Source organism: Daphnia magna, unplaced genomic scaffold (genome assembly GCF_020631705.1).
Source record: "Daphnia magna isolate NIES unplaced genomic scaffold, ASM2063170v1.1 Dm_contigs221, whole genome shotgun sequence".
NCBI lineage: Eukaryota > Metazoa > Arthropoda > Branchiopoda > Diplostraca > Daphniidae > Daphnia > Daphnia magna.
The window spans coordinates 1-112,476 of NW_025533186.1; the positions used below are offsets into that span (position 1 = coordinate 1).

A 112,476-nucleotide genomic window follows, 5' to 3' on the forward strand; every position below is an offset into this window, starting at 1 on the left:
TCTGCCGCGTTTACAATTATCCTTATTGCAACACAACCGAGCCCCTCCTCCTAAAAATCACATTTATCGGTTTTATCTTTTTTCTCCAAAATTTCACACAAACAAGTTTAAAAATGATGTTATTTCGACTAATTTTGATATTCTGCGTCGATCTAGACCATTCCTGTTGCTCTACGATTTGTGGTTCAAAAGTTAGCTATTTTGCATAAGGTTTCCTAAGTTCTCACTGTAGTAAAATGATGATTTCTCACGAATCTTTGATATTTAAATATTGAAATGCATAGATTCCGACTAATTTTGAGATTTTGCGTCGATCTAGACCATTCCCATTGCTCTAGAATGTACGGTTCAAAAGTTGGCAAATGCGGCTCAAATTGAAAATTCGCTTTAACTCCTCAACAGTTAGCCGCACGATTAAAATATTTATGTGCCGAACTTCTCTTTTGCTTTCCCGACCGTGGGTGCAGTCAGATTTCCGATTTACCTGAATGAAAATTTTGACTCCGGAATTTTCAGAAAAAAAATCGATTTTGTGGCTCAATTACAAGTCGCCCCGAGGAAATATTTATGTGGCAAGCTCTTCTCTATGAGCTCCACACTACCCTGGTGTTGGAATTGTGAACTACCTGAACGAAAAATTTCACTGCGAATTTCCGAGAGAAAACTCGTTACTACGCCAAAACTGCGGTTAATATCTTTACGAAATACATCGGAACGTATTATCTAACAAATTCTGCATCTTTCTAGACCGCTCTCGTTGTCCTAGGATGAACGGTTCAAAAGTTGAAGAACACATTGCAGCATTCACAAGTTCTCATCATAGAAACATGGCTATTGCCGACGAATATTCAGAGTTCATCGAATGAAATCCATAGAATCTCACTAATTTTGACATTCTGCGCCGATCTAGACCATTCCCGTGTGCTCTAGCATGGACGGTTCCAAAGTTAGCAAATACGGCTAAATATGCAAATTAGCTATAACTCCGCAACCGATAGCCGCCCGGTGAAAATATTTGCACGCCGAGCTCCTCTCTCCTCCTTCCCGATCAAGCCCTCGAGTCAGATTCACAATTTACCTGAACGAAAAAAAATCAACGGTGACGTCTTGCGGCAGACGGGCGCTTCGCGCCCGCTGCCGCGTTTACAATTATCCTTATTGCAACACAACCGAGCTCCTTCCTCCTAAAAATCACATTTATCGGTTTTATCTCTTTTTCTCCAAAATTTCACACAAACAAGTTTAAAAATGATGTTATTTCGACTAATTTTGATATTCTGCGTCGATCTAGACCATTCCTGTTGCTCTACGATTTGTGGTTCAAAAGTTAGCTATTTTGCATAAGGGTTCCTAAGTTCTCACTGTAGTAAAATGATGATTTCTCACGAATCTTTGATATTTAAATATTGAAATGCATAGATTCCGACTAATTTTGAGATTTTGCGTGACCTTTAGACCATTCCCATTGCTCTAGAATGTACGGTTCAAAAGTTGGCAAATGCGGCTCAAATTGAAAATTCGCTTTAACTCCTCAACAGTTAGCCGCACGATTAAAATATTTATGTGCCGAACTTCTTCTTTTTGCTTTCCCGACCGTGCGGTGCTGTCAGATTTCCGATTTACCTGAATGAAAATTTTGACTCAGGAATTTTCAGAAAAGTCGATTTTGTGGCTCAATTACAAGTCGCCCCGAGGAAATATTTATGTGGCAAGCTCCTCCCTATGTGCCCCACATTCTCCTAACGTCAAATTTGCGATTTACCCCTGTATTGAAAATTTTGACTCCGGAATTTTCAGAAAAATCGATTTTGTGGCTCAATTACAAGTCGCCCCGAGGAAATATTTATGTGGCAAGCTCCTCCCTATGTGCCCCACATTCTCCTAACGTCAAATTTGCGATTTACCTGAATGAAAATTTTGACTCCGGAATTTTCAGAAAAATCGATTTTGTGGCTCAATTACAAGTCGCCCCGAGGAAATATTTATGTGGCAAGCTCCTCCCTATGTGCCCCACATTCTCCTAACGTCAAATTTGCGATTTACCTGAATGAAAATTTTGACTCCGGAATTTTCAGAAAAATCGATTTTGTGGCTCAATTACAAGTCGCCCCGAGGAAATATTTATGTGGCAAGCTCCTCCCTATGTGCCCCACATTCTCCTAACGTCAAATTTGCGATTTACCTGAATGAAAATTTTGACTCCGGAATTTTCAGAAAAATCGATTTTGTGGCTCAATTACAAGTCGCCCCGAGGAAATATTTATGTGGCAAGCTCTTCTCTATGAGCTCCACACTACCCTGGTGTTGGAATTGTGAACTACCTGAACGAAAAATTTCACTGCGAATTTCCGAGAGAAAACTCGTTACTACGCCAAAACTGCGGTTAATATCTTTACGAAATACATCGGAACGTATTATCTAACAAATTCTGCATCTTTCTAGACCGCTCTCGTTGTCCTAGGATGAACGGTTCAAAAGTTGAAGAACACATTGCAGCATTCACAAGTTCTCATCATAGAAACATGGCTATTGCCGACGAATATTCAGAGTTCATCGAATGAAATCCATAGAATCTCACTAATTTTGACATTCTGCGCCGATCTAGACCATTCCCGTTGCTCTAGCATGGACGGTTCCAAAGTTAGCAAATACGGCTAAATATGCAAATTAGCTATAACTCCGCAACCGATAGCCGCCCGGTGAAAATATTTGCACGCCGAGCTCCTCTCCTCCTTCCCGATCAAGCCCTCGAGTCAGATTCACAATTTACCTGAACGAAAAAAAATCAACGGTGACGTCTTGCGGCAGACGGGCGCTTCGCGCCCGCTGCCGCGTTTACAATTATCCTTATTGCAACACAACCGAGCCCCTCCTCCTAAAAATCACATTTATCGGTTTTATCTCTTTTTCTCCAAAATTTCACACAAACAAGTTTAAAAATGATGTTATTTCGACTAATTTTGATATTCTGCGTCGATCTAGACCATTCCTGTTGCTCTACGATTTGTGGTTCAAAAGTTAGCTATTTTGCATAAGGTTTCCTAAGTTCTCACTGTAGTAAAATGATGATTTCTCCCGAATCTTTGATATTTAAATATTGAAATGCATAGATTCCGCCTAATTTTGAGATTTTGCGTCGATCTAGACCATTCCCATTGCTCTAGAATGTACGGTTCAAAAGTTGGCAAATGCGGCTCAAATTGAAAATTCGCTTTAACTCCTCAACAGTTAGCCGCACGATTAAAATATTTATGTGCCGAACTTCTTTTTGCTTTCCCGACCGTGCGGTGCTGTCAGATTTCCGATTTACCTGAATGAAAATTTTGACTCAGGAATTTTCAGAAAAGTCGATTTTGTGGCTCAATTACAAGTCGCCCCGAGGAAATATTTATGTGGCAAGCTCCTCCCTATGTGCCCCACATTCTCCTAACGTCAAATTTGCGATTTACCTGAATGAAAATTTTGACTCCGGAATTTTCAGAAAAATCGATTTTGTGGCTCAATTACAAGTCGCCCCGAGGAAATATTTATGTGGCAAGCTCCTCCCTATGTGCCCCACATTCTCCTAACGTCAAATTTGCGATTTACCTGAATGAAAATTTTGACTCCGGAATTTTCAGAAAAATCGATTTTGTGGCTCAATTACAAGTCGCCCCGAGGAAATATTTATGTGGCAAGCTCCCCCCTATGTGCCCCACATTCTCCTAACGTCAAATTTGCGATTTACCTGAATGAAAATTTTGACTCCGGAATTTTCAGAAAAATCGATTTTGTGGCTCAATTACAAGTCGCCCCGAGGAAATATTTATGTGGCAAGCTCCTCCCTATGTGCCCCACATTCTCCTAACGTCAAATTTGCGATTTACCTGAATGAAAATTTTGACTCCGGAATTTTCAGAAAAATCGATTTTGTGGCTCAATTACAAGTCGCCCCGGGGAAATATTTATGTGGCAAGCTCTTCTCTATGAGCTCCACACTACCCTGGTGTTGGAATTGTGAACTACCTGAACGAAAAATTTCACTGCGAATTTCCGAGAGAAAACTCGTTACTACGCCAAAACTGCGGTTAATATCTTTACGAAATACATCGGAACGTATTATCTAACAAATTCTGCATCTTTCTAGACCGCTCTCGTTGTCCTAGGATGAACGGTTCAAAAGTTGAAGAACACATTGCAGCATTCACAAGTTCTCATCATAGAAACATGGCTATTGCCGACGAATATTCAGAGTTCATCGAATGAAATCCATAGAATCTCACTAATTTTGACATTCTGCGCCGATCTAGACCATTCCCGTTGCTCTAGCATGGACGGTTCCAAAGTTAGCAAATACGGCTAAATATGCAAATTAGCTATAACTCCGCAACCGATAGCCGCCCGGTGAAAATATTTGCACGCCGAGCTCCTCTCCTCCTTCCCGATCAAGCCCTCGAGTCAGATTCACAATTTACCTGAACGAAAAAAATCAACGGTGACGTCTTGCGGCAGACGGGCGCTTCGCGCCCGCTGCCGCGTTTACAATTATCCTTATTGCAACACAACCGAGCCCCTCCTCCTAAAAAATCACATTTATCGGTTTTATCTCTTTTTCTCCAAAATTTCACACAAACAAGTTTAAAAATGATGTTATTTCGACTAATTTTGATATTCTGCGTCGATCTAGACCATTCCTGTTGCTCTACGATTTGTGGTTCAAAAGTTAGCTATTTTGCATAAGGTTTCCTAAGTTCTCACTGTAGTAAAATGATGATTTCTCCCGAATCTTTGATATTTAAATATTGAAATGCATAGATTCCGACTAATTTTGAGATTTTGCGTCGATCTAGACCATTCCCATTGCTCTAGAATGTACGGTTCAAAAGTTGGCAAATGCGGCTCAAATTGAAAATTCGCTTTAACTCCTCAACAGTTAGCCGCACGATTAAAATATTTATGTGCCGAACTTCTTTTTGCTTTTCCCGACCGTGCGGTGCTGTCAGATTTCCGATTTACCTGAATGAAAATTTTGACTCAGGAATTTTCAGAAAGTCGATTTTGTGGCTCAATTACAAGTCGCCCCGAGGAAATATTTATGTGGCAAGCTCCTCTCATGTGCCAATTTCTAAGTCAAATTGATTTACCTGATGAAATTTTGACTCGAATTTTCGAAAATCGATTTTGTGGCATTACAGTGCCCGAAATATTTATGTGGAAGCCCTATGTGCCCACATTTCTAACGTCAAATTTGCGATTTACCTGAATGAAAATTTTGACTCCGGAATTTTCAGAAAATCGATTTTGTGGCTCAATTACAAGTCGCCCCGAGGAAATATTTATGTGGCAGTCCTCCCTATGTCCCACATTCTCCTAACGTCAATTTGATTTACCTGAATGAAATTTATTTTCAAATCGATTTTGTGGCTCATTCCCTGGGAAATATTTTGTGGGCTCCCCTTTCCCCATTCTCCTAACGTCAAATTTGCGATTTACCTGAATGAAAATTTTGACTCCGGAATTTTCAGAAAAATCGATTTTGTGGCTCAATTACAAGTCGCCCCGAGGAAATATTTATGTGGCAAGCTCTTCTCTATGAGCTCCACACTACCCTGGTGTTGGAATTGTGAACTACCTGAACGAAAAATTTCACTGCGAATTTCCGAGAGAAAACTCGTTACTACGCCAAAACTGCGGTTAATATCTTTACGAAATACATCGGAACGTATTATCTAACAAATTCTGCATCTTTCTAGACCGCTCTCGTTGTCCTAGGATGAACGGTTCAAAAGTTGAAGAACACATTGCAGCATTCACAAGTTCTCATCATAGAAACATGGCTATTGCCGACGAATATTCAGAGTTCATCGAATGAAATCCATAGAATCTCACTAATTTTGACATTCTGCGCCGATCTAGACCATTCCCGTTGCTCTAGCATGGACGGTTCCAAAGTTAGCAAATACGGCTAAATATGCAAATTAGCTATAACTCCGCAACCGATAGCCGCCCGGTGAAAATATTTGCACGCCGAGCTCCTCTCCTCCTTCCCGATCAAGCCCTCGAGTCAGATTCACAATTTACCTGAACGAAAAAAATCAACGGTGACGTCTTGCGGCAGACGGGCGCTTCGCCCCGCTGCCGCGTTTACAATTATCCTTATTGCAACACAACCGAGCCCCTCCTCCTAAAAATCACATTTATCGGTTTTATCTCTTTTTCTCCAAAATTTCACACAAACAAGTTTAAAAATGATGTTATTTCGACTAATTTTGATATTCTGCGTCGATCTAGACCATTCCTGTTGCTCTACGATTTGTGGTTCAAAAGTTAGCTATTTTGCATAAGGTTTCCTAAGTTCTCACTGTAGTAAAATGATGATTTCTCACGAATCTTTGATATTTAAATATTGAAATGCATAGATTCCGACTAATTTTGAGATTTTGCGTCGATCTAGACCATTCCCATTGCTCTAGAATGTACGGTTCAAAAGTTGGCAAATGCGGCTCAAATTGAAAATTCGCTTTAACTCCTCAACAGTTAGCCGCACGATTAAAATATTTATGTGCCGAACTTCTTTTTGCTTTCCCGACCGTGCGGTGCTGTCAGATTTCCGATTTACCTGAATGAAAATTTTGACTCAGGAATTTTCAGAAAAGTCGATTTTGTGGCTCAATTACAAGTCGCCCCGAGGAAATATTTATGTGGCAAGCTCCTCCCTATGTGCCCCACATTCTCCTAACGTCAAATTTGCGATTTACCTGTATGAAAATTTTGACTCCGGAATTTTCAGAAAAATCGATTTTGTGGCTCAATTACAAGTCGCCCCGAGGAAATATTTATGTGGCAAGCTCCTCCCCTATGTGCCCCACATTCTCCTAACGTCAAATTTGCGATTTACCTGAATGAAAATTTTGACTCCGGAATTTTCAGAAAAATCGATTTTGTGGCTCAATTACAAGTCGCCCCGAGGAAATATTTATGTGGCAAGCTCCTCCCTATGTGCCCCACATTCTCCTAACGTCAAATTTGCGATTTACCTGAATGAAAATTTTGACTCCGGAATTTTCAGAAAAATCGATTTTGTGGCTCAATTACAAGTCGCCCCCCTGAGGAAATATTTATGTGGCAAGCTCCTCCCTATGTGCCCCACATTCTCCTAACGTCAAATTTGCGATTTACCTGAATGAAAATTTTGACTCCGGAATTTTCAGAAAAATCGATTTTGTGGCTCAATTACAAGTCGCCCCGAGGAAATATTTATGTGGCAAGCTCTTCTCTATGAGCTCCACACTACCCTGGTGTTTGGAATTGTGAACTACCTGAACGAAAAATTTCACTGCGAATTTCCGAGAGAAAACTCGTTACTACGCCAAAACTGCGGTTAATATCTTTACGAAATACATCGGAACGTATTATCTAACAAATTCTGCATCTTTCTAGACCGCTCTCGTTGTCCTAGGATGAACGGTTCAAAAGTTGAAGAACACATTGCAGCATTCACAAGTTCTCATCATAGAAACATGGCTATTGCCGACGAATATTCAGAGTTCATCGAATGAAATCCATAGAATCTCACTAATTTTGACATTCTGCGCCGATCTAGACCATTCCCGTTGCTCTAGCATGGACGGTTCCAAAGTTAGCAAATACGGCTAAATATGCAAATTAGCTATAACTCCGCAACCGATAGCCGCCCGGTGAAAATATTTGCACGCCGAGCTCCTCTCCTCCTTCCCGATCAAGCCCTCGAGTCAGATTCACAATTTACCTGAACGAAAAAAATCAACGGTGACGTCTTGCGGCAGACGGGCGCTTCGCGCCCGCTGCCGCGTTTACAATTATCCTTATTGCAACACAACCGAGCCCCTCCTCCTAAAAATCACATTTATCGGTTTTATCTCTTTTTCTCCAAAATTTCACACAAACAAGTTTAAAAATGATGTTATTTCGACTAATTTTGATATTCTGCGTCGATCTAGACCATTCCTGTTGCTCTACGATTTGTGGTTCAAAAGTTAGCTATTTTGCATAAGGTTTCCTAAGTTCTCACTGTAGTAAAATGATGATTTCTCACGAATCTTTGATATTTAAATATTGAAATGCATAGATTCCGACTAATTTTGAGATTTTGCGTCGATCTAGACCATTCCCATTGCTCTAGAATGTACGGTTCAAAAGTTGGCAAATGCGGCTCAAATTGAAAATTCGCTTTAACTCCTCAACAGTTAGCCGCACGATTAAAATATTTATGTGCCGAACTTCTTTTTGCTTTCCCGACCGTGCGGTGCTGTCAGATTTCCGATTTACCTGAATGAAAATTTTGACTCCGGAATTTTCAGAAAAATCGATTTTGTGGCTCAATTACAAGTCGCCCCGAGGAAATATTTATGTGGCAAGCTCTTCTCTATGAGCTCCACACTACCCTGGTGTTGGAATTGTGAACTACCTGAACGAAAAATTTCACTGCGAATTTCCGAGAGAAAACTCGTTACTACGCCAAAACTGCGGTTAATATCTTTACGAAATACATCGGAACGTATTATCTAACAAATTCTGCATCTTTCTAGACCGCTCTCGTTGTCCTAGGATGAACGGTTCAAAAGTTGAAGAACACATTGCAGCATTCACAAGTGTTCTCATCATAGAAACATGGCTATTGCCGACGAATATTCAGAGTTCATCGAATGAAATCCATAGAATCTCACTAATTTTGACATTCTGCGCCGATCTAGACCATTCCCGTTGCTCTAGCATGGACGGTTCCAAAGTTAGCAAATACGGCTAAATATGCAAATTAGCTATAACTCCGCAACCGATAGCCGCCCGGTGAAAATATTTGCACGCCGAGCTCCTCTCCTCCTTCCCGATCAAGCCCTCGAGTCAGATTCACAATTTACCTGAACGAAAAAAATCAACGGTGACGTCTTGCGGCAGACGGGCGCTTCGCGCCCGCTGCCGCGTTTACAATTATCCTTATTGCAACACAACCGAGCCCCTCCTCCTAAAAATCACATTTATCGGTTTTATCTCTTTTTCTCCAAAATTTCACACAAACAAGTTTAAAAATGATGTTATTTCGACTAATTTTGATATTCTGCGTCGATCTAGACCATTCCTGTTGCTCTACGATTTGTGGTTCAAAAGTTAGCTATTTTGCATAAGGTTTCCTAAGTTCTCACTGTAGTAAAATGATGATTTCTCACGAATCTTTGATATTTAAATATTGAAATGCATAGATTCCGACTAATTTTGAGATTTTGCGTCGATCTAGACCATTCCCATTGCTCTAGAATGTACGGTTCAAAAGTTGGCAAATGCGGCTCAAATTGAAAATTCGCTTTAACTCCTCAACCGTTAGCCGCACGTTGAAAATTTTTGCATGCCGAGCTCCCCTCCTCTTTTCCGATGAAGCCCTCGAGTCAGATTCACAATTGACCTGAACGAAAAAATCAACGGTAACGTCTTGCGGCAGACGGGGCTTCGCGCCTCGCCTTCCGCGTTTACAATTATCAGATGGATAACGTCTATATTTCCTGAAAAGAGTTACTTTGTTTTACTACTATTATGTCATTGAATTTAGTTAATTCAATTTGTAATTAAGTTAAATAAATTAAAATTACCATTTACCTTATTATTCAGCAATACATTAAAAAAGTAAAGTTTAATTCAGTATTGTTTTTGTTGTTTTCGAGTAAACTTTATTTTATAAATACTTTACTTAACATATTTAGTTAACATTTGGGTGTGTATTGTTACGTAATAATAGTATTGATTCAAGTATGTCTACGAACGGATCTGTTTCTGAGCTCGTCAAGGGATGTTATCAAAAGTTATAGTGATAAGCTTGAAATGTTTTATTTCAAATGCAAAAAAAGAAATCTACACCATTAGAAGAAATTCCTGGTTTCATCAGTCTCATTTAACGATTCATGAAATCTTGACCCTAACGTATTATCCTGGTGGAGTGAAATGTCGCAGAAGTATGTGGAAAATGATTTTGATTAAAGTATGTTTCCATTTTTTATACTTAACTATATTATACTTTATTATTTTTTTTTTATGCTATGCTTAACTGAACTATTATACAATGTACTTTACTCTTATGTCGTTTAAATTCTATTTCCGTTATAGTGGATTATACTATTTTTTACAATACTGTACCATACTATACTGTTTATTTATACTATACTTTTCTATAATATACTATAACATTCTGTAAGCTACTTTTCTATGTTTTAATATACTTTACTATTATTTTTTTTAACTCATGGACCACCCATTGATTGGTATTATTTTTGCCATGAAGTTTCGGTACATATTGTTATTAATAATTCTGAAAAGATTGGTGGCATCGGCATTACTGTAGAAATTGATGAATCAAAGTTAGGCAAAAGTATTTAATTTAAAAATTTTTGGTATTTTTATGGTTCTAATATAATTCTTGTATAGAAAAATATAATCGAAGGAAAAGGGTTGATGGAGTCTGGGTATTCGGTGGAGTGGAAAGAGGGTCCGGAAAATGTTTTCTTGTTACCGTTATTGATAGATCCGCAAATACATTGCTGGAAGTAACCAAAGAATGTATTTTACCTGGATCTATCATAATATCTGATTGTTGGAAAGCCTATGATAAGCTAGAGTAAGTATTAAGTGTTATTTATTTTTTATGTGTATTAAGGTTAAGAATGTGGATTTAGAATAGGGAACGTAATAATTACATTCATTTAAAAGTAAACCCTAGGTTGCATTTTAAAGATCCAGAAACTGGAGTCCATACGAGCCAATTAGAGGGTTAATTAATTGTAATTAATTTTAATACACCATTTGTTTATTCTTTTTATTTTTTTTATTGTGGAATTTAGCAAAAAAGTCTTCCAAACGCAAATAGGAGTAAAAAATTTTTGCTTGATATCTAGCTACGTTTGTGCTTGTGCGTTATGCTTATTTTGTAAGTAGTCTGCCATTGTTATTCAAAAATTGCTCCATATACTTCAATGAAGCTTGTTGTAGCAGCCACGGGATTCATCCTTTTAAATTTCTCCATATGGGGATTAAGAATTCGGTTTTTTATTTTTAGATTAAAATTTATTTTCTTTTCAAAAACATGATTGTTATGTTAATACTTGTTATGTCTTCCACATATTTGGGATTCATTTTTTCCCTAACGGTGGTTCCATGTTTTCCTCCTTTTCCAGATCCTTTATGCGCTAAAAATTAGGTATTAAAAGAATTTTTATTTTTTAGTAAAAATTTATTATTCTTACTTTTTTAGTATTCATTGATAAAAATTGACGACATCAATTCATTCATGAATTTGTAAATAGTATAGTGGGAATTTTTTACAATATTTATAGTCCAATCTTCTGAGACGATTACGTTAAGTTTTTCAAGGTGTGTTTTCAAACGCATAGGGATATTAAATGGCTGAGTGATTGGATATTTCTGTTTGAAATAAATTTTAGTCAAGTTATTAGTTCTTATTTACATATTTTATGTCGTAATTATTACCGTCAATTCAATGTTTTCTATTGTTAAATCTGATTCATCATCAGATATTTCATTATAAACCTCTTGCAGAATGCGGATAGCAGGATTCCTGTAGTCCGGCAATGCCTCTATCCACCATCTTCCGCACCTTTTTTTAACAGGATTTCTTATGGGATTATTTTTTCTAGTTGAATAATTTGGTGGAATCCGCAAGAGTGCGTTCGCAAACAGGGGGGTCGCGTCAGTCACTTCCTCTATTATATCATTACGTTTAAGTTGTGACATTTTGTAATTGCCCTTGTTATATTTATGAGTTTCATGTTACACGGTAATACGATTGTCATACAGAAATAATGAAATATAATCACATTTTAATTTTCGGAGTGAACTTATACATTTATTGTTACACGTTTGGACTTATTACATCCCTTAAAGACAGGTTGGTATAAGAAGAATAGTAAAGACGTTTAAGTAAAAAAGTATACTGAATGAATATTTTTTATTAGTAATTCAAATTTCATTACATAGTTATGGTGTATTCTTCTCATTTTGATTCAAAGTTATGCCACCCATACAAAACCGTTTTCTTAACTTTTCTAATCGCGGAGTGAAATCGGAGATTGGAATCGGGGATTGAAATCGGGGAAGGCACAGAGCACCGAATTCACCACACCGAGCACCGAAATCACTTCCCCGATTAAGATTATCCCCGCACCGGATCGACTAAAAAGATCCCCGATTGGCGCGGGGTCAAGCGCTACCCCTATAAGAATTTCCGTATGTTAAGTACAACTATTGCGGATTTTTCATTTTTCAAATATATATATGTATATATATATATGTATATATATTTTTTTTATTTTTTTTATTTTACATATTTTTTGCTTAAAAATATTGGTGAAATTTTTTTTCGAGTTGACAACCTCCGCTATAACTCCTCAACCGTAAGCACATCACAATAATTTTATAATTTTATAATCAACAGCTAATAAAAGCATCCAAATTCCATCACATTAATGAACCATGAGCCAAGTGGTAACTCTGGAACAACCGAGAGGTCACCGACTCTATTTCTCGAGGTTCACCGCTTGAGAAAAAGCGGATAAGAGGTAGAAATAGGGATCGGCCCCGATCCTAATCGGGTTTCGAAATTCGGGCCTTAGGGCGGGACGTTCGGGGCTCGGGGTGAAATTTTTTAATCCCGATCTCAATCGGGATTGTATCGGGTGCCTAATCGGGGATGCAACCCCGATGGTATTCAATCAATCGACGTAAAAACATAATCGATCGAGTCGAAATCAATTATTATGATGAAAAACGGGGAGTTCTCCCCGGTTGCCCCGATAAAAATCCCGACCCAAATTCGTAGTTTGAATTCAGGCGCCATTTTTGCAAATGGCGTCGGGGTGAGCGGGTTAACCTCAATTTTTGCTCCGCCCCGTGCTGACGAAGTAGCACCCCGATTCCGCCCGGATTGCCCTTTTCTGGGATGGGCGGGGCAGTTAACCCGATTTTGGCTAATCGGGGCCGATCACTACAAAACGCCATTATTTGGTAGCGTTCCTTTGTTGTGTAGCTATATGGCATCACTGTAGTCGCTAGATATTTAATATAGCAGACAGAAAATGGCGCTATGAAAAATCTAGAATTTGACGTTTGCTGTCTTTTGAGGAAAAATAGACTAAATCTGGCGTTGCATCTGATCACTATCATTAAACTACTAAGATATAACAACAAGGGATCAACCACGAGCATATCGAGGCGCTTTTGGCCAATCGAGGTTCACATTTCGGGGCATCAGGGTGGGGATTTCGGGACTAAATCGGGGTACGCGCTACCCGATAACTGCAACTAATCAATTTATAGTAAAACCTAATCGATCGAGTATTTCGACCCGATTGCCCCGATAACACCCCGATTATATTTATTCTGCCCGCCTACCCCGATTTTTTACAATAAATGTGGCTTGATATTAAAAATAAAATCAAATGAAATCATTTTCTTTCATTAGATTCCATTTTCTCTTGGTTTATCCGGTGGGTGATAGTAAAAATAATAAAAAGGGAAATTGCGGAAATTTACAGTATTTTGGGAAAACACTAGAAATTAAGGAAATTTACGCTAATCAAGCAAATAGAAAAATAGGCAAATACGGACATATTTCCCAAGGCTCACCCTGGAAAAGAGTAGGCGACCCCTGAACAACAACAAGCAAAAACTTTCCTTAAGAAATGGATTTTGCACCAAAAAATCGCTGGCTAGGTTCAAAATTCTTAAAATTAAATTTTAGACAAAACCAATTTAACTAAAAGTTGTTGAAAGAAGCCCCTGATCGCCAGGGTTTCTTGTTTAAGGCCCAGTCGTCGGGAACTCGGGGCCACCGGATTTGATCCCAGGCCCAGCTTACCCTTGGCATCGCAGTCCAATGCGATACCAATGCGGCGAGCTACGACTCTAATTCATATTACTTCATTTTCGATAAAGTTCGACTACTGAAACAACTTGTCAATTGTCACGTCAGATTTGAGGAAAATGTAACAGGTGGCTGCTGTACTAAATGGAAAATTAAAATTTTTAATACAATGATCACGTCCCACGTCACTTTCTTTTCGATTGGCAAGTTTTCCGCCAGTGTTCTTCTGCGTATCTGCCTGTTGCCGTTAACACAAAAACCACATTTGCGAGGAAAATGTGTATTCCATTTTAAACCAGTCAGGTAGGTCCTTAAATACCATATTATTGTCGTAGGATCTCTTTTTAGTAAAAAAACTTCAAAGACCAAACAAGTTTTGCAAGAAAGGTCCCTGCTGGATTTCCTTACATGTAATTTTTAGTCTACATTGCTGGCATTAATGCTTGCCTCTTCAGGGTGGTATACATTTTATTTCAGCATGCATGAATCATATATTTAACCCAACTGGGTTATCGTTGCTTAACTTGCTTAATTTGTTAATCATTTATATTATCTTGATGGCTTAATTTGGTCCTGCAGATGTAGCCTACACCATCCATAGTTTCTCGAGCACATCCCTGTATGGAGAGTAAGAGCTCTTGAATGCTGATGTCTACAAATGTAATGCATCATGCAAAGAGCATGCGTTCATTTCGTACGATATTATGTGGAAGCATCGCGTCGGCAGACGCTTTTAGTTAGCAGCACGTTACTATATATGGGATGTTCCGGCTTGATCTCCGGCAGTCGGTGCTCGACCACCATTGACAGCACAATACATCCTGCATTCCTTCTCCGTCGTATCCTTGTGGGAGCCGTTTTCCCGAAGACTGCACAAAATCATCCAGTGTTCCTTTACGCATAATTTGGAAAATGTCTTGTTAATGACTGTCTCCTTTGCGGCCACCAGCAGCACCATACCAAATCAATGGCTTTATTAGTCTTTATTCCATATCGTTTAGGCACCGCTACTCTCGTCTTCACTTGCTGCATGCTGATAACTGGTAAGTCTTGATGCCATTCTTTCATACTTCTTCCAAGTTGATAACAACAGCAGCGCATCGATTGTTCAGTAAAGCCCGTATCTCGGTCTTGTCGAATGCTCTGTGAATGCACTTTATTACCAGGCAGAGGTTTTTGTACCAACCCAATGCTTATATTTGGTTTGCAAATGATTGAGTGAACTGAATATGTTTCCAGGGTCTTAACGAAGAACTCCAAAGGGAAAAATTGCTCTGACTAGGCATAAGTTCGACCTAGCGTTTTCATTTTGCTACTCAGGGCGGCCAGTTTTGTTTCAGTGTCGGCACTACTCAGTTTCTTGACTTCAGCATTGATAATATTTTGCTGGTCACCAGAGCCGAGTCGTAATGATTGGCACAGTGCAAAATAGCCAGTTTGCATTCCCACAGACCCAATGGCTCAGCGAATTGCTCGTATAGTTGAGTCACGTCAAGCAAGTCGGAATGTAAACGGCTGATGGTGTCGGCATCTCGACTGGGCAACCGAGAGACGGATTCTAGCACTTGAGACTGGACCGCCGGTGTTCGTTCGAGCCTTGAGAAGTTGCTCGTTGACTTTAGTGCATAGAGAGCATCCTTAAAAAGGAATGAACATTTAATTAACAATTTTGCTTCAGTTTCTTTGGCAAGTAAACAGTTACCTCATTGCGGTAGCGAGACGGGGAGTCCTGTCTCAATTTTTCACTGATGGCGTCCGTACTGGCCGCATCATCCAAGTATCGATGAATCAGAGCGTTGATCAGACCAATGCAGGTGTCAGAACCGGAAAGGATGAGGTCGCGGAACAACGTTGTCTTGAGTGACATCCGCATTTAAGCCGACAATGATTGGACGAGCAAATGGAGCTGGTGGTCGCACAACACATTCCAAAGAGCAAATACTTCGACGGTATGATCCATCAGCAATTGTTTCATTGCAAACAGTGATTTTCAGCACAGTCAGCAACTCTTCGCTGTTGACGACACAGTCCAGCAATAGCTGATGTGTTTTTCCTACATTTCTGGCGAGCGGCATAAGCCAAAGGGGCCTCAGTATGAATCCGAGATAAAGATTAAGTCCGTTATGTCGACCAGAGAATTGATAAAGTTGATAGCTCAGTCGGTCAGCTGGGAGTCCTGGATGCTTGTCGAACATGCCAAATTCAGAGGAGTGGCACAGGCTTGATCTTCTCGCAGAACATGGAAAAAAGCGTGAACGGCCGTATTGTTCGGACCTAAAGAGTCAAATAGTGATTGGCGGAGAATATCCACCGGGCCTAAGTTGGGTGACGACGTAGCAGCATTGCGTCGCCAGGAAAATGAACTTTCGACGTCCCACAGCATGTTGCGTTACAATCAGTGCAGGCTCAGGTGCTGGAGAAGCAAAGATTGATGTATCGATTTGTCTTTTGAGGGTGAGAGTAAATTCTGCCAATACCCATGTCTTTCCGTCCAAACGCAGCGCGTTTTGCGTCTCTATCAATTGCTGGGCAGCTGGAAAAAGGGAATTAAACAATGTACAGACTAAATCGTTCTTTGAGGCTATATGTGGCTAAAAAACGCGGTTCCGTGAGAATGTAGGGCCGAATGGACTTGGTGGGGACGCTGAGGAGACGCATAGGGCCGTGTAACCAGGTGGTAGACGCACTTGAACCAACTGAAACGTCACCGGGCGACTAGAAGGCGTAGCTCCGTTGAATGTACGCCAGGTCAAAATGCTAAAGTACAGACGTACACCAGATGCAGTAATTTGCTACCAAATGCAAGTTGGTCGTTCGCTCAACTCGATGGTCGCAATACCAACCAAAGGTCGGAAAGTGGAACAAACCGCCGTCCTGTTGCAAGAAAATTTCTTCCGTTATTTCGTTTCTATTGGCGTTATTGGTTCGTCCAATACCTGGCAATATTGGTGGCAAACTAGACGATGGTATTGAAACCGATGGCCGTTACCCGAGTCATGGCTTGCACATCTGTTTCTAAATCGTACACCTGGATGATTCTCTTTTCCGATCATGAGTCGAGCGAAAAGCCTGTCATTTCACAATCTAATTAGTATTCGTAAAAGAACAATGTCTACTTTTAAGTAATACCTGAACAAAACATTCGTACATGCAACCATGTGTCGCTCCCATGAAAATTCGACCGCTGGTCGTAGGTGTTGGTTACAATGTAGGCCTCATCTATTGGCACGGAGAACAATGGTTCGGTTAACAGGTGCATTTCTTCGTAGTTAGTATTGGGGTTGGAGAAATCAACTTCCACGAGAGCAATTTTCACAGCTGTGGCCAGCCACAGGGGGTATTGGAAGTGTTTGGTTGATGGATATGTCTGGTTCGAATAGACCAGTTTAACAGCAATAATTGGTTTGCTGAGACTGATGAAAAAATCACCCTAACCACATGATTAAAGAAATAATTAGTTTTTGTCATAGATGTTCTGTTTGTAGGTATATCCTTACCCATCTCCATATGTCCAAAAGTACATTTCACTATTGATGCTCAACTATATGTGTTAATTGATATGGAAAAACCCCATCACAAATGCTTGTAAGTGAAACATGCATATGCATGGATGTCCGATAGGTGCATTTACCAACACACACTTAACAGACATAAGCCAACGTCCTCACACTTTTTGTTCTCTATTCTCACCAAAAGTCTTGCAGGTCTCACTATCCCAGACAACTGTAAAAGAAAATTTTTCATCAGAATTCAAGAAAAAATTCAACATCTATAGAAATGAGTGTGCATGTGCTTCTACACGTTACCTGCATTTACTAACACACACTTAAGAGACATAAGCCAACGTCCTCACACTTTTTGTTCTCTATTCTCACCAAAAGTCTTGCAGGTCTCACTATCCCAGACAACTGTAAAAGAAAATTCTTCATCAGAATTCAAGAAAAAATTCAACATCTATAGAAATGAGTGTGCATGTGTTTCTACACGTTACCTGGATTACAGGAAGCCGAAATTGAAGTAAAATGCAGAGTCGATACGTCATGTTGTAAACTAGTTTTCGGCGTATAAATCTTTGATTCATTCTGCTTTTCAGTTTCCATCAGGGTCCTTAAACTCCAGGCAGAACTTGTGCTGTGTCACTTGAAGCAAATCAAATGTGTATTCAGAATTTTGCCAATGCAGCATGTTGCCAATAGCCAATGTCTAAAATAAAAATGATAGATTGATTGAAGCTTAGGGGCACTAAGGTATAGTCATCTGACAGCCAGAGCTATAGGGTGTGCCTAAAATGCGCGCAACGCGCCTGCGCGCCTGAACCCCCTAAACTGCGCGCAATCCCAGCGCGCTTGGACCACTAAAATGCGCGCCTTCATTTGCGCGCATTTCTCCCAATTTTGTGCGCAATTCGCCCAAATTTGCGTGGATTATAGCAAAAGTAATTTAAAATTTCTTTAAAAAAACACAACTCGTTAGGGTAACGTGATGGTAGCCTACATGTATTCCACGTTTCATAAATGTTGCACACATGCTGACATTAAAATTTTATTTTGCACAAATTCTGCAGAACCATTTAATATCTTCTGGGGTTTCAGGCCATAATTCACACTTGCGGTGGAACCATTCTTTACATCCGTCGCACTGGATGAGATCCCACGGTGGTTCTTTTCCTATAGCTTTTTTATCAGAAGCTGCACTTTTTGTTTTCAACAGTTTTCACTGTTGCTATGCTTAAAAACTAAGTGCCTCTAATACTAGCGCCCATAGAATAAACTTCGAGAACATTATAATTTTATAATTTAGTTTATTTACTTATACATCATTTTTATTACACAGTGAAATAGGGGGTACACGATTTCATATTGCGCGCAAATGAAAGCGCGCATTTTAGTGGTCGAAGCGCGCTGGGATTGCGCGCAGTTTAGGGGGTTCAGGCGCGCAGGCGCGTTGCGCGCATTTTAGGCACACCCAGAGCTATAGGACTCAGATTTGAAAGATGTCAAAAAATAGTTTGTTATTTTTTTAATGAATCCTTTCTAACGCCATCTTGCGACTAAGGTTGAGTCAAAGTCAGGGTAAAAGATAGTGTCGCCGGTGAAAATAGCCATCGAAATTACGAAAAGGAAGGGTATTTCTTTTGTCTACACTCTATAGCAGTGTACATCGAAAAACAGAAAATGTCCATAGAAACCTTATTAACTTGTTGTTGTTCAGTATAGTAAAAAAAAAAAAAAAAAAAAAGTATTGGACAGAATAATACATACATAAAATTGTCCTAAACATCTTCAACTTGTAGACCTATTATGTGTCTTCTTTTTACCTGCACGCTAGACAATGCCGAGGTATACTCTGACAAGAGCGACATCTTTGCACTAGGCCTCGTCTTTGAATATGTTAAATGTTGTTGAAAGGCAATTATCTGTATAGTTTCAATACTGACAAGATCAGCATCACAAACAGCATAATCGAGAGAGATCCAATATCAAACTCGCATAGTATACGTTGTCCCATCTATTTGGTTTTGGGCCTCACAGAATGCCTCATGGAATGCTCTTGCTGCATTCAGAAAAACAAAAATTCAATTAAAGTTTGGAAAAAGGTTATCATTTGGTGCGGAATATTACCAATCGACCGAAAGACAGCCTAGCCGAGAACAGCTAAACAATTGGGCTTGCGATTCGCCATACAGAATCGGACAAAGTAAAATTTGGCTTAGACTATACACAGTTAAAATTAATATGTACACTTAACCCCACTTGCAAGTGGGGAAAATGGAAGTACCCACTTATAAGTGTAGATGCCCACTATTAGGTGTATGCATACACTTAATTATACACCTAAAAATAAGTGTATCCCCCCACTTAGGTACTAAGTGTGTTTAAGTGTACCCTAAAATCCTATACTTATTCCTAGCAATAGGTGTACAAATAGGTGTATAATAAGTTGGCTAAATTTAAGTGTACAAAATTTTAAAAAATAAAAATATTCAATTTGTAGGGAAAAGCATCACCAGACAAGTCTGACCATGCTATATTCTGTATTTAAAAACAACATGTCTCAATCAAACAAGAAACAGCACAATTTTACACATAATTATAATGAAAACATATTATGAGATAAACACGCTGCTTTTTAATTGGAAATCATTAGACAGCATCAGAAGAATTACCCAAATTTTTTGAGGCAATGTTGTCTAGCATGTTAGCAAAAGATTGATTTGAAGGGTTAATTGTGTAACAACTTTCCCCTAAGAATATTTGAAAGACAAACTGCTCAAAAAAAAGATAAAATTTGTCTAGATGTTTTGGGAATTCCAATCTAAACACAAAAAAAGAGGCGAAGAGGACATTGAATGCCCTTGAGCAATCGCTGCCAAGGGGAATAACACTAAAGTCCAATATCAGGTTAAAAGACAACGGGTGCTCTAGGGATCCAACAACAATAAGGAAGGGCTGCTTATGATGGACAACATCCTTCGCCTTAGCGATCGCTGAAATCGATGCATTTTCCTGTTGATGTAATATAATCATTTCGTCAGATTATGTTGGAATAAAAACTTCATTAGGCTACTTTTTGTTACCTTCACAAAGTGAAATAGGCGATCCAGTTTGGATTCGAAAGATGCTTTTTTAACGTTATACACTGCTGGCATAAGTTGCAAACATAAAATGAGGGAATTCATGGAATCTAAAACAAGTAAAAAAAAAATCATTTCAATGTTATTAAATTTAGTTGCTCGTGTATTTACCATCAGATGACTTGGGAACGTTCTTGTTTCCGCTTTTAGCCAAAAACCGAAGAGGAGCAGAAAATCTATCCAAAAATCGGCTTTTGAATGACAAATGTTTATCAGGATATTTTTGATGGAAGTCACGAAGAATCTGAAATTACCACAAAAATATGTTGTAGAATGTTACCAAACGTTACATGAAATATTCAAGCATACCAAAGATCCTTCATCACAATTCATGAACCTTGGGTACTCCACAAGGATTTCAGATACGCATTTAAATCGAAATGTACTCTCCCGATCGCGGAAGTCAAAGGTTTTTTCCATGTATTCAACAATTTTGGCTTTATTGTTGACTGAAACGACATGAACTTTCATCCATTCCACCTAATCAACAAAAAACGAGATGATCAACAGGCTAAATATTATGATAAAGACTAAAACACATATAAAGCATTTACCATTGATTTCATAATTTCCTCATCAAAGCCGTCAGCAGCAGGTAGTTTATTCTCGGGTACTACACCCTTTTTAATTTTCTTTATTCTCTTCTTCTTTTCACCAGCAATTCCATCTGATTCCTTGTTCTTTGATAAACCGTTAGGTTTTCTCTTCCTAATTCCCTCTTTTCTTCTTATTTCTTTGATTTTATTTTCAATGAAACCACCAGCTACTGGGTGATAGAAAACGTCGTGATTGAAAGACACACCACCATCTTGATCTGTGTGCTTTGTTGCTAGGCATGGGAAACTCTTTATAATTGCAGCTGCGTACATGTGTTTGGTATTCACTGATGGGTAATGTTTTTGTTGGTTACACTCTACCATGTGATTACACACAATGTTGACTATCTCGATGCGTTCACTGTGGGTCACGAAATCCTCGTTTCTTTCAATGTAGTTAAAAACAATTGCTTTCCCTTTCTGGCTACATTTAAGAATTTCCATTACATTTGGTGCACCCTGTATAATTTGCGTGTTAGTCTTTTTGTCATCTTAAACATGGAATAATTGTAAAAACCTGTTCAGCAGTCGATTCCTGTGATTCACTTGTAGACGGAACTGGGATTTCAGACGTAGAAGTAGACGGAATTACAATGCGAAGAGTAGTTCCAGTTTCATTTGGCTCATTTATTATTGTATGATTTCCAGCAATGGAGTCAGCAGAGCGTAACTTTTCCAATAGTTTCCGCAATTTAGAAGCTGGGCCAATTTTGAAGCCCATGCTTGCTACTTCCGCGTCATTAAGAATAAGAAATGATTCCCCGTCGATTTCATTTCCTTTTGAGTAATAAAGGATTAAATTAGATTTGTATAATATTTCACGTAAGACAACATTCATGAATTTACCTTTCAGAATATTGGTTACATTTTCATCAAAGCCTTTGCTTTTTCAAAAACACTTCTACATCGTCTATATTCCACATTTTGATTTCATCATTGGTTGCCTCCATTTCTTTAGCAATTGGTTTTAGTATTTCGGATATTCAGAGGTAGTCCGAGAAAAAAGGAAGACTAATAATGAAATATTGGAAAAATATTAAGTTAGTTGTCTATATAATGTGACGAGGGCTGACATATTTGTTTGAATCATTAGAAAAATTCAAAACAAAATCAAGCGGCTCAACCAAAATGCATGAAAGGATACTTAGAAATAGAAATTGTTCTTGGCTTCGTTCCTCAACTAGGTAGGAGTGGTAATCGGTTTCATAAGAAACTGTTTTCAACACAGATAATACAAGGAAAATTGTGGAATTATTTTGAACAATTATGTTTGTAATCAATGCAAATTTAGGCAAACCCGATTCAGTCTCGTAACTTTTTTTAATAACAATAATCCTTCTTGGACGGTATTCCCATCCTTGGAATTTTACCCATTTGTGAACGGAATTTTTTAAAGAAGGATCTAAGGAAATTTCCCGATGCAGAGAAACAGGGAGCAGTGCAATTACATCAGCAAAGGAGAGATTTGATTTCCCTGCTTCAAATGGTCCAAAAATTTTATTTGTACATAAAATTTCTTTTTCCATCACATTGAGGCAATGCAAATGCTGTACATGTGAAGCTAAGGACTTACAAATATTAATATAATTACCAATGAACTGTGCTCTACGTTTCAGTACGTAGTGAAATGATTCAAATCGCATGCACCAGTACCGAATCGGTGGCCCATGCATTTTTATCATTTGTGGATAGTGAATAAGATGGTGCATTTTATTAATAGGTTGTGTCTCTGGAAAAAGGAGGTTAAACTGTTCAAAAAATTCCGAAATCATGACTTTTAAAATGTTACAATGAGCTATAGTAACCTCCGGGGAAAATATAATGTCGCAAATTGATAAAAACAAAATTAGAAAACGAAAGTGTTTGTCATCCTCTGGAATTTTGTCTGCGAACATCAAAAGAAAGTTTCTCAAAAGGCATAAATTTTGTCCAGCTCGTTGTTTAGTACTATAATTCCCTAACTCTCGCAAATTTGCATCAGTAAATTTAGGACTAGGCTTGTTTTCGGAATCATATCTGCCGTAATGAAAAGAACTGATCCTTTCATTAATGAAATCGGCAGATAATCCATATTCCTTCTTATGAATATTCCACTCTCTTAAACATAGTTTTAAACAAAATGGGGAAATTCCTTCAGGAATGTCATGCATCGCATCTAGAATAAAATTTTCACCAATGTGGAAACAACTACTGTCATTCAATGGGCAAATTCCCTTAATCCCCGTACTGGGGTCCCCGTTAGGACAATTTTCTGACATATATTGTGCCTGCTCATCGATTGAACGCCTGCTACGCAACACAACATTGTCAGACGTGGGATGATTTCTAATATCAGCTCTTATAATTTCACATAAACGACATAGTTTCGTCGCCGAGGGGCTCATGAATCCACCAATTTCATGGGCACCTTTAGTGTCGGCACATAGCGTTACAACTGTTCCGTGCACTCTAAAACCGGGACGATGAGGAATGTCAAGAAGCATTCCCTCCTCTGATTCCAAAATTCGAAGTTCTTTCATGAATTCTTTAAAAACGACATCAAATCCATACTCCTGCAGGTGTTTAGTTTTTACTATCGCAAAAGGGAAAATATTTTTTTGACTGGAATTTTCAAGTGGTGGGATATTTAAAATCATATAACAAAAATTGCCAATTTCGTGAATCTTTACTTTGCTCCCAAGCGGATTAACCAAGTCTACGTCATCATAGAAAACTTGAAATCTCACCGCAAATGGGAATCGTTTTAGGAATGGATGATTTGCAAAATGTTCTCCATCCCTATGCGAACGTAAAAAACCGTCACTCGATTTCTTTTCTGAGAAAAATTTTTGATAAAAATCGTCGTTTGAAAACAAAGATGTCAGTGTTAGTCGAACACTGATGTACTGAAATGTGGTTTTGATTTGACGAGGCAAAATAACACCATTATGATTTCTAATTTTTTTTTCTTCGCTGCCAAAATAAATCTCTTCTGGTGAGACATAATTAAAATGTTTCGTGAAAAATTTGTTTCTTTTAAATGTAGTGGACAATTTCTGTAACGATTCAACAATTTCAGTTTTAGTACAAGGGTCGCAATGCATAAAAGTATCCAACAAGTTTTTAGTTAAAAAATTGATGGCGGTTTCAGTAACATTGAAGTGTGCCGATAATTTGAGCAGTATTTTACCTACTGAAACGCTAACAGAATCATCTGGGATGATTGGCATTCCTTCAAAATCATGATCAAAACTAGCTTCAGCTGAAATATCCTGCTCCATTGGTTCTACCTGATGTTGAGTTTCAATATTGTTGTCAGCGTCCATTTCCAAATCAACATTTTTTTTACACACAGATAAATGATAACGAAAATTGGCAAATGTATCAACTTTCTGTGTGCAACCATTTTGTCCACAAAAAAGCGCGTCATTTCTTTCTTTATTTGTTGCTGTTTTAAAACCATGTTGTTGACGGAAATGCTTTGTAAGGGCTTCGTACGGGCCTTGAATGACCAAAAAACATTTAAAACAAGTAAAATTCCTTTCCCTCTGTACAACAACAGGCATTGTGTTCAAGAAACGTTCTACCAAAAAATGCACTGCGAATAACTTTTTGGAAAAAAAAAAAAAAAAAACTTAAAACATTACCCCTTAATTATTTATCAAAGAACCAGATTTGTATCTATTGTACGGAACAACGATTACGCGATAAATGATTAATCTAAAATGTTATAAAAATGGTTACCAAACCGAAAATGGACAAATCCTGAAGACGAAGACCCTCTGGAATTTGGAACAGCAATAAAAGGCAGCAAATTACGCTGAAATCGCGAAACGGCTTACAAGATGAATGATCCGAGTAGTGTAGCACGAAAAGAAATGTAAAAATCACTTCAGTACCAATCGAGATTGAAAATTTAGCAAATGGCGAGAAAAATCAGAAACAAAATCCAGCATGGACAGCAGTCTTAGACGAGATAATGAGGAGAATGAAGAACACTCAGGAAAATCGGCAAACAGTACCACCATTTTGTTATATAAATCCCTAAACACAACATCTTTTGTAATGCGCATCTTTTGTTTTTCTTGCAACGTAAGGTGCCCCCCACCCTTTTCTACAAACCCAATCAAACAAAAAAAAGTTAGATTCAAAATTAGTTTATTTTTCATCACAGGGATTCACAGCATACAAAGTTATGTGTAAACTGGGACAATAATATAACAACAGACTCACAGACTGAAATGTTGCCAAATTTCAAATTGAAGAGAAATTGCTAGAAGGCAAGAGCGCGAGGAGAAACAAAGGGTTTTACAAGTGTGTTGTACACTTGTGGATGGGTACACGGGAAATCGTTTATAAGTGGGCTTATACACTTTTAAAAAGTGTTGACGATGCCCACCAAACCTACACTATGAATGGGTACACTTAATAAGTAGGCTTAGGTGGGCAAGCCACTTTTAACTGTGTAGTGAGAGTGGAGTAATTGGTCTTCTTGTATAGATTGCTGGACGTGATGGCGATGCAGGTCGAGGCAGGTAATGGGGAGGAGCACAGATGACACGGTATTATTTTCCACGTCACTACCACGGAGAAGGGCGAGTCAGCAACAGTCGACCACATGCAGCGGCGTATGTTCAATTCTATTCCGGCACTGAGGAAACAAGTCACAGACAGCCAAGCTGTCCGGTTCTGGAAGCGTCACACAGCAACTGATTCAGAATTTCCACCTGGCCTCAGTTAGGCCTACGTGCGACGTGGTAGCCTTGCGTCGTTAGGAAAATGAGCTTTTGATATCTCACCATACGTTCGGGGTTAAATGGGGGTGGTTCGGGTGCTGAAGAATTAAAGATTGAGGCATGGTGTGTTTTTTTATTCTTTTCGGTGGCTCAGGTAACTTTAGTCAATACAACGTCGTTTTCGACCGAACCCAGAATGTATAGCGTCTCCGACAAACACTAGATGGCCTGGGAATCAATTTAAAATGAATTATTAATGTTAATCGGGTTGCAGTCCAGTATAAGCCGAGTGGACTTGCAGAGGACAATGATACAAACATTTTAAGTCTTGGATTACTGATCGGAACAAATAACCCTCGATTGCATTTATTTTAAATATATTTGGGCTATATTAACATTGAGGAGGTAAAAACAAAAAACAAAAAACTTGTGGCGCAATAGCCAGGGAGCAGTCTCACAAAGGCAACATTATATGCAAAGATAACTGACAGAATTGGGTTTGAAACAACTGGCCGAACCGTCCAAGTTTATCTTGCAACGAAGACTAAAGTAAAGATAAGAAACGAAGCAAACAAATGTGAAAAAAACAAACAAGAGAAAACGAAACGTAGTTCCCATTTCATTTTTACTTGCTGATGAGGTAAGCAACTTGTCAACAAATATACTGTGCAATAGTGCGGTCCGACGGTTACTTTTGTTTTTGCTTCAGCCAAACGTATAAACTCCACCCGCAAGGTGGTCAAAGTAAGACGAAGTACTTACTGACATTCAAGATATGTAGTGATATTGGTCATTATGGCGAATAAATTTAAACAAAAACAAAACAAAACAAAAATAGAGCCAAGCATTTAGAGGGCAAACGATTTAGATTGGGATAGCAATGATGCTGTACCTGACCGTCGTCAAGCGCAGTTTGCACTCCATTCGAATGCGGCCAAATAATAGAACTGAATGACGTTTGCAAAAATAACGTTTTTATTATTAGCAACTTCACCGATGCCTCGCTTTTAATGACATGTTATTGGATTAAACTGGTCGCGTTAGTTGTCCTCCATCTTCAACAGATGTGACTAAGGTATTCAGAGCCGCCAAACAAAATGCATTAGTTTTATTTGAACCGTATCAAAAGGTTGTAGCGAACTGAGATTTACTTGTTTCAAGCCGAATGTGTAATTCGCACTCAGCTTTAAGCACCGACATTTCCAAAGGGTTCACATAAAACAGTTGCGATTTCAAGTTGTTTGATGCTTGTTTCACCTCACAATTTGCGTCGCCAACAGCAGCTTTAAAATGTCATCAGGATGAACACACAGCAGCAAGATCTGCTATTTTTTGCCTGTTGTATTTAAGTTAGTGCAATTATCGTCTTCTTACAGGTTTATTTCAGAATAACATGCGTTTCAATACTATAAGCATTACTATATTTACATTATTTTTAAATCTAATATACACAAAAACACTATATGTTCATTATAAAAAGGACGTAGGCTATATTAACAGTAGAGGAGAGTGGGGGCAATTGAGACACAGGGCAATTGAAACAAAAATTGTTTCTCTCGCCGTATAAGAGAAATTTTCTTGAAAAAATTAGGGTTAATAGAATGAGGGGGTTTACAAGTTTAGACAAATTTACGTGCTTTTGTATTCAAAATTTTTTAAGATATCTTGAAAAAACTGTTTTTTGTTCTCCGTCTGTTAAATTTGCGTTTTCAATTTTTTTGTTTTAACCCCTAAAACGCTACGCTTTAGTAATAAAATTTGTTTCAGATGATTTGCAATTCATTTTTCTACAATTTAATGTCATTTAATTTTTCCCTGCACTCTTAAATAATTTTAAATAATTAAATGTAACGATGACCCTATTGTTGGGCAATTGAAACACTTTGTTTATATTCCCTGTCTGCGAGTGGTTGCATTTTTTTTGCAAGTATTTGACGTAATTCATTTAAACAAATGTAAATCATCATGTTAACACAACTATAATACTTGTATTCGCTGTTTGGGATTTATTTAAAAAAGCATGTTGCTTAATGGTTATTTTTAATTTAATTATTTTAATATTTTAAACTAAATTACGATATAATTTAAGCATATTTTAAAAATTTGTAAATCGCATTGTACAGTATCCTGCACAAAAATCCGAACACCGATTTAATTTTTTAAAGCCACCTATTGGCGGGGTAAAGGGTTTTTTGTTTGTTTTTCTTTAAGAGGGAGGGTAGACGGGGTGATGGACACATAGGGCAGGGTTGGGTAAGTCTAGACATTTTTTTTATGCCTTAAGGTATTACGCTTTAAGGCAAGTAACAGGTCGGGACATTTTTGCAACCCCCAGGGTGGTGTGTTTTTTTTAAACGACAGTTGGAAATGTTGGACTTAGGCTGTGTAATACTCCTTACCCAAATAAATTAGATAGCTGCCTGTGCACAATTATCTCGATACCGATGGTATATGTGTAGAGCCTCTGATTGCGACGCCGTAGATCAGAGTTCGATTCCCAAAAAGGAATTGCAAAATATTTGGTATCGTTATAATATTCTTCATTCGAATTTGCTGGAAATATTAATTTCTCTAGAACGAAGGAGATTATTATTTTTTAAATTATTTAATAAACAGAAAAATCACATATTGCTCAATGAAAATTTGTTTTATATATAAATGAGAATTTCTCGTAAGTTAACCATATTAACTCAGCACCTCATCTGGAATCGAACGCCGATCTCCAGCATCGCATTCAGAAACGCTACACCTACGCCATTGACAGCGACGTAAACATTTACAGGCACCTGGAACATAAGCTAAATTGTTTCGGCAACATTACCAAGACCAAGCCCTAAATTTCCAACTGTCGTTTTAAAAAACACACCACCCTGGGGGTTGCAAAAATGTCCCGACCTGTAACTTGCCTTAAAGCGTAATACCTTAAGGCACCTTTTTAAAATGTCTAGACTTACCCAACCCTACCCTGTCGTGTCCATCACCCCGTCTACCCTCCCCCTTAAAGAAAAACAAACAAAAAACCCACTACCCCGCCAATAGGTGGCTTTAAAAAATTAAATCGGTGTTCGGATTTTTGTGCAGGATACTGTACCTATTGGTAAAATTTGATCACACTAGCAGTTGTGGCTGCTGAGATATCGTGATTTTCATTTTATGTGGGTATGAAGAAGCTTTCTTTTGGGAAAACCCACGTTGCAATTGCGCCGACACACCGTTTTAATTGCCCTGCTACCATGGCAATTGAAACACTCGAAGCGACCTCAGTTTTTTACAATTTACTACTATTAAAATTAATATTTTCTCATAAAAAAAAATATCATTTAGTAGCTGAGATAATAGGCTACAATTCTATATAATTTTTATATTAAATTTTTCAGTTTTTTTTTCAAGAAATACAAAAAACCAAAAAGTGTATCAATTGCCCCCACTCTCCCCTACTTGCAGAGGACAATGATACAAACATTTTTAAGTCTTGGCTTACTGACTGGAACAAATAACCCTCGATTGCATTTATTTTAAATACATTTGGGCTATATTAACATTGAGGAGCTAAAAAAAACAAAAAACTTGTGGCGCAATAGACAGGGAGCAGTCTTACAAAGGCAACATTATATGCAAAGATAACTGACAGAATTGGGTTTGAAACAACTGGCCGAACCGTCCAAGTTTATCTTGCAACGAAGACTAAAGTAAAGATAAGAAACGAAGCAAACAAATGTGAAAAAAACAAACAAGAGAAAACGAAACGTAGTTCCCATTTCATTTTTACTTGCTGATGAGGTAAGCAACTTGTCAACAAATATACTGTGCAATAGTGCGGTCCGACGGTTACTTTTGTTTTTGCTTCAGCCAAACGTATAAACTCCACCCGCAAGGTGGTCAAAGTAAGACGAAGTACTTACTGACATTCAAGATATGTAGTGATATTGGTCATTATGGCGAATAAATTTAAACAAAAACAAAACAAAACAAAAATAGAGCCAAGCATTTAGAGGGCAAACGATTTAGATTGGGATAGCAATGATGCTGTACCTGACCATCGTCAAGCGCAGTTTGCACTCCATTCGAATGCGGCCAAATAATAGAACTGAATGTCGTTTGCAAAAATAACGTTCTTATTATTAGTGTAACGAGCCAACTGCAATATTTACGCTTTACAGAAGATGGCAAATCTGCACGGACATTGAGTGTACGCAAGGTGTACACAAAGGCAACGCCCACATGACCAAGTGACCGCGCGCCACCGCTATCTAAGCCACACCCAATGTGCCACTTGCAATTCTGTATAAAAGCCGTGTTATTCGCAACAATATTCAGAGTAGAGTAGTGCCATGCTTCTTGGTTTGATTGTATTGCTATTGTAGAAGTCTAATAAATACACGCCTGGCAAATCTTACAATTGGAGGTCCCAACGAGACTTGAAATTGAAATAAAAGATTCTGTCACCGGTATAAGAGACTTCGACACAGTAGACAATATAATTGAATCAGGAGGATAAAGTACTAATAATTTTTTTTTACTTCTTCTCTCTTCTACTTGCGTCGGTCAACAAAATCCATCACGGTAAGCGAATGCAGAAATCTTTTTACCACACACTACTCTCAGGACCGACTCCATTTACCCAGACTTAACTAACGAAACTTCACCATCACTAAACCCAAATTTGAAAACCCATGATATAACAAATCCTGACTCTGAAATCAAAACCCCAAGAGCCGCATTTATTCTCAGCTGGAAAGAATTAGTTGAATTAGAATACAAGTATACTAAGGAAAAATCAAAAAGTTATCAAACAACTTCAACAACAACCACGATAAAAGAATTGGAAGCTAGAAAAAAGAGGCAAATACAGCGGCGCATAACGCCTTATACCAATTTGCGTACTCAATATTAAAAGAAACTTTAAATACGCCAGACGAAATCACTCACGAGACAATAAGTAAAACAACAAAAACTATAAGAGATCAGATTCAGTCACTCGGAGGAGAATTTAGTAACGTAGACACTCTTTTACAACAGTTAAAAACTGTTAACGGTAAAGAGAAAGAATTCTTGATCAAAGTAAACACCGTTCTCCAAGAAGAAGCACTTGCGCAACAAGTCGCAGAGAAAAAACGAACAGAAGAAATCCGTTTAGAAAACTTTAACTTACAAAAACAAATTGCAAAAAAAGAAAAGAACCCCAATCAATCGACCGAAAAAATAATAGAAAGTAACGAATTCTTAAAGAATTCACTAGAAAAAACTTATCAACGAATCAGTGAATTAGAACAAATACTTCGAAAAAACACAGAAAACGAAGAATATCTTAAAAAACTATTGAAAAAGAAGGAAGAAACCACAGCACACGTAGAAACCGAAGGTCAAGAAAATATAAACAAACTTCAAAACGAAAACAAGTTACTCCTAGAAAGTTATAATACCGTTAAAAAACACGAAAAGGCGCAGAAAGAAAGAAGCGACGAATTAGAAAAGGAGGTAAGAGAATTGAAAAACTCTCTGGAAACAACAAAGGGAGAAAGAAGCTGTCTACACAAAGGACAACTAGAATTAGCCGCAAGGAATAGAAACCTCGAAAGACAAATAAGAGATAAAGAAACACTAATTTCAACTCAGGAGAGCAAGATACAACGCCTTGAGGAACGTCTAGCGGAGTATAAGCAAAAAGAAGCTTTTACATCGAAGCAGAAAGCGCAGACAATTCTAGAACAGAAGAACATACAGGAGAAGTTTCAAAACTAATAGAACAAATCAATGACCTAACATCACTAAGCGAAATAAACGACAAATCATTACATTTCGAATTAGATACCGAACACGTTTTAAAACAACAGCAAACTATTGAAACTCTAAAAAAACAACTAGAGTCCCAGAATAAAACAATAGAATTATTGCAGAAACAGAACGAGCTTTTTAACAAAGAGAAACCAAATTTTAAAATCATGGGACTTGACCACGAAACTTCCGAGGAGACTTCGAGACACAACCCAATAGGAAAATCAACAGAAAAAACCCCTACCGCAGAAGAAATAGACATGATCAAAACCTTTACTCAGCCAATAGTAAAAGTATTGGGGGAACTGTTCTCTCGAGAAGATAAAAAATCCATCCCTCCATACAAAGGAAAAAGCACAGACAAAATGATAACGGAGTGGCTTAAAACAGCTGAGCACGTAGCAAGAAACAACAATTGGGACGACACCCAGAAATTACGTTTCTTTTCAGACAGACTTAAAGGTGAAGCTCTGGATTGGCACGAAGAATACGTATCGGAGCAAGGAGAAGAACTTGAATACGACGACTGGCGATCAGCAATCATAGCAAGATTCCAAGACGCCTATGATCTAGCCGCCTTAAAGAAAAAATTGTTGCAGCTAAAACAGAAACCGGAAGAAAACTGCAGAGCATTCGTGTCAAGACTTAACAACCTATACGACGGAATCGAAGGAAAAGAAGAAAAACTTGACCACAACAAGACAGTTGTGGAAGACCAGCTCTTGAGTAAAGTAAAAAGATGCGGGATACCACCAAAATTAAAATTTTAATCCAAGGGATCTTACCAAAAATAAAAACGGAACTTTACCTACGAATGCCAGAAGATGCCAACGACTTCGATGCACTATGCAAACAACTGTTTATTTCGGAACAGATCTTGCAAAACAAAGAAAACAATGACGACAAAGAAATAACAGCAGTCATTGCCGGCATTGCACACCATGGAAAACAACAGGATTTCGAAATAGAGAAATTAAGACAGAAAATTTTGGAGATGGAATGTGCTAATAAAAATGAAATATCACAGGAAAAAACTGCAGTCATAGCAGCAACTGACCAATACGAGCCCCGCAGATCACAATCACGGGAACACAATTCAAGACCACAGTATCCGAGAGTGCGATTTAATAATAATCAGCAAAACAGCCGCGAATCAAGCTACTCACGCAGCCGAGAACCAAGTTTTTCCAGAAGCAGAGAAGCCAGCCCATATAGAGACAACTATAACGCCCAGAGGGGAAGGGAAAGTTTTCAAGAATCAACAACGCAACGCCAGACACCTTATTCATACGGGCCACATCAAAATGGCCAACGGCAACTAAACCAAAGACAATTTCAACGGCCGCAGAATAATTTGTATCAACCGCGAAGGAATATTTACCAACCCTCAAATTTTGGGAACCCTCAAAATCAGCCATGGCGTGAATCAACTGGTGATCAGTATCAACCACGAGGACAACCTTTTCACAACACACAACCAGCGAAAAACAGTGACATTACGTGCTACAAGTGCAACAAAAAAGGACACATTGCAAGAGAATGTTGGACAGATATGGCACGTATCAACCGTCAACCACGACGTCAAATGTAGGAAACCACTCACTCTATAATTCTAATAGCATTAATCACTATCATGTAAAACCTAACTTTACGGCGGAAATACCTAAACTTATACGTATCCCAATTAGAATTTGTGAAAAAGAAACAAAAGCTTTAGTAGACACTGGTGCAGCAGCAAGTTTAATTTCATCTAGCTTTTATTTTAACATAAGTAATAAAAATTTAAAACAAATAATAAATAGCGATGATCCGATATTTAGGACAGTATCAGGACAAGAGCTAAAATCATTAGGCCAATATGAATTTAAAATAACAATAAATAAGAATCATTTCATTAACCACAACTTCTATGTAATGGAAAATCTTAATGAAAATTGTATCTTAGGATTAGATTTTTTGGCTAGCAATAACGTAAAAATTAACACTAAAAATAAGCAGATCAGTTATGATCACTATGGAGTAGAACATAGTTTTTGCGAGAGTATATTGCCATTGTATAGCATAACTTTTTCCGAAGTGGGAATAAATATCCCACTAAGACCTTTATCCAATGTAGAAGAAGAGGAACTTCCGTTAACTACAAAAGACTACATTAATTTAGAAGCTTTTAGTCAATTAGATTTATCAAGCCAGGAAAATAGAAAATTAGAAAAGAAGGACTTTAAAATACCCAATTTTCCTAATGAAGTAAAAACAAAAATTGAATGGTTGCTTGTAAAAAACGAAAGATTGTTTGCAGATAAAGAATCAGACCTTGGGTTGGCTATTAATGTCAAACATTTCATTAATACGGGAGCTAGCGCACCAATTAATCAGCGTCTGCGTAGAACGCCTGAAACGCTAAAAAATACGGTAAAATCGAAGATTGATAATATGCTACAAAATAAAATAATAAGAGAAAGTCATAGTCCATTCTCAGCAGCAATCGTAATGGTTAACAAAAAAGATGGTGAAATGAGAATGTGCATTGACTATAGACAATTAAACAAAATAACAATAAAAGATAGATATCCCTTACCTAGAATAGATGATACCGTAGATGCATTGTGCGGTTCAAAGTATTTTTCAACATTGGATTTATTAAGCGGATACTGGCAAATAGAAATAGAAGAAAGCGATAAATATAAAACAGCCTTTATATGTGAATTTGGACAATATGAATTCAATCGTATGCCATTTGGATTAACAAATGCACCAAGCACTTTTCAAAGAGCAATGAATAACATCCTGAAAGATGTACTTTTTAAGTTTGCATTGGTTTATCTAGATGACATTATTGTTTTCAGTAGTTCAATTGACGAACATATAAAACATTTAGAAGAAGTTTTTAAATTGTTGACAAAAGCGGGTTTAAAACTAAAACGAAAAAAATGCGAATTCTTTCAAGAGAAGTTGGACTATTTAGGTTACATAGTATCAGAACAAGGCATAACACCAAATCTTAAAAAATTGGAATCAATTATTAATTACCCTGCACCTAAAAACACAAAAGAATTGAGTTCATTTTTGGGACTAGCAAGCTACTATCGAAAATTTATCCGAGCTTTCGCTGATAAAGCTCATCCATTGACGGCACTGACAAGGAAGTCAGTCGAATGGAAATGGGGGGAGGAACAAAGGGACGCCTTTAATTGTATAAAGAACTGCCTCATATCTAGACCTATTCTGAGCTATCCCAATTTCACGCGCGAATTTATCATCTATACGGATGCATCAGGATACGGAATAGGAGCAGTCTTGGCACAAATACAATCTCCACCTCAATCAGCGGATTCAGCTGCGACCGACGAACAGGATCACAGTGAATCAGACGACCTAGAAGTCGTCATCGCGTATACTTCTAAACATCTGAACGATCGTGAAGCCAAATGGTCAACAACAGAGAAAGAAGCATATGCAATCATTCATGCTGTAGATGTATTCAGAACGTACTTATACGGCCGGAAGTTTACGGTATTCACTGATCATCGACCTTTAGAATGGTTGATGAGCAAATCCGAACCGGCAGGACGACTAGCAAGATGGGCATTGAAATTACAAGAATTTGACATCGTAATCGGATATCGACCTGGTAAGTCACACCAAAACGCCGACACTCTTAGTCGTATTCCAATATTACCCATTGCTAAAGTAGAATCGAAAACAGAATCCCAGGTTAATAATTTGGAGAAAGAATGGACTGAATTACAGCATGAAGATAACTATTGCCGAAGAATAATAGAGAACCTTAAAAAGATACAGAACGGCAATAAAAAAGGAAATATAAATGGATATAAGTTAAATGAGAAACAAGAACTAATTGATAAATATGGAAGGATAGTAGTTCCCATTGTGAAAATAAGAGAAATCATGGAGGAAAATCATGACCACATATTAGCAGGACATTTAGGTATAACAAAAACTCTAGCAAGACTACAAAGGCAATACTCTTGGCCTAATATGCGATCTGATGTCACAGCATACGTTAACAGTTGTTTAAAGTGTGCAAGACGAAAAGCATTTGGCACGAGTAAAGCACCATTGCAACCTTTGCCACCAGTAGATAGGGTATGGGAAAGAATTGCAATGGATGTAGTTGGACCAATTCAAGAAAGTGTTAAGGGATATAAATATATTTTAGTATTGTCAGACTATGCCAGTAGATTTGTCTTTACATTTCCAATGAAAAATCAAACCGCACAAACAATAGCCAATATCCTAGTAAATAAGTTAATAACAAAATATGGAGCCCCAGAAATCGTGTTGACAGATCAAGGAACAAATTTTTTATCAAATATTGTTCAAGAAATATGTAAATTATTTAAGATAAAACAAATGCGTACCACTGCATATCATCCACAAACCGATGGATTGGTAGAAAGGTTTAATAGAACGCTATGTGATATGCTTGCTTGTTATGTGGTAGACGAACCCGAGGAGTGGGATAGGTATCTGCAATTCGTCACATTCGCATACAACACGTCTAAACAAGCAACTCTTAAAGATAGCCCATTTTACCTTTTCCTTTATAAAAAAAAAAAACATAAGAAGAGAGAGAGAGAAGTAAGTCTCTCCATTAATAGTAAAAAAAAAAAAATTTTTAAATAAAATAAAGGAAAAGGTATACCAAAAAGAAAAAAAAATGAAACAGAAGAACTTTGAAAAAAAAACATAAAACAAAACAAAAAGAAAAACAAACGAACAAACACAAAATTACATGAGTTCTCTCGAAAAAAAAAAAAAAAAAAAAAATTATTCCATTAGACTATTGAATTTCTTACATTCTTTCCATACGTATGTCGTGTCATATGTTGTGATACCATAAAACAATGTTCGTGTCCAACAAGTATAAAATAATTTGTTATTTCTTCTTGCTTCTGTGTTCTTTTGAAATATTTGCATTTGAGTTGTTCCCTCTCTGATTAAGCCATAAATTGCAGAACTTCCCATATTTCACTCTTTTACGATAGAAGTAACAGACATTTTTTAACAGTAACAGTAGATTTTATTAGAAGTCCATCTGTTACACTTATTCAGTAGCAATACAACATTGGAAATGGTAAAAAGTGAAGTAAAGAAAAAAAAAATAATAAGTAAAATTTTGATAGTAATGTATGCCATTTCAATTTAACAACTCCCATTTCTCTAAGAAATTCGTAGACGAACGAAACAGTTGAAATTTTTCTAACTATATATCCCACTATATATCACTTCCCTTTTATGATTTTCTATAGCTTTGCTATCCCTGCAAAGGCTTTTTCCATATACACAACACATATAGCAGCGCCACCGCTAGCGCATTCCATTTTTACACACCCCAACATACGCTAAGTTTTTTACTTTCACTTTCGTTTCCCTACTGCAGCTTCCCCGCCGCAGCAATATTGAAAATATTCTAAGTTCCCTTTTGCCGAAGGCAACTTTTCCTACTCCCCTTATTCCATTTTTATTCCCCTCCGCTTCTTCCCCCATTTGCACTTTTCCCCTGCATTGGACTTAGAAAAAAAAACGAGATATGCGCATGACCTTCCACGGCAGAAAAATTTTCCGCCGTAAAACTTTGAAACGTTTCTTTCTCGTCAGCATTTCCACATGATTCAATATTTTTCAATTCTTTCTTTTTGATAATTAAGCTCACTTTCCCCTCTTTCCAACGATATAAATTTGTTCGAAAAATATTGTGTCCTTCTACCATAAAAACTGTTATATTACGACACCCCCTATTTTTATGTTATTTTGCCGTGGCGTAGCCGATGAAAAGCCGACGGGAAATCGTTGACCTTTCAAAAGCCGTCAGAATTTTTTTCTTGTTGTTTTCTCTCTTTTACTTTGACGTTTACTTCCATTATTTCTTTTTCATATTTGATTATCTTAACTTAGTAAACCCACATGATGACTTAGACTAAGTTGACCAGTATACTGTTCATTTTTTTTTTTGATTTACCATATATTTTTACATGTACAAATGTCCTCGTTACCATTCCTACTGCTGCTATGCTTTTACGGGTTACACCCGCAGGCATTTGAGACAATTGTGTGCGATTGTTCTGAACCGAAGAATATGGGAATTATTCAATTTCCTGATGCTGATTGCAAGCCGAAAATGAATTCCACGAGAGCTGTTCCAATAGAGAAATATTCACCGCGTGACTATGAACTTTTTCGGTCAAACAGTGATCGTGCCTGAGAAAATTCCTATAGACACAACGGATTCCGAGTGCTAAAAAGAAAAAACAAGTGTACCAACAGCCAGACATCATCTAAAAGAAAATAACACCCCATTATTTTAATCATCACCAATGCTACAATATTTTAGACGCTTCTTATAACTATATATTTTGGCACAATTCACGTTGCCTTCCTAAGACCTGTAGTCTGCACACAAAGGTAAAATTGGAGGACCAATTTATCCTGCCGCACAGGGGGAAGGAATGTAACGAGCCAACTGCAATATTTACGCTTTACAGAAGATGGCAAATCTGCACGGACATTGAGTGTACGCAAGGTGTACACAAAGGCAACGCCCACATGACCAAGTGACCGCGCGCCACCGCTATCTAAGCCACACCCAATGTGCCACTTGCAATTCTGTATAAAAGCCGTGTTATTCGCAACAATATTCAGAGTAGAGTAGTGCCATGCTTCTTGGTTTGATTGTATTGCTATTGTAGAAGTCTAATAAATACACGCCTGGCAAATCTTACATTAGCAACTTCACCGATGCCTCGCTTTTAATGACATGTTATTGGATTAAACTGGTCGCGTTAGTTGTCCTCCATCTTCAACAGATGTGACTAAGGTATTCAGAGCCGCAAAACAAAATGCATTAGTTTTATTTGAACCGTATCAAAAGGTTGTAGCGAACTGAGGTTTACTTGTTTCAAGCCGATGGTGTAATTCGCACTCGGCTTTAAGCACCGACATTTCCAAAGGGTTCACATAAAACAGTTGCGATTTCAAGTTGTTTGATGCTTGTTTCACCTCCCAATTTGCATCGCCAACAGCAGCTTTAAAATGTCATCAGGATGAACACACAGCAGCAAGATCTGCTATTTTTTGCCTCGTTGTATTTAAGTTGGTGCAATTATCGTCTTCTTTACAGGTTTGTTTCAGAATAACATGCGTTTCAATACTAAACAATACTATATTTACATTATTTTTAAATCTAATATACACAAATACACTATATGTTCATTATAAAAAGGACGTAGGTTTTATTAACAGTATATATTTATATCAAAAGAAAAGGCGAAAAAGCTTAAATGAGGCCTTTGATCATTCTGATGCTATTTCATTTTTTAAGGAAAGATAATAAGAAAATAACGTGATAATGGTATACAAGCATGTCGAAAGAAAATGGAAGTGCAGAGTGCAATAAGTATATAAAGCTCTGTGATAAAACGTCTTAATACACGCAGAAACCATTAAAAGACACGAATGGAAAGGTGCACTGAGAGAATAATGAGTTCGATGTAAGATCATTTAACAAGTCAAGAAGCAAAAATGTCGTTAAAATGATCTAAAGACATTGTAAGAAGTAAGTAAAAAAAAAAACTTGACTGACATTTCACTCGGATCAACAGGTATATAGACGACGCGATAACACATCATTATCTAAAGTGGACTCGAAAGTTATATTCAATGCTTTAGAGACAGATAAACTGTCTGATAAATTCAAACCAATTTCGAGTTGCAGGTGAGTGTTGTCCAGTGGCAAATTGCATTTTTCAACAGAAGCTCGCACAAGTTCTTGTCTCGCTGTGTAGTCTCTGGTGCAATAAAAAATGTTATCGGAGACTGATACCGTGAATGTAGGTGACATCCGATTCGATCGCAAAGATGTTTTGGGGAGTGGTGGCTATGGCTCAGTGTATCGTGGTAATTATAAAGGTCAAAGTATAGCCGTCAAAAGAGTTGAGAAGAGAGCCGGCAGGGTTCAATTGGTTGAAAACGAGTTAAACATTCTGAAGAAATTAGATCATCCCAATATAGTGAAACTCCTTCACTTCGATAGCGATGCCGATTTCCAGTAAGATTATTTGCGATCATTTTTAAAAAGAGAATTCGTATACTATTTCTGTGATTACTGGCGTTTCAGATACTTTGTTCTGGAAATCTGCAACACATCATTGGAACAGGTGTTTCGAAATCGAGATTCTCGGGAAGAGGAAGGAGGAGAGAATTCTCGGAAAGATAAAAGACCTACATTACCGAATAATTTTGAGGTTTTCTTCCAGTTAGCCTCTGGTCTCAAATATATTCATTCACAGAAAATAATCCACCGAGACATTAAACCGGGAAACATTCTAATTTCTGTGAAACCTAATGACCTAGGCGAAGAGATAACGATCAAATGGGCTGATTTTGGATTGTCCCGAGCAGTGAATGAACGAGGAACATTCACGATGAGTGGAGTCAGAGGAACATTACGTTGGTTCGCTCCTGAAGTGTTGAAAATACATGGCGAAAACCTACGCATCGAAGAAACTAGAGGAAACATTCAAAGCGACGTTTTCGCAGAAGGCCTCGTCTTCGGTTATATTCTCTTGAAAGGAAGTCATATCTACGGTCAAAAGGAAGAAGAAATTGTGAAAAACATCAGGGAAAACAGGCCAATTAATATGGATCGTTAGTAACCTAATATTCTATTAGATCACATAAAAAAAGCATTATCAATAATGTTTCCAATTTTTTATTACAGAGATTCACCAATTGCATTGGGCACGTAACTTGATTGAACAAATGCTGACCAATACACCTGAAAATAGAATTACATCTGAAGAAGTTGTTGCTCAACTTCAATCGACAAGAATCAAGGTAATGACGTCAACCAAGTTTAAGGTTTTTTTCTGGAATAAAATTTGAGTTTCCAAACAAATATTTTCCATTTAGCTAATCGAAGAAGAAAAAAATCTGCGTCGTCTGTGTGCAGATAAGTCTACAATGTCCGATTTTAGGAAAAATATTGAACCTTTAATCCAAATCGGCATCGACTTTAACGCAAAGGATAAAGGTGGTTGGAACGCTCTACATCATTTGTGTTTTAACAGTTCAAGTCCACACTTAATCGAGGCAATTCAAGAATTGATCAAACTCGGTATCGACAAGGACGCAAAGACGGAAAAGGGTTGGAATGCACTTCATCTTTTGTGCTCAAACAGTTCCAGTCCACACTTAATCGAGGCAATTCAAGAATTGAGCAAACTCGGCATCGACAAGGACGCAAAGGAGGAAGATGGTTTTAATGCACTTCATCTTTTGTGCTCAAACAGTTCCAGTCCACACTTAATCGAGGCAATTCAAGTCTTGATCAAACTCGGAATCGACAAGGACGCAAAGACGAAAACCGGCGGGAATGCACTTCATGTTTTGTGCTCAATCAGTTCCAGTCCACACTTAATCGAGGCAATTCAAGAATTGATCAAACTCGGCATCGACAAGGACGCAAAAGAGAAAGATGGTTGGAATGCACTTCATCTTTTGTGCTCAAAGAGTTCCAGTCCACACTTAATCGAGGCAATTCAAGAATTGATCAAACTCGGCATCGACAAGGACACAAAGACGGAAAAGGGTTGGAATGCACTTCATCTTTTGTGCGCTAACAGTTCCAGTCCACACTTAATCGAGGCAATTCAAGAATTGATCAAACTCGGTATCGACAAGGATGCAAAGCAGAAAGATGGTTGGGATGCACTTCATCTTTTGTGCTCAAACAGTTCCAGTCCACACTTAATCCAGGCAATTCAAGAATTGATCAAACTCGGCATCGACAAGGACGCCAAGACGGAAAAGGGTTCGAATGCACTTCATCTTTTGTGCTCAAACAGTTCCAGTCCACACTTAATCGAGGCCATTCAAGAATTGATCAAACTCGGTATCGACAAGGACGCAAAGGAGAACAACGGTGGGAATGCACTTCATTTTTTGTGCTCAAACAGTTCCAGTCCACACTTAATCCAGGCAATACAAGAATTGATCAAACTCGGTATCGACAAGGACGCAAAGCAGAAAGATGGTTGGAATGCACTTCATCTTTTGTGCTCAAAGAGTTCCAGTCCACACTTAATTGAGGCCATTCAAGAATTGATCAAACTCGGCATCGACAAGGACGCAAAGACGGAAAAGGGTTCGAATGCACTTCATCTTTTGTGCTCAAACAGTTCCAGTCCACACTTAATCGAGGCCATTCAAGAATTGATCAAACTCGGTATCGACAAGGACGCAAAGGAGAACAATGGTGGGAATGCACTTCATTTTTTGTGCTCAAACAGTTCCAGTCCACACTTAATCCAGGCAATTCAAGAATTGATCAAACTCGGCATCGACAAGGACGCAAAGACGGAAAAGGGTTCGAATGCACTTCATCTTTTGTGCTCAAACAGTTCCAGTCCACACTTAATCGAGGCCATTCAAGAATTGATCAAACTCGGTATCGACAAGGACGCAAAGGAGACTAACGGTGGGAATGCACTTCATTTTTTGTGCTCAAACAGTTCCAGTCCACACTTAATCCAGGCAATTCAAGAATTGATCAAACTCGGCATCGACAAGGACGCAAAGACGGAAAAGGGTTCGAATGCACTTCATCTTTTGTGCTCAAACAGTTCCAGTCCACACTTAATCGAGGCCATTCAAGAATTGATCAAACTCGGTATCGACAAGGACGCAAAGGAGAACAACGGTGGGAATGCACTTCATTTTTTGTGCTCAAACAGTTCCAGTCCACACTTAATCCAGGCAATTCAAGAATTGATCAAACTCGGCATCGACAAGGACGCAAAGACGGTAAAGGGTTCGAATGCACTTCATTTTTTGTGCGCTAACAGTTCCAGTTCACACTTAGTCGAGGCAATTCAAGAATTGATCCAACTCGGTATCGACAAGGACGCAAAGCAGAAAGATGGTTGGAATGCACTTCATCTTTTGTGCTCAAAGAGTTCCAGTCCACACTTAATCGAGGCAATTCAAGTCTTGATCAAACTCGGCATCGACAAGGACGCAAAGCCGAAAGATGGTTGGAATGCGCTTCATCTTTTGTGCTCAAACAGTTCCAGTCAACACTTAGTCGAGGCAATTCAAGTCTTGATCAAACTCGGCATCGACAAGGACGCAAAAACCAATGCTGGATCGAGTGCGCTTCATCTTTTGTGTCGTTACAATTCAACCCCACAATTGAACGAGGCAATTAAAGTCTTGATCGAACTCGGCATCGACAAGGACGCAAAAACCAATGCTGGATCGAGTGCACTTCATCTTTTGTGTTCTTACAGTTCCAGTCCACACTTAATCGAGGCAATTCAAGTCTTGATCAAACTCGGCATCGACAAGGACGCAAAGCAGAAAGATGGTTGTAATGCACTTCATCTTTTGTGCTCAAACAGATCCAGTCCACACTTAATCCAGGCAATTCGAGAATTGATCAAACTCGGCATCGACAAGGACGCAAATGACAACTTAGGCTATAATGCACTTCATCTTTTGTGCTCAAACAGTTCCAGTCCACACTTAATCCAGGCAATTCAAGAATTGATCAAACTCGGAATCGACAAGGACGCAAAGGAGAACAAGGGTTGGAATGCACTTTATTTGTTGTGCGCTAACAGTTCCAGTTCACACTTAGTCGAGGCAATTCAAGAATTGATCAAACTCGGAATCGACAAGGACGCAAAGACGAACAACGGCGGGAATGCACTTCATTTTCTGTGCGCTAAGAGTTCCAGTCCACACTTAATCAAGGCAATTCAAGAATTGATCAAACTCGGCATCGACAAGGACGCAAAGGACATCAACGGCGGGAATGCACTTCATGTTTTGTGCTCAAACAGTTCCAGTCCACACTTAGTCGAGGCAATTCAAGAATTGATCAAACTCGGCATCGACAAGGACGCAAAGGACATCAACGACGGGAATGCACTTCATGTTTTGTGCTCAAACAGTTCCAGTCCACACTTAATCGAGGCAATTCAAAAATTGATCAAACTCGGCATCGACAAGGACATAAAGGACATCAACGGCGGGAATGCACTTCATGTTTTGTGCTCAAACAGTTCCAGTCCACACTTAATCGAGGCAATTCAAGAGTTAATCAAACTCGGCATCGACAAGGACGCAAAGGACAAAGATGGTTGGAATGCACTTCATGTTTTGTGCTCAAATAGTTCCAGTCCACACTTAATCGAGGCAATTCAAAAATTGATCAAACTCGGCATCGACAAGGACGCAAAGGACATCAACGGCGGGAATGCACTTCATGTTTTGTGCTCAAACAGTTTCAGTCCACACTTAATCGAGGCAATTCAAGAGTTAATCAAACTCGGCATCGACAAGGACGCAAAGGACAAAGATGGTTGGAATGCACTTCATCTTTTGTGTTCAGACAGTTCCAGTCCACACTTAGTCGAGGCAATTCAAGAATTGATCAAACTCGGCATCGACAAGGACGCAAAGACGAAAAAGGGTTGTAATGCACTTCATCTTTTGTGCTCAAACAGTTCCAGTCCACACTTAATCGAGGCAATTCAAGAATTGATCAAACTCGGCATCGACAAGGACGTAAAGACGGAAATGGGTTGGAATGCACTTCATGTTTTGTGCTCAAACAGTTCCAGTCCACACTTAATCGAGGCAATTCAAAAATTGATCAAACTCGGCATCGACAAGGACGCAAAGGACATCAACGGCGGGAATGCACTTCATGTTTTGTGCTCAAACAGTTTCAGTCCACACTTAATCGAGGCAATTCAAGAGTTAATCAAACTCGGCATCGACAAGGACGCAAAGGACAAAGATGGCTTGAATGCACTTCATCTTTTGTGCTCAGACAGTTCCAGTCCACACTTAGTCGAGGCAATTCAAGAATTGATCAAACTCGGCATCGACAAGGACTCAAAGGACATCAACGGCGGGAATGCACTTCATGTTTTGTGCTCAAACAGTTCCAGTCCCCACTTAATCGAGGCAATTCGAGAATTGATCAAACTCGGCATCGACAAGGACGCAAAGGAGAAAGATGGTTGGAATGCACTTCATCTTTTGTGCTCAAAGAGTTCCAGTCCACACTTAATCGAGGCCATTCAAGAATTGATCAATCTCGGCATCGACAAGGACGCAAAGACGGAAAAGGGTTGGAATGCACTTCATCTTTTGTGCTCAAACAGTTCCAGTCCACACTTAATCGAGGCAATTCGAGAATTGATCAAACTCGACATCGACAAGGACGCAAAGACGGAAAAGGGTTTGAATGCACTTCATCTTTTGTGCTCAAACAGTTCCAGTCCACACTTAGTCGAGGCAATTCAAGTCTTGATCAAACTCGGCATCGACAAGGACGCAAAGCAGAAAGATGGTTGGAATGCACTTCATCTTTTGTGTTCAAACAGTTCCAGTCCACACATAGTCGAGGCAATTCAAGAATTGATCAAACTCGGCATCGACAAGGACGCAAAGCAGATCAACGGTGGGAATGCACTTCATCCTTTGTGCGCTAACAGTTCCAGTCAAGACTTAATCGAGGCAATTCTCGAATTGATCGAATTGATCGAACTTTGCATCGACAAGGACGCAAAGCAGATCAACGGTGGGAATGCACTTCATCTTTTGTGCTCAAACAGTTCCAGTCCACGCTTAGTCGAGGCAATTCAAGTCTTGATCATACTCGGCATCGACAAGGACGCAAAAACCAATGCTGGGTCGAGTGCACTGCATCTTTTGTGTTCTTACAGTTCCAGTCCACACTTAATCGAGGCAATTCAAGAATTGATCAAACTCGGCATCGACAAGGACGCAAAGGATAACAAGGGCTCGAATGCACTTCATTTTTTGTGCGCTAACAGTTCCAGTCCACACTTAATCGAGGCAATTCAAGAATTGATCAAACTCGGCATCGACAAGGACGCAAAGCAGAAAGATGGTTGTAATGCACTTCATCTTTTGTGCTCAAACAGTTCCAGTCCACACTTAATCCAGGCAATTCAAGAATTGATCAAACTCGGTATCGACAAGGACGCAAAGACGGAAAAGGGTTTTAATGCACTTCATCTTTTGTGCGCTAACAGTTCCAGTCCACACTTAATCGAGGCAATTCGAGAATTGATCAAACTCGGCATCGACAAGGACGCAAAGGATAACAAGGGCTCGAATGCACTTCATTTTTTGTGCGCTAACAGTTCCAGTCCACACTTAATCGAGGCCATTCAAGAATTGATCAATCTCGGCATCGACAAGGACGCAAAGACGGAAAAGGGTTGGAATGCACTTCATCTTTTGTGCTCAAACAGTTCCAGTCCACACTTAATCCAGGCAATTCAAGAATTGATCAAACTCGGCATCAACAAGAACGCAAAAACCTCTTATTTTTTTGGCTGGAGTGCGCTCGATTTGTGTAGGAGAAATAACTATCTTAAAAACTTCAACGTGGATGAAATCTTTAAAAACGTATGAGGGCCTTTACAACAATAGAGGAGAGTGGGGGCAATTGAGACACAGGGCAATTGAAACAAAAATTGTTTCCCTCGCCGTATAATAGAAATTTTCTTGAAAAAATTAGGGTTAATAGAATGAGGGGGTTTACAAGTTTAGAAAAATTTACGAGTTTTTTTATTAAAAACTTTTTAAGATATCTCGAAAAAACTGTTTTTTGTTCTCCGTCTGTTAAATTTGCGTTTTCAATTTTTTTGTTTTAACCCCTAAAACGCTACGCTTTAGTAATAAAATTAGTTTCAGATGATTTGCAATTCATTTTTCTACAATTTAATGTCATTTAATTTTTCCCTGCATTCTTAAATAATTTTAAATAATTAAATGTAACGATGACCCTATTGCAGGGCAATTGAAACACTTTGTTTATATTCCCTGTCTGCGAGTGGTTGCATTTTTTTTGCAAGTATTTGACGTAATTCATTTAAACAAATGTAAATCATCATGTTATCACAACTATAATACTTGTATTCGCTGTTTGGGATTTATTTAAAAAAGCATGTTGCTTAATGGTTTTTTTTTAAATTTAATTATTTAAATATTTTAAACTAAATTACGATGTACTTTAAGCATATTTTAAAAATCTGTAAATCGCATTGTACCTAATGGTAAAATTTGATCACACTAGCAGTTGTGGCTGCTGAGATATTGTGATTTTCATTTTATGTGGGTATGAAGAAGCTTCCTTATGGGAAAACCCACGTTGCAATTGCGTCGACACACCGTTTCAATTGCCCTGCTTCCCTGGCAATTGAAACACTCGAAGCGACCTCAGTTTTTTACAATTTACTACTATTATAATTAATCTTTTCTCATTTTAAAAAATTTTGTTTAGTAGCTGAGATAATAGGCTACAATTCTATATAATTTTTATATTAAATTTTTCAGTTTTTTTTCAAGAAACCAATCCTTTTTAAATTTTTTTTCTATGAATATTTGTTCAAAATTTTTAATAGAAATAGATTGATCTTGATGAGGGCTATTGATATCTGTAAATATTATTTAATTTGGACTTATAGTTTTTCCTCAAAAAATTATTTAAGTTTTACATAAATCAGGGAGGTGGGGGTTACCTGATACCCGTGAAACTACACCGACCTTAACAAAAAATTGTAAACCAGTTTACTACCCTAGTAAAATATTTTAATGCGATAATTTTGCACAAATGGATTGATCTAATCAAGAGCTATCCATTCCTGTAATTTTTTTCAAATATAGAGCTTATGGTTTACCGATTATAATTCATTTAGTTCACGATCCGTCAAACCAAACCGACAAAAATATCCAATCGGTTTACTACTCGGTTAGGTATTTTTTAAGTAAAAATTTTACGGAAGTGGATAGCCCCCATCATCGGCTATCCATTTCTGTAAAATTTGTTTATTTAGACCTAATATTTAACCACCGCGCAAGATCGTGATGACTGTGGAGAGGACAAGGGGAGAAGATAGAAACGAACCAGAGCTTCCAAATGAGTATAATGTCACATTTTTAAAATGTTCCTCGACTTCTTCGTGATGGCTAACTGTTAAAAAAGGAGGTCAACAAATTTATTAAATACAATACAAAAAACATCGCTTCCGTCGTCACCGAAGATCAGGGCCGTTACATTTGTTTTGTCAACAGTTCCATTGGATTAGTCGAATCACGTACCGAACTCGTTTTTCGTGTCGAAATTCAAGTAAGTAATTAAATTGTAATCTGGTCAGAAACGTCGAACGTCGTCGTCGCCGCATAGAATGCACAGCACATTTAAGTCGCCGAGCCAGAAACGTCCGTCACCATCACGTGTCATTTCTCCGGTAGTCCCAGCTCAATCATTTTTACATTTCTTGTTAAATGGAATAACAACTTAACTGAAAATCTTGAAAAAAAATTTTAGGCCGGTTGTCAGTTGGCTCAAAGATGGCCAGCGCTTCTTGGTGGGTAATAGTGGTCGTGTTTCTTCTTCATCCGGCGACGACGGCTACACCGATATGGTCCAGTTATCCATTTCGTCCGTCCAACGTGAAGATGAGGGAATATACCAATGCCTGGCATCCAATGACGAAGGAGATTGGGCCCAAGCATCGGCCCAGCTGGCCATTGGAGCATTTCCTCCTCATTTGAAAGAAACGTTCAGTCGGCAAGTTGTACATCCGGGAAGTTCAGTCTAGTTGAAAATCTTTAGCCTCTGGCACTCCACTGCCTCATTTCACTTGGACGCTGGACGGGTTTCCGTTATCGCCCGTTTCCGAACGATATTTCCTCGGCCAGCAGCAACAAACGGGTCACGACGATCTTGTAGTGGCTCATCTCAACATAACCCACGTCCGAGTCGAAGACGGAGGCAATTACAAAGTGAGTTTTCGTGCAATAGGTACCGTACGTTTTTCTAGTAATTCTTCAATTAAATGGCGTTTGTGGCGTTTGTGCGAACAGTGTGTAGCGGAGAATCGAGTGGGTCGCGTAGAGCATTCAGCCAATTTGCATATTTACGGTAAACAATCAAGTCAAATGAGCGCAGTCAGCCGATGAAAAGAGGAATTTGATTTTTCAGGAGCTCCTTATGTGAGACGGATGAGTACAGTCGTCGGAGTTGGTGGCAAACGACTGGAATTACCTTGCCCTGTCGCTGGTTATCCCATTGAGGCCATCACGTGGGAAAAAGGTGACAATAAAAATAAAATTACATTTGCTGAATTCAATCAAATAGTCAGAAAAACGTGAATTTAGACTTGACTGTGTTAAACAGACGGACGTCGTTTGCCGCTGAATGGCCGTCAGCGACTTCAATTCAATGGCAGTTTGACGATCGATCCGTTGGATAAGAGCAGCGACGCCGGTCTTTATAGTTGCGAGGCGCGTGGCCAGAACGGACTCTCGGCTCGCCAGTCACTTCAACTCAACATCCTCGGTAAGTTTCAGCCCTTTTCTTTCCCTCTTTTTATCTGGAAACTTTGGCTTTTCCTTTAATAGGGATGAATAATCAAAGGCTAAATTAAAATCAACCATAATTCGAGTAGTCCTTTTTTTTTCTATCGCATTTTCTTAGAAGAAATGATGGCACTCGAGTTGATTAGAAAGAGTAAAAATTATAGATCCTCGGCAAGAAAAAACTAAACTTAAAAGATAACCTTTTGTTTGATTTTTTCCTGTTCACAGCTTTGCGAAAATATTGACTCGGCGCCTTTTTCTTTTCCCCCTCCGCCCTGTAAACTTGCTCGGTCGCTGTGTATACTCTTTGATGATGAGAAAGTCAACAGCGCTTTTCTATCCGGTCTGGAAGCAGAAAAAAAATTTTAAAAAAAGGAAGCAATGAAAGCAAATGAGACAGACCGACTATATCGATCCAGCAGCCAGAAGCCAATTTAAGTCTTTCCCCTTTTATTTTTGTGAAAAACAAGAAAAAGGAGATGAGTTAAGTGGGTAGGAAGGATAAATTTAGAAATTTCTCGACGTTTTTTTGTTGTTGCTTCCGGTCGCCGGAATTTCGTTAAAAAAACAACAAAAAACACGAAAAAAAAACGATATTGGATACAGACGCGCCTCATATAATGACAATGAGCGATTCGGCCATGTTGAATGCCGGCGAGCGATTGGCTCTTCAATGCGCCGTAGTTAAAGGTGGATTGCCGTTGTTCGTCAGCTGGTCGAAAGATGGCCAAGTGATTGCACCGACAACTGCAACGACGACGACTAGCGTCCGTTTGGTGAACGAATTCACAGCCACGTTGACGATTGAATCGTTGACTGGACAACATGGTGGATGGTACGTCTGCCGCAAATATATAATTTCAGTTACAATAGTGCAATAGAAAAAAAGTGGTGGAAATATTTATCAGGCTTTAGAGCAGCATTAGCCTTTGCTATATCTCCACATCATGTAAATGGAAAATCTCTGGAACTTCTTGTTGAGTATGTCAGATCGTAAATAGTATTGTTAGCTGAACTTACCGTCTTTCTTAGACAACATGATATTTCAATAGTCCTTTTATTTTTAACACCAGGAAATGAAGCCATTGTGCATATTGCATCAACCAAGGGCGAAATGTTACCACATATAGGCCAATGTTACAACGGACACATGAAGTCTGTATGTTGGTACAGTTTATCAACAGGCACAAGAGCATGTTCGGGCAATAATTGTGGGATAGTTTAGGTAAGCTTTTTTTGCCATTGCAACAAATCTTTTCATGCACCCTTGGAAATAGGTAATGTTTGTCTTTCATCCTTGTTATAATGGTTTATTATTTTTTGGTAGGATGCATCGTGCAAACCATGCTTCTTTTTTTTTTTAACTCTTCCATTTCTTTATTGCCACGAATTTTTTTTTTTTTTTTTCGGGGATTAGGTGATAATCAGGACTTTGTCTACCTATAACTTATTTTTTCTTCTTTTTATAGGTAGATTCTTTGCTGCGTCATAGCTCGGGAGTCGTAACGGGCAATATCCTTGTGCATTAAGTTGGTGAACTCTTGTGTTCCATTGGGTAATGTTATCAAATCTTAATGTGCTATTTGTGAAAGATTTTATTATTCTGTATGTTTTAAAGGAAAATATTTCAAATTGATTTATTTGCATGTTACGGAGTTGTATTTTTCTGATCTGTGGAGCCTGACATTTTCCACAATTTCTATCGGCGGACAAAATGTCTTTTAGGTAACAGCCCGACATTTCAATCTCCGATTTTATGACGATAACGAAACCCCCATTTGGTTGTCTATGTAGGATTGGTAGCAGCTTACGAAGCAGTAGGTTCCAACATCATCTAACGTCTGCTTTAGTAATGGCAGGGATGTGAATGATAATTTGTGAAATCAAACAACTTAAGCAGGTGCCTAGCTCAACAACTCCTATGGTAAATATTTGTCCTTGTTATGATACTTAATTTTAAAGGTTCTAACTGGCTATTTTTATTTTCTTTATTGTTTGTTTCTTTTTTTTTTTTTTTAATTTTTATTTCTCCATTTTCTTTTTCTTTTCTCCAGAAATCTAGATTGGTGGTGGTAGTTATAGGGCGCCTGTTCAGGCAACAGTTTCGTTTTTTAATCCGCCAAGGATTTATGCGTTATTGCGTCTACTGTGTAGCCTGAGTAGCATACGCAAGGGGGCGTTTATCTACATTCCTGATCACCAAGCAGTTACAAATATGTTCTACACTGATAAGCATCCGAGGCAAAGTGCGAGCTGAACTAGGTATTTTGATAATCCAAATTAAAATGTGTTATGGCAGTATGATTGTTCCAGTACTCATTATTTCTTAATTTGAAAAGTTAATTGCCCCTCAACTCCAGAGGGCACTAGTTTACAGCAACTCGGGCTCACCCTTTGGGTAATTTGAGATACTTTTCTGGACGGTTCAGAATCTTATTATTGGCCAAAATTTGATACGAGATTAATTGATACTTAGTCCTGTCAGACCTCAAATTCTACGGTTTATAATTCTTGTTCTATGACCGATTTTATTATTATTTTTTTTATACAAAGAGTGGATTCTCATTTCTTCTTCATATCAGCGAGCAGATTTGAGGTTTAAAATTGTTTTAGGTTGTTAAGCAAGTCTGACTTTCTACGATGTGCATGGCCGCCAAACTTTGTCGTTATATCTGACTGTTAATCGGTAAGAAAAACGGCGAATTATTGACGATACGTTTGTCAAAATGGCAAATACAACGCCTAACGATTTAAATCTAACTTGGGATAATCTACTTCTCGGACAAGGTATCAACCTTCTCTTTTTTTTTTTGCTTGTATTATATTGCCTAATATTCAATGTCATCACATATGAAAATATTACAGGTACTTTGAGACCGGATCTAATTGAGTCCGCTTTCCATATGGCTTCTTCGCGCACTGTTGCCATAAAGACTCGTCATAACGATTCCGAAATGGTTCGTCAATTGCGCATTCACGGCCGTGTAGTAGAACCTATTAAAGGTATTTGCATTAAGGTTTTTCCTGCGTTATGACAATCCAGTAAGATCTTTGATCTTTTCGCATTTTTTCCCAACAGACTTCCTTAAAGATGAAGTAAGAGCCTTAGGTCGTGAGCTGGGTTTGCCCGCACAATTACTGGAACGTTACCCGTTTCCTGGTCCCGGCTTGTCAATTTGAATCATTTACGCCGAAGAGCCGTTCTTGGAAGCTAATTTCGATGAGACGCAAGTGCTGATTCGTTCGATGGTCCATTATGCCAACATAGCAGCCAAGGAACATGCCTTGCTCAATCGGATTGAAATCGTGACGTCGGAAGAAGAACGTCTTCTTCTGGGAGAACTGTCTAGTCGTAACCAGTATGTTGCCACGCTACTGCCTATTCGCACTGTCGGTGTTCAGGTACAGGAGGTTGCAGAAAAATGTGTCGGGTATGGCAAACAAAGCATAGGGAAAACCGCCACATTTTTCTGCAATATACTGTACAACAGATTCGCAATTTAGACGTTGTCGTAATAATGCCGCGATCGTAATCAACTCTTATTCAAGGTAGATGATAGGTGCCACCGTATCTACGCCAAGGTTTTTTTTTTCTCTTGTCTATATCTTTTAATGGCCAGTGGTATGTCCTTGATGCTCGTCTTATCAAAACACTTGTTTACATTTTTTTTTTTTTTTATTTTTTTATTGTGTCACTTATGACGAAGGGTCCTTGTGATCATGGCCAATGGCTTGAGCCGGATACCAACGACTATGGCACCTGTCGCCCTTCGCCTTGCCCAGTAAGCAAATGCAACGGTCGCCAGATCTACTGGAAGTCAACACTAAATTCTGAAGGTGGCTGTTATAAATCGTTCACACGTGGGCCTTGCAGGCGAAGTAGCTATTTCCTCGTTGAAGAATATGGCACTCGAAGAGGTCGATGTGTTTCTCAATTTGGATCATCCTATGAATCCTATGTCCTTCCGTCACGCTATCCCAGGATGAGGAACCCTTACGACATGATGTACTCCAACAACGCGATGAGCCCATGATCGAAATTTGGCATGTATCCGCCGTTTGGCATGCAGGAAGATTAGCGGAGACCACTATCCTGACATTCCCAGTTTCGATTACTGAACTAGAAACAGTTTTACAGAACCATTCACATGGTTTTGTCTCTATTATTTCATTTAAAAAATGCGATTGCAAATTTTCTATTGTGACGTATGGCGGATAAAAAACAACCTTAATTAGTTTTAATGCATGAATTCGTTAGCCAATAATATGTGTATGAAGAAAATGTTTTCATTTTGAAACAGAGTCATGGAACCCATCGGTTTCCATGACTCTGCTTTGAAAGTTTGAACAGGGATTTCTGTTTTACCTTTCTGCGATGCGGCAACACAGCATTGCATGTCGATCTGCGAACGTTTGACAACTCGCTGGTATTGCAATAGGTTAATAGTTTTGTGTCAAGTAAATTTCAAGTGCGAGTAACTGCTGGAAGATTGCAAGCGAAATCTGCATGTGTAGTGTCATTGTTCTAAGTGTTGGAGACTTTTTCGTTTTGATTAGGCATTCATTTTTGGGAACAATACCTGAAGTTGGATATCGCCTAGTGATATTTACATATTAAGTCCTATTTTAAGACACTTGGGGCGATACGTTTCGCAACAAAGATCTATACAGTACTTAAAAGATGACTCACAAGCAGTACGCCACCGCGATTGAGACAAGGTAAAACACAAAACTATAAAGCGCCATTTAAATTCCTCATTCTAACAATAATTTAAGAAAATGTAAATGTATACTTAGCTGTGGTAATTATTTCGTTTACATCAACTACACTTCAATAATTTACAAGTGGAAAAGTGTTGCCTATAAGCAACAAGAAGGTATTGTGCATGTTTATGAGCGAATCATGGCTTAATGGGTGAGCATCGGATTGTACCGCTGGATGTTTGTGGATCAAATACCATCAAAGGTAAAAAGTACAAAATATGTTTACTGATTCACTTTATTGACGTTATCACCGTCAGTTTAGAAGCGTTTTAGTAATTTACTTTGGGATACTTTAAACTATTATTACAAGTGTGAACAAGTTACCTTTATAAACCTACTTTTAAATAAAAAACAATTTTATTTACAGTTTTCTTCACCATGACATACTTGGAATTTATATGCCAATACGTGTAATCCATCAAGGATACTGAATTTCACAACTCCTGAATGGGATTCGAACCCAATGTATAGAGAATTCCAGTCCACCGCTCTACCATTGAGCTATGAGACATATTACTGAGAAATCTAAGTCTTCAACACATTAAGGTAACTGTGCAAAGTTGTACATAGGGGATCAAATATCAATGGGGGGGATATAGGGGGGGTTGCCAGGAAGGTATCGCATCCGCCTAGCAGCTCCAAGGTCCGTGGTTCGATTCCACGGAGGTTCCCGATGTCCTGGGCTTCCAATCTTCCACGTCTCCCAGTCGGGTCGAGAAACTTCCCCATTACGAAGTAATGGGATGGATATTTTGGCAATGTTTAATATAATATCCAATAAAAAATCTTAATAAATTGTTTATTTTGATTTATCGGTGTGAATGCGTATTTTGTTACTTGAACACTTTACAACGTACTTTAGCCATTGGCATCCTCTGTCGAAATATCTCACACATACTGCTTGATCAATATTTTGTGTATATAAGATTGTAACATATAGTTTCTCAACTGAATCTTTTGATCATCGTAGTATTTCTTTCGACTCTTGTAGGATTTGAACCCTTAAACTTCGGCGGTCCATGCCGATGCTCTACCACTAAGCCATAAATCACATTAGTAAGTTTTCTATATTTTCGTGTTAATTGAGTTCAACAAATGTGGACTTAAAATAATATTTGCAGCGTAATTTAAGATAATTTCTTATTAACATGTAAGTCCATCTTATAGAAACGCAATGAAATTGACATTCACATTTAAGTTATTAACCCTCTGCCGGGAGTTGAACCCGATACTTTTAGATCCGTTATCCAACGTTCTACCGAACAGCTATGATCCTTGATTACAAGTGATTCAGGTTAGCATATAGTTTTACTAGCCTATAAAAATTGCATTTTTTTTTTGCCTTCTAATATTAGTGCAAATTTTAATGTAACTCATGGCTCAACGGTTGAGCATCGGCAATGAACGCTGAAAGTTTGGGGATCGATACCCGAACGAGTTAAATTCATCACTGTGAAAACATTCCAATACATCTGTTAAATCTATATAAAAAAGATTAAATACAAAATCATTCTGCAATTAAATAAATCAGCAAACTACCATCTCCAGGATTGGAATTTAATCGGTGATAATTCAAAGACACTCCGGAATTCTCAGTACAAAAACTGCACATCAGTGTCCATCTCAGCAATGTTGAGAATCCAATCCTTAAAAGAAAAAAGTGCTAAGGCCAGTAATGTATAGTCTGAACACAAAGAAAGTATGAAAGACAAGTTTTTCAAAATTAATTTATAACAAAATTTGTATTGACAAATCTCTACATAATGGAATATTTTGCAACTTTTAAAAGGCAAAATAACCATTTCAAAAGTTGCTGTCAACCAAGGCAGGGGGAGACACTGCCTCAATTGACTCACCGGGGAGATTACCCAGTGCTTGGCTAAGAGAAGCCGGAAGAAGAGCTGAAGATTTGGAACATTTTTACAGGAGCGATTAACCTTTAATTCGGATTTGTGGGTAGCGACATAGCTCTCCATAAGCATTTCATCGAACCATGAGGACCCCCACGTCCCCTTTCCGGCCAGAGCCCTCCAAACCTCGATATATGTTGTTTTTATATATACCGTACAGTAGGGGCATGACCCCCTACGGGCTTATTATGAGTCAAGGGGAAACGGGGCCACAGAAAAGAAGGGAGCCCAAATATGCACTTCAATTTTTTAAATATGAAATACCGTTATAAACGGTACTGTGAATAAAGTATGGAAATTCCATGTAGTGCATCCAATCATTAAACTTTATTCGGTATCTCACCCCAACCAAGGAACCTTTTCAGATCCAAGCTTATCATTAATCTATATTAAGAAAATAAAACATCGTTAGGCATAAAAATTCTTGCTCGTGTAACTTACGCGATTCATAAATTCATTATTTAGCATATTCTTCTGGCAGAGCCTTCGGAAAGGACATACAGACTGCAAATGAAAACGTACTTGACGGATAAATTAATCCCATTAGAGCTTTGCATCTTTGATATATATGTTCCTAGAATGATCCAAATCCTTTCCTATTGAATAGAAAAGTGTTACATAGATAATACATAGTTATAAAACAGCCTCTTTTCTACTTACAAGTCAATTTTAAGAAGATGAATTTGGTTTTGAAATGTTAATGAATAGGAATCCAAACAGTCAACGTAACATGGGTAACACCTGCAACACCAACATTGAAGCTCATTCTAAAACAAAAAACAGATAGCCCAATATCAAACTGAGAATGAATAAGGATAACATTGGCTGTGTTGTGCATGTGAAAGTGATATCTTTAAAGTAAAATGTTAAGACAAGCTCTTTCATTAGTGATCTTTCATCACATGCATCATGCATTTTTTTTTTGTTTTTTTTACTGTTACAGAAATAATATATATATTTACCATACTGAGAAAGCAACAACTTCCAAAATTGCTGCCTAATTCTGAGCCAATTTGAAGCAGTTAACAGATAAACCTTGACATTGGGAATTTAAAAAAAAAATTGAAAACTTTCTTTTTTCTTCTAAAAATGTTTACGCCGTTTGCTATCATTTCCACATGTTAGTCATGGTCATTGTCATTGCTGCAGCTGATATAGAAATCAAAACCTACACACTATCTATGCGGTTTCCTTGTATCGTCGATGTTCATGACAGCTCGGCTAGCAGTTGGCAAACCCTGAAGCAAGATGCAAATTGAAAGGCTGGTTTGGTTACAGAAATTGTAATGGTACCTGTATGAAGTCCCTAGGCAATTGTTCTTTGAGGTACTGCCTCACATATACATTGACGATTTTGCAGATGGAGCACAGCTTTACAATTTGTATTGTTTCACTAATGACTTCGATGAAAGCAGGCTTTATTTCCAGTTTACATGTATACAGAGGCTGGAAATTGGGAAAAAAAAACAATCAAAAATTAATTTAGAGTTTGCAAGTGTAACTTTTTTTTACCTCTACTGGATAGAATTTGCAGCCACCTCGAGTTTTAGCAAGCGGATTCGGTTAATGTCTAATTTAATCGACATTAAACATCATCAGGCAGTTATACTTCATCGAAATATCCCGTCACCTAAAAAGACAATTGAAAAATATTAATAACGAAAAATTGTTTAATTTATTTCTCCGAAAATTGTTTTCGATCCTTCCTTTAACTTGTCGCGCATATTCCGGGTCGTCAACAATTAGAAGCTGGGTGGAGATAACAGGTGTACTAAAGGCCTTTAGGGCGTTAATGATTTCCTTAATCCAGAAAGTTCCTGGAAATAGATACATAAGCCTCAACATCTTTTGAAGAAAATTCCTTTTATACCTAGAAACTACCTCTGTGATGTTCATCGGTGCCACATCAGCAAAGTGAAAAGTCTTTAGCGTCATTTGAGTGCCCGGTTCGTCAAATGCCCTGCGCACAAAGGGCTCCGACAGCCGTGTCTATTTGTTTGACAATAAACCGTGGCTAAGCTTCCATCTTGTAACCCCGTACCTTTCGGATACGTTTGACTTGGTCCTCTCTCCCTTTGTTGACAAAGGGCTCCAACCAAACGAACCATAACTGTTGCTTGTTTCCTTTATGATTGTTAAAAAAATGATCGTTTGTTTAAATTTGTTTTGATCAGTACGGCCTACAGCCTACAAAATTCAACACTTTGTCAACAAACAGGTGAATACAGCTGTATAGTTGTATGACAACTTCCACAGTTGTCATGCAACTAGGAAATCAATATCTGATTGATCACAATACCTGGCATGACAAGAAAAACTCAATAACATCAGAATTTTAAGAGATACCAATAGGAAAACACAATAAGCTATTACCTTTTAATACTTTTGACTAATCATTCTTCTTCATTGCAACTGGGAAGGCAAGTCAGCTGACCAATGGTGAAAAGAGAAATGCATTCACTGCCCTTGGTGTAACCATTGTCCAAAGGTATCTGTTTTCTTTCGGCAATATATGTTTTGCTCATGTAATATAGATGAGTGATTAAAATTAAAACACAAAATACAAAGATTTACCTGCCCAAGTTATTTTGTATGACATTCTGGTGATAATATACTCAAAAATTCAGCACCAATGAAGTCTGAAAGCACTTCACATCTAAAAAAAAATCAAATCAAATCACACTACATGCTTTGTGCATCAAAAGGCAATTTCAGAGGAAGGAAGTATTTGAACTTACATGGAGATTTTGCCTAGGTTGATACCACAGTAAATTAACTAAATTCCTGAATTCAGAAGTATATATTGCCACTGGTATCATCTGCATTCTTGACGACATTCACCAACACATTTTTTTCTGTCTAGTAAATGTTAATAAAAACTATAGGAAAAGTCTATTGCCCCTCAAAATTTTGAGAGGCAATAGGTGCGACCAAAACTATAATGTGTGAATCTGCTGGGCAACAACCATACTCAACCATTCAACTTATCCGTTTGTCAAGCAAAAATTAAAAATCACTCCTAGATAAGATGGATTGATGTTAATTAAGACTTTACATGGAGATGTATGTTGTGTCAATGCTTGGAAGTAAACTCATCCTGAATTTGTCAGTCTACAGACTTAAAAAATGGTTGACACTTTGATAAAAGTAAATCAAAATGGCTGAAGAATGCGAAATGAGGTTTCCCATGAAAAAGGTATCAAGTACTTTTAAGCAAGATCCCGATTCCATATTTACCAGCAAATGGTAAGCTACTTTTGTTGTCTTCTTTCTGAAAACAATACTCTTTTATCAAGATTCCAAGTTGTAACTTTAAATCTAATGCTTTTATTTTACTTACTAACACTTTCGATGCTGTAGGATTGTAGTTGTCTTTGTAACTTTTGTCATTGTTCATTCAATTGAAGAGGCTGCAACAATCATGCATCAGGCATGGTATAATAGCATCTATTCTAGGCTATATCTTGCCAGAGTCATCTGACCTTGCATCAGGAATACAGAAGAAATAAAAGTGCTTAATATTGAACGTTTTAGCAAGTTAAGGATTTAACTGTACCTATTTTTCCATTCCGCTTATTCGCTCTCTGAAATGCCACAAAATCTCTCTGCTTTTAGATAAACATATTACCATGATATATCACAGTCAAAGCTGTAAATGTCAGTCACGCGTCAGGGACGACAGACAGGATTCCTCACCAGAGGGAGAATTGCGATGTTTTTCGATTCTCTTGAAAAAACTAAAAAAGACATGGCCTTTAAATTGATCTTATTTTTCAACGCGTTAATTGTTATGGGACATCTTAAAGTAAGCAATGATAAGGAAAAATATGAAAAAAAAATCGATAAATGCGAAACTCTTCACTTAATATGTCAAATAATATCATGTTGCTTATTTTTCTTTGCAGTTACTTGATTTCTTTTATAGAGGCAATTCACATCGCGGTTTCGCATGTCAATTGTTTCGATGTCCGCCATTTTCTCTGGTTGTTTATGTCATGTTTTGCGTTGTTTGTATTGGCTGAAAGTGTTATTTCCCAATACAAAGTGGATTTTGTGAATCAGTGTTTAATTTTTTGGAATTTTTTTTTGTGTCAGTTAATTGCTACGTATCTTGGTTAGTATGTGTAGCAATTTCTGTTTCCAGATCACATTTCTTGTATTTTTAAAAAAATCTTTTCTGTAGGGCTGTCATGGGTTTTCAATATTGTTGTGCCCCGGGTTGCAAAAACAAATAACATTAGAGTTTGTAATGCACATTTTGTTCTAGGTAAGTCTCGACAAATTTATTAATAGTGAATGTGTCTATCTAATTCTTCTATTTGAAATCACACAGGAAAACCTTTTTAGTACACTGGAGAAACACACCCAGACTGGGCCCCATCCCTGAATCTTGACAAAGTGTATGTTAACGCTAAGTCAGCCATGGATAGAGAGTCAAGAAGAGTAATTTTAAATGTTCAAAGAGGTAATACAAATTATGAAGTATAATTTATTCATACGTTATGACAACAGAAAGTTATATGTTATAGTAATGTTACAAATAAACAAATGAAGAGTAATAACCTTCGCTTTCATAAAAAAATTTTTGTTTAAAAGACTGATTGCACAAAATGATCCAATTCCCTCATCGATAAATCTCTTGTAGGTCTCAAGGCCCTTGTAAGCCTTTAAATCTTCATGCGTGTATGGAGACTTGGAACATAGCAGGTAATTTACCAAATCAAGATTGGTTACCAGTGGCATTTTTCCTGCGATGCTAAGTCCATTGCACCAATACTCTTCGTGAATTGTATAGGGGCAATCACAACCTACTATTAATAGTTTTGCTGCATACTTACGTTTATCTTCTGACAGCCCTACAGAAAAGATTTTTTAAAAAATACAAGAAATGTGATCTGGAAACAGAAATTGCTACACATACTAACTAAGATACGTAGCAATTAACTGACACAAAAAAATTGAAAAAAATTAAACACTGATTCACAAAATCCACTTTGTATTGGGAAATAACACTTTCAGCCAATACAGACAACGCAAAACATGACATAAACAACCAGAGAAAATGGCGGACATCGAAACAATTGACACGCGAAACCGCGATGTGAATTGCCTCTATAGACAAAGGTGAGTCAGTAACACTCCCAGTATTGCAGCTTATGAAGTTTTTATAAGAAATAAACAAATTCATTGAGTTGATCTTAAATGTTTACGCTACAAAATATCGTTTTCTCTTCTATTTTTCTAGTAGACTTTGAATGAACCTGTGCCACCATTTCCACATGAATGAGTTCATTTGCTGCACAACCAACCAACCAACCACACACAGCAAACACCACAATAATTTGCAACCTTTGGGACAAAATAACCCAGAAGTTCTAAACCCTTAATTGACCCGGCACTACCCCATTTTTTAAATAAATACAATATTTAGGAAAATTGTTCAAAGACATCAATTCGTTGGCGAACAAACCATGAACCTTACTGATACCTATGCCCTATTTAATTTAGAATTACTCCCAAGTCTTACACCATAGCGATCCGATGCTCTACCATTGAGCTACGAATGACACCTGTAACACTTCTACTTCTTCGACACATTAACATAACTGCACGAGTTAAATAGTCCCTCAGACGACAATGGAAGGATATAGGAAGGCAATGCTAGAATGGTATGGCAACCGACGCCTAATTCGGTGGTTAGATTCACAGTTATGTTCCACAGGATCTTCCAAACATCCTAGGAAGTATACCATTCAAGTGCACCAACAATGTTGAGAAACATACCAACAATGACAATACCAACTTTTGCCAAGTGAGTAAGTTGTGGGATGAACATGTTTTAAGAATGGGTAATATAAGAGACAAACATTTCTTTAAACAAATGGACTTTTTGTCGATTACATTGCGCACTGCATTTTACTTTAGTTGATTTGAGTTGCAAGGTTTATTTATATCTAATCTAACAAAAATGTTTCCCTCCCAAGTGACCACGTTCTGTCTGAATGGCCACACAATGCTGGGTATGTATTGATATGATCGGTGGATTGGATTAAGAGTTGAGTCGTATGGTAGATGACAACAAGAATTCGCCCTCGCTCACACATACAGGGCTCACGAAAATGAGAAATAAAATGTTGCTTCAAAGAATCGGAAAAGAAGAAAAAGAATAGGGGATGAATGACAACTATGGGGGAGAAAAACAGCATTTAAAATATTCGTTACAAAAGTTCTAATTTGCCTTGTAGAGTACGGAATTCGGCTATGAGGGCAGGTGATGTGGCGTGAGTCGTGCAAAATAGATCTGTCAAATAGACACCAACGGCCTCGACACACTGTCCTATAAGAGCTCGACGATCGGCTGTCGGCACCAGGGCTGCCAAGCCTCCAGTAGAGGAATCAACAAGCCGATTTAACATGTCGGCCAGCACTTTGAGCAAATGATTCGGTTTGCCTTCAGCTTGCCAAACGACATCCTTTGCGCCGTACAGGCGATTGTAAACGGCAAAAAGACGCTGGAACGATACTCCAGCTGTCAGTATGATGGAAACGGCCCAGCCTAGCAATTAAGCATAAAAACATTGATCGAAATGCATTTCAAAGAAAATAAAAATAATTGAAATTTACCTGGTGGGCCATTCCAGCGAACTGAATATGTTTCCAGGGTCTTAACGAGGAACTCCAAAGGGAAAAATTGCTCTGACTGGGCATAAGTTCGACCTAGCGTTTTCATTTTGCTACCCAGGGTGGCCAGTTTTGTTTCAGTGTCGGCACTACTCAGTTTCTTGACTTCAGCATTGATAATATTTTGCCAAATGCTGGTCACCAGAGCCGAGTCGTAATGATTGGCGCAGTGCAAAATAGCCAGTTTGCATTCCCACAGACCCAGTGGCTCAGCGAATTGCTCGTATAGTTGAGTCACGTCAAGCAAGTCGGAATGTAAACGGCTGATGGTGTCGGCATCTCGACTGGGCAACCGAGAGACGGCTTCCAGCACTTGAGACTGGACTTTAGCCACGTCCATTTTCTCCTCCATTTCGTAGAGGAACTGGCCCTGAACGGCGTTACCGAAGGAGCTCGTCTCAGCCGCTCGCGCGCACACAATGGCCCGCGAAAGGTATTCTATTCTCATCGGAAGACTTATGGCCGTGCTGTGGGCATCAGCTAGACGGGAAAGAACTCGTGCAGCGGCGATAAACTGGCCACTTTTTTCGTAAAACTTCCATAACAGATCGTATTTTGCAACTAAATCTGTTTGCTGCTGTTGACCAACCTAGAAAGAAAAGAAAAAACGGATTCGAACTACTTATTTGGGCCCGATTTATACACATCAATAAATTCAATCATACCTGACCAACTGTTTGCCTATTGAGGTAATTCTCCAAGTGGGGCGACTGAATTTCCAACAACTTGTCGTCCCACTTGTTGTCCGTCAACCAATCGAAAATGGCAACATGACATAGTTCATCATCCGACTGCAAGGCAAGAAAAAGAGTTTCATCTGCCAACCGCTGCGCTTCTAATGGGCTTAGTCCCTCCTCGTATCCCTGTGGAGTCGTTTGTACCATCGGTCCGGGTGATTTGGGCACGCTGGGCGACTGAGGATGGCACGCAGCGGCCGCGTAGAGTTTCTGCAAAACAAGGCACATTTGCTGGTAGCAATTTTTACGAGCCAAAAGCGCCTCGACAGCGGCAGGATCTTCTTGTTGGCCGCTGTAGCATTGTTGGGCACGGTGCTGAGGGTCGAGCTTCTCAGCCACGACGCAGCAGAGCTCCACCACGCCTCCGAAGTACTGACAAGCGGACAGTTGTTGGCAAACATGCGCCAAATTGATGCGAGCCGGAATCTGCTTGCACGTTTCCAGCGTTTGCTGCAGCAGACGCTCATTGTCCATTCGGCTCATGGTGTTCGTTCGAGCCTTGAGAAGCTCCTCGTTGACTTTAGTGCATAGAGCATCTTTAAAAAGGAATGAAAATTTAGTTAACAATTTTGCTTCAGTTTCATTGGCAAGTAAACAGTTACCTCATTGCGGTAGAGAGACGGGCAGACCTGTCTCAATTTTTCACTGATGGCGTCCGTACTGGCCGCATCATCCAAGTATCGATGAATCAGAGCGTTGATCAGCCCAATGCAGGTGTCAGAACCGGAAAGAATGAGGTCGCGGAACAACGTTGTCTTGAGTGACATCCGCATTTCAGCCGAGCAAATGGAGCTGGTGATCGCACAACACTTTCCAGAGAGCAAGTACTTCGACGGTATGATCCAACAATTGTTTCATGGCCAACAGAGATTTTCTCTCCTGCATTTGAGCATCCTGCAGTTTTTAATCTATATAAAAATAATAATTAAAATATTAATAATTAAACAAAAGGAATGATAACTGATCAGTTGGACATCTATGAAAAATGCCCAGTATACCTGAAGGCGGCCCATCTCACTGGACTGGTAACTCTGCGGACCGTTTTGATGGATATTGACATGAACGAATCCCTTAAGAGCATTCAGTTGGCCCAGAACAGTTAAAAACTCTTCACTGTTGACGACACTGTCCAGCAACGGCTAATGGGGCTTTCCTACATCTCTGGCCAGCGGCATAAGCCAAAGGGGCCTCAGTATGCGTCCGAGATAAAGGTAAAGTCCGTTATGTCGACCAGAGAATTGATAGTCGGTCAATTCTGCACAACAACTGCTGTCACCACATTATTCGAATGGGGCGAGTGAGGTTGCACTTTGGGAGTCAAAATGGCATTTGGGTTGAATCCCCCCACTCCTCCAGAATCAGGTGAACTAAAAGTAAAATGCGACTGTTGGTGGTGGAAGTTGCTAGGTGTACTGTTCAGATGAGCGGGCGAGTTGACGACCAAAAGAGACGCGGGTGACGTAATGGGATGAGCCAGATGAGACGGAGAAACTTTTACGTCGCCACCAAGTAGGAAGAAGGCGAGAGCAGCCCAGTCAGCCAGTTGGGAGTCCTGAATGCTCGTCGAACATGCCAAAATCAGGGCAGTGACACAGGCTTGTTCTTCTCGCAGAACCTGTAAAAAAGCACGAACGGCCGTGTTGTCCAGCCCTGAAGCGTCAAACAGTAATTGATGGAGAATATCCACAGGCCTAAGTTGGGAGACGACGTGGCAGCATTGCGTCTTCAGGAAAATGAACTTTCGAGGTCCCACAGCATGTTACGTTACAATAAGTGAAGGCTCAGGTGCTGGAGGGGCAAAGATTGACGGATCGATTTGTCTTTGGAGGGTAGGAGTAACTTCTGCCAATGACCATCTCTTTCCGTCCAACCCCAGCGTGTTTTGCGTCTCTGAAAATGTCTGGGCAGCTGGAAAATTTAAATTGGACAATGTCCTGGCTACATCGTTCCCGGATGCTGTGATGGTAGTTAAAAACGTGATTCCCACGCATTGGCCGCGTAACCAGGCGGTAGACGCACTTGGAACAGCTAAATCGTCACCAGGCGGCTAGAAGGCGTAGCTCCGCTGAATGTACGTCAGGACAAAGTGTTTAAGTACAGACGGACAACAGAGGCATTAATTTGCGACCAAATGCAAGTTGGTCGATTCGCTCGACTCGATGGGCGCAATACCAACCAACGGTCGGAAACTGGAACGATCCGCCGTTCTGTTGACGGAAAATTTCCTCAGTAATTTCGTTTCTATTGGCAGCTTTTCATTCAATACCTGCAATATTGGCGACAGACTGGACGATGGTATTGATACCGATGGCTGTCACCCGAGTCATGGCTTGCCCGTCTGTATCTAAATCGTACATCTTAATGGTTCCCTTTTCCGGTCGTGAGACGAGCGAAAGGCCTGCGAATTTACAATCTAATTAGTATTGTAGGAGAACAATCTTTACTTTTAAGTAATACCTGATAAAAAGAATTCGTAAATGCAACCATGTCTCGCTCCCATCAAGATTCGACCGCCGGTCGTACCCTTGATGGTTATTACAATGTCGGTTTCATCTATTGGAACGGTGAACAATGGTTCGGGTAACAGGTGCATTTCTTAGTAGTTGGTATTAAAGCTGGATAAACTAGCTCCTACGAGAACAATTTCCACAGCTTGGGGCAAGGCACAAGAGGTATTGGATGTGTGGCTGACAGATGCCTGGTTTGCCCGACCAGCTATATGGTAATAATTGGTTCACTTAAACCATAGAAAAATTCACCACTAACTGCATGATTAGAGAAATAATTAGTGTCCAAACACATGTATATATATATATACCTCTCAATGCTCAACCAGATGTGTTAATTGAGATGGAAAAGCTTCATCACACATGATGAAAGATGGATAAGTGAAAGTTAAAGATGCATATGCATGGAAGTCCAATAGTTGCATTTACTAGCACACATTTAGCAGACACAAGCCGTGTTCCTCCCACTTTTTGTTCTCTGTTCTCATTGAAAGTCTTGCTGGTCTCGCTATCCCAGCCATACCTTAAAAGAAAATTCTTAGTCACAATTTAAGAAAAAATCCAGCATATACAGAAATAAATGTGCATCTTCTTCCACACATTACCTGTATTACAGGAAGCCCGAATTGTGGTAAAATGCAGTTCATATCAATACCATATGTTCTACACAGGTTTTTGGCCTATAAACCTTTGATTCATTCTGGTTTTTGGATTGCATTAGAATTTTCCAACTCCATGCAGAACTGGTGCTAGTTCATTTAAACAAATACGAAGACGTCATCGGAATTTTGTCAATAGGGCGTTTCGTCATTTACCAATGTTTAAAATAAAAATGATTGATTGATTGAAGTTTCGGGGCCAGACCTATCCTCAGATTAGAAAGATGTAAAAAATAGTTTGCTTTTTTGGTTGATGATTCCTTTCTAACGCCATCTTGCGACTAAGACGGGTAAAGTCAGAGTGAAGGATTTACTGCGTACTGAACGATAGTATCGCCGGTGATAGCAGGCCACCCAAATTACGGTAAGGAAGGTGATTTCTTTGTTCTACACTGTATAGCAGTGTACATAAAAAAACAGCCAATGTAATATGGCTGGTTAATAATGCAGCAAAACCGTTCTAACCATCTACAAATTGTCGATTGTGTTTTCTTTTTCCCTCGACGGTAGACCTTTTGTACAATGCAGACGACGAGAAATCAAGAGCCCTCTTCGTTGCAACACATCTGTGAAGACGCAAAAAAAACAAAACAAAACAGAACGGAAATAGCTTTGTATATAGGAATGACAACACAAGCTAACGTTTCCTGCTTGGAGATATCGTAAAATCTAACCCACTTTCAACGTATATTTTAAAAAGGAAATGACTCACGCATTTTCTAGGAAAGTAGTAAACCGCATGTTAGACACGGTATAGAAGAAAAATGAAATTGACATTTCACCATCGAAGTATACGGTCGTGAGAGAGAAAACTAACCAAAACATTTAAAGATAACTAGAGTCATAACTTGGTGACATGGATTTTTGTTTGTTTTTTACGTAAGGCATTAGACAAAATGCCAACGCGTGATACCTTTTTATCGAATATTTGAACGTAGCGTTTGGCAACCGAGTGTTCCCGGTCGTCCTCTTTTCGGTGTCCCCGATTTCACGGCGAACGGGCCGAGCCTTTATGGCTTTTTCGCATGTGTCTTTATTTCTTTTTCTTTCTTGTTTCTCCTTCCAAAGTTTTCCCTTCTCTGATATTCGTACACAAAAAACTAATGAAAACACGAATAAAGGAGAAGGAGAAAAAGAAGACGGTCGAAGTCCATTTGAAATAATATACACTGTTGCCTCTGGCGCTAGAATGCAAAATGTTAAAAAATGGGAGGAGCTAGAGGAAAAATAACTGAGAGACGAATATACTCCGCTCCCCGAAAATAAATTCCAGTTGTGGCTCAGCTCACAGACATTCGAGTTGTTATCATCGCGTTCACCATTTTACACAGCGATTGGAAGAAAAAAAAAAACATTTCAAAAAGTGAATTGTGGCCTCAATTGGCATTATTTTTTCGTTTTTCATCTAGGAACATTGAACGGAAAGTATAGCCAAAGTAAAGAATCTTCCTTCATAAATAAAATAATTAGATAAGAAAATTGCACAGTTATTCCTTATTTGGTCACTGTCGAATATGGTCGTGTTGTAACTCGTTCTATTTCTCAAGTTGTGCGTGTCCTCGAATTCGACCTACTAAAAAAAGAATTTGGCGAAACTTCAAGAAAATACGTCACTGCCATTGCACACGGATCACCAGAAGACGGTAATATGTTATCTGTATTATAGACTTGGAATTTATTTCATGCTTTACAGATAACCTCAAAGCGATTCAACTTTGAAGTCAGGGTTGTTCGGTGTCAAATCACATTTTCCACACAGCAGTTTGCCAAATTCCTTATTTTGATATCCGCTAGGTGCAACTTAACTGAAAATGTCCTCGCCTGTTTCCTCAAGTTTTACTGGAAATATCAACGGCATTCAGTTCGATCGCCAAGATTTTTTCGGGAAAGGTGGCTCTGATTCAGTGCAAAGTGGCACATTTAATGGTCAAAGAGTAGCAATAAAAAGAATCGAGTTGACCAAAGGCACGGATCAATCATCTGGCAACGAGTTTGAAACTCTGCAGCAGTTAGAGCATCCGAATGTCGTCAGACTTCTTCAATGTGGAAATGACAACAACTTTAGGTAAGAAAATATTTTGTCTTGTTTTAAACAGCAATGTGATGGCAATAATGATTTTTTTTTCTTGCCATTTAAAAGGTACTATGCATTCGAATGGTGTGGCGCCTCGTTAGATCAGCTGTTTTTGAAGGCGGATGACACTCGAAAATATAATGGGCCTATGCCACACCATATTGATATTTCGCTTCAGTTAGCTTCAGGTCTCGAATACATCCATTCAAGGAATTTAGTTCATGGAAACATAAAACCAGAAAATGTTCTGATTTCGGCGGGATCTGCTGGCCAAGATGAGATAACACTCAAATGGGCAAACTCTGGACTGACCAGATACGCCAGTAAACGAGCACAGATAACAAGTCAAGTGGGAGGAAACAATGCATGGTTAGCCCCAGAGTTGCTGTTGCTGAAATTGGGTGGCAACTTGCACGGAAACAAGTATCAAGGGACCGTCAAAAGCGACATCTTTGCACAAGGACTCATTTTCGGTAGTCTGTTCTTGAATGGGGAACATCTTTACGGTACCATGGAAAATGAAGACGAAATAACCGAAAACATAACGAACGGAAATCCCATCAACATGCAAAGTAATTTCCTATTTAACGACTTCAATAATGCCTTTTCTGTAAATGAAGAATTCGTTGCTTTATAATAGAAATGAATCGCATATTAAGGGACTGTTACGAGGATGAGATTTTTAAAAAAATTTTGGAAAACGACCCCAATAAAAGGATGACATCGACAGCAGTTGTTAATCAACTAAAAACCATCAAGGATAAGGTATTGATTGATTTTATGCAAGTCAAGTAATCATCTGAACCAAATTTATGCAATTTAGATTTCTGGAAAAGAAAAAGAATTGCTTCAGTTATGTGCTCGTGATTCTCGATTGGATTTATCATTAAAAATAAAAAACTTTATTCCCTTTGGAATCAACATTAACGTAAAGGACAATGATGGAAGTAATGCACTCCATCTTCTGTGTCGATACTATTCAAGTTATGAATTAATTGCAGCAATTAACCTCGTAATCCAAAGCGGAATCGACGTGAATGCAAGAGATTACAATGGGTTGAATGCCCTACATTACGTGTGTCGATACAATTCAAGCGGAATCATAATCGACGCAATTCAGAATTTAATGAAACTGGGAATCGATCCGAAAGCGAAGACAAAAGATGGATCAAATGCACTCCATTATTTGACTCGATACAATTCAAAATCAGACTTGAATAGCGTAATTACAATTTTGGGGAAGTATGGAATTGATCCGTTTGAGGAAGACAACTACGGATGGAATATGTTTTACTACTTGGATATAAAAAATAAGAAGAAAATGGAAATTTGGTTCGACCGTAATGCTTTCTTAGGGCGAGGTGGCTTTGGTCATGTGCTTAAAGGAAAGTATGGAGGCCGTGAAGTCGCAGTAAAAAGAGTTGAACTACGTTTCGTCAACAAAAAAGAAGAAGAAGCTTTGCGAGCGTTAGATCATCCAAACGTCGTCAAACTTCTTCACTGTGACAGTGATGAAGACTTTAGGTGAAATTATTTTGTCTTATTTTCAAAAAGTAAAATTACATCAGTTACTTTTGCACGTTGCAGGATGTATGTATTGGAATTATGCGACGCCTCTTTAGATCAGCTCTTCCTGGAGCCGAATGACCCCAAGAAATACGACGGACCTATGCCACGTTATATTCACGTTTTTCTTCAGTTAGCTTCGGGGCTCGAACACATCCATTCGAAGCAAATAATCCACAGAGACATAAAACCGCAAAACGTGCTTATTTCGAAGACACCTACCAGCCGAAGCAATGAGGTAACAATCAAATGGGCTGATTTTGGATTGTCCAAATCCGTAGATGAACGTGGATATCACTCGTGGTCTGGAGTAAGAGGAACCAAAAATTGGTACGCCCCCGAGGTGCTGGAGATAAGCAATAACATAAAAGAGGCAGAAGAGGCAAAAAAGCTTAAAGGAACAGTCAAGAGCGATGTATTTGCCCTAGGCCTTGTCTTTGGGTTTCTTTTCTTGAAAGGAGAACATGTCTATGGTTCCAGTGAAAGAGAAATTTACGACAACGTAATTGCAAAGCAACCGATCAACTTGAAGAGTAATTCCCAATATACTTGCAAAACATTGTTGTTCTGTTAATTAAAATTTTATTTCTTGCTACCAGAAATTGACGGTGAATTACTCAAAATTTATCAGAATAACCTACTTCAGAAAATGTTTGAAAATGATCCTAGCAAAAGGATGACATCGGCAGAAGTAGTCGAACAACTGAAATCTATCGAGGACAAGGTATTATAAAATTTATGCAAGTCAAGCAATCATCTGCATGAATGTCCCTTTATTCGATTCAGCTTGCAGAAAGAGAGGAACAATTGCGTCAGCTATGTGCAAGTCGTGAACCTCGGTCGGATTTAACAAGAGAAATCCAAAACTTGATTCGCTTTGGAATCGACGTGAATGCAAAGAACCAATTTGGATTAAATGCACTTCATCTTTTGTGCTCAAACAGTTCCAGTCCACACTTAATCGGGTCAGTTCAAGAATTGATCAAACTCGGCATCGACAAGGACGCAAAGACGGAAATGGGTTGGAATGCACTTCATCTTTTGTGCTCAAACAGTTCCAGTCAACACTTAGTCGAGGCCATTCAAGAATTGATCAAACTCGGCATCGACAAGGACGCAAAGGATAACAAGGGCTGGAATGCACTTCATTTTTTGTGCGCTAACAGTTCCAGTCCACACTTAGTCGAGGCTATTCAAGAATTGATCAAACTTGGCATCGACAAGGACGCAAAGGGCAACAACGGCGGGAATGCACTTCATCTTTTGTGCTCAAACAGTTCCAGTCAACACTTAGTCGAGGCTATTCAAGAATTGATCAAACTCGGCATCGACAAGGACGCAAAGGAGGAAGATGGTTGGAATGCACTTCATCTTTTGTGCTCAAACAGTTCCAGTCAACACTTAGTCGAGGCCATTCAAGAATTGATCAAACTCGGCATCGACAAGGACGCAAAGGATAACAAGGGCTGGAATGCACTTCATTTTATGTGCGATAACAGTTCCAGTCCACACTTAGTCGAGGCAGTTCAAGAATTGATCAAACTCGGCATCGACAAGGACGCAAAGACGGAAAAGGGTTGGAATGCACTTCATTTTTTGTGCTCAAACAGTTCCAGTCCACACTTAGTCGAGGCAGTTCAAGAATTGATCAAACTCGGCATCGACAAGGACGCAAAGGATAACAAGGGCTGGAATGCACTTCATTTTTTGTGCGCTAACAGTTCCAGTCCACACTTAGTCGAGGCAGTTCAAGAATTGATCAAACTCGGCATCGACAAGGACGCAAAGACGGAAAAGGGTTGGAATGCACTTCATTTTTTGTGCTCAAACAGTTCCAGTCCACACTTAGTCGATGCTATTCAAGAATTGATCAAACTCGGCATCGACAAGGACGCAAAGGATGAAGATGGTTGGAATGCACTTCATTTTTTGTGCTCAAACAGTTCCAGTCCACACTTAGTCGATGCTATTCAAGAATTGATCAAACTCGGCATCGACAAGGAGGCAAAGGATGAAGATGGTTGTAATGCACTTCATCTTTTGTGCTCAAACAGTTCCAGTCCACACTTAATCGAGGCCATTCAAGAATTGATCAAACTCGGCATCGACGAGGACGCAAAGGATAACAAGGGCTGGAATGCACTTCATTTTTTGTGCTCAAACAGTTCCAGTCAACACTTAGTCGAGGCCATTCAAGAATTGATCAAACTCGGCATCGACAAGGACGCAAAGGACAACAAGGGCTGGAATGCACTTCATTTTTTGTGCGCTAACAGTTCCAGTCCACACTTAGTCGAGGCTATTCAAGAATTGATCAAACTCGGCATCGACAAGGACGCAAAGGCGAACAACGGCGGGAATGCACTTCATTTTTTGTGCTCAAACAGTTCCAGTCCACACTTAGTCGAGGCTATTCAAGAATTGATCAAACTCGGCATCGACAAGGACGCAAAGGCGAACAACGGCGGGAATGCACTTCATTTTCTGTGCGCTATGAATTCCAGTCCACACTTAGTCGAGGCTATTCAAGAATTGATCAAACTCGGCATCGACAAGGACGCAAAGGACAACAACGGCGGGAATGCACTTCATCTTTTGTGCTCAAACAGTTCCAGTCCAAACTTAGTCGAGGCAGTTCAAGAATTGATCAAACTCGGCATCGACAAGGACGCAAAGGATAACAAGGGCTGGAATGCACTTCATTTTTTGTGCGCTTACAGTTCCAGTCCACACTTAGTCGAGGCAGTTCAAGAATTGATCAAACTCGGCATCGACAAGGACGCAAAGGATAACAACGGCGGGAATGCACTTCATCTTTTGTGCTCAAACAGTTCCAGTCCACACTTAGTCGAGGCTATTCAAGAATTGATCAAACTCGGTATCGACAAGGACGCTAAAACCAATGCTGGATCGAGTGCACTTGATTTGAGTCGGGGGAATAAAAATCTTGCTATCCACAACGTGAACGAAATCTTTGGAACCAGATGAGTTGCATTCACAATTACAAGAGCTAAGATCTAGTTGTCTTTATCCTTCCCTATCGACTATTCCGTTGTGTATCATTGCAATAATCATTGGAAATGTTTGGTTTCTTCACCAATAAAAAGAATTTTCAAAAGTAAGCATTAAGCTGCTCGACTTGTTGGCGAAAGACCGCCTTTTCTTTGCATATTGCTAAATGAAGGACCACACGCTAAAGAGCAGTGATAGCAACAAGTCTATCAAACATCACATATCAAAGGATAATTCACAGGAAAATATTTTCTATTATGGTTTAAAAATTTCCATATTGGCTGAAAACAAGACATTAGGAGAGTAATGGGGTGCGCATTGTTAATTAGGGTAATTATGACAAGACCAGAGAAGTCTTTTTGAAACGGTGACAGTTACTCGTGGCTTTTTCTACCACTGAAGACAAATTCAAAACATTAAACGCCCAAAATAATCGAGAAATGCAGACACAAGAGAGAAGATTTCAGCCATAACCACATGGCCATCATTTGAACTGAGATTTGTCAAAGTCAAATTAAGGAGGGCGAGGGCCAAAATAATTCAACAAGCTCACGTTTAAAGGAAATTTAATGCAATTTATTCATTCAGAGGGCAACGACGAATGGAAATCACTCCTCATTTTTTAGCAAAAGTGTTCAAGCTGAAATTTAAGTTGCGCGGTCACAATCTGAATATATTGAATGGATGTTAAATGAACCGATTGTATTAATTATTCAATGACCTTGAGACAATTCAGAGTAGGTAATTCTAGAAATAGATCAACGCATATTTTTTGACAAACGTTCAAAGACTAGAATAATCAATGAGGCAACTGCCATGCATTGTCATGAAGCTAAGATGAAATCGTATTAATTAAAATCATAATTTCATAACGAATTGTTACACTCCTCCTGTTGTTAGTTCCGAGTATTCGGCCAGCGTATTGAAGACAATGGAATCTGCACGTCATCACGTAAGTAACCTTGACTCATTTTTGGTCAAATATACGACTATACAGTACGGAAATGAAATAATACAAACAGCGATTGTAAAATGATTATGAACTGATAGATTCAATTGGTTATGGAAAGTGGTAAAAAGTACGGATTAGTCCCTCAATAGGATAGACTTGAAAAGAAAGAACTGGAAAGTTAGCGCTTCTTCTCTACTAAAATTGGAATTCGAGGGGAGGAGGCAGTACAGTTCAAACCACCAATTCACCCCCGTGCGATTTGTACATCTTTCGTAACTTGGCGATCAAACAAAATAAAAGGTGGGCAACATTGAAAATGCACACATTAGTAGCGTGAAATAAAGTTCTAACCTGCTTCTATTCCATCAAAGAATAAGAAAAGCGTTCACAGGCTAGCAAAGAGGACAGATGAACATCTTCGTTGGGCACAAGCTCTAACATCACTGATTCACTGTCGTTGAGATACTTTTGACTTTTGTAAATGCGATCCCCCACCAGGGACACAACTCCATCTCGTTCAGGGGCCTGAACGCTGTCAGGCAAAACATGACGACAACTCCTGTTAGGGTTCAGGTCCCTGACCTCAATTTGCAGCAAGAGATAGGCAGCTCAATTCGCTATACTAGCGCAACTTGCCTTACGCATTCAGTGGCAACTCCATCTCGTTCAGGGACCTGAACCCTGTCAGGCAAAAACACAAAACCCCCGAGCCGTTATTTTTTTGTTTTGTGTTTCTTATTATTTATGTTTATTGTTTCTTTTTCTTTCTGTTTCTTTTCCGTAATACAATGCCTTTTAACTTTATAATTTTGTTTTCATTTATTAGAATATTACTTAATTAAGCAACGATATAATTTCATTAAAATTACTGTAATAATTGTGAATTTCCACTCATGGGCATTCGGGTAGTGGAACCGGTTCCAAAACCCGATATCATTACTGTGTACCCTATTTGACTTGTTTTTTCAATACATCATAGTTTTATTTATTTTCCTTCACTTGCACACCCATTTTAAGTTAAGGCTGGGCCATATCTTTTAAAGTGGGTATTTTAAACGAAAGAAAACCGCTTGATAAGCACCTACCCGAGTAATGACCCATCAGTTATTTTTCAGGTAGGTAGGTCGGTGCGGTTTAACGTGTCTCGGGTAATCCCTCTATCACAGTACACAAAATTAAAATAGCTTTATAGGTAACAATATTAGGTCTAAATAAACAAATTTTACAGAAATGGATAGCCGATGATGGGGGCTATCCACTTCCGTAAAATTTTTACTTAAAAATACCTAGCCGAGTAGTAAACCGATTGGATATTTTTTTCGGTGTGGTTTGACGGATCATGAACTAAATGAATTATAATCGGTAAACCATAAGCTCTATATTTGAAAAAAAATTACAGGAATGGATAGCTCTTGATTAGATCAATCCATTTGTGCAAAATTATCGCATTAAAAAATTTTACTAGGGTAGTAAACCGATTTACAATATTTTGCTTTGGTTGGTACGGTTTCACGGGTATCGGGTAACCCCCACCTCCCTGATATATGTAAAACTTCAATAATTTTTTGCGGAAAAACTATAAGTCCAAATTAAATAAATTTTACAGATATCGATAGCCCTCTTCAAAAGCTACCTATTTCTGTAAAAATTATGAAAAAATATTCATAAACAAAAAACTTGATACAAGACGTTTTTTTATAGTTTTTGCGCTCTATGGATATACTCGACCCTATTGACAAAAGTAAAAAATATAATCCTTTTTCAATTTTTTTTTCTATGAATATTTGTTCAAAATTTTTAATAGAAATAGATAGATCTTGATGAGGGCTATTGATATCTGGAAATATTATTTAATTTGGACTTATAGTTTTTCCGCAAAAAATTATTTAAGTTTTACATAAATCAGGGAGGTGGGGGTTACCCGATACCCGTGAAACTACACCGACCTTAACAAAAAATTGTAAACCGGTTTACTACCCTAGTAAAATTTTTTAATGCGATAATTTTGCACAAATGGATTGATCTAATCAAGAGCTATCCATTCCTGTAATTTTTTTCAAATATAGAGCTTATGGTTTACCGATTATAATTCATTTAGTTCACGATCCGTCAAACCACACCGAAAAAAATATCCAATCGGTTTATTACTCGGTTAGGTATTTTTTAAGTAAAATTTTTACGGAAGTGGATAGCCCCCATCATCGGCTATCCATTTCTGTAAAATTTGTTTATTTAGACCTAATATTGTTACCTATAAAGCTATTTTAATTTTGTGTACTTTGATAGAGGGATTACCTGAGACACGTTAAACCGCACCACCTACCTACCTGAAAAATAGCTGATGGGTCATTACTCGGGGTAGGTGCTTATCAAGCGGTTTTCTTTCGTTTAAAATACCCACTTTAAAAGATATGGCCCAGCCTTAACTTAAAATGGGTGTGCAAGTGAAGGAAAATAAATAAAACTATGATGTATTGCAAAAAACAAGTCAAATAGGGTACACAGTAATGATATCGGGTTTTGGAACCGGTTCCACTACCCGAATGCCCATGAGTGGAAATTCACAATTATTACAGTAATTTTAATGAAATTATATCGTTGCTTAATTAAGTAATATCCTAATAAATGAAAGCAAAATTATAAAGTTAAAATGCATTGTATTACGGAAATGAAACAGAAAGAAAAATAAACAATAAACATAAATAATAAGAAACACAAAACAAAAAAATAACGGCTCGGGGGTTTTGTGTTTTTGCCTGACAGGGTTCAGGTCCCTGAACGAGATGGAGTTGCAACTAAATGCGTAAGGCAAGTTGCGCTAGTATAGCGAATTGAGCTGCCTATCTCTTGCTGCAAATGGAGGCCAGGGACCTGAACCCTAACAGGAGTTGTCGTCATGTTTTGCCTGACAGCGTTCAGGCCCCTGAACGAGATGGAGTTGTGATTGTGAGAAGCATTTCAGCAGTTCAATTAGCAAAGTACGGAATGTTGACTCGTAAAAGATTGGCAGATACAAGGTATCGACAATGCAATGTTTTCAATTTAGCCAATCTTTCCTATCTTTGCAATCTGCTTTGTTGTCTCAATCTTCTCGAAAAAAATTTATATTAAAAACTACACTAAGGCATCAGGAAATTGGACGAAAGAAACTGAAAAAAAAAAATAAACAAAAAATAAGAAAATTAACAGCAAACACTAGTGCCCCCTGAATTCTGGGGGGCAATAGCATTCTTGGGCGCTAGAGGCCCCAATAGTTCTGGGTTGCAATAGATTTTACCATTTTGGAAATACTAAAAAGCAAAACCAACTCTTTTGTTCCGCATTGAGGTTCATGGTTTAGTCGGAAAAGCTCCGCGCTTTAGATTTATTTTGAATCTAACTTGTGTGAAAAAAGTTAATTTTAAATAAATAGTTCATTTCCTGTTTAATATGTCTTTGGCAAAGACTGGTTGCTCGTCGGCATATAGGTTGAATTTGAATTTGTTCCAAACATGAGTGCGAATCTCATAAGAAAACCTTTCAAGCTTGTAAGCGAAGACCGACAAACGAGGAAAGGAGTTGTCGTTAGTAACCTCGAAGAGTTGATTTATAAAGGTAACGTCGATTATAGCTTTTGCTGATTCCTCTATATAAGTGCTTTTCCTTCCTTTTTAGCCAGAACAATCTTCAATCTGGGGCCAGATAACATTCAAATTTTACTTGAAAGAGATGGAACTGAAATATTAGAAGATGAATTCCTATTATTTCTTGAAAACTTTACCGATCTTGTAGTTGTTCAAAGCAAATGTCAAAAAATGACAAATTGCCAAAGACTGGATGTATGCAATGAGTCGATAACCACAGAGCAGGAATATGAAGGTATAAGAAAAAATATTTGTCACAATTTATCGCAAATGATTTACGTAATTGTTTTTTTAAATTGACAGCAGATCACACAGAGGAAATCCAAACCTCATTGACCGAGGAAGCCATGGTTCATTATATTGTTGAAGATGACAAGATTATTCGTGTTAACGATAGCAAAGAAAGGGAACGCAATTTTGAAATAGTTTCTGGAGGGACTGACAAAGGAAGAGATTTGTTACTCGACGACATGGGGTACAGATATGGAATTAAGGCCAAGAGTACAAGTTCAGTCATCTGGCATTGCACGGCACGTCCTGGAAAGACAAGCACTAGCGCAATCGATTGTCGAGCAACGGTTCGTCAAAAGAATAACGTATTTTCGTTTGGGAAAAGGCCTCATTCCTGCAAACGAAGTCCTGAACTCAATAATGCAATCAAAATTCGTCGAGAAATAAAAGAAAGGATTGATCGGGGTGAAGCAGCAGTGGCAGAAGATGCAGTTAAAATAGTTAAGGAAGTTATGGCCAAGTATCGTGAAAGAAATGTTGAAGTTCCTCAAGAATCTTATCTCGTAAGAATTGGCTATCGTCGCCTCAAGAAATTTCGAGAAGGTCGTCGCCCCAGCTGATTGGGGCGTACAATTTCATTTATGCCTCATCAAGCAGTTCTTCGAGTGTCATCAGTTATTTTCGTTTTTTGTTTTTGTAAAGTTGAAAGCTTTTATTTGAATTTGATTCAAACATTTCGTTGAAAATAACTACTACAATTGGTCAACAGCACCAATCCTTTTAAGGAACTTAAAAGGACATTTCATTAAGTAGCTTTTCCCATTTACTTGGAAGAAAACAAACTGAAAGCAAGACAAACGAGCTCAGTGTGAAGCCATCCCATTAAACAGCAGGAACCAACCGAGTTGAGATTTACGTGCATTTTTTTTCTGTTGCGTTTGTTTTGCCTGCCCTCTCTTTTTTTTTGTCATTGAGAAGGTTGATGTATTTGTGTGGGTTATTGCTTTTGTCTTCCCATATTTCACTCTTATCCTTTAAAGCATTTCAATATGTGTACATGTGTGTTACGTACAGTACAACACTATGCTGTTTGGCCATAGGCAATGCCCATATTTAAAAGACATTTTTGAAACGTGACCGTTGAGAACAACGAAACAAACCCGTATTTACTGCTGTCAACTGTCAGACGGAGCAACAGGGGACGTAAAAAAAGGGACCTCGAACAACACGTCAGACGCAAATCATCCATAGAGACGTTTACGCGTTGGAGAAAAGGTAAACTGCCATGAGGCCTGTGAGTAGAAAGGAAACCCATACGTTTTTTATAATTGTTGGCGGTAGTTTTTTTCGAGACACATTTCTATTGTCTTCATGTCCATGTGTTTTTGTGTTGGTCTGCCAAGTGGGGACTCATTATCTTATTTGCTTTGTATTAAGCGTTTATTTAGTATTGGTCAGCAGTTGACACATCAGGCAACGATCAGATCCGTTTGACAGGTAAACACACGAATCGGTTTGCAAGTAGAAAAATACCCTGTAAAAGTTCGGTTAAACGCGGGAAAGGCAAACAGGTATGCGTTGAAACGGTTTTAGTCACGACATCAGTTGACGTTTGTGTATGTAGGACTTCTAAGTTGAAATGACATTGGTCCTGGATAGATTGTCACTTGAACAGAGCAGAGTTAAATACATTTTAGTTTTCCTGTCTCATGTTTATAGGTATGTGGAATCGAGGCCCGAGCTTACAAAAACACTTGACGTATCAGCTACGTAACAGCTTAAGCCACATCACGATGGGGGCATTACGTGAATGTTAAGTTGACTAATGTAGTCGATGGATACATAGAAGTGAAGTAGCAAGTGTCTAGACAGGGGAGGGCAGTCATCAGCTTATTGTCTGGAAGAAGATTACGCGGCTGGAACGAATGGCCCAACTCACTAAGTCACATACGTATACAAGGACGGAAAGGATGTATACAGGGGCACGATAAAATATATGTGTCAGCTATATCCTGTACGATATGCACTTGTACCGTTGTATCACTACAGTCGGCCAATATGAAATATTATAGTATGTCATTATTTTGTCAGCTGCGGATGCGCTGTGTACGTATAGGCTACGCAGAGAAGGGTCCACCGGTCACGGTTCGCCGCACTATTATTATTATTATTATTGGGCTGTATATAAATATATACAGCACGTATAGCAGTGCGGCTGGCGCAAATTAACACCCTATATCGCTCTGCGTGTCTCTCGTACATTCCGACTTTCACTGGGTGATGAGGGCAGAGCACATGGATATGGACATAGGCAGTCGGCCGGAAGTGGATGATGACTTTCGGTGGAAAAGAACTCTGCCCTCATGTATATACGCGTTGGATATATGGGCTAATGGAATAGAGAGCCCATATATAGAGAAAGAAAAGTGCAGCTGGAAATTGTCTGTTATACCCTGACACGTCAAAAACGTCCAAATGAGAAAAGGGAGAAGATGGAAATGGTCGAAAAATAGAACGAAAATGTGCTGATGTCTCTACAGCTACGGCTGACGGATGGCTCTTGCTCTTTTGACGCTCTTGTGTAGTCTACGTTGTACTCCAATGAGAATATCATAATGAGGAATGGCGGAAATATTTTTGGATTGTAAGACCACGTTGGAGTTGGCACAAAAAGGAAAAGGCGGATGAATTCAATTAGCGCTTTTTCTCGCTAAACCTGCTGCGCTTTACTATATCTAGGCCCATATTACGGTGTGTTAATTAGAAGGCAGTTGAGGGTAGGCCTTCCTTTTTCCTATTTAAATTTATTTGGCCAGACAAGACGTGCGACTGAGGACGATGCCGATCGACGAAAGGGACGTGAGGGGGAGGAAAAAGAGGCCATATCACATCCCCCTTCACACATTTGAATTTATTTTCCATTTTCCCCATTTTTTGGGTGTTGGGGAAGGGGGGTTCTGCTGCTGTTTTTAAAAGCCGACAAGTATAAAAGAGACCAGAAGCACTTTACAGACAGCGATGGCAAGTGCTGCTGCTTTTGTCTATAGGCTCCTCTAGTGTTGTTGATGATGATGAGCCAACAGCAGCCAACAGCCAAAAGGACTCTGTTTCGCTTCTGCTCTTCCTCTCTCTCTCTTTCTCTCTCTCTTTGCTGCTGCTGCTGCTGGATGTAGAAGAAAAGGGAAAAGTGGAAGCGCTTCCAAAAATGAACGGCTGCTGTGTGGGGTGCCAACACATGACAGGAAACAGGTTCCTATAAACATTGGCTGGTCTTCACAGCTTTTCTTTTTCCCCGTTTTTCCCTTTCTTTGTCGTAAAAACAAAAAGAAAACAAAAAAAAAAACCATTTCTGATGCCGGAGAGAAACAAGTCCCAGCACTTTTCCCCACAACCGCAGCGAACCTCCTCTTTTCACGCGTCTATACGCCTGATGCTCATCCACTCCCGTGTCCCGTCCTATATACGCACACACATAGTTGTCTTTTCAGTTTTCCTTCTTTGTTGAATAATAACAATAAATAAATAAACACAACAACCGCCGCCTATGTATGTCATAGCTAAAAGACAGCAGATGCGCGTGGCGAGAGAGCGTGTCTTTTTGTTATTCTTCGATTTAAGAAGCGGCTACGTGCTGGTTGCAGGTGCACGCGCGTCCTTTGTGATAATGCGTCATTCAATCGACTGTATCTATATATGCGAGTGTCTACAAAATGTGCCATTGCAACTCGTCGTCTTTTCATGCTGAATTTGGTAAGCAGTGACTTCTCTCTTTGTCGCCGTATAGGCCGCCATTGCTGTATATATTTGATCGCGTGAGCGGCGCTGACTCGTGTCTATATGCGTTTGCATACAGCGCGGAGGTGATTCGCACCAACGCCCTTATTATTCGATGAAACTGTTCACAACGGTACACGGACTTTGTATATATTTATAGATACATCCACTCATGTGGCAGGGTTTTATTTTCAGTCCCCCTTTTATTGTAAGCCCTTGTGTATTTAAAAGAAAAGCCATCATGTACAAGGTTAAGAAGCCATACGAGATCACCTGGCCGCCCCTTTATATTACATATCTAACACAAAAGCCCTTTTTTCACGAATGTTTGCTGGTTGACATAGTTGTCGCACGGGTGAATCCCGCGGTATAACGTGCGGAATGGATGACAGCACAGGTTTCACTCTTTTCGACTCTTTCTGCCCATTGATTGATGGATTCCGCGGTGAACCATTTCTTTTGGGAACTCGTTTGAAAAAGGTGCAACTATTATGGCCTGTACATGTATTGAAAACAGGAGGGGCACCTGGAACAATATCAACCATGTGGATGACACATGTGATATACCAGTCGATGCACAATCTATATAGGCGAATAGAGACCTCTTTACTGTCCAACCATTTCACATATCAAATAGTAATAACGCAGTGCTAATTGAGATGCCATCAATCGTCAACCTCACTCTATCTGCCCCATCAAAGCTGATACTCTTCGGATGCCCGATTGCTGCCCTTTATTAGGGTCGGTCTGTGTCAAGAGAAAATGGGGTTCCATGATCTGTTTGTATAGGGCAGGGTCGTTGCACTTGCATGATAAAAGTCGCTACATAAAAAGAAAGGTATACATAAGTTGACCCTGCAGACAAGGCAGGGGAGGGGGAGATCAGGTGTCAAATGGACAACGTGTCGATCGTTAAAAAATGAAGAGCCATAGACACTATGCCCGATGGGACCCATATAACGTGCGATGGAAATGGTCATTGAAATCCAGCTGGCCGCGCGACTGGCCCAATAAAAGCTGTTGCAAAGTATACAGCACATATTGAGTGATAGGGAAGATCAAGAAAAGTGGCTGCAATAAAACCATCGGAATGATTGCTGAAATCAATCAATGAAATTCAATCGTCGACCTTTCCTCAACAGCAACCAATTCTATGTTTATACTGCTGCTGTGTATATAGGTCTACTCATCAGACCCATATCTATGATACATCGCAGCATATGCCCATTGAAATGGATGGATATATAGGACATATAGAAAGGGGGAAAAAAAACCCAACGCCCTTCAAGACCTGCATCACACATCATGTAGGCTACGGGCATTCGTTCTCTACCGCCCATCATTATTCAAATTGACCGCCTTTTTTCGTTTTTCTCCCGTTTTCTCATCGAATCATTATTTTTTATTTCTATTTTTTATTCAACTGCTGCATGAGATAGAAACCAGGCTTATTATTTTGATTTCATCGTCTTCCAATTATTTTCACAAGCTGACGTTGATGCGCTGCCACATTGAATTGTGATGGATTATTTATTGTCTATAAAGATTGAGCGAGGTCCAGCACTTCGTAATTGGGTGTAGTCGATATACGCGCACGCAGGTCTGCCGCTGGAGGCGAGTCTCTCCGTGGATAGAACAGATTCACTTAGGGAAAAGGGTTTTTTTTAGAAAAAATTTGAATTGAGTTATACAAGCTCGTTTAGATATATATAGGCTCTACACAAGTAAATGGCATAGAGTGTGTTAAAAGGAAAACGCCCTAGAGCTGCGTCATGTTAGTTTTTTTCATACAAGGATGATGCATGACGATGTTGATGCTCCACTGCATATTACAGCAATTAGGTTTTTTGCAATCTAGGCATTGACCCCGCATAGACCGTTAAATGCCAACCATCAGCTATCGTCATATCCGCATGTGCTGATGAATAGACGCGTGTATAGAGAGGAAGATTTGAATTTGAACGGTTCAAATTCTGAATACAATAAAGAATGAAGAATAGACCACAATGACTCTATGCACGAGAGCAACAAGCCCATCAACGCCTTTTTAAAACTCTATTTATAGGCGAAAAGAGGAAAGGCAATCAAACGACTATGGCGCACCATAAATAGAGCTATGTAGATATCGAGGGGCTAGAGTTGTTGCCTCTTTGTCGCTCGTTCGTGACGTCCTTCCCTGTCGTTTTGAGTGTGTTTTATTTGCAATTTTGCCAGTTTGCGGCGCACATGTTCTGTATAGACTAAAGGGCGTGTCAGTTTTGACGCCAAAGGTCTTGCTATTAGCCGGCGACCATATAAAGGCAGCTGTAAAAACAGACTTTTTGTTTCAAATTTCTCTTTTAAATCGAGTTAGCTGTAGGTTGCATCTCATATCGCATTTATATATACACACGTTATTTGGTTTAAACATTATTCATTGTCTATTAGAGCGGATCGTTTTGAATTTGGCAAAGAGAGCTGTTTCACATTAAGCCGCAATTATAGTCTAGAATGTGATGTTGGAACATTTGTTTGCCTTGCGTTCACGTGGATAACGCGAAGACGGCAAGTTGCTGTAATTACAAGACACGTGTAATTACAACAGCACGAAAAGGGAGGGAAGAAAAGTGGCTTGCAGGTTTAATATCTAATTAGAATTTTTTTAAACAGCGCATGTAATCAGCGGCAGCTGTTGTTGATGTAAGCCATATTCTAATAATTACCATATCAAATTGGACCAATAACATGGCCAAATTCCAATTTCAGTTTTTTGTTCAAACGCCATACTAAAACTGATGTATCAATAATTCAATTACACTGTCTCAATATCGTGTAGCTGTGTCGGGATAATACAGGTTTGGATTTACTTTACAGCCAAAAAAAAAATGAGAGAAACCTTAAAAAAAAGGCATCGCATTTAAATCTCCTGGTGGTTATTATGAATACAAAAATGAGGCAGCAGTTGCCGTATTTATAAGTTGCCTAATCTTTCATGTTGCATCACCCCCAAAAATGTTGATGTCAGAACGCCGAAAGCAAACGCCTATATATCGCCAAGACATGATGTGTATACGTAGATAGGCTATAGGCCAGCACTGCACGTACAAAAAAACCAAACAAAAAAACAGCTGTCATTTATAGGTTATGTAGCAGCTACGACGATGTACATCGGAAGAATGTGATGCATCACTTGACTGGCTCGCATGATGATGTATTGATTATATATACGCTCATCTTTTTCCTTCCTCTTGTAGCTCATATCTTTTATAGTTGCTGGCCGACGCCACACATAGGAGAAAATGCAGACATCCAGTATCCTATATTTATTAAATATGAGTCGGTATAAATTTAAACATGACTCGTTCAACGAATGATGAAATAATCGTCTTCCTTTCTTTAGAACTATTTTTTTGTTTTCTTTTTTTTGTTTTTCCAATGGTGAGATAACCGAAAAAAATAGCATGTGACTTATTCAATGTTGTAGCTAATGTCGATATATTCACTCGCCATAGTGTTGTACGTACGGCCTCTCGTCATTCAGCACAAGATCCATCACCTGTATATACAGCAGGTGTATATGTAGGGTGGGAAAACTGAAAATGATTTCGGCTGATCCGCCCATTTTCTTGGTGTCTACACACACGGGCCTTTTCTTGATTTCTCTTCACTCTCTTGAGCCGTCCTTTGTGATTATATTCGATCACATTTGTTCGTGATTTTATGAAGGATGCTGCTTCTCGTCACTGAATGGGCGTCTGGGTTGTTTGGCGAATGCCAATAAATGTGGCGTCATTCTTTTGTTTCATTTACGTAACGCTTTTCTTTCGATTGGCTGTTTTTTGTTGTTGTGCTGTGCAGCTGAAAAGAAATGACGAAGGAGGTACTCAACTATTCATATCCATGTCGGTTCAGATTGCATAATTTCAACGTCTATTTTCCAAAGAGCGAAAATGACTCATTCCCATTTCTCGGAAGAAAGAAAAAACCATATTTGACATTTCGCCATCGTAGCAGACGGCGTGAGCCAAGCAAAACATTTGCGCATAACATCTAGTCGGTCTAGAGTCTAGAGTCATTCACTGATGGCGCAGATGGCATCACAATTGGGTGAGCACGAAAGACGCGATGTGATGGCAATTCATGTTTTTACATGTCCAAACTTTCTTGAGGCAGAGACGAAAACATAAATAAATAAATAACAAGATTTTGAAAGTATAATTCCTTTAAGATCATCGAGTTCGCCGTATCTATGACGTCATACTGCATTCATCATTCAACAGTCACTTGTGTATTCACAGTTCCGGTTCCATTTTCTTGTTACAGGAAAGAAAGGGGGTGGACGACTCTCTTGGGGAGGGGCTTTCTATTTTGTGTTCCTTCTCTTTTTTTGATTTTTGCATCATGACCGGAAACTCGTCATGCAGGTTAAATATATGTATATATATTCTCTTTGTTTTTCTCTTTTACCCCGTTTGTCCTACAGATAATGCGGGCAGTTTGCCACCACAAAAAAATAAAAATAAAACAACAACGAGGATGAAAACAGTTTTCGCAAATATGTAAATGTGGTATCGCATGTTCCAAGGATGCCACTATCCGGCCCGGCCCCCACACGTTGACAAATAGCGATACTATTTCTATCCTTTTACGGCGTTTGTTTGGATCAAAACGAAAAATGAAAAAATGAACAAGAAAAAGAAAGAATTTGTCCATTTATCCCTGCGTTCATTGGCCGTCTGTCTTTTGTTTTACGTTGCCTACTGCAACAGAAGCAAAAGACAGAACGCCAACGCGAGAGACCTTTTCGTCGAATATTCGAAGGTGTAGCCATTGCCCGCATTATAGAACGTTCAGTCGACGGGGTGAGGTGGAATGTTATGGTGAGCATTGCCTTTCTTGGATTTGAGATCTTGTTGCTGCCAACTGTTGATGTACCAGCATGACCATTTAAAGTCATACCTTCTGCGTCGTGCCTGAACACGTAAGGCTTTTGCAGCTTGACCAAATCGGACGCGGTCTGCAGGCAACATCAGATGCAAGAGACGTCGTCTGTTTGCCGCTGTCCAAATGCCATCCGTTTCGAATGAACAGGGCACTCGTATTCCATGCATGAGCCATCCATCTTCCGATTGTTGCATCTATGTTTTCTTTCTTATAAAACTAAATGGTGTATGGAGGGAAGGCAGAAAAAAATGTTGTCGGGATGGCCACGTCGTTCGAAATGAGGCAAATAGCGTCTCTTTTTTTATTTTCATTTTAACTTTTGGGAATGTACGTAGTGGCCCCGAGGGCCGATACTTTTGTTTCTTTCTCTCTCATTTTTCGTTTTTCCAAGGTTTTGCCTTTTCTCTGTTCTCTTCAGTCTTCACACATGTATACGTACTACACGAAATGATGAAAACACGATCGAAAGAGAAGACGAAGAAGGAAAATGTGCGTCTGTTTGGGAAAGGCTCCGCCCCCTCTGGCGCTAGAAGGCGAAATGTTCTCAAACGGGGAGGAGCTTGAGGGAAAAACAGCTGAGAGAGGAAACTGAACCCGAAAAAAGAAAGGAAGGCCAGTTGTGGCCCAGCTGACCGACAGTCGAGTTGCCACCGTCGCTGACCCCATCGCATTCGCACGGCGACCGAAACTGAACCAGTGGATTGTATCCGCAATCGGGATTATTATTTGTATTTTTCCGTCGTTTTTATTGAGGCAGATTGAACGGACATTCTTTGCAAGTGATTTGATTTGAAAGATCCCGGCCAGAAAAGGAAAGATTCAACTCTGAAGAAGCGTGTGGTTTGATTTCATCCTTGGTCACTGCCAAATATGGTCGTGTTGTCTGCCGTTCTTCTTTCTCGTGCCGTGCGTGTCCTCCATTTGGACCTGCTAAAAACTGTTGATCGTTCGTTCGTCCGCCCCCACCGCCTCATTTGTGTTTTCAAATTTTTGAATTTATCATTAAAGAAAAAGAAAGAAAGGAAAATGAAGGAGCAAACGGAGATGACGGTGACGTCATTTGCTCTCCTTTTCCTGGCACTGACGTCCGTTTTGGCCTTCAACGTGGACATCCCCAGTGCGCTAACTCATCGAGGACCCAGTGGATCCTATTTCGGATTCAGTGTCGACCTGCACAAGGACCGAGGAGTTAATTGGTAATTTCTTTTCTTCTGTCCAAATGAAATGTATTGAATGCGTGCGCTGGAGCGAATAACGGTACACATTCAAGCGAATGACCGGCCCCGTTGATTTCGATTGTCAGTTGTTCAGAGTCTTTTAACGTGAACGGCAAATCTCCCCCCCCCCCCACCCCCTCAAAACAAAAAAAAAAACAGGAAATGTTTGTCTTATTTCGATTTGAATTCGGCCGAGTGAGGAAAATGGCAGCCACACAACTCGAGTCAGTTGGTAACTGACAGTTTCATTCACGGCTCCGTTGTGCCTTTCTCCCCCTGGCCGTTGGCCGTGTCTTTCGACTTTGCTCGCCGTTTTAAAAATAACTTTTCAGCCGCGTTGGAAACTTTGCTGGTCTGCGTGTGCAAAGCTCTGAAAGTTGAAACAAAAAAAAGAGGAAAGTCAAAGCCGAAGAGATGTGGCCTCTCTCGCAATCTGTTTCTCTTGTTCTTCCCGAAACATTTGTGGCCGACCTTTGTGAACGACCAGAGCAACGAAGAATGCAAACCGAAAAAATGTTATCGTCGAAATGATTTCTTTCTTCCTCTTTCCAGTTTTTGCTTGTGATAAATCTGAATAGTTGACGGGAACTGCTCCCACGTGCCCGTCTCTCCCTTCAAATTTGTTCAAATCTGAACATTTTCCGTCACGACTTTCAAATAGTTTCGTACCGAAATATTGAATTCTGCGTACGAAAGAAAAAGAGGATTGTTGCATGTTGCCTGTATATATTTAGCTCGCTCCAGTCTCTCCCCTTTTTACGTCTGCTTTCTTTTTCGAACTTTTATTTCATTCAATGGAACAGCAAGAGCATTGGAAGACATGGGACACAGTGAACTTTGTACGCAAGGCTTGGGGAAATAGGAAAGAAAAATGCCAGAGAAAAAACAAACTTTGGACTGTTAATTATATGCAGACGAGAGTTGAAAGAGAGACGACTTTTATGTCGCGCCCACGTTTCCTCATGCAAATGGTAGTTTTTTTTTTATTATTTTTTTTTTAGAAAAAAAGAAGATGCATGTCCAAATGAAAGTCATCCAACACATCCAGATGTTTGGCCCATCTAGCGCCGTCTCTCTTTTTATAGGGGTAAAAGTGTAGGTTAAGATGGCAGGGGGGACTGGGGAAAAGGAAAACTGACCCGAGAACTGGACATGGAAGTCAAATGTCTTGCTGGACAAACGGTTTCTTTTCTTTTTTTCCCTTTCTGGAGATGTGTGGGCGAGAGTCTTTTTTATGCAACGTGAGGGTCGTCACATGTGCGCCACCCTACACCACACCCTACGCTGAGAAGAAAAACAAGACAACCGATGGATGCGACTAGTCCAAAGTTAAACTCATTCCCGTTTGCCTTTGAAAATGCCACATTAAAAAAAAAAAAATCCATTCCAAAACACAGTTTAATATTCGGCTAGAAAATTGCGATTCGATTTGATTCCATCGAATTCGATAGGTAACAAATTGCATCGAGTAGTTCTCTGTTTTCACTTTCGTTCTTTCGGCTTACGCTTCGCTTCATTCAAAAAGGAAAACGCCAGGCATTTGTAGTTCCAGGAATGGAGATAAAAATCAGGGAATGGCTCTTGCTGCAGGGTGGTCTCCCCTTCATTATTTCTGGAAAATCTCTTTTTTTGTGTGTGTGTGTGTTGTTGAAATATTCATTCCCCACATTGAAACGGAATAGGGAAATTGATTTTAGAGCCTATTATTTTCGTTGCCTTCTTTTTACGAATTGTTGTTGGGAAAACGACGAGCTATATTTCATAGAAACGTAATAATATATAGACACCCTTTTATTATGTTCCACGACTCTTTTGTGTAGTGGAGAAAGAGATAAAAAAAAAAAATCAGAAGAACAGAATTCGTTCCTGGGACTTGCCAACGTTAGAGGCGATGACGATGATAAGACATTCTCAACAACTGATTATTTATTCTACTCGAGTGCCAGTTGAGAATATTTCTTCCAAAAAATTGTTTCATTTCTCAGTTTTAGTTACGCATTTACGTTTGCCCTTTTCGTCAGTTTCCACTTCGATCGGCATTGGTTAAATACTTGAAGAAAAACACATCATTTTTTTGGGGGGGGTGGGCTTTTGTTTCTTTGGAAATGATGTAATCCTTTTCCACCCCGACCGAGACCGTGAACGAACTTTGAATGAGCATTTTTTTTTTCATCCCTCCCCTCCCCAAAAAATAAAACAAGGATCATTCTCTCCTTTGTTCTTCTTTCACGCACTGACGTATCTTGGGAAATCTGTTGGCTAACAGCAGGTGATTTAAAAAAAAAAAACCATTATGACCAGAAGCTCTTTGTATTGCGTTCGTCTTTTGTTTGTTTTCTTTCCTTTCTCAATGCCACCGGTCCCTTTACTTTACGTAATGGACGACTTGTTTAGGACGTAATGAATGGCTTGATTGGATCTTTGTTTCATTGTCCTTTTCGTGATTTTATCGCATTATGTCTGTCCCCTCTTTTTTTTCTTTTTCATTTTCTCGTGTCCGAATCCCGTGGATGCAGTCGTTTGTTCGTTTTTCTTTCTACGCCGTTGGGACAGGTAAATGCGTAGCGACGATGATGAGGTGCGCGCGTGAACGTCATTTGCATAGCAGACGGACGGGCCTTTGAGTCGCACGGCAGGGCGTTGTCCTTCGTTTTCGCTTTGAAAGGCAACGAAAAAAAAACAAACAAAAAAGTCGATTGTCTAAACGTTTGATTTCATTTCACATCACGCGCCTCGCTTTCCTCTATTGCGACCGACAGACGGGTTTAAAAAAAAAAGGTGTGGCGTTGCCTGATAAACGAAAAAGAGATGGATCGAACATTGGAGACCAAGGGCGGGCATTCAAAAATGTTCGAGAAACGGGGAGGTGGCGCATTTTTTTCTTTGATAAAAAAAAAATTCTCTTTAAAACGTCGCTAAATGAAGTAAATAGCGAAAGACTAAGTGAACGCTGTCGTATGAATTGTGGGTGGCGAAAATAAAGAAAAATTGCTTCACTTAAATCAAAGGCACATCGAATGCGTTAGTCCCGCCTGAACATTGTCCATCTCTAAATGTTGACAAACGGTAAAAAGGGCGTAGGTTGTTCTACATCCCCGTTCTCTTATTAAGTCGATTGCAATGAATCATGTCACTTTCTCACGACTGTGTCGGCTCGCTGATTCACGACATATTTGCGTCCTACGCTCACCGATGTTGCCAAGTGGCGCTGTGACCCAGTCATTGAACCTCTTCAAACAACAAAAGTACGGGTCTAGTGAACGTGAATAATCAGCGAGGAATGAAATTGGGAGGCGGACGTGAAATGGAAGAAAAGGATGAATCACTGCGTCCAAAGATGAGTCGACAAAGTACGTGTTATTTATTCGTAATGACATCCAACAATGTGCTCGCCATTTTCACACGATTGACGGTCAGTAGGAACAAATGGTCTACCATTTTCCTCTCCACTTTGTTATTCCGTTAAAAGCCTTTTTTTTCCCCTTTGTTACAATTTAAAAAGAAGAGTTTAGCTCCTCTCCTCGCGTGTGTCCCTCGTCCGAACCCGCTCCCCCAAAATTTCAAGTGTGGGAAAGAAAAAACACATCGGCAACGGCGCGCCGTGTCTGTGTGGAGGCGGAGCGCGACAAACGACGTGACCGAGGCGCCGGCCCGTTTGTTTATTTATTTATTTATTTATTATTATTTTTTCTTTTGTGTATGTGTGTGAGTGCGTGTGTGTGTGTGTGGGGCGGTGGTCGAGCGATGGTTGTTACTATCGACGTAACGAGTTTTCACTTCAAACGATGACGCTGATGGCACTTGGCCATTTCTTCTCATCTCGTCCGGCCTTCTTTAGTTTTGCCAGGCAATTTTTAATTGAACAAATGCCCATGGACGCTGTTGGCTTAGGAATGAGGTTGAAATGAATGAAGGAAATTAGGATGGAGAGAATAATTTAGAAAAAAAATGGAGGAATTACAAAGGGGCGTGGGGATGTTGGTGGCGTCGCGTCAAAGCTCAAGGTATTCGAATCCCTTTTCATATGGAACACAAACTTTGTCAACAAGTTTAGGCACATTTGTATTTACACTTGTTAGAAGGGCTTATGCAAATATCGTTTTCATGCACCTTTTCATTTTCTTTTTCCCTCTCTGTGGGTGAAGAAAAGAATCTGAATGTTATGTCATTTGAACGATTATTGAAATGTGGCATGTCCCGTGCCACTCGGACGTCACCTGTCTCAACCTGAGCCGTCACCTGTCACGCAACGTTTCACTACCATTTTTGTAGGAGGACTTTCGCCGTTGGATTTTTATCCTTTTAATCAACTGTTGCTTGACAAAGATTTCATCTGGACGCACAATTGAAAAACGGAAATGGTCGTCTCCTCTCGTCTCTGTGATGGTTCAGATAAATGTTGACGTCAGGAGCAAAGTGTCGAGAACTAACAAGGGCGTATGTTGTGATCCTTGTCTAGGGCACCGTACCAAACGATTTCGTTTTTCGATTGCCAGTGGTGGACTTCCAACTCACGTATTTATCACTTTCACAGTCTCGAGGCATACGCGTTTATTTCATTCTTTTGATGGGTGGAGGGCCAACCTGTTTTTGTCGTTGTTTTTTCGAGGGTAACTGATTGGGTTGTGTGATATCATCCCACCCGGTCTCGTTCGTGCCCAGATGACATTCGTCTTAACATCCACGCCCAACTTGTTCCCTTTCCAAATAATCTGTTTGTTTTTTCTTGTGTTTTTCTTTTTATTTCTATCCCGTTGAATTTGTTTTGATCGTTGTAGACTCCATCTGATCACGTTGTGCCTATTTGCTCATTGATTTAAATGAGAGAAACAACAGGAATTTCGTTTTTGTTCTCTTGTTGGTATTATTATCATTTTTAATGAACTCTCCTGTGAAAGTCCTATGAAAGAAAAAACAAGTCAACAAACATGAAAGACGATGCCATCGTTTCTCATGCAAGTCACATGTTTACATTAAGACAGTTATTCAGTTGATAATTCGTGCGTGTCTGATATAGAAATCACCATGCAAATGCAAATGGCTTTGAACCAATTGGGAGCTACCACGACCGAAGCCACTTGAAATGTCAGATATTTTAGACTTGATTTTGAAATAAAACTTGTTTCCATGGAAAAATCAACGTATATAGTGACACGTCAATGAAAAAAACAACAAATAAATAACTATCTAGTGTCTAATCATTTTTAGAAAGACGTACACGAGACGTCCACCCAACTATCAGTTTGAAAGATGCCAGAGCCATCTATGGGTTTCCCCCAATCCTTAAATTGACAGCCCTTCCATACGAAAAAAGCCTTTCCCGTGAAACTGTAGAATAACTAAAATCTATAAAATTATAAATAAATCAAAAAGTGTGTGTCTGCTTGTTTTTTGGAAACGAGCCATGTAGGTTAGAACTAGAAATGATTGGCGTCCTCTTTGTTTCTTTTGGTGGGCCAATTGTTTTCGGGTTGGGGCCTCGTGGCTGTGCCAGGCCGCAATTTATCCGTGGACGAGGTTGCGATGGCCGTCCTTTTCACGAAGTTTAACTATAAGCGTGCAAGCAGCAGAGAACAATGGGTGTGGTGGTGAATCGAACTCGATTTGGGTATCCTTTGCTATTTTTTACGTTGAATTGAACGACGAACGCCATCTGTTGTCTGATTCTACCCGAAATGACGTCAATGCAATCCTTAATTGGGCGGCCAATAATAAGGAGCTATAAATAAGCGTCCTGATGTTCTCCTAATCACAGGGAAATGCACAGGCCAACGTATTGGCGAGGCAACTCTGTCCACATTGTATTTATTAATTTTTTTTTTAAAGGCAAGTGTGAAAAGGATTGGGTGGTCAAGTTTACTGGGCTTAGACCAGGAACAGGTAAAACCCCAGACATTCATAGCTCACGAATAAAAGGGGAAGGGAAACCGCATCCGGAGACAATACGAGTGAGAAAAAGAAATACTAATTAGAGTTCCCGACTACCTGTGCTATTCAAAATAATTTCGTGCAGCCTGAATGAGTTTCAGTCGGTTTGAAAATTGCAGTTGTGGTTTTATGATTTGTCTTTTTTTCAAGTGATTTTCTGCTCCTTTTCCTGATGCGAGTTGTATACCTAAATTTTGTCATTCAATAACAAAATTACCATAATTTGATTCGTCTTTGTCTGTAAGGGTGTCGTTGCATTTCTTACCACATTGTTTTGCAGCAATTAAGCTTCTGAAAATTGAAATTTCAATATTTAAATGAGCCCATGTTTTCCTTTTTGATTTTTGTTTTTCCCAGTCAAGGACAGACACGGTCAAGGACTTTTAGTTAAGAAACAAGTTTTGATGATGTTTCCTTACCCCCGTCCTCTTGTTTTGGTATACCCCTTCTCTTGTTTTTGCGTCGTTTATGGTGGCTACTTTGAATTTTCCAAGGACACCAAACTCAACAAAAAAAGGGGAAATTATTTTGTCCCAATCATTGCAGAATCTTTGTTTGAACACGTGCACACAGTATCTCACAGTGTCGATTGGCTTTAGGTTGTTGGTGGGAGCTCCAACTGCGCAGACGGAGCAACCGGGCGTCGCACGCGGGGGATCCGTTTTCCGTTGCAGTACCGAAATTCCCGACTAATGTCAATCCATTCCGTTTGATGTCACAGGTAAAGATTTTAATTCATTCATTCTGATTGTTTCTTACTGATTTTTCATTTGATTGCAGGCAACAATAACGGATCGGACAACAGATTGATCAAAAATCAGATCAGTGGTTTGGTGCCAACTGTTCAGTGCGGGACCCAATGGCCCCGTTTGGGTGAGTTTTTTTTTTAAGAGAAAGAAAACTGGTTACTGTTACCAAATGCTTTTGTACGACAGGCGTGTGCTCCACGCTACGTTTGGTTCTCAACAATTACAAACGTCGTGAGCCGGTGGGCACCTGCTTCGTCGCCCGTGATTCTTTCCGTGATTCTCGAATATTCGCCATGCAGAACTTGTAAGTTTCTTTTTGTTAACAGTTTGTTTTTTTTTGTTCCAATCATTCACGTCTGCCTATGCAAATGTATTTGTCGTTTTAGCTTCGTGGGGTTATCATCGTCAAGGATCATGTCAAGCCGGTCTCGGAGCCACCATTTCACCGGTAAGATAATAACTCATTTCGAATGATTGATTTTTTTCGTTTTAAAAGAATTTGTCAGAACTTGAATAGAGAAATGTTTTCTCATCCATCTTGTTGCCTGTTGACGCATATCTCGAGAGTAGAAAGTACCGAAACAAAGTACACGATTTCTTTTGTTCAAGATAAAATTCAACCACCCTTTGTTTCAACCATGTCGTCGTTTGTTCCGACAAGAAAACTATGACGCTTGTTATCCTTCACACACACACAAACGAAACAAAGGCCCACTTGGAGGAGGAATTTTTATTGACTCTAGTTATCGGCTCGTCTGTGCATTTGCATCTCGTAGAAATTCTTGTACCGAATCTTTTTAAAACGCCACCACCTTCAATTTGTTTAAATCATTTCTCTTTTTAATCTGATAGGATGGGGCTTCGTGTGTTTATTGGCGCTGTTGGCAGTTGGTACTGGCAGGGTAAGTTCATTTCTTTCCATAGTTTCCCTTTAGGTCATCGTAGGCTATTTTAGAGTTAAAATGAACAACGATTGGAGTACATACACGTGTAGATTGAATTGTCAAAGATTACTATAGATCCCTTCAACATCTCGAGCAAATGTTTCCCTTTTCCCCGTCGACCAAGGATGACTCACGAACGGTCCCAATGAGCTCACCGTGTTTGTACCTGTCTTTGTTTGAGTTGCCAATATGTAGACTTGTAGAGCCTTGTGCAAATGCTCGTCACGCCCTTTGAATGCTGTGTGACGACATGTTTGAATAGCCCATCTACTTGCCGAAGGCTGGTTCTAATTCTCACGATAATATCCTCCAGTCTTGGTAAGTGTCTTATTGTTTTAAGCTTTTGACGGCACAGAAGTCGCACCTTCACCCCTTTGCCAAATGTCTTGATTACTATTCCTCCCATCCAGCTTACTTTGGCATTGAATCAATTAGTGATCCCCTAATTGGAAAATTCCCACACATAAAAAAACCATTTGAATGTTTCTTGCACTTAAAAAAACAAAGAAAAAATGAAATGACCTTTCACCGAATGTTACCATCATGTCCATATCACACACAGGTCAGCTGTACTCGATCAATACCACAAGTCCGGCCGTCAGATCGCCTGTCTTTCGGACGTTTGTTACAGGTAAAACATTGACAGAGAAAGCGAACAAACTCCGTACGCAACCAAATCGCTCATTTAAAACACGAGCCAACCATAACTACAACCGACGTGATTCTAACCTAGTGGCTATTTTGAGACGAGGTACCTTTACCTGGAATTCAAATTTCCTCGGCTTTGATGGTGGTGTGTGTATGTCCCGGATTCCTCGTGTTATTCAAGATTCATTAGAACAAATTTAGTTGACGGAAGTCAACCCAACCTGAAATAGTTTTTATGAGGTCTAATTAACAATCCTTTTTGTTCAACAAAATCATTTTTATTTGGCTAATGGGTTAATTTTACACTGTTGCAAGTATTTTTTTATTTTTTTGTTTTGCTGGTTTCATTGATGATGTGCTACTGCGTCTGGTTCGTGTGATTTTTTTATAACATTTTGATCACCTGAAACTCCCATTACTCCATGTGACTCCATTGCTGGTTTTTACCTTTTCGCAATTTGCCACAGATATTCATCCATCCCTGGTGGTATATAACTATACTCGATGCTTTAGCTTTGAAATGTGATTTGCTTGCAACAGTCTAATAAACTACAGGTTATTTACCTTTTATGTACTCTGGCTTTTCTAAAAAAATGACTAGCTTTTTTTATTGTTTTAAAAATTTATATTTAATAATAATTGGTCTTTTATGGAAATTCCTGCAAAGTTGGTGTGTGGTAGCTTTGGACGGTGATATTTTCCTAGACTTTTAGTCATCCATTTGGGTTCTTTCCATGTCTAGAAATACTGAATTTTTATTGGCTTTCTCTTCCATTCGCTGATGGTTTTCTCACTTTCATCTGAATTTTGTTTACAAAGAATGTTTTTCTAGGTGTTAGTCTGGGGATTCCTTAGAATTTTATCAATTTCAATAACTAATTGTTTGACACTTTGATCGCAGGTCAACTGTTTTCTCAAGGCCTTTTCTCGAGACTTGACGTTCTATCAACGACAGAAGGATCAGCAGCGGAAGATGACAGTTACCTTGGCTATATCATCAGCTGTTGGGGATTTAGACGATGATGGTCGAGACAGATGTCGCTGTCGGTATGCCCCGCGGTGCAATTTAACGGAAAGGTGAATGATTTTCACGCCATTTTGTATTTCGCGCCCTGAAAAGAAACTAACGATTTATTGATTTAAAAATAAAAAGGTTGTCTTGTTGTCTTCGAATTTGACCAATATCGCCAACATTACGGGTCAGCAACGGCGCTTATTTTGGCTATTGCGTGGCCGTGACGGATGTCAACAACGACGGACTTCAGGACGTCATTGTCGGTGCCCTCTTTATTCGAATTACGCCCAACACCGAAGGCAAATACGAAATGGGACGAGTGCACGTTTATTACCAGAGCACCCGTCTGCGACAATCGTTCCGTCGCAGCGACGTCCTGGACGGCGGAGAAGTGTTAAAGCTCGTTTCGCTCGGATTAAGCGTTTCAGCCCTGGGCGACATCAATTTAAACGGATTCAACGATATCGCCGTAGGCACCCGTCTTCGATGGACCCGAGGAAAGGGTGCAGTCTACATTTATCACGGATCCAGTAAGGGCATTCGGACGAAAGCCACCTCAAGTGATTTACGCTGAACAAGTTTCGTCTGAGATTGAGCACGTTCGGTTTCTCATTGGCTGGCGGGATGGATTGGATGGAAACGAATATCCGGACATCCTGGTCGGCGCTTACGATTCTGATCGTGTCATTTTCCTCCGCTCGCGTCCCGTCGTCTACCTCTTCGGTGTCATCAGCTACGATGTGGAGTCGAAACAAATCGATTTAGAGAATAAGAATTGCTCTCTTTTGGATGAAACTGCCGTCGCTTGCGTCCCGTTGACGCTTGGCTTCGAATTCAGCGGGCGGAGTCAACAATCGAGAGGAAGTGATGGTCAGCTCATTCTCGACTCCAAGACCCTAAGAATCCGCGTCTGCATTTCCTTTCAGAGAACAAATCGTCGTTGAATGAGACGTATCAATTAGTTCAAAGGCCAGCGGGCGTGTCGTACCTACACCGTCTATGTCCGGCCCTTGATCCGAGACAAGTTGACACCCATCGAGTCTGAGGTGCGTTACAGTCTGCAGTGACTCTTCGATGAGGGAGAATTGGAGCAGGTCAACGAACGAGGCGATCGCTGCCCCCGTATTGGGTGCGGGCGCCGTCCAAAACGGACGTGATCGTCATTCAAAGAAGTGCGGTCCCGACAATGTTTGCTTACCACATACAAGTCACGTACAAGGCCAATATTGACAAGTATATCTTCGGATCGGATAAGAAATTGGAAATTGAAGTGTCGGTGTTGAACGCGCGGCGAAGACGCTTTTGAAGCCGCCGTTTACCTGACGTTGCCGGACGAGGTGAAATTTGTTCGGGTTGATCGAGTGGATGGTGCCCTCCCCTGTTTTGTGCTCATCGCCTTCAGACCGATCGGGTCAGCCTGTCCTCCGGTGTGAAATCGGCAATCCGCTGTCGGCGTTCCGCGTCCGTCTTTACAATTGTCCTCCAGCCGAGCGCCCGATTGGCTCGTGAAAACGCGGCTGCTGCCATCGCTGCTGGCCAGAAAGCCAAATCTTCCCTCGAGTTCATCCTGGGGTGAACAGCACCAATCCGGAAGACGCCAGTCACTTTTTTGATAATCGGGCGGAAATTTCGTTGCCTATCCGAGTCGGAAACGGATCTGTCCATCAGAGGGTAAATTGCATTTTGCCAATCTACGTAGGATGTTTAATTATTTTAATTGAATTTGAACAGGATTTCTGATCCGGGAGTGGTTCGATTCAACTTATCGGCCTTTGTTAGCTCTTCGGTTCAGGTGAAGAGCCACGAGAACCAAGTCGGTCCGCAAGTGATTCACATTTACGAGCTGGGCAACCGAGGACCAGTCGGACATCCTCAAGGCCAACGTTTACATCCTGTGGCCCACACAAAAACGCTATCGGGCAAAGATTTGCTGTACTTGGTCGACAGGCCATTTGTTGATGGACCTGCCAGTTGTCAACTGATGGAACAGTTCAATCCATTGGCCCTTAAACTGGAAAGTGAGAGATTGGGCGGTTCATCCAGCGCAAGTGGCTTTGGTAGCCAAAAAAGCTCTTCGTCCAGTAGCAGCTCATCGTCTTATTCTTCCAGCAGTTCTTCTTCTTCTAGTGGTTCATCTGGATCTGGAAGTGGCACTAGCAAATCGAGCAAAACGACGTATTCTTCCAGCAGCAGCAGCAGCTCTGGTGCTGGCGCTAATGTTATTTCATCATCGTCGTCAACGACATCTGTTGACGGAAAACCGAAAACAAGTTCCACTTCTTCATCGTGGAACAGGACGTCCACTGTGACTCGTTATATGGTCCCGACGGTTCTGTTCTATCCACCGTTAGCACTCACAATACTGGCGCTGGTGCTCCTGGACAGGTCATTCCTGGTAAGTCATTCCTGGCCAAATATTTGATGAAGAAGAAGATTACGACTACGATGAAGAACTGGATCAACAATCGAAGCTGGGGGAAGGAGGAGACGTCAAGTACCAGTGAATTGGCAACACAGCGGCATCAAGAAGAATCGCGTCCGCAACCGTAGACAAAGCCAACCAAAGAACTTGGACAAAGGAATTGAATTGCGGAGCGACACAGTGCACCATCATTAAATGTTCTGCCGGACCATCACTAGCAACAACAATGTCGTCTTCAAATTACGCGCCAGAATTTGGGCCTAGACGATTTCAGAGTTAAACTGCATTTGAGTAATGAAATGTGATTTGATTATATGTGCAACTGTTGGAATTGAACAGATTGACTGGGAAGGTTTGGTGATTTCGTTGAAGATGGTGGTTAGTGGACATCAGCGAACTGCCGTACGGTATCGATCCCGATTATCTTCCGCTGCGCTCAGCCACCGTGACTAACCCTCAATCCAGCTGGATCGGGGAAGAGAGGCCAGAGCTATCCCGTGGTGGATTATTGTACTGGCTGCGGTGGCCGGAGTTTGCTTCTCCTCTTCCTCATCTTTGCCCTCTGGAAGGGTAAAATAGCCTTTCTCTCCCAAGTTTGTTTAGCGTTAGAATTAAAATCAGTATTTTGGACAACTGACGTAAATCTCTTATTGTCATCAGTACGATAATTTGCCATTTTACAAAAAGATAAATTTAATTTTAGAAAGTAACATTTGACCACGACGTGATTTGAACACGCAACCTTCTGATCTGGAGTCAGACGCGCTACCATTGCGCCACGCAGTCATGGGTGGTTTTCTTCTCAAACTTGACTATCTTTACGAATACTGATAAGTGCAAACTTGTGCGTGGCGATAAGAAACCTTGTCGTTACGAAGATCCTGACACTTTCATTGAGTAATCCATATCATTTACCCCTCTCTTCGTTTTTTTGCTGTCTAATAGATGGCTGCTTTAAGCGGAGTCGACCGGACAAAGATGAATGCGAGCAGGAGCCACTCAAATCGAAGAACGGACATTTTACAGAGGGACGAACCCTTTAAACGACGTTATCGAAACTTATTGCTCGTCTACGGGAAAGTGTGAAAAGCTAACCGAATTGATCAACACACAATAGGACTGTACACAATGTAAGGCTATTAATGAGAGCTGCTATTCTTTTGAGTAAAAATCTGGACAGCATGATGGTCCATTAAATTTCTATTCTTTGGTTATCCCCTACCCATTGTTTCACGATTTGACTTTGTTTGTTGGGATGTGCATTGTTGAGACGACCGTTAAGCCTTTTTTTGCCTTGTACATCTCTTTTGTTGGCAGGGCTAAGTAATCGTCAAACTTTCGTCTAATCTTTGAACATTGACTCTTTGAATTGTGTGGTGTGTGTTAATAATAATAGTTGTCATGAATCATCGGCTAGCTTATACCAATTGAGATTGTGTGGCGCGTACTTGCGTTGATGGAAGCAATTGCGGTCGTTTTGATCGCAATGAATAGCAAACAAACGTGAGGATTACTTGGCTTTTTATTTGTTTAAATTTACAGTAATGCTCAAACAGATTAACGAAGAAAAATTATTTGGGCTACTTCACCGTCTTGTCGTAACTTTTAAAAACATTTTGGTCGCCATCCATTTGGCAACTGAAGGCCAATCACTTGATTGAAAGGGTTAATTTTTGTTAACACACCATAAGATGTCATCCTGTTCGATGTTGCAATATATCGTCGACGATGAACAAGTTTCTCGATATTTTCCATTGAACAATCATAGTTTAATTCTTAATCCTCCTGTGAACCTCTCTGTTAACCATCTCATCCTCGTTGTCATTTTCGTTCATTGTTCGACTGCCTTCGCCTGTCAAAGCAAACGCGTTCACATTTATTTTCTTTCATTATTTTCCTGCTGTTTGCTGCGGTTGTTGTGCTACTATTTGTTTGATCCAACTTGTTCTGCTGACTGGCTTTTGTTTGTGTGTCGTCGTACCTCATTTGTAGGTCGATGTTTTCTCATAACGCATCACCGACGATAAAAAAAAGCCTTTTCTCAAAATGTCATCACATAATATCTGAAAGGTATAGCAACAGCCAATTGTGTCAATTGCACAAAAAAAGTAAACATATTATTTTAACGTTGTTCGGTGACTGTGACGGCCCATCACATTCTTCTATAACTAATCTCAATCGAAATTCGACTCTATTGGACAAGCGATTTATAATGACGTGTGTTGAATGATTTTATTTAAAGCCCATTTGATAACAGAGGACAATGATTGCAATGAATGTATTTCGGTTTGATTCCTCGACTAATGAGTAATATATTGAAATGACAATCTTATACGGCCTTGCAAAGTGATCACTGTTTTATGGACGCAACAGTTTCACGTTGGAGCCGTTCGGCTGTGTGTGTGCCTAAATTTAGAGACTTATGAAATAATGTGTCACACTGTTAAAAATACGACTAAAAACGATGGTCATTTAAATGTAATAGCGCTCGCTGGACTGATGATCTGCTGCTGACTGTACATTGTTTATCTCTTCTCAACCCCATCTCTCTCTTTTTTCATGCTGAACCTTGTCAGCGCAGACAACAATAAAAACTAACTAGTCCTCCGTGAGTTGTTTTACCTTTTCTTGTCTGTCGAGTCTCCTCGGCAGAACAAGACCGGATTCTCTCTATAATGTCTCACCTCATTGTAAAATCGCTTTGTCACTCACTTTGACCCTTGCAGCTTGACGCAGCCCACACACTGTCTGGACAAAGTATCGAGTCCAAATCTTGTACAGTATATGCGTAGATTAAGGTGTGTCAATGTGTAGCGGCATAAAGGCCCGAGTAACGCGCAGCTCTGAAACCTTTCAACCGAACCGACAGTGAACGGGATAAATTCGTCCGCAATGCTGGGCCATTGCCCAGCATCCGAGCGTCAGGAAGGAAAATCGTATCGAAACTAGAAATGCATCCAGCGACCGTCGAAATGGGTTGAACGACGATAATGACGCCCAGTCGTTCGTATGGACTAAATGCAGTAAGCTACACAGCACAGCTGCGGGCATACATGTATAATACGGTAAGGTCGGTTACATCTCATTGAGAATGCAGCCAATGGTGTCTATCGTGTGACGGGCCAGCGAGTCAAGCCAACAACAACGTGACTAGCCATAAGACTCGTTGCTTCTGACGTGAATGGACTGGTATTTCTTCGTTCGTTTATTATGCACACATGCCAAACTGATGCATGTGATTTAGTACAATGAAACAAACGCCAAGGTTGTAGACAGTTTTGACAATGAGAAAAACTTGGGTAGAAACCGCGTTTGAGATTTTAATCAATATATCTGAACTATAAGGGTATACTCTTTGAGAGGGCAATCTTACCCTTTCTTGTGCATCGCAATTCCTGGCACAAGTGACAAATTCGAATCAAATGCTGCTGAATCGTATCTAGTCTATATGATGTAAACCGGTACGATCTCGTTTGCCTCGTTTTCACAAAATCAAACTGCCAGCAAATTACGTCATACCAGATTGAGCAACGTTCGGTATAAACTGCGTACTGAAGCCCTGAAAATGCCCAAAAAGAGACGGATGGACAACGAGAAAACGAAAAACAGGGTCTATAGTGTAATGCAACCTGCTGCTCTGCCGTCTTGGATATATACGTATAGAAATAGGAACCGGTTGCAGTCAGTTTCCGTGAGTTGTAGTGCTGATACAGCGATGGCTAAAGTAAAAGAAGGCCAATCATTGGACACGAGAGCAGCCCTCAACATTAAAAGCAGGTAGATGTACAATGCGACGTGTTATTCATCTGCTACGTAGCCTAAGTACATAGATGCGCAACCTGCTGCAGTTTGTCTGTGGCGTCACAAATCATTTTGTTTTTGTATTGCTTGCCCTGCTGCCTGGTCGTCTTGTTTGTAGCTGCACATCAACGTACAGTATATATTAAGAAAGGGCAGCTTTCTCCAAGCAAGAGGCTGATCCTGCGACACAAACGAACGAGTTCGGGACACGGGCGGTTTCACGTCACGCCTCTCATCCAGTGCAGCCCGTGTATGCTTCGACTATACCCTTTTCAATAGTCAAGTAACGAGGTACGTCAAGTGCGGACGCAGCCCGTCTCTTTGTCTACAGTGGTCTCCCTTTTGTCATTACCCATTGGGCGATTTTGATTGCGATCGTCTCGTGTCTGTTTGCACTACATTTGCATAATCACCGTGCGTGTCGGTCTATTAAATTATAAACAACCAGACCAAAAGAATCGAAAAATGTCGTATCGGAAGAGTTAAGTTTACTATTATTGCATCGATTATTTGCGGTGGGCTATTCGTTAACCGTCTTGCCTCGCCATCATGTCAGCGTGAGCTCAGGTGTGGTGACTGATTGTTAGAAAGACACCATCGACGGATGCATTCTCTACGCAGACGTTTCCCACCAGCCGGACGCACTGACCCAACACAACGGACAGCATCGTCACAGCCGAAGATCCCCGTCAAAAATAGCTCTTGGGTCATGACCGGCTCCGGCTTCCGTCTTACAATTACACCACATTGCCTTTTTTCATATTCATCGGCCTGATGTGCATCAGCTATCACCTGAAGCATCTCTTTTGCGAAAGCATTGCTGGAGGGCAGAAAGAATCGGACGTCAAATCAGATTTCTACGGAGATGATGGTCCGTCTGTTGGTCGTCTTGTCCGTGTTAATGACGCTGCCTGGCCCTGGTCGTTGCTTGCATTCTCACGCACGGCCACGATTATACGTGCAGTGGGTTGCGGATTGCGTCACCTCAGCAAGGCTTGTCGCCCTGGCTGGGCATTTCATCGATGCAGATGCACGAACTGTTTGAACGACTCGATTGCGGATTTTCCTCGGCGCTGGATCATGGATTGAAGATCGTCAGCGAGCACGAAGACGAGGATGAGGCAATCAGCCAGGCCCGTAGATCAGCGGCCATGACTAGCACCGGTTCTATAATCGACAATTCTGCGCAAGTTGCCATGGCCACCAGTTGGTTCAATTCTTCATTTGGCTCGCATTGACGGTGGCCAACTTTTGAGTTAGCCATTCGACTCAAAGTTTCAATGCTACCCGAATCCGTCAGCCTGCCCGCACTGCCAACATCTTCAACAAGGAATAACTTTTTCGAAAAACGACTTGACGTCTCTGCCATTTAAACAACAAACATGGAACAGCTGATTATATATATACCTATATTTAGAATTTATATATATTATCAGTTCGTTATGTTTTTCGTCATAATCGATCCCTTAATGCAGCAATGTCTGAGATACTAAATATGTTTAATTGATTTATCATGATCACGTCTTTTGCTGTCTCGATTGTGTCCTTTACTTGCGCGCTACATTCCCGCGTCATTTCAGACGTACCTTTTGAAAAGAAAGAAAGAAAGAAAAACACGTTTCACGTACACAAGACACCAGTTGTTCACTTCTGGTTTAACTGAATATTCAAGGAACAAACGAAAAAAAAATAAATGGCCCCGCACCACAATATTTCCTTGTGCATGACACACTGCAGGATACCGGGAAACTATACACAAAACGTGTTTTACCTGGTTTACCTGACAAACCCCCAGCAAGCGCTCAGCAGTCGTGACTGCTAAGCTCACCTGAGAAGAGGATCCGGCGCATACTCAGGATATACGTTATCGGACTGAGGCGGCAAACAATTCCATTTGCCGATGACGTGTCTCGTCACCCTGGACGGTGACAGTGTATCCGGCAACATGTAATCAATTAAGATGCAACCGGCAGGATGAACAGCAGAAAGGTTGTGGCTGGATTTGTGGGCAAACCTCGTCTCGCTAGGCTACTATTATCTAATTTAAAGAAAGGAGTGAAGGTACGGCGAAGGTACAAGTGAAGGACTTGATTTGACAAGACAGCACCAGCGAAGGTATATATATAGGCTATACGGAAATAAAAAACAAATGAAGACTTGCACCAAGCGTACTGCACATCAGCAGCGTGTATTTCTAACCGTTTTTTGTTTGTTTGTTTGAATCTACCCATGTTGGCACACTTGGCGTTATACACTCGATTGATAGCCTAGATCGACCCATATAGCAAACGGCAAATCAATGATGCGGAACGTGAAATTACTTTTAACATGGCCAACTACCACAGCAGCACATTCTCCGATGGTTGTACAATTGATAAAGAATCCGAAATGATTTGAAATCCCCTCCCCCCCTATAAGGCTTGTTGTTGACAACGGTCTTTGTTATACAGATGCAGCAGTGTAGCAGCGAGGAATATGATAATGTTAGTTGGTTGGTTGGTGAAATGAATGACTTTAAGCATCTTGATTGTTTGACCGCCTCCCCCGATTATACACATCAAACATTTCCACGCTCAGCGCACCAGGTAGTAGCTTATAAGCTTCAACTGTTCAATAAATAGTGAGGCATTCATTTGTCATTTGACCAAGGCTATTTTTATAAACACCTGCCGGTTTTATTCTAGATGACAGACGTGATGACACGCTAGCTGCACATCATGTTCACGGAACTATACGAATAAATATAATCCAACATACCTGATTGAAATCAGAAACAATAGATGCCGGAGTGTCTATATAAATCCAACCTTCAACGTCAATTCTGCCGCGTTCCTTCGATGTCAATTTCCTCAATCATTCCATCCAAGTCGTCATATGTCAGTTTGTCGTCAATTTGAAAAGACAGAATGTCTTTTAGCGTTTGAGTTGTGATGTAGCCGTTTCCTGCAACGCACTGCATTGTATGAACAGGTGCACAAACAGCTGAAGATTGTGTTTACCTTCTTTGTCGTACAATCGGAACGCATCCCTCAGTTTTCCTTTTTGCATAGGCCGTCATCCTCTTCATCCAGAATGTCGGAAGCAATGGCGAATCCGTCAATTGATCTTGCCCAGATCTGTTGTAGTAGTACCGGTATGAAGTGGAATTGTTACAATTGTTATGTTACAAGTGCCTGATGCCTGAATTTGTACGGGCGAAATTCTTACCTCCGGATCGTGTTCTATCAAGGACCTGGTCAGCTCTTCCTTGTCGAAATTCAAATTCATCATCTGCAGGTGTGCTCCTTTCCTGGATTCGATATGGCCTTTCATCCGAATCGAACGTCTGGAAAGCCTTCGGCATCGCTACACGTCGAGATTCTGTTTGTTTTTTTATTCATTGGATCTGGTTTCGAGAGTGGCGAGATATACTCACTGTGTTTTTCTCTTCTTCAGCGTCCTGAGAAGACGAAAGTGAGTCATTAAATGGAATATTTTAAAAATGAAAGCCAAAGTCAAATATGGTGCTCCTGCTTCTTCATTCCCATACACAGCAGCAGAGTAATGATTATTGGCACTACAGTGAGACTGTGGTGATACGAGGGTTGATGAAGGACGTACACCTATTCATGGGAAATGACGACAGAAACAGAAACGTGGAGAATGCAAAAGATGCATATAACAATAGAACATTGACAAGCTAAACAGTATTGTTACTTTGCCAAATGACACGCCAGCAGTAATTCAAAACTTACCATTGCCCCTCCCGATCGCCTTCTTTTCGCCCCCATGTCACGTCTACGTAGGTTGTATAATATAGGTTCTACTACACCACAATACTACCACCCCGTAACGTCCGCAAACGTCGGAGAAGGAATCTCGACCATGCTAGTAAATCGTTTCCAAGGTTTCAACAGCCAATGGTGGAGGAGGGATGGCCGACAAGTGAAACCAAGGATGTAGGTTGACGAACAGAAGACGACAGACGACAGCAAATGAGTCTGTCGTCTGTTTATTTTTCCAACTCTTGTGCGTTCCGATTCAGCTGTGACTGCAATACAACGGCCGCGTGACTTGGCAATCAACACTCATTTAAGGCGTATAGATCTATCGTCTATATCAACTATATGCAGCATGTGAAAGACGCATGACTAAGCAGCGCTGTGAGCATTTTGTTTCGTTTCTATTTTATAAACGGCCAGAGAATGATAACCATATGAGGAAGTCAAATGACTCCATTGAATATGAGCTGCCAAGATTCTTTGTTGGCTTCTAAGTAGAAAACTACTGCATTAAACTAAGACATATTCATATCAAATTGGAAAAAATCTATTTGCATGCAAGTTAAAATATTAAGGCATTTTGAAAAAAAAAGGTTTACCATTGTTGATGAGGGTAGTGTGCCTTTTCAAGTGCTGCTATTAAACGTGTCTTTAAACTCGACTGATTATAGACAGAATCTCGAAATCAAAGGACGTCTACGTAGATGAGACCAGGTTTTTATCAGTCTCATCCGTGTTTAGTAAGGTTAATTATACAGTAAGGTTAGCTACAATTCTAAAGTTGATAAAAGCCACTTGAAGATGACGTGACGACCAGGTGGACTGATAACAACTGAGCTACGAGCGGATGCTAACTGGCCGCCAGAACAGAAAACGCCTGTCTGCCGCCGTCATATATACTTCTGCCAACGATGACAATGGGTTAGTACTAGCTTCTACATCAACAAAAGGGGCAAAACGCTCGCCTCCTTCTCCATTTCCATATTTCTTTTACTCGTTTTTTCTCGTCTCAGTCGTCATCGCATATAACTCAGTGCTGCTCTCGTCTTTTACGAGAACATTCTTCGTTTCGTGTTCCACCCGCCTCAAGTTCGATAGAGAAACATAACAAAGCTCAAATCATTGATAGCTCTCCTCTTTCTAGCTGGCCATCATTCAGTGATTAGACGTAAATCATCAACCTAGAAGGTTATTTGTTTCAAAATCCAGTTTCTATTCTATTTTGCATTCTGTTTGCGGACAACATTTTAATTATCTATTTGATAATATTTTTTTACAACAATGGCTTCCCTGAGTGTTTCACCAGCTACTCTGATCCTCTGTGAGCCCTTCCCATCCCACCTATATAGTAATTCAAAAGTGCTTTCACGGCCAACTCACAAAATAAATAAGGCATATAAAACAAACATCCTGTAGAAAAGAAAAAAAAAAACGTAAAAGGAATAAGAAAACACGAAACCAAAACAAACAGAAATCTAGTTGCCAATTGGCCCCTCGCGACTCGCTGATGAGACGTCTCCAGGCACTGCTGAGCCGGCAAACGACGGTGGCGTCGTGGCATCTCGCGATCAGAAAAGAAAACGATTCAAACGTCAACTCATCTTTTCTTGACTTAAAGCTCGAACACGCTGCAATAAGCGACAATCTGGTAGTTGGCCACAAATGGAATAGTATTCAGCAGGTTGATTTCGAGCCCATTGTTGCTTCAAAGAAAGAAATAACAATGCCACATCTCTCTTACGATAGGCATAAAGTATAGCAATTGGCGATCTTCTGATCATGATGCAACTAAGACTTGCATGTAGAATAATGTAGAATTATTATTATTATTAATGAATGAATGTAGGTTGTCCCATGCTTGTTTGGAAAACACGAGTCAACGGACACATAGCGACGTTAAATTCTTCCGAGTCCTATGTGATATTTCTACAGTGGCGTGATGGACTGTTGCTATTTCTAAACCCCAATTTATCACGCAGGAGGACACGGTGGCGGCTGAAAGAATTGCAAACCCCGTGAACCTGTCCCTAATAAGTAGTGTTCATCGGTGTTTTGTTCCTGTTTAGCGCGACTGAGTCATAGTTTCATGACGGTAGCCCTCAGCGTGCTATGGCTAAAACAGCGTCAAGGAATAGTTGCTACGTGAAGCATCAGTTGTGCCGACATGCAAGTAGTCTGGAAATTTGCAAGCGTGACTAAGGAAATCTCGATTAAACAGTGGATTACATTGATGATATATAGTGGTTCCAATTGCACATATTTTTATTTCCTTTATGCCCGTGCGAGTCCAACTGAGGCAACAAACGAAAATGGGTTAATTATGAAATCTTAAAATACGTGGTAAGAATATTAAAAGGACGGGAAACTCAAAGACTCTTTTGTTTAAGCGGAGAATCCTGAATGGTAGTGCATTAGCGTAGTCGACTTTAAGTTTTATTCAGAGAGTTTTCACGTAGCATACAGATGCTCCGCGGTAGAAGTGTCGACTTCCTGATGGGCAACGATTGACCAGCCCATGCGATAAAATTATGCGCGTCGCATACATCGTCCACCATATAATTGCCAAAATACTGTTGCGCAATTCATCAAGATGAACAAAAAAAGAATTGTTTTTTTTACCGGCAAATTACATCGTGGGCGATATAGACAGAATAAGCTAAACAAACCGCATGGTTGATCCTGTAGCTTAACACTTCTTGATTCCGGCTTTCTCTGCAGCAATACCCGTGAGGAAAAACATCCTCGAAAGACATCATGGGTGTGGTCTGGAAAGCGACCAGCAATGGAAGAATCAAATCTCCGTGTATGATCAAACCTCCTTGAATAATCAGAATATGTTGTCACGGCCAGGCATCTGGTGAATTCATGTTGTCCATCTACGTTCAAAGTTGCCTTCACATTTTTATCCACAGACGCAGTAGGCTATACATCACCAATTCAGCACTGTCTATAATATGATGTGGCTCCGTTAAACAAGCAATCTGCGGTGTGTACCTCTCATCGGACCCCAGTTGTTGTCATAGCGATCTCGAGGAATTCTACCAGGCCTGTTCCTCTCCTGTCGGTTCCAGTTCGACAAAGTAAGCTAGATTATGAACGTTGACGTAAATGTCGTCATCAACTTTAAAAACAAAGTTGGCGGCTTTATGATTTCGTTTAATCCAGTTAGGTACCGCCAGCCACTTTTAGGGTTAGGTTTCTATAACTATCACCCCATATCAATTTGAATAATGTCCTTGTGGTGTTGGTCTCGTCTTCTATCAAATTTTGCCCGCCATGTCGTTCCGGAATTCCCAAGAAAAATCGAAATGTATAAAATAGGAACCCACCTTATCACTGATTCTCAAGTGCTGTCTCCACGTATTGCGAATGGCATTGCGTTTGTGAATTTTCTGCAGCCGATATTATTGCTATAAAAATACTTGGTCGTTGGTCATTGCCTGTGCAGCTTCCATACGTACGGAATATTGGTCCGGTACCGATGATTGAAATTACGTCATTCATAACTGGACCAAATTCCAGGTTTCAACGCTTGATGTTGTGTTACCGTTGCATCCTAAAACGCGTGGCAATGTATTTCGTGATATTTTGCCACGCCTGGATAAAGAGTACCCAGTTCGCTGGTAACCATGTAATTGAACAATGGTTATGTTCTTGCTAAGTTTTCATTATTTGGTCGACGATGCCCAGCGTTTGCTTTGCTACTTTCTTGTTTATAAGCATTAATCAGTGCCTTTAATTTTAAAGTTGTTTCTTCGTTGTTCTTTTCCCCCGTTTACAAGTTTCTTTAACATGTCCCTCTCTCTCGTTCACGGGAATTAAGGACAGTAACCATGCTTCGAAACTTTTGGTGGGTATTGCAATGGTGGTGTCTATTGTTTCAGCAACATTCGATTGAGTAAAGTTTAACCTCGAATTCCCTACTTCTCCGTTTGACTTTGGGAAGATTTGCCTGTCGCAGCGCCTTTATCAAGACAGTTAATTGCCATAAAAGTTTTAGATTCATTCTTTTCTCTAAATGAAAGGATTGCTAGAAATGCAAAATTAAATCACTTCTATTTTTATAATTTCTTTATCACGTTTAAGCAAATCTTATCTTGTAGTGATTTAAACGAGTTAATACCCTGCGTTTTGTACTTTAGTAATTTATTTAAAAATGCAATAAACTTAAGACGTACCCTGGAGATATTTGCAACTGATGCGCCTAAAATCCCTCGTTTTCTTGCAGCCATTCGTGAATTACGCGCTGCCAAATACGAAACCCTTTAAGCAAAAACGTTGGACTTAGACATTCTCCAATCAATTTAGACTGCAGCGGGCGACGCCATGTTGGTTCATTTCTGGGAGATTAAGCGAATTTTCTTTCTTTCAATACCGTATCGTGTTTACAGCCAAGTTCAGGACCGAAGCAAGAACCAGTTAATTATTGCATCGTGTGACCACTGACTAGCATCACCATGGTCTTATTTTTTCCATAATCAATTTTCATTTTTGCTTTATTGGGCTTCTTGTTTATATTCGATGTGTTTCCTTATTCCTGACACCTAACCGAAAAGTAAATAATTTGAACTCAAGTTATTTAACTACACAATCAGTGGTAAAAATTGCGACTTCCTTTCTCTGTGGGGACTGCTTGGTGGCCCACAATTTGTATGGTTTCAGTTTTCAGACTTAAATGCAGGAGCAGCAGACGAAAATACCGTTGAAGTGCGAACTGCGAAAAAAATGCCTGGGAACAAGGCACGACCGTTGTGTGTTACATAATCCCCTTTGACCGCAGTAGAGTATTTATATGTGTTATAAGTTACTTGCCACCTAAAGTTGCCAACTTCCTAAAGCAGCTGTTAGTTTTTGGAATGGTTTTGTTCTTCAGCACAGAACAAGAAGAGATACCTGTTATTAATAGGTTCACCAAGAATAGTTATTCTTGAGTCGGTGCCTTCATCAGCATGAAGTTATATTCCACAAAAACTCAGTTTGTATGAACTTAGTTCTGTTAATATGTATCATAGTCACAACCTTTTAATATTGTACTTCTACAGATGCAGAAAATTAAATAAAATCCTGGAAGCAGTCAAACGAAACACTAATTGCCAATATGGGTCTAGTGTCATAGACAGGACTGCTTATAATTATATTTTCATTCATTTAGAATGAAACACACGACTTGTGTTGAATACACAAAGCAAGGGGCTGCAGATTTCGTAGTCGATTAACCTAAAATGATTGTGGAAGTAACTTAATAATTTTAATCGGGGTTATCGATACGATTTCAGTGAAATAGACCATCATTTATGCGAAGCGGATACGTATTCGATTTCTTGGATAGCCATGATTTGGCTAGACACTCGTGCAAATCCTTTTGTAAGTTGATGCACGTAACCCATCGTAGTTCAGCAACCTTCCTATTCATTTGATCATTTTTCATGGTCCTAATAGATTCTGTTGGATTTCAAGTGGCAACATTTTTATTCCATACCCTGACCATTAAAAATGTAAGTAACATTTCAGATTTGAAAACGAGCTGGCACAGTAGCAATGCATATTTA

The 112,476-nt window shown here is 39.6% G+C and overlaps 5 protein-coding genes, 5 long non-coding RNA genes, 3 other non-coding genes and 4 pseudogenes across 35 annotated transcripts; 8 read left to right on the top strand and 9 right to left on the bottom strand.

Annotated features, from left to right (window-relative positions):
- Positions 1–14,143: 14,143 nt before the first annotated feature.
- LOC123467748 lies at positions 14,144–15,232 on the bottom strand. The gene is made up of 2 exons (XR_006641868.1): positions 14,578–15,232; positions 14,144–14,496 (listed from the first exon to the last, which is right to left on the bottom strand). It is a non-coding gene; the product is annotated as an uncharacterized LOC123467748 (long non-coding RNA).
- A 516-nt stretch (positions 15,233–15,748) lies between these two features.
- LOC123467741 lies at positions 15,749–17,691 on the bottom strand (annotated as a pseudogene).
- Positions 17,692–19,896: 2,205 nt separating this feature from the next.
- On the bottom strand, positions 19,897–25,084 carry LOC123466442. 4 transcript variants are annotated; one of them, XM_045167540.1, is made up of 6 exons: positions 21,627–21,872; positions 21,068–21,568; positions 20,823–20,993; positions 20,625–20,757; positions 20,457–20,563; positions 19,897–20,385 (listed from the first exon to the last, which is right to left on the bottom strand). In XM_045167540.1, exons 1-6 carry the CDS (start codon positions 21,828–21,830, stop codon positions 20,023–20,025), a joined length of 1,479 nt encoding a protein of 492 aa, XP_045023475.1. In that variant the 5' UTR covers positions 21,831–21,872; the 3' UTR covers positions 19,897–20,022. The 4 variants fall into 4 exon arrangements, with proteins under 4 accessions (XP_045023475.1, XP_045023477.1, XP_045023476.1 ...); XM_045167542.1 differs by lacking the exons at positions 21,068–21,568; positions 21,627–21,872 and adding an exon at positions 24,838–25,084; XM_045167541.1 differs by lacking the exons at positions 21,068–21,568; positions 21,627–21,872 and adding an exon at positions 24,833–25,084.
- Positions 25,085–39,087: 14,003 nt separating this feature from the next.
- On the top strand, positions 39,088–41,614 carry LOC123467742 (serine/threonine-protein kinase/endoribonuclease IRE1-like). The gene is made up of 6 exons (XM_045167538.1): positions 39,088–39,667; positions 39,737–39,885; positions 39,973–40,266; positions 40,340–40,455; positions 40,531–40,799; positions 41,599–41,614. Exons 1-6 carry the CDS (start codon positions 39,423–39,425, stop codon positions 41,612–41,614), a joined length of 1,089 nt encoding a protein of 362 aa, XP_045023473.1. The 5' UTR covers positions 39,088–39,422.
- A 2,570-nt stretch (positions 41,615–44,184) lies between these two features.
- LOC123467746 (protein VAPYRIN-like) lies at positions 44,185–44,697 on the top strand (the record flags this gene model as incomplete). The annotated part of the gene is made up of 1 exon (XM_045167544.1): positions 44,185–44,697. A coding segment is annotated over exon 1 (495 nt), but the record flags the coding sequence as incomplete, so codon positions are not given.
- A 2,999-nt stretch (positions 44,698–47,696) lies between these two features.
- Positions 47,697–54,746, top strand: LOC116923735. 12 transcript variants are annotated; one of them, XR_006641849.1, is made up of 18 exons: positions 47,697–47,762; positions 47,823–47,915; positions 47,996–48,453; positions 48,535–48,592; positions 48,653–48,763; positions 48,848–49,009; positions 49,258–50,010; positions 50,103–50,254; positions 50,499–50,584; positions 50,648–50,754; positions 50,824–50,953; positions 51,084–51,291; positions 51,369–51,816; positions 51,895–52,032; positions 52,109–52,651; positions 52,737–53,995; positions 54,161–54,339; positions 54,393–54,746. It is a non-coding gene; the product is annotated as an uncharacterized LOC116923735 (transcript). The 12 variants fall into 12 exon arrangements; XR_006641848.1 differs by having other exon boundaries at positions 47,698–47,762; positions 54,161–54,746; XR_006641851.1 differs by lacking the exons at positions 54,161–54,339; positions 54,393–54,746 and having other exon boundaries at positions 47,702–47,762; positions 52,109–52,388; positions 52,579–52,651; positions 52,737–53,266.
- Positions 54,747–55,838: 1,092 nt separating this feature from the next.
- On the bottom strand, positions 55,839–59,399 carry LOC116936002. Of its 7 annotated transcripts, XR_006641863.1 has the most exons (13): positions 59,260–59,398; positions 59,044–59,185; positions 58,442–58,988; positions 58,278–58,359; positions 58,077–58,195; positions 57,585–57,827; positions 57,216–57,520; positions 56,997–57,149; positions 56,876–56,941; positions 56,666–56,738; positions 56,364–56,470; positions 56,226–56,299; positions 55,839–56,087 (listed from the first exon to the last, which is right to left on the bottom strand). It is a non-coding gene; the product is annotated as an uncharacterized LOC116936002 (long non-coding RNA). The 7 variants fall into 7 exon arrangements; XR_006641865.1 differs by lacking the exon at positions 55,839–56,087 and having other exon boundaries at positions 56,105–56,299; positions 59,044–59,180; positions 59,260–59,399; XR_006641862.1 differs by lacking the exon at positions 55,839–56,087 and having other exon boundaries at positions 56,105–56,299; positions 58,442–58,974.
- A 707-nt stretch (positions 59,400–60,106) lies between these two features.
- On the top strand, positions 60,107–60,605 carry LOC123467747. Its single transcript, XR_006641867.1, has 2 exons — positions 60,107–60,168; positions 60,349–60,605. It is a non-coding gene; the product is annotated as an uncharacterized LOC123467747 (long non-coding RNA).
- LOC116915567 lies at positions 60,173–60,664 on the bottom strand. The gene is made up of 2 exons (XR_004390133.2): positions 60,625–60,664; positions 60,173–60,559 (listed from the first exon to the last, which is right to left on the bottom strand). It is a non-coding gene; the product is annotated as an uncharacterized LOC116915567 (long non-coding RNA).
- Positions 60,665–61,520: 856 nt separating this feature from the next.
- On the bottom strand, positions 61,521–65,714 carry LOC123467743 (annotated as a pseudogene).
- A 772-nt stretch (positions 65,715–66,486) lies between these two features.
- Positions 66,487–72,608, top strand: LOC116917140. Its single transcript, XM_045167539.1, has 11 exons — positions 66,487–66,651; positions 66,798–67,723; positions 67,835–67,930; positions 68,009–68,352; positions 68,428–68,933; positions 69,002–69,126; positions 69,185–69,885; positions 69,949–70,460; positions 70,527–70,651; positions 70,714–70,967; positions 72,554–72,608. The coding sequence occupies exons 4-11, from the start codon at positions 68,099–68,101 to the stop codon at positions 72,606–72,608; spliced, it is 2,532 nt and encodes an 843-aa protein (XP_045023474.1). The 5' UTR covers positions 66,487–66,651; positions 66,798–67,723; positions 67,835–67,930; positions 68,009–68,098.
- A 236-nt stretch (positions 72,609–72,844) lies between these two features.
- On the bottom strand, positions 72,845–74,368 carry LOC123467749. The gene is made up of 2 exons (XR_006641869.1): positions 74,243–74,368; positions 72,845–74,167 (listed from the first exon to the last, which is right to left on the bottom strand). It is a non-coding gene; the product is annotated as an uncharacterized LOC123467749 (long non-coding RNA).
- A 2,787-nt stretch (positions 74,369–77,155) lies between these two features.
- Positions 77,156–78,845, top strand: LOC116917144. Of its 3 annotated transcripts, XR_004391029.2 has the most exons (4): positions 77,156–77,485; positions 77,546–77,749; positions 77,818–78,420; positions 78,515–78,845. XR_004391029.2 is itself a non-coding variant. In XM_032922513.2 (3 exons), exons 1-3 carry the CDS (start codon positions 77,383–77,385, stop codon positions 78,363–78,365), a joined length of 855 nt encoding a protein of 284 aa, XP_032778404.2. In that variant the 5' UTR covers positions 77,156–77,382; the 3' UTR covers positions 78,366–78,845. The 3 variants fall into 3 exon arrangements, 2 of the variants coding, with proteins under 2 accessions (XP_032778404.2, XP_032778406.2); XM_032922513.2 differs by having other exon boundaries at positions 77,818–78,845; XM_032922515.2 differs by having other exon boundaries at positions 77,821–78,845.
- Positions 78,846–86,358: 7,513 nt separating this feature from the next.
- LOC123467744 lies at positions 86,359–100,408 on the top strand (annotated as a pseudogene).
- On the bottom strand, positions 100,080–100,151 carry Trnaw-cca. Its single transcript has one exon. It is a non-coding gene; the product is annotated as a tRNA-Trp (tRNA).
- A 2,672-nt stretch (positions 100,409–103,080) lies between the features above and the next one.
- LOC116917146 lies at positions 103,081–104,539 on the top strand. The gene is made up of 2 exons (XR_006641847.1): positions 103,081–103,142; positions 103,615–104,539. It is a non-coding gene; the product is annotated as an uncharacterized LOC116917146 (transcript).
- Positions 104,540–105,870: 1,331 nt separating this feature from the next.
- Positions 105,871–106,509, bottom strand: LOC123467745 (annotated as a pseudogene).
- Between the last annotated feature and the right edge of the window lie 5,967 nt (positions 106,510–112,476).

Excerpts from the sequence above, each read along its gene's own strand:
- LOC123466442 (XM_045167540.1), bottom strand. The coding sequence starts at position 21,830 with ATGGGCTTCAAAATTGGCCCAGCTTCTAAATTGCGGAAACTATTGGAA. Across the intron at positions 20,758-20,822 it reads ATTGTGATGAAGGATCTTTG|ATTCTTCGTGACTTCCATCA; the intron begins GTATGCTTGAAT and ends TGGTAATTTCAG. Across the intron at positions 20,564-20,624 it reads CGTTCCCAAGTCATCTGATG|ATTCCATGAATTCCCTCATT; the intron begins GTAAATACACGA and ends TACTTGTTTTAG.
- LOC116917144 (XM_032922513.2), top strand. The coding sequence starts at position 77,383 with ATGAGTGCGAATCTCATAAGAAAACCTTTCAAGCTTGTAAGCGAAGAC. Across the intron at positions 77,486-77,545 it reads CGAAGAGTTGATTTATAAAG|CCAGAACAATCTTCAATCTG; the intron begins GTAACGTCGATT and ends CTTCCTTTTTAG. Across the intron at positions 77,750-77,817 it reads CACAGAGCAGGAATATGAAG|CAGATCACACAGAGGAAATC; the intron begins GTATAAGAAAAA and ends TTAAATTGACAG.
- LOC116917140 (XM_045167539.1), top strand. The coding sequence starts at position 68,099 with ATGTCCTCGCCTGTTTCCTCAAGTTTTACTGGAAATATCAACGGCATT. Across the intron at positions 69,127-69,184 it reads TAAAAACCATCAAGGATAAG|ATTTCTGGAAAAGAAAAAGA; the intron begins GTATTGATTGAT and ends TATGCAATTTAG. Across the intron at positions 70,968-72,553 it reads GGTTGGAATGCACTTCATCT|TCGAGGCAGTTCAAGAATTG; the intron begins TTTGTGCTCAAA and ends GTCCAAACTTAG.
- LOC123467742 (XM_045167538.1), top strand. The coding sequence starts at position 39,423 with ATGTTATCGGAGACTGATACCGTGAATGTAGGTGACATCCGATTCGAT. Across the intron at positions 40,267-40,339 it reads CAGGCCAATTAATATGGATC|AGATTCACCAATTGCATTGG; the intron begins GTTAGTAACCTA and ends TTTTTATTACAG. Across the intron at positions 40,456-40,530 it reads TTCAATCGACAAGAATCAAG|CTAATCGAAGAAGAAAAAAA; the intron begins GTAATGACGTCA and ends TTTTCCATTTAG.